This window comes from Chelon labrosus (assembly GCF_963514085.1).
Source record: "Chelon labrosus genome assembly, chromosome: 13".
Taxonomy (NCBI): domain Eukaryota; kingdom Metazoa; phylum Chordata; class Actinopteri; order Mugiliformes; family Mugilidae; genus Chelon; species Chelon labrosus.
The window spans coordinates 23,966,501-24,096,895 of NC_140346.1; the positions used below are offsets into that span (position 1 = coordinate 23,966,501).

General features: G+C 43.5%; 2 protein-coding genes across 4 annotated transcripts; both read left to right on the forward strand.

The window, feature by feature from the left end:
- Window positions 1–5,764: 5,764 nt before the first annotated feature.
- On the forward strand, window positions 5,765–95,159 carry gbe1b (glucan (1,4-alpha-), branching enzyme 1b). 2 transcript variants are annotated; one of them, XM_084558741.1, is made up of 16 exons: window positions 5,765–5,887; window positions 14,476–14,645; window positions 18,378–18,493; window positions 20,700–20,825; window positions 22,070–22,205; window positions 26,516–26,606; window positions 28,646–28,855; window positions 39,709–39,824; window positions 40,592–40,719; window positions 41,015–41,113; window positions 48,655–48,765; window positions 48,855–49,026; window positions 62,963–63,147; window positions 68,963–69,093; window positions 79,742–79,859; window positions 92,903–95,159. In XM_084558741.1, the coding sequence occupies exons 1-16, from the start codon at window positions 5,790–5,792 to the stop codon at window positions 92,963–92,965; spliced, it is 2,070 nt and encodes a 689-aa protein (XP_084414867.1). In that variant the 5' UTR covers window positions 5,765–5,789; the 3' UTR covers window positions 92,966–95,159. The 2 variants fall into 2 exon arrangements, with proteins under 2 accessions (XP_084414867.1, XP_084414868.1); XM_084558742.1 differs by lacking the exon at window positions 14,476–14,645 and having other exon boundaries at window positions 5,777–5,887.
- A 5,234-nt stretch (window positions 95,160–100,393) lies between these two features.
- LOC311498233 (high affinity cationic amino acid transporter 1-like) lies at window positions 100,394–114,327 on the forward strand. Of its 2 annotated transcripts, none has more exons than XM_084558743.1 (12): window positions 100,394–100,457; window positions 105,195–105,606; window positions 105,700–105,858; window positions 105,964–106,135; window positions 106,226–106,359; window positions 106,441–106,663; window positions 107,911–108,050; window positions 108,721–108,823; window positions 109,387–109,586; window positions 109,697–109,848; window positions 111,320–111,428; window positions 111,521–114,326. In XM_084558743.1, exons 2-12 carry the CDS (start codon window positions 105,237–105,239, stop codon window positions 111,694–111,696), a joined length of 1,938 nt encoding a protein of 645 aa, XP_084414869.1. In that variant the 5' UTR covers window positions 100,394–100,457; window positions 105,195–105,236; the 3' UTR covers window positions 111,697–114,326. The 2 variants fall into 2 exon arrangements, with proteins under 2 accessions (XP_084414869.1, XP_084414870.1); XM_084558744.1 differs by having other exon boundaries at window positions 100,433–100,457; window positions 105,198–105,606; window positions 111,521–114,327.
- The last annotated feature ends 16,068 nt before the right edge of the window (window positions 114,328–130,395 follow it).

Here is a 130,395-nt window from a genome sequence, read left to right on the forward strand (position 1 = left end):
AAACTTGAAAACCTTGAATGAGAATGCGGCTATAAGAGAGTCTACAACTACCTGGAGACACTGAGAGTGATCAATCCCTTTTTGTCTGGCCGTGACCTCTGGAAAAAAATCATATTTACATGTGTTTTTCATTTGTAAATCATTTGGATTTCCTCTGTCATCTTATATTTCGGTGCTCACTTACTTGCTTAACATTGTTTACTTGCATGCATGCCAGAAATGCTTGCACATGATTTGGCATTTAAATTCCACATCAAACTGTCCACTTCTTGACTGTGGTGGTATTTTTGAAAACACATTTTCTTTGCTTATATGTAAATAGCGTCTTTGTCTGTGAGCGGCACGTGAACGACCTTTTTCAAAATTAATCAGACATTTCTGCCTAAAAAACTGGTGAACTTTAAGGCTTTATGTGACTGCTGAATTTATTGTTTGCTTCTTTTTTTTATGAATAAAAACCAAGATTGCGAAATAGTTTTCTGTTATTTCTGTCAAAAATCTTTAAAAAATGAATCCCATAACAGCAAGGTATCTTGAAAATGGGAGAGCTGGGGAGTAGTGGTTAGAGAAATATCTCTGGGATTGAAGGGTCACAGGTTCACATCCTCCCCCCTAAGTGCCTTGAGCATGGACCTAACCCCTAAACTTCTCCCCGAGCGCTACACAGGTGGTAGCCCACTGCTGTGAGCGGCACACACCACTGTCTGAGCGAATGGATGGCTCAAATGTAGAGGAAGAATTTACACACGTAGGATCAATATGCCACAAATTATAATAATAATAATTATTGCACGGTCTTCGTTTGGATCTTCTGCTCCATATTCATACAGTTCTATGATATTTCTTTTCTCTGACCTTGCCTTATCACATAACAGTTGTCGCATTAATATACATGATGCCGCCTTCGCTAACATCCCGCCTCAATCTCTAGTCTTTTAACAGCTATAATTTATTTTATTTTTTTTGCCTTGAAGGTGTCTTCATATTAGTTGAACACCCTGGAAAGTAATTCTTTCAGCTTGGAGGCATTACAATGGTTTGATGAATAATTACAGGTGCTGAAAGCTTAATGGTATTTTTTCATTACAAATCATATCAGTGTTGCATGCCTGTGTACTCGCATCAATTTAGCTGAATGAGAAGGTTGTTTGTGTCAGCTCCCATTAAGTCACACAGCGCTGGCTTTTCAGCTGTGTTTTGCATCTCTGATATGATGTCTTTCTGACTACAGCGGGACCCTGCAGTGGGAGTTACACTTCAGTACCACAGGGAGGAAGTGCACGAGAATGTTTGGGGGTCTAATCTTCAGATGCCATCGGAATTCTCGAGACTGAATAAATTAAAACCAGCTGGAGTCGTATCCAATGTCACGGGAGGATTGAACAACGTTTTCTTGGGGTGAAATTTGGGTGAATAGGACGAGAGGAATGGAGGTGGGGTTTACTGAGAATTCTGCAGGGCTATGACGGGTTTCAAGTTGGAAATATTTCCATAATTTGGGTAAAAATAACAAAAGAAATCTGCACTGATTCTGAATAATCACAAGGTAACGGAATCACAAGATTGCATCTGAGCAATATCTTTAACAAAGCCTCTTCAGATGGCAAACACTACATCATAAAAACATTCTGAAGACATAGATAGAGCTGCTGTCAGGCTATAGTTAATTAGATCGGTTATGTAGTATCTTAGTGAAGTGACGTTTTGCCATATATTGATCCATTTAAAGGGGAATTACCGTTTTTTACAACCTGGATCTTATTTCTGGCATAAAATATGATCGTTTACTCACCTATATATCTTTGGTGTCATTTGGAGTTGTTCGGACCATATTTAGAGCCGTGTATATCCATATAGTGGAAGTGACTGGGGCACCGAAACGCAGCCTCTAAATAACGCATTATCTGCCACGAAACTCGTTCATTTCACCAAAATTTTGTTATGATACACTAGTGCTATTCCCAGTTGAGTCCGGAGTTACCTGTTAACATCATTTGGGGTCTATAGATTGACCTGCTAACCTCTGACCTGGATGATGTCATCTCTGAGCGCCGCGCGCACCGCACGCCTTGTTTCCCTGTAATTTGCTACTGCTAGATGTTTGCAAAATGGCTGAATATTTTTCCGATTTTGAGGTTGTGCACGATGACTTTGTTTATGATGGATGTCCTTACTGTTTTGAGCCAGAGTATACGGATGAGGAGCTCATTGCAAGGAGGATGCAGCGGCAGAGAGAGGAACAGCTGGCCAAAGAACAACAAACCGCTGCACGTCCACGAATAGGTAACAGGTAACTCCGGACTCAACGGGGAATAGCACTAGCTATTGTGTACAGTACACAATATGGATATACGTGGATCTAAATATCGTCCGAACGACTCCAAATGACACCAAAGTTATATGGGTGAGTAAACAATAGCATTTTATGCCAGAAATAAGGTCCAGGTTGTAAAAAACAGTAATTCCCCATTAACACAGTCAGTCTGTATTAAACCTATGTTTAAGCGGCATATTGATGAATTAGTATAACTGTGTTGATATCACTTTTAGGAATGTACATTTAACAACATGTGGAAAAGGTCATGAGAAAATGATGTTTAATCGAAGCTTTTGTAATATATATTGCAATTGTAGCTTGTTCTTTACTATGTTCTAAGCAGATAAATCAGTCAAATGTATTTTCCAGAGCTTGTCACGTCAAAGTCCTTCAGGTAAAATCTAATATTTTTGTCTGATGTTGTGACTGGCTTCCGTGTCTTTCCACATATACCTGTAAACATTTGTTATTTAGCTGTGAATCAAAGAGACAGCATTTATTGGCATAACCTTCTGGGGTGGACAGCGACGCACTTGTTCCATCTATTACCAACAGATGGCTCTTTAGAATGACACTCACTTTCTGACCTTTAGCTGGGACGGTTTTATTTTGTGACAAGGACAACTTTCAAGAGGTGCACTATTTCTTCAGCCGGCGTGCATATTTATCAGCCTTTACCCAAGGGGGATTTCATCTAAATTATAGCAAGGTTATCAGTCTCGAAACCAATAGGTTAGTTCTGCCACTTCTGTGGAGTAGTCTGTGGCCACAGACAATAAGATCAAAACAGCACGGGGATTACATTTTACAAAGACGGGCGGATTAAAAGTAAAGGAGAAAGTACAGTTGAAGTGGACGCTGAATGTGTAGAGGAAAACATGCATTTGCAGCATTATAATGGAGATCAACAATGGATCAATGGCCAATGTCCTCTCCCACATTCATGTTGCATCACGTATGTCCCTCTCAGTTTGTTTCAGTGTCACAGAGGCAGCTTTGTCCAGATATGTGACAGCAAGCCTTGACGCTAAACAGACTTTGCCCAAATCAATGGGATTGCTTTTCATGACGTCCGCTGCTGTTGGTGTACTGTAGCAGACACTGCGGAATAGTAGAAATCTTATATGAGAGCGAGTCTTAGATCAAAGCAAATATTCATGTTTACCGTGAAATACAGATAACCATACAACCATACAAATAATGGTTAGGCACAGGACATGCATTCATTTAATGTGAAACCTCCGTGCTTTTGTGAGCATGACTCATGGCCCACCATTTCCATTCTGCAAAACATCCAAACTAGAATACCACTTTTGTACAAGCCCGTGTTTAATTTCCAAATGGCACTGAATAAAATGTCACTCATAAATGGCTTCTGTTAAAAAAGGATAGCAACTCATTATATTAACTCAGTGCAACAAGCTCAAAAGGTCTAAAGCCCCCGGTAGTGGCCCCGAGAGGCTGCGCTGTTCATTACAACTCACATTATGAAAAACTTGCCACAAAACAAACAACAAAGAGAGGATTTTTTATTTTTAGAACATTAATGTGGGTGAACTTAAAATGTCCAGAGGGAGGCACGAGACGAACCGCCGAGAGAGCGTTCAAATCAAAACGGTTGGTTCCCTTAAGACCGAGAGTTGCAGTCAATTTACTTATTTAATTAGAATCTGCCTAAAGTATTGTGTGAAGTCTCGTGTGAAGCTGACATTTTGGCTCGAAGGTGAAAGAGTGCCCAAAATGAGAAGAGACAGACCTCTGTGGAGAACTAATGTGGTCAGCACATTTCTTAAAAATAAACTACTCTAATGCATTATAATGATTTATGTAGCCTCGTGGCTGCTGCAGAAAAAGGTCAGGGATACATTAGAACTTCTGAATGTATTACACAGGAGCTGTGAATATTTGTGGAGAATAGGACAGAATTGCAGCCAATAATTGTTGTCATGCACTAAAGTGTACGTCATGAATTCAGTATGAAAGCCTGGGGTCGGTTTCTCTCTTTCGTCTACTGTGATGTATGTGACACTGCTCCTGAACTTCCTGAAATGTTACCTCAAACACGCTTGCATAGTGGCTTGTTTGGCAAGACACAACATGTGAATCTTTGAACAAACAGAGTGGGCTAGCTGATCAATTGGAACCTTTGACTTGATATACAGATGGACAAACCCTCTGTAACGTGATTCCCTGGTTTCCTAGAGAATGGATTTGGAGCTCAAAGCGGCCGTCACCGTCTTGGCAGGGCCTGAAATGGGTAAAGAGACGGCACAAGTCGGATACCTGCCAGCGGCTTTTCAACCAATCCAGCATTTCGGATTGAGATCTCTTTGATTAGCTGTTTAGCTTGGAGAACCAGCGCATGGAGGAGGCTCATCATCATCTAATCTGACCGTATAAACTGCAGACCAACTAATCTGCATTATTTAGGAGAAGCCGGGTCATGCCATGTGTTGTGTGATAGTTTGCAGCTTCCAACCTCTTCTGATTTGCTCTTTTGAATGACACAACACAAACTACTGCCACTTGCTGGTATGAAGAGCTATTTTCTCTAGTGCAGTTGCGTAACATCCAGCACAGGAGAGGGCAGTAGTCTTTGCAGTTCATTCAAGTGTAAATTTTTGGCCCAGACACAAACAACGTGGGGCGATGTCCCAGTTGGCCCTTCGTTGTCTGTGTGCGTACCCTTAAAGAGATAGGAGCTAAAACTGAGCTCCACAGGCAGAAGGTGAAAGGAGGTCATGTATGACAACATGTGTGCCTCTTTAACCGGGGAAGCTAGTGGCTAGTGGTTAGAGACACAAATTTTGCACCGTGTGGTCATTGCTTCAAATCCCCTCACATCTCCATGGCTGAGGTTCCTTGATCTGCTCGCTGGACACCTCGCGAGGCTGTCTGCTGCTCCAAGTGTGCTCATTTGTATGGGTTAAATGCAGAGAATCCATACATTGTATGCGAGTGCATGGCAAAATAAAGCTGATTTAAATGAATGCATCATTCATATATCGGTGTTGCTAATAAGAACCATAAATCTTTGCAATCTTGAGCTCAACAACTTGAGTACCATATTTTACTGCATGGTGTTACAGTATTTTTTACTTTATTTATTATTATTACTTTATAATAAAGACACTCAGGACTGCAGAGCTGCACATCTGTAGGCCTGCACAGAATCGAGTCATCTGCCTCTGACGCGCCAGATGCTTCCTGTGCTGTCACCTTAAAGTCACAATGACTGAATCAGAGCAGCACGGCACGGCTCGGGTTTTTTCCATCTCTGACCCACTGGAGACACCTCATGTCGAAATGGGACGGGCTTGGCTTGAATGCACCCTGATTCGCTGTTTTCTCCGGACTCTAAAAACCTCCGAGCGCAGAGCATTGCCCGCCCGTCCTCAGTGGTTCATCCCTCTGAGTCAGCCCGTCCTTTCTAGCTGCAGTCGGCGCTCGATTGCCTTGGTCTGAAGCAACTATGGCAGACCGAGAGGATAATGTTACAGTTCCTGAGTTCAGCAGCCTGCTCCAAATGGATCCCAAACTCAAACAGTACGAGAAGGACTTCAAGAGGAGGTAAAACACGGCTCTAACAGCGGTTTAATTCGCCGCCTGTCGCCAGAATAAGTACCCGCCGAAGCGGCCAGAAGCCAGGCTTACTCTGGCGCTCGTGTGTTGAAATGAAAAGACACAACTAACAGATAAAAGGCGATTCTTGCAGCACATCAGACGTTCGCCCTTGGTGTTGTTTGACATTTTGAATGAGAGGAGGAGGTCGAGGGGTCTTCCCCTCTCATGTATTGTAGCTTAGCCTGCTGCATCTATATAGCGCGCGTTTAGAAGATGAAAGACGTTCAGGTTATATGCAAAATTAATGATGATCAGCTACCAGGAAGTCTATTCTTTGGGTGTTTTTTTTTTAAGGTGACAAGTTGCTGGGATATAAATAAAAATAAAAAAACAGGCAAGTCGTCCCCCAACTTCCTCCTGTGTTTGACAGTTCAAGTGCAGGCATGTGTGTGCGTCTCAGCCAGGTGACGTCCGCGTTACGTCGCTGTGAGGTGGTGCTCTGGACTGGAGACGCTGTCTGCTGTAGGCTGTTAATGGCCCAGCATCACTGCAGCTTTCTGTGTGACTGGTATTTGTAGCAGCTCGTTGGATTGTTATTTATTTTAATGCAAAATGTTGCTCACGTTTCTCTTTCAGCCAACGAATTCATGATTAGAGTCTCCATGTGTGTGTGTGTGTGTGTTTGTGATCCTGCAGTGTGTCTCTGTATTCACTCATATATTGATCTGTCATAATGTCCATCACAAATTCCAGTCACACAGTTTCCTGCAGTTGCCAAAAGGAAAGCAAAGATTGCTCAACGCGTCAGACTACAAGCAGACGTAGATTAAATTAAATGAATGCCAGTAATGCGCGCCCAAAGTGGCAGGTTGTGACAAATAATATACAGTAACAGCGTTGCAGGCTTGCTATAGGGTGTCTTAATAGCGACCTTTGACATTTATGTTTTTGGAAGTCACAGCTGCACAGGTTCTAAATACAGCGTCCTGCTTCAGATTGTAACTGTGATCTAAACCTTATTGGATTACACTATGTATATATATCTATTAATTCAGACCTAATATGTTATGGAAAATTGTCCTGCCTCCTTGTAACCTGACACGTCACAGACAGACAGACAGAGCTGTCAGCCCATCAAACGCATTCAGATCAAGTTTATATTTAAACCCAGCAGACATTAGAGATCAGTAGCCTTTTATTCTCTGCTATCTATATAACACAGTGAATTATACTGGCTTATTGTGACGGCTGAAACTGCGGGGGCCATCGTTTTTTTAAATGCCGTTTTATCGCGACAAAGGGGCTTTTGTTTTATCGAGATCCCCGGAAAATTACTGCGATCTCGAAGAGGGTCCATTACCGAACAGTTTAAACATTGAAGTGCACTTGCCTCTGAAGCTGCAGCCGGGGCTTCGTCTCCTCCTTAAATTATGAGCGCTGATCTGAATGTTACAGTTTGCCGCCTTCAGGGGCTTCTGGCTTTTGTAACACATGGTTAATGTTGTGAAAGGGCCTGTTAAACCCTAAACTTTTCCTAAGCTTGTCCGCAGCTTGTCGTGGTTTGACGCAAGATACTGACTCAGGTCTCCTTGGTGATAGTCCTATGTTTAAGCCATTTAACCACCACAACTACCTTCCCTTTACCGTTCCTTCATGCTGCTTAACCCAACAGAGGGAACATCCTTTTGTTTTCTCACAATAAATAAATTAATTCACTGGTTATCACTAGAAAAGTTATATATAGCTACTACAATAATTAACCCATGATCTCGAAGATAACGGCATTAAAAAAATAACGGCAGGCAGGAACATTCTCAGCTTCTGTACTGAAACAAATAAATGAAAAACACAGGAATATAAAATAAAATTTTGAAACATACAGCAACATGGGGGGAAAAAGGAAGCACATGTCCTTGGTTTCTGAGCTGACCCTGTGTTGACCCTGTGTTACTCCAAAAGTAAACAGACGCTCTGTTGGCCAATAGGCACTCTCACGACTCTTGGGCGTCTTTTTAAGTCCATTTTTAAACTGATAAAGAGACTAGACTATAATGACAGGATGCATTTAAAAGAAGAAAGATTCTAGCAGCAAAATGTAGTTAAGAGTCTGATTTTATGATCACTCTTCACTGTCGACTCTTTCGGGATGGAAGGACATCTGTCTCACAAACTGACATCGTAATTCTTCAGCTCAATTCCCCACCTCGTGTCAAATTAGCCCTACCTGCTGGATTTCTTTTTCACTTTTTTAAACCGAGTGTCATGTTTTTCAGCGCTGGGGTGACAGTGATAATGATCCACAGCTCGCACTGCCTCGGTGTCTGCTCACCGTTGGGTCGCCCTCCCCGAAGCCGCGCTTTAAAACTCTGCTTAGGGGCCATATAGTTTTATCCATTTTCATTACCATGTCAGGTCTTGTTTCTAATGTGGCAGGTAAGGGACCACCTGCTTTGTATTTGAAGCATGCGAGCAGGGCTGTAGCCTTGCAGCGAGATGAGCGTGTCAGTTTCATCTCAGACACAGCTTGGGATTTCTAGGCTTCACCGAGCTCTAGACGTGTCTCAAACACCTGCCCCGCTGATGAAAGTTGCACATAAATTATTTTACATATAGGATCACCGCTGTGTGAAGGTTAATTCTTGATAAGCCCCCGGTGTTGCAAGTCCCAGAGTCCAAACACCGTATCATGAACACGGTGCACAGAAATCAAGAGCTTTCTCAGGCTGCAGTGTCACACTGAGTACCAGTACTAAGAATTCAGCTCGCTTATCAGAACGAGACCTATGACCACACAGGCTGATCCTTTAGATTTCACCACAATGTCATGGCTCAAGGCTGCGCACATTTCAGGTTTGTTGAACTTTGGTTCACACCAGATACAGTCACGGTGCGCAGTCAGTTGAAATAACTCCAGCAGAGTCTAATTAGTTATTCCGTGGTTGCAGGCAGTTCTTTTTCTTCTTCTTCTCCTTTTATTGTCAGGATGCTAAGTTTCTGATTGATTGGGAAAATAACCGTTAATGCCGGCACGCAGGTTACAGCCCTAGTGAGCCGTGCTCTGTTGACATCCTTCATTATTTACTCTTCCTGTTGCGCAAGTCTGCAGGAAGTGCTGCTAGGATTTTGCAGCTCGGGACACCGTGTTTCTCCTAAATTGGACCAAATGAAAGTAGGGAGCATTGGGTCTAATGCTTATTTCGGTTTTAGCAAAGATTTGAGTACGTCGTCGCAACTTACTTCAAAGTAAAAATAACCCCGTCTAATGCACTCAAAGGTGATGCAATACATGTAAATGCAAAACTGCTAATGACTGCTACAAATGCATGTGGTCCAACTGAACATGTACTGAGCTGAATACAGAAAACTGAACTAAACGCAGGAAAAGACTTGGTTAATATTATTAGACTGTGATGGTTTAATATTTGATGTACCTTCTTTTAAAAGCAGCTTTGGCAGCATTTCTTTTCCCCCCGTCACCTTGCTCGAGGGTCAGGAAAGATGTGAGTTGAACAGAGAAATGTAGCTTTCATCAATCAAGCGAACGTCCAGGCGCCTCTTTAGCCTCGTTAATGCACTTAGTCAAGAAGGGCGTTATTTGAAAGTCACCTTGCTGCTGGCCTTTATGGAAGAAGCCCTTTAAGCAAGCTAAGCTCAAAAGGCTTTTTTCCCCCCGTGCGTCTCCAGGCTGTTGCAGACTTTCTTGGCACCTGTGTGCGTCAGCTGTCACTGTCAGTCACACACAACACAACACAGACCTGAACGCGGACTCTAAATTTAGACGCCCAATTGTCTAACGCTGGCTTGTATGAAGGGTAACACTGCCCACGCTGTAGAGAGATTTTAAGTTGTGTGAGTGTAATTTGCTTAAAAAATCTATAGAATATGTATTGAAGAACCTGCACAATGTGTAGGGGAGTGTTCCGAATCATTTTGATTGCAGTACAGCCACTTCATAGAGCCTTACCTTACCTAATACCTGAATTTAAGTGCAGATTTTATGAAACGTACAATGGAAGATTAACTCTGTAGGAAATCAACCAAAAACTAAATCAATGATCAATAAAATAAAAGGCTAAAAACTAATCTGGGTGAACATGTGATGACCTGAGGGAATCTGGATAAAAAATGTGTGTAAAATATTCAACTATTGCCTGCACTAGATGTGTTTCGTATCCACCAACAACACACACATGCAAACATCAAATCAAATCATGTTATTGCTCCATGCCACCCTTCCCTTCCTTTGTGTGTCTTTGCATAGTGAGCATTAGGTACACCATTTCAGCTGCAGAAAAACATATCATTTCCGTAGCAATAACACAGATTTGTATTATGTGAAATCAGGTCAGGGTAAGCCTCAGATGTACCTTCAGTTTAGTGCCAATTAGCATAACAAGCATGTAAATATTACACCTGTGTAATCTAAGCATTATGCCAGTGGTGAAGAAATTGTATGGCTCTAAGCACCACTTTTCCATGTGGAAAAAAAAAAGAAGAAATTAAAGTTCTTTTTAACACCAGCGAACGTTATCGTGATGAAATACAGTATTGCAAAAGATGCTATACCACAAAAGGCTGCACTCTATGAAATTGAATACACTTCCTGTTTCCTAAACGGGCGCTTGTTGGAAATGTTGTGAATATTGTGCACGTGGGTGAAAGAAGATTGGTAAAAGATGCTCAACAAAGCAACACAGGGAGCAAGAAGGCCATTACAAAACGACGCAAACAAGCTCCCTGTGGCCAGTTTAGCTTTTATGCAATTTACCACTATTTCATATTAATAATGTATTTATTTATGCATCCTTTATTACAACCTACAGGGCTGCAGAAAGATAGGGCATCCTAAGCGCCAATGCACTGATGGACTACTCCTCGTCTATGCCAATGCAATGTACAAATGTTTGTGTCTTCTTTGCTTCTCATTTCCATCAACTATCAGCAGAGATGTTTGGCCAGATCTGGCGTGTGTCCTGCTGAGACACAGACAAATGCATTTAATTTTTCTCTTTCGGTTTATCTTGGAGAACTTGCAGCTGCCGCTTTGAACTAGATCTGGTACAAAGACAACACGTTACGGTGAAGGGATTAGGGAGTGGACCTTCGAGAAAAGGGTCCTCAACAGAGGCCACATTTCCATATGTAACAGTAATGAGACAAAATTTCAAAGTCAAAGATCCTTCTGTTGTAGAGTGCCAGAGGGGGTTAGGGTTGTAGTAGTTGGCTTTCGCTGCTAGTGCAAGGCATTTGAAGAGCTTGGCCGTCCAACTTTTCTTCTTGGACCTTTTTCCTCCTTGACATCATCCATCCTGGACGTCATGCTGCTCTGCACTTTTGCCCGCTGCACTTCAACCTCCTGCAGGGCTTGTTTCTTTTGTGGTCCTGAGGAGGGGAGATCTTGTGTCACTGGAGGGGATCGATCCCCCACTGTTTCTCCTCGTGCTTCAGAGATGGAGTCAAGCTTCTCCAGCTGTTTCTGAGCCTCATCTCTCTTATTCAGGAGAGTGTCGCCCAGCTGGTCTGCTTTCTTGAGCACCCTCTGAGCCTCAGCGATGAGCTCTTTCCTGACCCACCTTCTCAAGTACCTACTGAACCCTAACTTTGATTTTCAATAGAGCTTTTGCCAACTGATTAGCTTTACTTTGTTCTTCTTCTTCTTCAGGTTTGTTTCTGTGCCATGGTCTTCTCTTTTGGGAGTGCTTTCTTCAGAGGTCTCATTTCATCCACTGTCTTCTTAGTGTCAACTTTTGACTGTGGGACTAATACAAGTTTCCACTCTCAAATTTGCATATAATAATATTAAATTAACATGGATTGAAGCAACACAGAATTACAAGTTGTCTTTTTCTGCAACATGAATGAATGGCAGGTTCCAAGGAATATATGGTTTGGCTTGATATTTAGAAAAAAGGAACGGTGTTAGGCAGGGATTGCGTTAACTGAATATTTTCTGTCATTGACCGTTTTTTTTTAAAACTGTGACGGAAAAATCTAAAGGCCGTCTGTCATTTCGACAGCTTGCAATTCACACCCCTGACCACTTGGAGAGTGACGTTATTAATTGGCTTTTGACTCTAATCGCAGTTTTCATTTGAAACGTAGCGGAACTTTTGTCAGTGTGCACGATTTCCTGGTACACCGATTACACTGATGTCAGAGCTCAGCTAACCATAGACATATATACAATATAAAAACACAAAACCAAGAGATAAGACATCGTGGGCCGTAATCTATACATATAATCTGCTATTTTATTACTTATCACTTAACCTTAAAAGGACAAAACTTTCTCATAATTTTCACTTTGTTTTTTAAGCTAGGGATGAGATTTTCCATAAAATTCAGCCATGCAGCTGATAATTTAGTACTGTAAAGCTGCTATAATTATGGCCATTTGTGTGTAACAACATTTCACTCTGTTTTAGCTCAATAATTTGGTTTAACGGTCTACAACTTTAGTGTTTTTGGTTCAGTCTCAGCACTCCCATTATTGTCACTTACAGCCACAGCAGACGGCTGTTTTTTCAGCAAAAGGCTCTCACCAAGCCACTGTAGCCTCCCACCGAACAGCAGACAGACGTAGCGTCTAGCTTGTGAACATAGTGGCGCGCATAGATGCTTCAGAGCCTGATATTTCCCCCAGGAGTTGATGGAAAGCAAAACAGAACTGATGAGACCCTGGCTATTAGACATTCATCATCTTATTCAGCATCATGTTGATTTTGTTAATTATAGAGTAGGATAAGCCTACGGGTGTGGCTATCTCATGATAGACAGGTCGCTACAGTGTGGGGTTCATAGTGCCAGGCTTCAAAACAGCAGTGCACATACCAATCAGTGTCGACACCGTGGTTTAGCTTTGTTGTTGTGTCCTCTGCTTTTCAGCCGCCAATTTTTTTTAATACAGCCCCATGCAAGTAGCGAGAGAAAACATCAAGTCTCCATTTGGTATTTTTAAAATGCACATGAATCAGTTACTTTAATCATCACAAACACAAACACATTTTCACAATCTACCAAGAAAAGTGAGCAGGGACGAAGACAGCAGTTATGAACAGAACTCCAGTTCTTCACTCGTAACACTGCCTTGCCCTCATTAGGAATTCAGGACCGGCAGTGGTGAGAAAAAAAAAGCTGGTTGCCATATGTGATGAGATGGTCTAAGGCTCTGCTCTTTGCCGCTCGATGCTGGAGTGTTATGCTGCCAAATGTTGCCCATGGATACCATGTGCAATCCTGTGCTAGATATTGTAGTAAACTGCAGACTTTGTAACTCGGTAAAACAGATGGGAAAGCATAGAGATGTAACACTAGTGCCAGGATGGAGGAGAGGGAGAGTGACGGGATCGTAGCATGATGTAGATGAAGGCAAGAAATGGAAAGAAATCATATTTAATAACCATGTTGGTAAGTTTTCAGTCTAACAGACAAATAAATTCAAGTTCTCAGTTAATCTACACTGTAGCTTAAAATCTGTTAATGACCGTGAGGTGTGAAAGATGTGTTGAGAATATTGCATCTGTACTGGATTTTGGGTTCCTTCTCCATCTGGTGCAACCTCCTGGAACTTATTTGTAATAATCATAAACACAAGTTTCATGTCTATTAATGTTGTGGCAGTGGAGCTCATGTGAATCCTCCCCTTGTCCTTCCTTTCATCACATTCTTTAATTAGTGACAAAGTGTCAGAGGATCCATGTGGCAGCGTCGGTCGGACTTTAAAGGTTCACTTTTGGCAACCACTGTCTGGATCCACTACGCTCAACACTGGGAGCAGCTGCTGAGAAATTGCGCTGTTACTTCAGCCCATCATCACTAGCCCCAGGGCATTCACAGGCCAGTCTGAGCTTGGCTTCGGGGCTATAGGGGAGGGAGTGCACTTAACTCTGCTGGCTGAAAAAGGCTTTCTGTACCGGGGGGAATCTGATATGGACACCAGCTTGGCTGCAGAAACTTAAGTGAGATAAATTGCAAAGTAGTTAGTCTGTCCTTTCCCGCTGAAGGTAACAGACAGGGGTTTATCTCTCAAGATATGCCCATAGCCACACATTCATGAGGCAATGAGGCAGGCTGGCATGCTGAAGCTGGACATCAAAAAGATAACGCAAACATTAAGATGCAGCACAACCGCGAGCTGCTACAACATATCCTCCAATATTTTAGAAGTGTTGTGCGACACTCATTCATTTAACTGCTGTAACTGCTTGTCCTCTGTCTATCCTCTGAGCCTGTCCCAGCTGTCTTTGGGCGAGAGGCGGGGTACACCCTGGACAGGTCAGACAACCACTCACACTCACACCTACCGCCAATTTAGAATCGCCAATTTAGAATCGGCAATTAACCTAACGAGCATGTCTTTGGACGGCGGGAGGAAGCCGGAGTACCCGTAGAGAACACACGCAGACACCCGTGGTAGAACCTTCTTGCTGTGAAGCATCAGTGCTAACCACCACACCACTGTGCTGCCCCATGTACAGTATACTTACTAAATAATTTGTTCATTTTACAGGTGCTATAGTAGAGCAACAGGTGAAGTATTAGTATAGTATAGTAAATTCACGATACGTGTTCTGTGTGTCCCGTGTGGTGTGAAGGTATGAGCTGCTACAGAAGCAACTCTTCCAGCTGGAGGAGGCAGAGGGAGGCTTTGACCAGTTCACACGCAGTTACAAGACCTTCGGCGTGAACCGGCAGCCCGACAACAGCCTGATCTTTAAAGAGTGGGCTCCAGCGGCCGAGGCCCTCTTCCTCACTGGTGACTTCAGTAAGTAGCCCCGAGGAGAACTGTCTGCTCCTGCACAGCATGACGCCGATGTGATGTGTTGTGATGTGTGTTCGTGTGATGTTCAGGTTGCTTCCTCTAAGCTCACTGCGATTTATTGCCATAAAATGTATCCAATCTGGATGCGAACAAGCTCAAATTAAAGCTGAAGGTTGTAACTTAACTTTTTTTTTTTTTACTAATTTGTAAAAATAATGTGAACCTTTATGTGAAATCTTCATTTGTTTTTGGTCCCGGCAGGCGTCCTGATTGTGTTTTAAAGAAGCATGCCGCAGGCTCCTACAACACCAATCAATTTGCAATAATGAATCTAAAACGAAAATGAAACTTTCATATGAAGTTAGACACACCGTTGGAACCAAAAGGAAAAAAGAGATTTCAGCGCAGACAGAAAGGTTGCACTTCTTCACGGTGCATTAAATAAGAAATTTAACATTTCTGCTTTCCCGAACACAAAAGGGCCACAAATTAAGAAAAAGGCTCAGCGTACTGTAGTACCAGGGTATCATCCCTTTTGATCAACCAACCGGGGAGTTGGAAATGTGGAAGATATTGATTACGCGGGGTAAACTTGCATACTGAACGGGGGGATCTTTTGAATGTGGGAGCGTTTGTTAATATTTTAGTAGCTGGTTATTTCATCACCGCTTGCAAAGTTGTTGAGAGAGTGCAACCGCTGTGTTTGCACTGAAATCGCGATTCCCTCTGGTTCCAACTGTGAAAGTAATTTCAGGTTGATAGACGTTTTAGGTGTTATTTTTGACTAAAGTACACTGAGAAAATACAGCAAAATATTTATTTTTTATTTTTTTAAAGACGGAGTCTGCCATCTATTGAATATAAGGTTATCCAACTTATTTTCTTTCCTTTTTAGTTGTACAAACACTAAAATTCCTTCTTTGAATGCTCTGGTTAAAGGTTTATGATTAGTCTTGAACATGTCTCTCCCCTGACTTTGCATCACTTCTGTTAATACATAAAAGAAACGTAGAGGAGTTAATTTTTGGGGGTATTTTAAGCATAAACTCTTTATTCTCAGAACTAGGTCTGAAAAATAGTGAGGTAGGACACACGAGGAGGAGAAGAGGTGAATAGAGAATCACCAAGCCGATAAATTCCAGCGTGCGTCTGGATAAAGTGTTCATGCAGCGTATATACATGATAGAAACATGATTAAATGATGCTTATTGGCGACACGTGAAAGACTGACATGCGAGAGTGGCATGTGAAAGCATGGAGAGTAGAGTGGAGGTGCTCGGTGCATCATAAGAAGTCCCCCAGCACACCACAGTAATTCAGAGTTATTACTTCTTATGCTACATACACCGATCAGGCACAACATTAAAACCACTGATAGGAGAAGTGAATGACCCTAGACCATCTTGTGACAATTCAATGTTCTGCTGGGGAACTTTTGGACCTGGGCACTCGTGTGGATGTTTTTCCCTGATGGCAGCAGCCATCCCCATCAGGATGCAGCCTGACACGGGCACACACACAAAAAAGCTAATTGAAAAAACAGCACAAGGTGTTGACCTGGCCTCCAAATTCACTAGATCCCAAACTGATCAAGTATCTGTGGGATGATCCACAGAGGCCCCTCCCCTCAACCCATAGGACCCACAGGGCCCCCACTAACAACGTTCTGTTGCCAGACACCACAGGACACCCTCAGAAGGCCCATGTCCATTCTCTGATGAGTCACAACTGTTTTGGAGGCGCAAGGGAGACCTACACAATATTAGGAAGGTGGTCATAATGCTGTGCCTGATTGGTGTATATTACTTTAACTGGAGAAACCAAAAAATACAACCTTTGCACTGATTAAATGTGAATGAAATGTAACAGTAGTGGACAGATGTAGGCCTGTGCATCACTGTATTTACCACACCACACTATAAACACATATCTCTGTGCTCCAGCCATTCTGAACTAACCCTGTAGGTAATGATGTTACTGATAGAGTGATGCAGTGATACAGTGTTGGTAGTATTACTGAAAATACTAGCAGTAATACCCTCAGACTGACACTGTGCAGGGCTGTAAATTTATCAGTTTGTGTACTGTCCATACATATTTTTTAATGCCAGTTAGTTCCCTTTCGGCCGTCCTTCTTTCTGTATTCCTACTTTTCCCTTTCCTTTTTTAATTATCTTCCCAGGACCTTGGGCAGCAGCTCAATTCCAACATTCAATTCTGTGAGAGATTACATTTTGACACGGCTCAGTCATATTATTTGATTTCAATTTCATAGTAAATGTGGAAACAGCCCAGCAGCCACAGTCATGAATATGGTGCAGGTTGGATGCATAATGCACAGTTTTTTCAGAGGAGTTTAAGCAAAGGGAGATAAATAAATTGTGAAAAAAAAAAAAAAAAAAAAAAAAAGACTCGGCCCGCCTGTGAAAAGAGCCGCTGTTGTGCTCGGTCACTTCTGGAGCGTCTCCTGTGATTCATTTTCTCTCTCCCGCCATTGTTTACGCTCATGAATATCAAGCAGATACGGATTACAAAGTAAAAACCACATCCTAAATTCACATGCCAAGGTGGCCACTTCATAATAAATGTTTTGTGTCCTAATATATTCCTGTCAGTCAATGACAATTGGCAGTGCGGTATCAGCAGATTATGAATGTAACGTCCCTCTGTTGTTCCCGCAGATAAAATTCAATGAGCTGTGAAGTGCCGTTTTATCAGTTCTCCTTTTAGATGACTGAGCCCGCTGCTGCTTAAACTCACTGTCGCAAAAGTCGCAGGATACCGGAGAACAGCGCAGGGAACAGACGCAAGAGGAAAGAATTATGTCAGAGGTTTCAGAGGAGACGGAGAGGTAGGGAGGGGGATAACCTGTGCAAAGACGGATTGTAGAAAAACAAAGCGGTGCTGTGACCACAGGTGCATATTGAAATAGAACAGCGTCAAACTGTTGTTAGCACAAAGCAAAGTGGCAACACACTGCTGTAATGGGGAAGAATGGAACTGTTAATTGTCTAATTGGCAATTAAAATCATCAAAGATGCCGAGGTTGGATTTCAGAATTTCTGACTTTGGCAACTCCTTGTGGAAAATTCAAACATGCACAGGTCTTTTTTTGTGTTTAGTAATTCTTAAATAATTCTTAGAAATGCTGCAAATACAATAGCATCAAACATAAGTAATAACATAATGATAATTCTTATAAAATAATCAAAATGGACAGTGAAAATAAGAAATATGTCCTTCGATCAGACGATGCAGTACAGGTCAAGTGGTGATTTTTATATTGTTTTACATTTTCTTTGTGTTTGATTGAGGTAATGGAGACAGGCAGGGAAAGTGGGGATTTAAAGTCCTTCAAATGAATCTATTCAAGGAGAAAATTCCCCCAAAATGTTACAGATTGTGAAGTTCTGCTTCAGGTTTATTCCACTGTCGCCTCTGCGCTCGTTGTAGGAGTTTTCAGCCCCGGGTCCTGGAAAGCGTCTAGAGACTGTTTAGATTTAAAGAACAAACATAATTGAATGTGATTAACATGGACACCTTACTGGGTTGTTTTCTGCCACTCCAGGTCCGTGACAAAATCATATCAAAAGAATACAAAGAGAAATGCATTTCCTGATTCGTGCCGCGGCCATAAAGGCACTATTACGTTACACATGACCGTCTTTGATCAGGATGCAGCTAATAATAATTCGAACGTAAACCAATTAAGCCGATGTGTCCATTTACCCGTAGATGGCTGGAACAAATTCTCCCACCCTTACACCAAGAAGGAATTCGGCAAGTGGGAACTCGTTCTTCCACCCAAGGATGACAAGTCTCCAGCTGTGGATCATAACACCAAAATCAAGGTAGGGAACAGAACATCTTCGTGCTTATTTTCACGCCCTCGGTAGGTGTCACCTTGCCGCGACGTTGCAGGGACTTGTCGCTATAATGTTCATGGGAGATTCCCTGTCATGTGTGGTGTCTCGTGAACCAAGTGAAAACCTGGCGTGTCGCCATCAACAACGTGTCGCATTCGCGGTGCAGGAGGGAGATTACTGCATGTACACAATCTGCACAGTGGAGGGAGTAGACACACCTGAGGGGCCCAACTGATGGGTTTTATTCCGGCTCCCATCTGTGGCAGGTATCCCTCAGGACATTGTCATGTGTTTGTTCTGCGCAAAACACAGCACACGATGGGTGTACATGATTGGTTTTAAGCTCTAGTAAATAATTCATTGGGGTTAAATGCAAAAGATGCACCTCCCATTATGCATTGTCTCCCAAGCGAACAACGCGGATGAGAAATAACTCAGAAATGAGATGCCAGGCGTGGAGAGGATGGCACCGCTACGGCTCTCTCTCCTTGGGACCGGGTCACTGTTGGCACACTCCTGCGCCCTGGACAGGCTGCCCAACTCCCATTGTCAGCGGAGGTCAGTCTAAGGACGATAAGAAGCAGATGGAAACGCTGGCACCTGGCCTTTCCTTGTGCACCCCTGCTGCCTATGAATGGCTGCCTTGCTGTGAGCTCCACTTTAGAATTAGTTCCACAGCACTCCCTCGTGGAAGCCCAAGCCTAGCTCCAATCACTCTCATGTAGAGCAGCTTGCCCTTCCTTCCCCTTTGTTCAGGGCCCAATTTGTCTCCATAAACAAGCAGTGTCCTTTTGCAGGTACAATATTTCCAGTGAGCTCATTATAATGTGAGTATTCAAGACTGTAGAGGAGTCGACAAAAGTGTTATCTAAGCTCATCAAACGCACTTTTGTCTTATCTACACCTAACTTCTCGCTTATTGCCCAGCTCTCAGTTGTTTTTCTTCTTCATGCACATGCCTTTTTTTCCTTTTAATGTGCCTAATGCTGGCCAATTTGTCTGAAGGACCACCACTCTGTCAGGCTTTATACCAGTTCATTTATCCGAATATCTTTTCCTAATCCTATAAACTGTGAAGCATGTCATAAGGCGAGCCAGGCAGCTAACCCCCAGGTGGCCTGGCCATAATGAAAAAAACCCAGAGGGGAGTCTGGCCAATGGCTCGCACGCAGGTGGCATTGGAACAGTCATTATTTCACAACAGTAGCCAGAATTAGTTGCCTGTTTCTGCGGGGGAACAAAACAGGGCGAACACATACTGCGGGTAACGCCATGGGATCGATTTCTTGGTGGGTTTTTCCAACTCTCACGCTGGCTTTCTCCTTTCTTATTTGACTGATGGAGACAAAGTAACTTGTCAAACTTCCCAACTAAATTTATTTTACCCCCTTCCAATCGTGATTTGCAGACATAATAGATGAAAGGCAGAGGATAATGATTTAGATTTCCTATTTTTCTAAATTGCTCCCTGGCTGGAATCCCTTGTAAAGATGGGCCAGGGAGTGGTTGGTGTTAAAACCAATAAAAGAGTTGCACTGCTCACAAAATATAACGCGGCATAATAACCTTTGAATCCAGATTTGCCGCAACAAGTGTTCCAATCAATATTGTAGCGGTTTGTCTTCCGAACAATACTGTGTCTGCAGAGCTTTAGAAGCCCGTGCACCACTTTTAAAGCTGTGAGTTTTGCATTAGAGACTTGGGTCTTGCTTTGCGGAAGGGGGAGCGGGGGAGGTGCAGGTTGACACATTTTGAAAAATGTTTGGTTTATTGGTTGAACAATCTGCACCATCTTTCCGAATAATGGATGGGGAGAAACAGCACAGTTTTATGATGTAAGCATTTCACGGTTGGAAGACGTAAATAAATGCTGACGGTAAAATTGCATACGTCCAGGGACAGAAACATGCGGGACTCGCAGAAGAGAATTTCGAAGCCTCTGATGATTTGTGGCCAGACCTCCTAAACCAGACTGAACTTGATATTCTTTTCCCTTTTAATTGTAGTTTATAAACTGTTATACCGTATCCCTGTTTCCTGAGAGTTGTTGTCGGTTATTCTGTGTCTCCTTGTTGTGTGTCGCTTTCCTCTCGGCTTATGAAACCATGCACCTTTTCGATGTCCATTCTCTGTTACTGTCTGTTTAAATGCCCTTGCCATAACATAACACTGGTTTGTCTAATTTTCCCAGGTGGTAGTTCACACCCCGGACGGTGGGCGTGTGTACCGGATCTCGCCTTGGGCAAAATATGTGACCAGGGAGGAGAAATCAGTCATCTATGACTGGGTTCACTGGGATCCCATTCAACCTTATAAGGTAAGTTATTATTTTAATGTATTACTCCCCACCACCAAAAAAAAGGAGTATTTTCTGAGCTGTCAATATTAGAAGAAGGTGGCAATTTCAAAGATTACCATTTAAATAAATGCCTGTGAAGTCACTATCATTGTGGATCTCTTGGAAGTAAGGTTCAAAATTAGACCTGCAATTGCCACTTAATGCCATAGGGGCCGCCAAAGAGAACAATACGTCATCTTCAGGCTCTGCTTTAATGTAAAATAATGATCATTAGTGTCTTTGTTCAGTAGCAAATATAACGATGAATGTTGGGTGCCACGCAATGCCACGAAAGGAAAATTAAAATCTTTTTTTTTTTTTTTTTTTAAAAGAAATCTGGTTGATTTTTTTTAATGTGAAAGCCATTACAAGTTTCACATTTGATCAGTGTCTGCTCATTTCATCTGAGCCTCTCTTACTGCAGTGAGGAATGACCTTTATCCTATGATGAAACATGTCTATATTGAAAGCAGTGGTCTAGTCCAGGATGACAGTTAATGAATAGTTTTAGGGTAAAAAAAATCCTATAAATCCTATGTGATGGCCTTCACAGTCACTAGATCTCAGCTCAGATGAACACCAACATGCACCGTCATCATCACAACACCACATGAGGGAATATATTTTGAAAGAATGACATTCAGTCACTCCGGTAGTTCCAGAGAGCCACAACACTATTTCATATTAAATCAGCCTTTGCGTCTGAAACGTAAAGCGACTGAGGCTATTCTTAATGTGGGTGCTCGACGCTGCTGATTTGAGAGGCCCTGAACGCGTCTCAATGCTACTTGATGTCCTTAGCCCAAGAGAGGAATAAGAGGCTATTAAAGGCCACCTTGCTTTCTTTATCGCTTGTTATTTGGCACCATTTTAATTAGCGAGGCTCTCTCACTGCGAGTATATTTGTTTTATTTACAAGTGGTTCAATCATGCACTTCAAACAGTGGGTTCAGAACGCCTGGTGGGCAGCCATCGGGAAGCATGTTCCATATATAAAAACTGATCCTTGTTGTGTAACGCAGACGGAGTGAATCACAGATATTATCACGTGTAGCATGTGTAGAGCTATTATCGCTCTCTGTGGTAAGATATTGACCCAGAAAGCCCACACTTTGACTTTATGGCTCATAATTACTCAGCAGAGGTATTGTATTTTTAGCATATTTTTTTTTTGTGCTAGACTCCGTCATGATTTTCTGTCCATTTCTGGTTCCCCTCTCCAGCAAATCCACCCTCGACCGAGGAAGCCCACGAGCCTGAGAATATACGAGGCTCACGTGGGTATCGCTTCACCAGAGGGAAAGATTGCCTCATACACCAACTTCACAGTCAACGTGCTGCCTCGCATAAAAGATTTGGGTAGGAATATACTTTACATAAGATTATACTCTTCTCTTTTGGCTTTGCTCTTATTTAGCTGGATACTCAAGTCTGTAAAAAGTGAACAGCATTCACCTCTGTAGTCTCAAACTATCTTCTCAGACAGGAAGTGAAGCATTCAGATGGCCGTATACATTCCTACACGTCAATTCCGAGCCAGCTATGTGGCTGCAAAACAATATTTGATGGGGTCAGGAGAGAGATTTTCCCTTTTTTTCTATAACTGCCAGTGTCAGCTCAGGTCCATAACATAGCAGACATGCTGCCATGCTGCTTTGAGTGCCACAGTTCCTCCAGGATCAGTATTTTCAGTGGCAGACCTGCCACACTCGCTCTACATAAAACCACATCAGCGAGTCAACATCCTGTTTACTGGCATGACCTCAAGGGATCGTTGACCGTTGGGCAGTGTTTTGTAAAGGAGGCTCCACAGCACAAGTCACAGCACACAGCAGTTACTGCACCAAAACTGACAACTTGTTCCCGTTTCCATGATCATGACTCAGAGAGCCAGCGGCGTAGAAAAGCCATCTTCCTGCACCTTGAACCGTTCAGTAACAGATATCATTCATGCTTATATTCAGAGCGGGATGGTATTATCTAAAAGTGTTGTCATGACATATTGTCACAGTTAATTTGATGAATACAAATTTAACCACAAGTGCGTTTTAAACAGTTTGATATTGAGTTCTTCCTGGTGACATTTCTGACTTGTTTGTGCTGATTAATTCAGTGTAACGCGTTTGGGCTCGACGGTGGGCTGATTGATTGGTTGAACCTCCGGTTATATGTCACTGGCTGTTGCATCCTTTCTCGGTTTAATTAAACAGTATTCAGGCGGTTTATTTATTTTAATATTGTAACATGAGTCAAATTAGACCGGCGCAAGATTTATAATCTCTGAAAGTCAATAAATGTTTTTCTTTTTTTGCACAACCTTACTCGCAGGTGAATATGTAAGGACAGAATTATGTCGTTTTAACATCCTTGAAAAAAATATTTTGAGGTTGTGTTTTTATAAAATAAATAGAGAAGCAAATGACTTGAGAAAACTTTAATTTACACACAACTGACAACAGATGCATTCTTATATAACAGTCCTGCAGTGAAGCTTATCTCCATGAAGGTTGTGGTGTTCAGCATTTGTTTCAAACTACTGAGAGAGCTGTTGATTCAGCTGTGCTTTCATTTTTGGAGGCTATGGTTTGCAGTGCTTTTGAATCATATGTGTTGTGTTGTATCGACACGTTTCTATATTTTGACAACTGCATTTTAGTCCGCAGGCAAAACAACAGAAACACTTCAGTGTTTGATTCAATGCGGTTTAACGGCTCCAGAAACTACATCCTCCACAATGACCATCCAGTTAAATTACCACCTTTCTTAGGATGTTACAACATTAGCGGAACAATACAGCGATCAGCCACAATATTAAAACAACAGGCATGAGAAGTAAATAACATTGACCATCTTGTGACAATTCAGTGTTCTGCTGGGAAACTTTTGGACCTGGCATTCATTGGTGCGGATGTAACTTAGACATGTAGCACCCACCTAGACCAGACCAGGCACCCCCCACCCCATAGCAATGACACTCCTCCCCAGTAGGATGCAGCCTGACACAGGAACACACACAAAAACGGTTTAGGAACAACAACAAAAAAAAAACATGAAATACAGCAAAAAGTGTTGACCTGGCCTCCAAAGTATCTGTGGGATGATCCACAAGGCCTCTCCCCTTCACTCATAGAACCCAAAGGTGCCCCACTAACAACATTCTGTTGCCAGACACAGACTCAGAAGGCCCATCTCCATTCTCTGATGAGTCACAACTGTTTTTGAGGCTCAAGGGAGACCTACACAATATTAGGAAGGTGGTCATAATGTTATGCCAGATCGGTGTGGGATTTATTGCAAGACTGTTGCATCAGAATGCATTCGTCTCCAATAGTGTGCCTAACGCAAGTAAGCGTATTGAAATTACTTTACAGTTTTCTGCATTTAGCGTAAGAAGCATTTCTGGCCGTGCTAGGTCTGCAGTTATTTTTTTTTTTCGTCAAATTTGACCAGATTTTCTTAAAGATTTGACAATTCGTTAAGATTGACTCCTCAACTATGAATTCTCATTAAATGCTAAATATCATACAATATCATGCAACGCCCTTTTCTACTCCTGCCTACATTTCTTGTCTGGACGATAGCGCCTGCATTTCTATTTTCCTTAATTAAGATTAGTTATAGAAATATCACTGCGGTTGTGAGCGTTCTGCATTCTCATTACATGTGAGGCTAATTAACTGCGCCGTGTGATTAATTCGCTCAACTTCGTAACGAAGCGCCGGGTTTCAAATGCGACTTCAACCTCACGGAAGAGATCCCCGCGTTGGCTCGTGCCTCCGAGATGTGGCATTAGTTTTTGCATTCGAATGCAGCCCCGCCGCGCTGACATTATTACAACGCGCAGATGTGACTGGCACGGCAAACCGGGAGAAATGTGATAAATGCTGTTTTCTTGGTCGTGTCATCCTGTTTAGCAGGTAGGGAGACTGCCAGAGTAAATGCTGTCAAAGAATCCACCTGCAGCAGCCGAGGGATCCTGCACAATGGGATTCTCTTGGAGGCTAAACTCCACCGTCTCTGGTGATGGCTGACTCTGCCTGCCATTTCATTTTCTTGACTGAAAGAGAGTATATATAAATATAAAAAGAGAAACTTCCTCTCACCCCAGTGCTTTGTCATACTCCTTCAGAAGGCAACATTTTTTTTCTCTCTCTCTTCTTTCTCTCTTGCCTGAAAAGAAATATATAAATAAATCTGCTCCACACAACAGTGAAAAACCGTAGGGCCTCCCTCTGGAGTTCTCAGTGGCAGTTTAAAAGCCTGTTGTTCTCTTATTCATAGAGGCTGTTTTCGTAGGTCTTCTTGAAATGTTGTACATGACCTCCTGACTCTGATAGCTGGTGTTTCCCTTTTGCCGCAGCTTGTCTTTAGGATACTGGAGCTTGTGTCAAAAAGGAAAAGCCTGCAGCTCACATATACAGCGTGACTGACACGGGTCAGAGAGCATCAGCTCTTAAAGGTTTTATGTTGCCTCCCGTGCCAAGTTAATGTGGCCAAACACTTCGGAAATTGGCGATTTTTCAGATATTTCTCCCAAAAGTTTTCCACTCCCCGTTTCGTTCTGTGTGGTCGACCAGCCCCTCGCAACGTGAGAATTATTAGCATTTTTAGCTGCTGTTCGGGATACGATCCGAGCAGCGTGCGTTCATTAAGATGAGTTGTAAGAAAAGGGAAGAGAAGAGAAGAAGTATGCCCCCCTCCAGTGATTGCGGGAAAAATGAAGCAATACAAATAGACAGGATGTAATGCTCTCAATAACAAAGAAGCACCAGGATGTTAAGCAACACTGTATCACGCTGCCAAACAGATCCAACACAGATTTTACGATCATACATAATTTAGTGTTTTACCCACAGCTAATATCTGGATAAAAATTTCATCAGTTAGACAAAGTTAGCTCTGTGATATGGTAGGAGAACATAAAATGAATTTTGAGATGCAGGAGAAAATGAAGATATGCAAGAGGCATAAACGAAATAGCTGTATATGTATATATAAAAGGAAAGGAGCATCATGCAAATATTTAGGCACCTCATGAGATTTGATGTCTCAGACAAATTTTTTTTTACCAAGGTCTCAGATCTTTAATAGGCTTGTTCACAGTCGGTGTTAGGAAAGGCCATGTGATGCAAATTTCAAAGCTTTCTAAACACTCTGACTCCTCAAGTCTTGTCCCAACAGTCAGCAGCCGTGGATGCAGCGGCCTGGCACTGTGAAAATTAAAATAATTAATACCCGCAGGAGAAGGCTATAAGAGGATGGCGAGGCGTTTACACGTAGCGATTGCCTTAGTTTGTGATGCATGCATTCGCTGGGAAGACCGGGCCAAAACCCCCGGGTGCTACCGCGTGAGACCTTCAAGAATTGATTGGGCTGACTCTGGTTCTATTGCGCGGCGGCTAAAATATGATCTTCACGGAAGAGTCGTTAGAAAAGCCCTCACCTCAGAATTCTGCATCTGAGGTTTGCAAATAAACATCTAAACAAGCCTAATGCATTTTGGACTCAGGTCCTATGTAGTGGAGAAACAGAAATGTTTTTGCAGCATTGAGTAGGCAGGCCACTTTGCCAATCAGAGTAACAAATGTTTGGTCAGGGGCACCCAGGCCTTTGCAGTCCACTGTATGACAATATATTTTTTTTCCACTTTCTTCTATCTTTTTATCCAGGTTACAACTGTATTCAGCTGATGGCTATCATGGAGCATGCCTACTATGCAAGCTTTGGATATCAGATTACAAGTTTCTTTGCTGCTTCCAGGTAAAAATTTGTCTATTTCCAACTAAGATTAATCTACTGTGTTAGATGCATGCACAAAGGCTGGTCTGTCTGCACACTTCACATAATTTTAAATACAACCTATTACCATGCAACAACACTATTTCTTTTCACTGTTTAGTGTGTAATTTACTCCCCTTCACCTGTTACGTGTAGCATCTGCTCTTTAACTGCTGCGTTTCACATTGAACGCCGCCGCCTCTTGGTGTTTTTATTCGGAGGGCTGAGTGAGTAACTTCACACTGTCAGGGAAAGCAAACTGAGCGAGCAACTTTCCTTCTCAACTCAGTCACCTCAAATCAAGGTTAGGAAGCCTGACACCGGCAATAATCTCTCTGTAAATACATTTCCTGTTAATCCAGAGAATGGAGGGAGTCACAGATAAAGGTGGACTAGTCCCGGGTCTTTATCTTCTCTCAGAGATCCTCCAGCCTTGCTCGGAGGGGACCGTAAACCACAAAGAGTAAAGTATATATTGTAATTTCACCCTTGATTGATCGCATAGTGTCATTTAAAACCGTAGTGGCTGGATGCCGGGAAGCGGGGTAATCCTGTCACTATGTTTTGCTAGAGAGCTGATATAATGATAGCTGAATGTTACTCGACAATATGAGGCGTGTATGCAAAGGCGTGTGTCCAAATGCCCCAAAACAGAAAGGACAGTCTTCTTCAAAAGTGTAAAAAAAATAAATTTAAGGTTACGATAAGTGGTGGGATGAGATCAGGATGTGACACGCTAATAGAAATGTGTATATACACTATATTACCAAAAGTATTCGCTCACCTGCCTTTACTCATTCTATGAACTGAAGTGCCATCCCATTCCTAACTCATAGAATTCAATATGATGTCGGTCCACCTTTTGCAGCTATTACAGCTTCAACTCTTCTGGGAAGACTGTCCACAAGGTTGAGGAGAGTGTTTATAGGAATTTTTGACCATTCTTCCAAAAGCGCATTGGTGAGGTCACACACTGATGTTGGTCGAGAAGGCCTGGCTCTCAGTCTCCGCTCTAATTCATCCCAAAGGTGTTCTATCGGGTTCAGGTCAGGACTCTGTGCAGGCCAGTCAAGTTCATCCACACCAGACTCTGTCATCCACGTCTTTATGGACCTTGCTTTGTGCACTGGTGCACAGTCATGTTGGAAGAGGAAGGGGCCCGCTCCAAACTGTTCCCACAAGGTTGGGAGCATGGAATTGTCCAAAATGTTTTGGTATCCTGAAGCATTCAATGTTCCTTTCACTGGAACTAAGGGGCCAAGCCCAGCTCCTGAAAAACAACCCCATACCATAATTCCTCCTCCACCAAATTTCACAGTTGGCACAATGCAATCTGAAATGTACCGTTCTCCTGGCAACCTCCAAACCCAGACTCGTCCATCAGATTGCCAGATGGAAAAGCGTGATTCATCACTCCAGAGAACGCGTCTCCACTGCTCTAGAGGCCAGTGGCGGCGTGCTTTACACCATTGCATCCGACGCCTTGCATTGCACTTGGTGATGTGTGGCTTGGCTGCAGCTGCTCGGCCATGGAAACCCATTCCATGAAGCTCTCTGCGTACTGTACTTGGGCTAATCTGAAGGTCACATGAAGTTTGTAGCTCTGTAGCAATTGACTGTGCAGAAAGTCGGCGACCTCTTTGCACTATGCGCTTCAGCATCCGCTGACCCCTCTCCGTCACTTTACGTGGCCTACCACTTCGTGGCTGAGTTGCTGTTTTTCCCAAACGCTTCCATTTTGTTATAATAGAGCTGACAGTTGACTGTGGAATATTTAGGAGCGAGGAAATTTCACGACTGGATTTGTTGCACAAGTGGCATCCTATGACAGTTCCACGCTGGAATTCACTGAGCTCCTGAGAGCGGCCCATTCTTTCACAAATGTCTTGTTTCACAGTCTGCATGCCTGAGTGCTTGAATTTATACACCTGGGGCCAGGCCAAGTGATTAGAACACCTGATTCTGATCATTTGAATGGGTGAGCGAATACTTTTGGTAATATAGTGTATGTGCATTTGCAGTCGCTATGGCACCCCGGAAGAGCTGAGGCAGCTGATTGACGTGGCTCACTCGATGGGCATCATGGTGCTGCTGGACGTCGTTCACAGCCACGCCTCCAACAACACAGAGGACGGCCTGAACCGCTTCGATGGCTCCGACTCCTGTTTCTTCCACTCTCCACCCAGAGGGGTGCACAGCCTGTGGGACAGCCGCCTCTTCAACTACTCCAGGTACTCCTTGCGTGGGCGCACCGTTAACTAGCGTGCCTCGCCTTTATATACACGTGTGTCAGTGCAGCGCTCGGACGCATACGTATCGATCGGGCCGTATACGTATTGATTCGGCCTCTGCATGTGTGGATGATGCAGTCGATAAAGGTAAACAGGCCCTCGCAGCTACTTATTGGAGCATGTTGTAAAGTTTTCACTGCGGCGTGAGCACGTCTCACGTCGATTTTGAATGCATTTGGTAAACTGAGAAACTTCACATTAACACAACACACACTTTTTAGCAACATTATACTTTAATACACTACCGGTGTAGTTTTTCAACACCCCAATTTTTCCATCTTTTTTTTTGTTATTATTGAAATTCAAGCAGTTCAATCAAGTGAATAGCTTGAAATGGTACAAAGGTAAGTGGTGAACTGCCAGAGTTTTTTTTTTTAAAAAATAAAATAAAATAAACCTGAAACATAATGTACATTTCAGAATTATACAGAAAGGCCTTTTTCAAGTTGCAAGAAATGGGTTAACAACTACAAGCTGTTTTGCAGTTGAAAAGGCCTTAAAAGTTGGTGCTACCAGTTCCTACGTATGTCCCAACTTTTCTTGAATACGTCCAACCCCCTCTTGTCTGCATAGAAGTAGTTTTGGAACACACGAAGGTACCATACCCTAATGAGCATTATTTGTACAGAATGGGACTGTACAAAGTAGGGGTTGAACAACTTCCGATTTTCGACTAATACGTTGTCAACGTAGAAAGAAATGCTTTGCAACAGTGAAATCTATATTCTTGACCTGAATACATATTGTAAAAAGAAGCTATGGAGGCTTTTCTGCAAGGTAACTGCAGCTTGGAACACGGGCTACTGTCGGTCGTAGCCCACGCCAACACCATAAACACCGTCAGTCTGACTCTTCTAATATGCAGCTCTCGCTCGGCAAAACAAAAAAAAACATGCCCAGCAACAATGTCAACTAATAGAACACGATAGAACTGAACATAAACACAGGAGCTTATCAATACTGCTGCAGATATGTATAGCATATAGAAAGCGGCACCGTCAGTAGCATTTAATAATACTTCACAGGTGTTGTAAGATAGGATAATGTTCAGATATCTCCGAATCCTTTTCCGTGTATAGCAGCTAAAGGTCTAATAACTTTAGACAATGAAATTCACCAGTAAATTGTTGATGTGCATCCTCGTTCTCTCTGTTACCGCAGGACGTTTGGTGAAGATGTTAATTGGCTACTGTCCAGAGGATTTGGACCGTTCCTCTGCTAGCGTTAGCCTTTTCAGATGAGTGTGCATTGCAGTAGTACTTTAGTTGTATTTAAGGACTGACTTACATATTCAATTCAATTCAATTCAATTTTATTTATATAGCGTCAATAATAATACACATCGTCTCAAGACGCTTTACAAAACCCGGCCTGAAACCCCCGGAGCAAGCCTGAAGGCGACGGTGGCAAGGAAAAACTCCCTTTTAACAGGAAGAAACCTTGAGCAGAACCCAGCTCATATGGAGGGACCCATCTGCCTAAGGCCAGCCGGGTACAGACAGATGAAAGAGAGAAGAGAACAGCAGGAGGAACATACATCCGTCATAGATACACATATCTGACTAAAGCGTACATGTGGAATCTTATGATACACACTGATGATGTTACATGACAGTTTGAAAATGTAAGAGGAATCATAGGCAGGTTGGAGAACTGTTCATTCAGGTAGGAGTGGATAACTGCAGGATTCCATGAATATTCTGCATATCACAGTAGAATGGGATTCATCTTTAGTGAAGTATTTCCACACACTTGATGAACTACTGCTAGTTTGCTGCAACGACCGACTGGTCTCCTCACCTGTCTTCTGTGAGGCCTCTGTGTTGTTATTGTCACGTGATCTGTGACTAGTCGACTTCCTGCTTAAAGTCGACTAATTGGTGCAACCCCTAGTGCGAAGTAGTGTGTTGCTTTAAAAATGGCGAGAAAAAGGTGATTAACAATGGAAGAGAGACAGACCATCATCACCAACATTTAAAAATGTGGATCTTTCCTACAGAGAAATTGCGAAGAAAGTCAAGGTGTCAGTGAGTATCACCATCAAAAGGTCATCAGAAACCGGGGAGAAACTCTTATAGGAAGAGGTCTGGTAGACCCAAAGCTACCTTAGGAAAAATGAACAAGATGGCAAGCTTGAAAACATCTCCCAACTTTAACCCCGTCGTGCTGGTTTGGGGTACACTGGACAGAAGGGAACTTCTTCAACGTAACTGGGAAGAACGTTCTGATGACATTTGATTTCCATTTTGGTTTATAAATTGAGTCAGTATTTTATTTGTTCCATGCTTTAATTTCAGAGTAAAATGAGGCATTAAACTGCATACATTTCAATAAAAAGCTGAAATAGTGGGGTGTTCTTTTTGGACATTTTTAGTTGTGCATTGATGCGTACCACTAAAACCACGTCAGAGTAATTTTGGTGCATTAGTGTCAAAAGTCAGAATATAGTAGTTAGATCACAGGTTGACATCTCCCTATGTCCCTATGGCTGAGGTGCCTTGATAAAGGTTACAACTGAGGAGTGTATGGATGGATGGGTTAAATGCAGAGAAAGACTTTTACCATGAGGGATCAGTAAAGGAAAAATTATAATTATATTGTCATTATTAATAGCGAGAATATACCTGCTCTACCAATTGGTGTCATTTACAATACCAAAGTGCATTTAACTGCCACTGTGGGGCTTTTTGCTGATATAATGTTTATCAGATTTTCTGAGCCTTTTAGCGCAATATAAAAGGCAGGAACGCTCACCATTTACTGCAGCTCCAACTCCTCTCTTCCTCTCTAGCTCCAGAGTTCATGCGGTGCATTTGAATGCAACATGTGACATTCAGTGCTTGAAAGATGTTTAAAGCCCATCCCGGCTGCATCACATAAATAAATGTGTACGTTTGAAAACGAGGTTGATGAATGAGCGCTCCGGGTTCAGAATTTAAAACTGAAACAGTATAAGCAGCATTTGATCAGGCTGATAAACGAGGCCAAATGGGAGCTGACGCACCGCTCCTTATATTTTCTCAGACTATCTAATATGGAACGATGTGCTGAAGGTCAGAAGCGAGACAAGATCGCAAAAAAATGACAGATTATATCTGCCGACAAAATGACCATGAAGTCGGGTTCGCTGTTAATCAGATATCTCTGAGGTGCAGAATGTGCTATTAATGGCAATATTAAGTTCCCTCTAGTGATGTTGATTTTTACCTTTTTATACATTTGTCCAGGTAGGTGTTGGATTTCAATATAATATGAATAATGCCTCAATGATACAATAGCGGCAGGATTTTGGTGATGGTCATATTTTCAGCTAATTGCAATAGTGTTAAAAACATGAAAGGCCGTAAATCGTCTGGCTGTTCTCCGTCTCTGCTGGGACTCCGCCGTACACCAAAACTATTGATTGGTGTTGTCGCAGGCACGGTTAATTAGGTGTCTCTCTTGCCTCTGTACCCAGAAAATGATCCCGGCACACATTCAAGAGGAACAGGCGCTGTTGAGTCTATCAAATGGCTTTTTGAACTGGCTTTTAATAAGCGTGAGTCAGTGTGCAGCAGCTTCCAATACATTATACAATGCTTAGTGTCAGGCATGGAGGCTATAATAAGAGAACAAGGTTCTTCTTTCATTAGTTATTGAAGCCTCCTTATATCAGAAGCACTCATTAGACACGGTGCAGGCATATGCCGCGACTGGGAGGCATATGAGGAGTCATTTGTAAAAGCCCAAAGGAGCTCTGCAATGTCATAGCCAGTTCATCTGTCTTCTTTGCCTCTCGCAGGATGTTTGGACATGTCATTTGTGTCAAGCTTTCTGTTACTGTCTCTGGAAGGAAATGAACCTCAGAGGCCGGCCACGAACGAAGTGTGAAACGCAGCCTGTTTTTAATCAAGCAGCCTTCGCTATCAGCCGTCACAGTCGGACCATGATGTTCTTATTAGGTTGACAGAAGCTGACTGATGGAAGCTCTCGGCGCAGACATGCGTTTTCCTTGTTGCCGCCTCTCCTCCTCTTCTTCCACTCCTGAATCTTTATTAAAGAACACCTTTTTTTCTGTTGTGTTCCACTTCAGTTTCTCCTCATGAAACATTCAGCTCAGTCTACAGACAATGCTGTTTAGATAGACGCCTTTCTTCCAGTTTTGTTATGTTGCCTCGGAGTCGAATGCGTCTGCATTCAGCGACACGACCGTCTGGTTGTAGAAATGCTCGAAGTGTTTTTTGGTGTTGCTGAATACCAACTTGATCGTTGAAGGTCTGAGCTGCGCCGAAACTATGTAAGGACACGTGCACTCTCTTGCCAGAGTTAATACTATAGTCGTATTATGTCAAGAGATTCTTTTCATTCCTGTGGCTTTTATTCCTGCTGGTTAAATTTAATTCAATAAATAATTAATATTTTTTAAGCACAAGCACCGGCATACGTGTTTAGCCGTTCCTAATCTTAAATAATCTCCTGTTCTAGCTCCCGTTTTCCCCCAGGGAAGCGCCGCGGGGAACGGCATCAGACAAATCTTTGCTTGAAGCTATCCTTTGAGCCGAATTGTTCCAAATGTCCTTGAAACATCAATGGCGTTTAGCTTATATTCCGTCCAGCCGTCAGGATGTATGCGGGGACGCGCAAGGTGTTGCTGCAGACACTCATCTGCTCTTGATGTGATGAGCAGAAGCCAACCAGGAGATATCTGCATTATACATGGTCACCGTTTCCTTTTATAGACCTTCTCAAAGACGTCAAAGTCACCCCAGCGACTGGGTGAATGGAGCCCGTGGTTCGGCACATACTGTAGGGAGTTGGCGAGCCGGAGAAGCTGAGCCTATTTGCAGATCTGGGCTTTCAGTAGTGAGTAGTGAGAGTTCTAAGAGGCTTGATGTGGGCGCGTTCTATAATCCCCCCCACCTCTCTCAGGATCATTTGCATCCATTTTTCATCAATCTTTGTGTGAATTCTTTAGATATGAAAAACAGACCCAGGGCCAGGCGTTTGAAGATGCTTTTTTTTTCCCCCTCTTTTCAGTCTTCTTGGTGTTCTCACGCTGAGAGATTGGCCCCGCGTTTGAGGACCAAGTTGCAGTGTTTCTCTCTTTGCCGAGATTATTCCGTGTGTGTTTTTATTTTGGTCAAATATGTGTTAATGATGAATGTTTCCGCGCTCATTAATCTTAAATTAATGGGTACAAAAGACGGCTTATAGACATTTACTAAATGAGATTAGCTTTCATTGTCAGTATATTCTTCAGTGTGAACGCTCAAATAAGGAGAATCAAGCGATTCAGCTTCTTTGATGTGTAATATACAGCTAAATCCATTGATCGAGATGTTTTAAACGCGTGTAGCTACGTAACAAGTGATTTTCTTTCCTTGGCATGTTTGTTGAATTTACATTTTATTTTCAGCTACCGGGTAAATATCCTTTAAAGTTGTGTAATTCTACAATAACAGATCTATGCACAAAGGAAGACAGGGAAGCGAAAGAATCCCCCTGCTGTCAAGTGGCATGCTTTTATTTTAAAGAAATGGAGCAGAAACCATCACAGAAGAAGCTGAAAAAAAATCTATCTCCGTTTCCCTTTGGAGAATTCCTGGTTTTACATACTTGGACCAACTTTCGGAGTACACTCGGGGCCTTACTGTTTGATCAATCAATAAACTCACACTTGAAAAGTCAACTCGGACCCAATTCGGTCATTTCGCTATTTAGCACCGATGAGTTATTTCCACTGCCCCGTCAAATCACACAGCGAGGGGAGAAGGAGTTTTTCCCCTCTGGTGAGCTTCAGCTAATGAGCTCAGCTTAGCTGTAGGTGTGCAGGGCGGCTCGTTGGAGCTGCCTGTAGTGCTTGCAGTAGGTGCTGGATGGAGCCAGTGGGTAGAAACATAGCAGCTCCCCACCTTCATGCCCCTCGGCGCCTTAAAACTGTCTGACAAACAGGGAAAAATATCTGTGGCAGGAATACTGTGCTTTCTTTTAGTGAGGTATTTTTTATGAGATCGAAATTTTGAAAATATATCTTTGTCTTTAGTTTAATCATACTGTAACAATTCCACACAGCACACAAGGTAAAAAATATGTAAAGTATGAATGGATAACTGAGAAAAATAAAATAACATCAAATAAAATAGAATAAAATAAAACATAAACCGTAAACTTAGCTTTTGTATATACATACATTTGCGATATTGTGTCAAAGTGCAAGCTACAGCAATACAGTGATACTTGAAAGTCCAGTTAAAGGCTAACTACTGTCTTTTACAACCTGGACCTTATAGTGGGAGTGAATGGGGCACCGAAACGCAGCCTTAAATAACACATTATCTGCTGCGAAACTCATTAATTTCACCAATATTTTGTTATCGTACGCTAGTGCTATTCCCCGTTGAGTCTGGAGTTACCTGTTATCATCGTGGGTCTGTAGGTCAACTACAGACCCCTTCTTCCAACCTGGACGATGTCATCTCTGAGCGCCACATGCACCCGCGATGGTTGGCTTGTTTACCTGTAATTTGCTACTGCTAGTTTTTTGCAACATGGCTGAATATTTTTCCGATTCTGAGTTTGTGGACAAACCATAGCAGTAGCAAATTACGGGTAAACGAGGTAAATGATGATAACAGGTAAATCCGGACTCAATGGGGAATAGCACTAGCGTACGATAACAAAATATTGGTCAAATGAATGAGTTTTGTGCCAGATGATGCGTTATTTAGAGGCTGCGTTTCGGTGCCCCAGTCACTCCCGCTATATGGATATACGCGGATCTAATTATCTCCTGAACCAATACAAATTACACAAAAGTTATATGGGTGAGTAAACGATCGTATTTTATGCCAGAAATAAGGTCCAGGTTGTAAAAAACAGTAGTTCCCCTTTAAGGCTCAGAGTTGAGCAGATGGATGGCATGGGGATGAAAACTATTCTTCAGCCTCTCAGTTTTTGTAATCAGACAGCGGAAACGTCTGGCCTTCTTCACGATGGCGTGCAGGCATTGAGTCTATGACAGGTCCTGTGAGATGGTCAAATATATACTTTATTAATATTGTTATCCAAATTAATAATCTAGCTCTTAAATCCTATTTTTATGAAAGTGTAGGTTGTAGATTGACTTGGAAATACATTCTGCAAATGGAGCTATATACTCAGCCACTGCCAAAGCTTCTCTTTTCCAGCAAAGAGCAAGCAAACTGTTTTGTAACTGCTCTGGGATCCCATACTAACCATGAAAGGAATGCCACATGTTGTGGCTCATGAGCCCCCGGTGTTTGGCTTTTCCAGCCCTAGGTACTGTTATTCCCTCAGTAAAGCCCGCAAGGCTGGCTGTTAGTCAGCTAACAAGCGAGCCAAGTTTGTCAGAGGCATGCCTGTAATTTACATGATTTTCTGGTCGGAATGGTCGTAACATTTAAATAACTTCAGTGATTATGCACGAGAACATACACCTTCTGGAAATCCTGCCACTACTGAAATATGGTCCACTGGAGAAAACACCAAATGGGCAGAATTGGCTTGACAGACTGCCGCAGATTCCTGAAAGACAGCAAGTACAAAGTGATACTAATTACAGGTTGCTAAACATACAAACAGTCTCACAGGCAGCGGAATATCCCTCTCAGGATGCCAAGCAATAGCAGCTAGCTGCCAGGCAGCATAAAGATTGCCAGACAAATGGCAGATATCTAACAGAAAGCACAGAAATACAGGGACAGTCTGTCAGACCTCTCAATGAGAGTTTACCCAGCGAGGCAGCCAGTATTAACAGCCGGCTGGAAGGGCTGCTAACAATGTGGTACAAAGTATAGAGATGTATTTTCACCAGCACAGAGCACACATGTTCGGCTGATTGAACTGTGTTTTGCTGGATGGCAGCTTATTTGGTGAAGGGATGCGCGACTAACTAAAAAAAAACATGATTAAAAATTCTACCTTTCGATGATGAATTCAACAACCGATCACATAAATCAACCAAGTAATGAGAATTTATCGTAGTTTACACTCCTGTCAGCGTCTCTGTCCCGCCCTGGCTGCAGGAATGGTAGAAAAGTTTGAACCGCGTTAAATGAGGCACCTCATTTGTCCTTTTTGGTCCGACGAAGGCGCGCCATCCATCAGGGTGTCGCGTGTCGTCGTTTGAGCCCCACATTTCTTGTGGAATGACCTGTCAGCTTCTTAAATTTATTTGGTCTTATCTGCGGCTTACCTGTGATGTTGTGAAAACAGGGACTTAAATCTTTCCTTCATCCATCATGACAAGTTGCCTTGACAACCCTTTATGCAAAATTGACTTGGAGAAAAAATAAAAAATAAAAAGGCGTGTTTTAATATCGGTTCAGCTTGAAACAAATACCAGAATGTGGGTCACAGTCATGGTCAGCTCAAGGAGGACAAGACTCGGGTGACAGGCAACTAAATATGAAGTCATTTTTTTCCTGTGGTGGCTTTTGTAAGCGAGTGCGCCTGCAGGTAAAACAGCAGCGTGTATGATAGATTACCTTATCTTACTCTACAAGCAGCAATATTAGAGCTTTACTCTATTAGAACTCCCTAACCGGGTTTCACTGTCTTTTCTCAGCTTTAGTACGAGGACTGTGTAATATGCAATTTGCTTTTGTATTAACACTGCAGACCGAGTGATAACTTCATTGAAGTGCATGGATAAGCGGCATATTGCATCTGGCACAGGGATCTAACTTTCTCAGTGTAATTGGACTTGATGATGAATGGCATTGTGGGTCCTAATGTGGCAGTATGGTTTCATCTTGGGCCTCTGGCTCTCACTGGCTATTATCTCCATCCCGTGAGGATACATTGTGTCTGAGCCTTTGTTGGCTCTGCGCAGTGGAGTGGAGGACCTAATCTATTTATCACAGGGTCTGCGTGACCACCCAGCCAGGATATCGGATCATACCAGGCTCCCCTGTGCTCTTCCTCTAGGGAGGGAAGACGCTCCGATGTAACATGCAGCTTCACACCTGTCAAACAGTGCTGGTGTCGGTCATCCCTAAGGAACGGATGCACAGAAGGAAACGCATTTAAATGTATTTCGTGCCATGGCTTTCTTGGCCGAAAGGACTGGGGGATTTTCCCTCTTGTAATAGAGGATGTAATCCTCCACCGTGCCGTTGCCGTGTCCAGCGGATTGATCTGTTTATGCTTTCGCTAGCGCGGGCAAGAGTTGTCTAGTGTTTAGGTGGAATTCTGCAAGTTTGAGATGTTACTGAAGTGTTGTTGAAGCATGAATCTGGGTCTCCACTGCTTCACCGGTTCTTTGACATGATAAAATTGCATCATTCAAGGAAAAAAATAAAAATAAATGTTGAGCTGCTATTCAGTGTGGTGTTGCAACTAAAAAAAAAAAAAAAACTAATATAAAAAAAATAGCTGTCTGTATCTAACTTTTCTCATTTCATTCATCTAATTGAATCAAGCTTTTAATCTGTTACTGCACATGCATTATGTAGAGCTGATGAGCTGAATAAACCATAATTCGGTATTACATTCACATTTTAATTGAGTGAAATTGCTGAGAATTTCAGTTTAACTTTGCTTAACGGCGGATACGCGGCACAAATACCCTCACAGTGGTCGGACAAGAGCTTCTTCAGTAGCATATTTCACGGGCCTGCAAAGCTGCCGTGTGAAGAAGCTCAGGAATTTAAATTCTACTTTATGAAACTTCTGGTTGACCAGTATATAGTACTAATTAATCACAATAATAGAAAATGGGTATTATAATATACATATGCACTAGACGCATATCATTACAACCGATTGTTGGAAGAACGTCTGTGTTGATAATTTCAGCCTTAGCAGAGGCAGCGGTTCACATTTAATCAGCGTCACGGACGTGTTGTCTGCCTCACATCCCCGGTGCTCTGCCTCCGCTGCCTTCCAGGACGGCATCCGTGTGTATATACAGTGTTTCATTCGGTGCTCGTTATACACACCGCACAGAGACAATCAAATATTGAGTTTCAACTGAAGTTACCATGGAAACGCACCGCCGAGTTGGAAGAGTTGAGGTGTGCGGTGTACTTTGCCTTTAGTGGCTGTTCAGAACCGGATGACTCTCCCAGTCAGGAACGGGAACCCGGGAGCCATTTATGGAATCCGCCTCCTCCTCCAGCCCCCGCCGACACAGTCCAGGCAGCGGGCGCAGCGAGCGTTTCCGTGCTTTGCTGCACACCTTGAGTTGCACAGCAAGTTCCACTTTCATACTTGCATAGCTTATTGGTTTCACACACATTTTTTATTTGCCCCCCTTCTTGTAGAACAGAGGAGCTGGTCGTACGTTGGAGATGAAGCAGAAGCGAGTTACGTATGATTTATCTCGTCCTCAGGAGAGGGGACTCAATTCCCCTGCACCGGCGTTTGTTTACCCAAGTGTGGCATGAAATCCTATCTGTTCAAATATGCAGGGACGGGCCTGGCTTTACAAAGCGCTTGCCCACTGGTCATGCAAGTGATCTGATGGAAATCGTCAAACTTTCCCGAGTACCGTGAGCCGCTGATTTCAAATCCTGATATGTGAAAGACACCTTCCTACCTCTGCAGGGTAGTTAATGAAAACACCATCCACTGTCACAGACGCTTCATCTCCAACATAATGGAGCTTTGGTTATCAATATGTGAATGTCCTGTAGCGGTGAAAATTAATCTCTGGTGCCTAAAGTGCATGATGAGATGTGTGAATAATTCACAGCTTCTTGTTTATCTGACCTTGAGTATGTGTGTGTGTGTGTGTGTGTGTGTGTGTGTGTGTGTGTGCGCGCACCCCCCCTGTTTGTGTGTTTTTCTAGCTGGGAAGTGCTGCGGTTCCTGCTGTCAAACCTGCGCTGGTGGATGGAGGAGTACTGCTTTGACGGCTTTAGATTTGACGGCATTACATCCATGCTGTACCATCACCATGGCATCGGTAAGGCTCGTGTGCACATTGTATTCCAGTGCTGGGTAGCGTGCGTTGAAGCCTGTCACTCTGCAGCGTGCACCGTGGAGTCCTGGGGGTTACAAAAATAATTGGAGTTTAGTTGAGAGGTCTGACTTACAACATGTTGGCGAAACTTATGCTTCAATCAAAAAACAAAACAAAACATAAGGACGGAAAACTGTTTGCTAACCGACACACCCGTGTCTCAATATGAGTGTTAAAGGGAGCAGGAATAAACTAAACTGATTCTAAGAAGTTTGTTGAAATTAAATTAAATGAACGATGGGATCTGATTGGTGGGGGGCAAGACAGCCTGCAAGGTAACCTGGCACAGACTGTGAACAAACTAATTTTAACAGATGCATGTCCACCTGTAATAAAAATAAATATATATATATATAATTGCGCAAAGACAATTTTTGAGGTCAAGTGAATATAATAATGATAATTGCAGAGTTAAAGATAGACAAGAGAGTCACTGCCAGCAGCAGCGCATTCGAGAATTTGTAAATCTCTCGTGCACCTGTACTAGTTTCTAACGCGATAATCTTTATTAACCATGAAGATTACATTCATATCCTAAAGACAGTAAATAAATACGTCTTAGAGATGAAGTAAAACAGTAGCAGCAGTTAAAAAAAAACATACAAAAATCTCAGGAATGAAGGATTTTTTTATTTTTTATTATTTTTTGGAAAGTTTCGGGTAGAAAGCCTGATGAGTGTTCGCTGTCTGCGTGGGTGTTTACTCCTCAGGCACAGGCTTCTCGGGGGACTACAGCGAGTACTTTGGCCTACAGGTGGATGAGGACTCTTTGGTTTACCTGATGCTTGCCAATCACATCCTTCACACCCTTTATCCTGACTGCATCACCGTTGCAGAGGTAAAAAAAAAAAAAAAAGCATCCACTTACAATAAGTGCAATAACACTGCCCACAGCTATTGTTAATTAAAAGCACATATTAGTTAAGTGAGTGATCTGTTTGCGCTGATGCAGTATGCAAAAATAAATTGACTGGCGCTTCTTCTTTTTTTTATTATTTTCTTTGGCCTGTGGTGTATAAATGTCAGCCTTTTAACATGTGAGCTGTGGGGTGGTATTGATGTGATCTTGGCTGACTGGGAAAGAACATGTGAAAAGAGAAAACGTGAGATTAAATAGTGAGACTTCTCTGCAGGATGTGTCAGGGATGCCCGCACTCTGCAGAGGAGTGGTGGAGGGAGGACTTGGTTTTGATTACCGACTGGCCATGGCTATTCCTGACAAGTGGATTCAGGTAAGGTGAAAAAAAACTTCTTTAAAATCTCCGTGGGCCTTTTATGTTTTCTTTTTCTTCTTCTTCTCCTCTTCATCCACTTTTACAAGCACTATAGACCTCTCCTCCTCGCACAGAAACTTCTCCATGAGCCACAAATAGATAAAAAAGCATTTTCTAAAACAGGGATGAAAGAGAAAGGGAGTGGCGGGGAATGTTAGCAGACATTCCTGGGGTAAACCTGAGCCCATTGCTAAGCTTTTGAGCCTTTTAAGAATCGTGCACGCTGTTGTTCTCCGTTGTAACTTGAATGGACAATGAGGCTTGCTACGCCTACAAACTAGATGCGGCGCGCACGGGGGGAAAACAGTACAAACTCTGAATTCTGAGATAGAGGAGAGGAGTCCACTGTAAACGGCTGAATCCTTGTTTTACACTTGCACAGTGCGCTCGGCGACGAGAAATGCTACAAATGCCTGCACAGTGAGCTTAATTGTAATGCACCAGATTAGCCGTGTGATATAGAATGTCTTTGTGAAGCTTATAATGATCTTTTTTAATCCGTCCTAAGTGAGGCTATAAACATTAAATACCCAACAGACCTCTGACTGTAAGAAACTCATGATAAAATGTGTCTGTACAGGATTCTGTATTTTAATTCTGTATTTTAATGTCTGTTCTAAAGGAAATGGTTTCTTTACACGAGATTTTTTTTGCTTTATTCACCTGGAGCTGCGAGAAGTGGGTTTATCGAAATGAAAAGGGCCTTTTTTACTTCTTCTAAAGTCGTGCTAATAAATTTTTCTTCTTTTTTATCCTTAATCCTAACCGCCGAGCAAGCGGGAAGGTCATTATTTATCCATCCATCCAAAAAAAAAAAAACGGCCATGAATAAACGATGGAAGCGACGTGATTGTTATTGAAAATAAATGCATTTGACATATGCATTCACGATGACCTTTTTCTTTCCCCCTTCGCTTGGATGTATATTTTTAATGTGAGCCGGATGAGAGAGAAGGTTTAATAATGTTAACATGAAGGTCATCTAGTCATTGATCCTGGCGGAAATTCCTTTTGTGTAGGCTTTGCATAGGCGGGTGGCTCGTCTGTGTACATTAAAATGTACATTTCACCTCGTCGTTCACTCTCAAATGTGTGTCCCCTTTATGTAATGCCAAAGCAAAGGTTATTCTTCAGGTTGAATTCAGTGCTCTGTAGATTTTTCCCTAACCAGTCAGACAATCGGAACGGTTATAGATCAGAATCAAGTGTTTTCCTCATAAAAGCAGCCTCATCCCTGCAGGTATATCACCCTCCGCTCAGCGCCAGGGTCAGGGGATGGATCGTTTCGGTCATAATGAACTGAAGAAGTGTCCTCCAACACTGGGGAGCTGAGAAGTTCATTTGATGGAAACAGAGCATGGAATTTATTAGACCCAGCACTTGGTCATTGTGAGTTTTTCACTGGGTCAGATGTCAGATATATTAGGGGGGGCGCCCCTGATCTTATCTTATTTACACGACGGCATGGCACATACAGAGGTGAGCACAGTCCCACCAGCGGACAGAGAGTGCACGGTTGGTATAGTTGGTATAGTTACAAGAAGCACACGAACACCACCGCCCGCTCAAAGCCGTACACCAATGGGAAACACTGTGACGCCTCTTTAAAGCTTCAGTGTGCAGTTTTATTTGAGTCTAAACGTGGAGCGCGTGTTCATTTGTGGAGATTATCTTGCTAAATAAATTTAAGGTTAATTGTAGTCATTTAATTCAGTGCAAAAAAAATCATAAAAACACTTTGTGATGTCTGTCTGCATGACTAGCTCTTGTTAAAAATGTGACTTTGAAAAGTAGAAATGGCTCAACTGATAACTAATTTTATTTCTTTGCTATACTTTACGGAAGAGTGATGTCTGCTGTCGGGGACTTTTCTATATTTTCTTGAAGGTTGTCATCATTTATGTCGTGCGGCGTAAAGGAGCAGCTCTTTGCTTTGTTGCCTTGAACATAAAAGCTAGCTAATGTGTTCACTCAAACGCAAAAGACTTTCAGAGAAACGGCTTTCTGTCTGGCATGCGTATACGCGCCACGGCATAGGGTTGTATGAACGTGGATGTTTTGTTTTTTTTTATAAAATATGCTGCTAATGCCAAGTCACATCGGCGTGTTAGGTGGGATGATAACTTCGCAAAAACAACTTAAATATTTAATGCCGCTGCTAAAATAGAAGGAGGAGTACTTCTATTTCTCTCGCCAGTCGTCAAGTGCAAAAAATGATAGCAGCAACCCGGCGATGTGATACCGCCCAGCGCTGCTTCAGACTGGATGGGACATTCTGGGCACCAAATATCCTCAGTTCCACCGCAACAGCAGCTGAAGCACCCTTTAGCTCGGCACTCCAGCCCAAACTGCCACTGTGAAAGCACTTAATGGGCCACGATGGGAAAACATTGTTTAGAACTGTTCTGCCATCAGGTATGAAAGTCCGTAACTGTGCAGTGTCGACGCCAACTAGCACCGCGGAAGTGCGTCCATCCAAAAAAAAGGTTATTAGGGATTTGTTTGTCTGCATGTTCCTGATGGCTCCGACGTCCTGGCGACTGTTTTTCGGGTTTTATTTTGAGGAAACTTGTACCTCTTCTGGAGTACTTTGATCAGCTTACAGTACATGAGATCGGTACATAATTTATTTTCCTGCCCTCCCTTGGAGTTCCTTCAAAGCCTGTATTAATAGAAATGCCTCCCATGTATTGTCAGAATGTTTTTTAGGAAATAAGCAAGTATTACTTTAGAAAAGTACATTTTGCAGGAACACACGCGGACAGACAGGCAGCAGGTTTTCTCTGGGGATGCGTCTGTCTGTTTGGGTCGGCCGTTGGATGAATGTGGAATGTTTTGTTTTCTCGCATTTGTGGGAAGAAAAAAAAAAAATGCTGTTTGCTGAATGCCTAAAAAGGGCCTCTTGTAAGATTCATGTAAAGCTGTGCCTTTTTATCCAATAGCCTGCGCCGAAAGTTATATTTACTCACATTTCGGCGGAGAAGCAAAGCCGAGTGTGTGACCTCGGCACAGCGTGCATCCTCATGCGCTACGGTTTCTTGTGTTTCTCGATGGGGGAAGTCAAGGCATCGTTAATCAAGTCTGTCTCCCACAGCGGTGGGTTTTACTCAGTAGTGGGGATGGAGGGAGGAGACGAGATGGGAAGAGGAAGGAAGAGAGGGAGAAGGAGAGCGAGGAAGAGAGAGAGTCCCAGACTTGACCTTCCTCTGTGATACTAGCTGTGCAGCATGCGGCGCTGTACCGTGGAGGTTTTGCAGGATTATCCTCGGGACTCCTCTGGAGAGGCTGTTGCTGCTTTTAGGTTCCAAACAATATTGCTGCCAACGCAATATTTGTTTAGATACTCCTTCTGGTTGGATTTTTTTCAATTAAGCTCGCTGCCTCCCCGAGGAGACTTGACGCCATGCGAATCGTCAAGCTGGAGGAGAGCAAGTGAGCAGCGAAATTCTTGTATTTCTGTGCAGGGAAGCATTCATATGAACATGCCTTGGTATAGTCAGTGAAGTGCACTCAGGGCTAGCCTTGCCTCTCCTCACAGAGTGTCAATTAGGGAGGGATTTGAATGGACTGAAGTGGAGCCTCCAGTGAGGTGTGTGTTGCAGAGAGGGAGACGTGGAGCGGGGAGAGCGGGCATTCAGGAAGACAGACAGAAAGAGAAAGAGAGAGAGAGACTGGAAGAAACAGAAGGAAAGGGAAGACAGAGCAACAGAGCTGTGAGCTTATTTATAGATTCACATGTGTGCACAAGTGAATTTCTCTCCGTTCCTCGGCTGGGGCCTCACGCTGTGTTTCGTCCTCAGCATGACTGATTGATATGACTCATTTACTGGCTGCAGAAGGCTGCGAGAACCAACAGACTGTGAAAAATTAAGATATCCTAATGAGAGGACCAGATAAGGCGCACAGCACAAGTTTGGATGATTCGATCTGATTATGACCATAAAATGCTGTCACTCCTAATGGATAATGTCACAAAAGCCCTCTAATTTAACAAGCACCCTTCCCTCCAGCTACAATGGATTGAGACGTAATTGAAACAATTAGAGGCGGAGGAGGCAGCGGCTTGCATAAGGGAAGGTGATGCAGAGAATTCTCCGGCATCCCTCCCTCTGCTCCTCTCAGCTGTTCAACTTGAATGACCTCCGAGTCAATTGTCCCAATTTTTGTTTCTCTTCTTCCATTTACTTTAATTGAATGGAAATATCAGTCCGCACAGCTCTCTCCTTATTAGTTTCAGAAAAAAAAAAAAAAAAAAAAAAATCCATTTCTGGTCCACATTGCTTTGCTCCGTCCGTCATGCCAGAAACGCTTTCAATTAACACGACTTAATAAAATTCAGGCTGCCGGGCGAGCAATGATGGACTTCAGCTTGTTTACGTAAACATGTCAGCGCCAGCCTTTAAAGGGCGCCCACTCTCTTTGACCCCCCTCCGCCGATGTCACCCTCCGCTCTCCTGCTATAGCGGCGGCACCATTACAGCTTCACCCTGCTTTATTTTATTAGCTAATTGCACTCCGAGCCACCCTTTAACCGGCGGCGCAGGGTTTCTTTAGCAAAGGTTCTTTTGCGAGAAAAGCTGTGAGGTGATCTAAAGAGTGACTTTGAGCCGAGTGAAGCCCACAGCGGTGACATTTCCGTGGGCGAAAAGTTCATTAATTTCTGAAAGCGTAAAAAATATAAAGAAAGGACGACGTTAGCGTGATCCGTGGGACTGAGTGGCGCACACATTCTTCTGCGCTCACCTCCAAGGGCAGAGCTGGAGAGGCGATGTCCCCATAGCAACACAAACACTGCTCCTGTAGACGTGTTTGCAGAGACAGGTGAGGCGGGATGCTCGGGCCTGCCACCAAAAATGTAAAACAAGAGCTTTACACTAAACTCATCTCTGCCCCCCGAGTCCTTCCCTTCGCCGCGCGACGGGTAGCAGAGAGGCTGTTGAATCAGTCACAGCGTGTCAGCGGCAGTGGGATGACCTCATCCTGCACTGCGAGATTTTTTTTAATTTTATTTCTGGCTCTGCCTAATTAATCTGGGCACTCTGGTTGGCTCCTGACAGCAGGCTTGTAAAGTAAGATTTGTGCACTGCTCATTATCATTGATGAAGTGGAGTGTCAGTGGTGCCAGGAAGCTCGGCTGGTCGGGGCTGATGCGGGTGAGCTGGTGGTGGGGAAGTCGTCAACCCATTCACTCCTGTCTTCGCTCCGACAGTCCCGCTCGCAGATTAATTGCTCCCAGACCACTTTTGCGGTTGAATTGAATTGTAATGATTCATAAGGAAGTGTAAAATGTCTGATTGTACGTTGATGTGGAGGGTACCGGGAGGCTCTCGGGGGTATATTATGTAGATTCAGTTGTTCCACTTTCATATTGGAGGTGGTGGTGGAAAAACAAAACCAGAGGATTTATTTCACTTCATGAGCTTTGGATCATAGCGGGGCGGCACAGTGGCGCGGTGGTTAGCACTGATGCCTCACAGCAAGAGGGTTAGGATCCATCTAGGGCCTTCCTGTGTGGGTTCTCTCCGGGTACTCCGGCTTCCTCCCACCGTCCAAAGACATGCTAGTTAGGTTCATTGGTGATTCTAAACTGGCCATAGGTGTGAGTGTGAATGGTTGTCTGTCTCTCTGTGTTAGCCCTGCGATAGACTGGAGACATGTCCAGGGTGTACCCCGCCTCTCGCCCAATGACAGCTGGGATAGGCTCCAGCCCCTACGTGACCCTCCAGAGGACAAGCAGTTACAGAAAATGAATGAATGAATGAATGTATTGTACATGGTGCTGCCAAACCATCTTCGCCAACAAGAGATTTTATACAGATGTGGGTTGAGAATGTAAACCAAGTATCTTTGATCAATCTGCCTTCATTAGTAAGTAATTTAATTTATTACGTGTACATAATTAACACCTATAGTTATGTATATATTCAGGTGTGTTCCTGACAAACCCTGAAGCTTGAAGTACAGATTTATTCACAGACGATTGAATAATTCAGATATTTATGAATACGTTGAATGCAATTGTATATCCTCTTATGTACTTGGAGTGGGTTACTTTGCATAGGCATCCTTGTCCTTACATTTAGTTCAATGCGTTTAACATCATGTGCGGATGAACAATTGTACTCAAACCTAAAGTCTGTGAAGGTTCTCAGTCATCCAGGTAATAATATATCCAAAAAAGGTTTTTTAAAAAAAAAAGGCAACTGGACTTGTAGAGTTTTTGAGAAGACGTTTCACCACTCATCCGAGTAGCTTCTTCAGAACAGAACCGAACCGTTTTTGAATATTGAAACCTAAAGCATTTCTCCAGTATTCAATATTAACTTCTGAATAAACTTTATTTTATAGTTATCAAATACCAAATGCCTCTGCATGCAACAAAAACTTCATATTACATTTTACAGTTGCTTTCATGTATTTTGGCTTGAGGATCTGATTAAGGAGTGCTTTAAGATCAGGAGGAGTTAAAAGTTCTGACGAGTCGTTAAGCACGCGGATGATATCGTGCATTGCTTGAGTTTTTGGAGCCATCGGCTATGACTAATGCGGCCACACAGGGCTGAGGTGAGGAAGAGTGAATGTGAACAGATGGTGATATATAGAGCGGGATAGCCTCTATTTAGGTGGACCAGCCAGTTCATCTCAGACATATTGATCGGCACAATTTACTCTCTTTACTCAGAGGATTATGGCTCTGTAGAGTAATATAAAGGTTTCCTGACATGTCAATCAGCTGTCACTGCCAATTCCACCGAGCAGACTTCAGCCTGTCACTGAAATGGGTTTGCCAACTCCCTCACCAGTCAGACAGGCTGCATGTCTATTACCAAGGGTTCTTGGAGGGCATAAACTCCTTTTTTTTTTCAATTTAGAGACGATATTGATACTGTGGCTTTCTACCATCTCTCTTATTTATTAAATCATCTCTTTGCCACCGCAGTTCAGATGATTATTTTCACTCTGCCCTCAGCTATTATTTGCTTGTGTACCTTTTAGTGATTAGAACCAGTTGGTGGGTTGTATATCAGCACTGTGTGGGAAGATGTGCTTTGGATGCATGTTTTGGTGACCCCCCGTTTCCCTCTGACCTCTGGAAATGACTTCTTTGGCAGGAAGTGTGCATGTAGGCAGGCCAGCGGAGGGGCATTGATTCTATGGTTGGATTTATTGTCGGATGCCTCCGTTTGGGTGAGAGGCTCTGACCTTGCCCATCTCAGGTGGAGAGAGTTGATGCCTTACTACCCATGGGCTGCAGTGAAGTTATTAAAAACTCCATTACCACCATTCAAAGGTAGACATAACTCACGGCGCGGATATAGAGATGTCAAAACAGAGATTGATCTGAGAAAGAAGTGTAACCCAGAGAAAACTTAGAGAGGTAGAAAGACTGCCAGAACTGAAATACTGAGCTTTAGGCATCAGTCAGAGCCCCGATAGTTTTCTCACAGCTACACATCTATCACACTCTTTTTCAATAACCCCTCTCTGTCACTCTGTAGATCCTGAAGGAGTTAAAGGATGAGGAGTGGGACATAGGCAATATCGTCCACACGCTGACCAACAGACGGTACGGAGAGAAGTGCATAGCCTATGCAGAAAGTCACGATCAGGTAGGCTTGTTATACCATCTCGCTTTACGGCGCCAACAGAGGCTGCGTTATCTCTAGTGTGAATGATGAAACATGACCAACCTTTTCAGGCGCTTGTTGGCGATAAGACTCTGGCCTTCTGGCTCATGGATAAGGAGATGTACACCAACATGAGCTCCGTAATTCCCATGACTGCTGTCATCGACCGTGGCATGCAGCTGCATAAGATGATCCGCCTCCTCACACATAGTCTTGGTGGAGAGGGCTACCTCAACTTCATAGGTGAGTCATCACACAGAGAAACAGAACGCTGGAGTTGCACATAAATTCTGGTTTATTCCAGAATAAGTATATCTATTAACCAGGCATTAAACAATTGCATATATTACCAAATGTCCCAGGTCTGCAGCTTTGGATGTAAAGGCAACCTGCTTTAGTATTAATGAGGAATAAACTGACAGCGTCATATTTTACTTTATGTGCAGCAAGTCCATTGTAGTCATTACACAATAAGTCCAATGGCATAATTCACTATTTCAGTTATATTAGTCACATGTTTTGACTTGTTCCATCTCCATGAAAAGCATGGCCGGTGCGTTCAGACGTCCCTGACACATACTATTGAATTTTGAATTTCACAGTTTCACAATATTACATATGCTATTCATTACTTCACATACGTGGGCTAACGCAGGATTAATACAGTACGCAGTGACAGACTACAATGGTGAATGTCACTGACAGCTAGCCGGACACTGTGGTAGAAAAAAAATCCTTTCTTTCTCTCTTTGGCGGGGCGTCGCCCTGTCGACCCAATCGAGAAACCGTCCTTGTACCTTACCCTTATTATCTGCAGTTTAATACGTTCCTTATTACTGAACCTATGGCACAATTTATTGACAGAAACTTAATTTATTATGACAAACGTTGAATTTGAATGAGCTAAGAATTGCTCATTCAATTTTTTTTTTTTTTAACCAGTGGACAAACATAACACATTAAGCAATTTGATGTTGGTTTTAAAGGGGAGTTACCGTTTTTTACAACCTGGACATTATTTCTGGCATAAAATACGATCGTTTACTCACCCATATAACTTTGGTGTCATTTGGAGTCGTTCTGAAGCGTTTTAGATCCAGCAGAGCGACGCGTATATCCATACAGTGGGAGTGACTGGGGCACCGAAATGCAGCCTCTAAATAACGTATTATCTGCTGTGAAACTCGTTAATTTCACCAATATGTTGTTATGATATGCTGGTACTATTCCCCGTTGAGTCTGGAGTTACCTGTTATCATCACCCAGGGTCTGTAGATTGACCTACTGACTTCTGACCTGGATAATGTCATCTCTGAGCGCTGCGCGCACCCGCAATGGTCGGCTTATGTAATTTGCTACTGCCAGTTTTTGGCAACATGGCTGAATATTTTTCTGATTCTGAGGTTGCGGACGACGGCTTTATTTATGATGGACGTCCTTACCGTTTTGAGCCAGAGTATATGGATGAGGAGCTCGTTGAAAGGAGGATGCGGAGGCAGAGAGACGAACAGCTGGCCAAAGAACAACAAACCGCTGCATGTCCGCGAATAGATAACAGGTAACTCAACGGGGACTAGCACTAGCGTATCATAACAACATATTGGTGAAATGAACAAGTTTCGCAGCAGATAATCCATTATTTAGAGGCTGTGTTTCGGTGCCCCAGTCACTCTAACTATATGGACATACGCGGCGCTCCGGTGGATCTAAATATCTTCTGAATGACTCCAAATGACACCAAAGGTGAGTAAACGATCGTATTTTATGCCAGAAATAAGGTCCAGGTTGTAAAAAACGGTAATTCCCCTTTAACTCTAGGAATATTTTTTAACTAATCAATGATTTTATTAATTAATCCATTAGAAAATACCCTATATACCTTTTTCTTTAATGCCATTAAGTTACTTTATGCACATTACGCCTGTTCAGCTTCCACATCGTGTTTCGCCTCACATGACAAATCAAATCATGCCATTTGATTAGGCCATGTGATTACATAATCACGTCACATGTCCGCCTGGTTCAAGTGACATTGAAAGGCTGAACGGCAAAGAGGTGATCAAGGTCGTGACTGTGCGGCGGCGCCCTTGTGTTTGCCTCATTTTTTATTAAAACACAGCAGAGGAATCATTTCTGATCCCTCTCGTGTACTGCATTCCACCTGAATTCGAACGTCTCCCCTCAGGCAGACACAGCAATCCCTAAGTGTTGTCTGAACAGATATAAATACGCATTTATTCTCCTGTCCGTCCACGCCTTACACAGACAACAAGTAGAAACAGGCTTCGTTATAAATATTTAATTGATAAGGCTGTCCCTATTGTGTTCACGTTCCCTGCTGTTAGAGGCGTTATCTGTTTAGCTGTCATTTATTGTTGTACCTATCCTTCTGTCAGACGCTTTTTTTGTGTGTTTTAGCTACAGGGTAAAATCTAAAAACAGATTTTCAGTGACAAACACATGCAAATTCACGAAGGCGTAATATAAATTAAAGTCTCCTGCATATTTTCCGTTCGGTGAAAGTGCTCGGTGATGTGATTTGTGATATTTCTTTTATGAAATACATCTCTGGAAAAGCTCGCTGCCAATGAGTTAAGGCTGGTGATAAGCATCAAAGGAGCTGTTTGAAGTGGGGTTGACATCACTTTCCAGAGCTGATGGTGAAATGCAGGACAAAAGCTGTCAGTTCTCCTTTTTTAGTGGATATGCTCCTCATTTTCTGCTCCTCATTTTCTGCTCCTCATCTGAGCCACCGTACGCCTCTACCAGTGCCCTGCTGGTAAAGATAATAAGGTGATAATTAATCACGTTGGAAGTTGACCTTGGGTGTAAGGAACGTGTTTCCTTGAATACGCCGCTCGCCGGGTTAATGTAAATACAGCCTATACCTGCGATTTACAGCCTTTTAGCTCCACCTGGTGACAAGGTGCTCCGGTCAAACAATCAAGACATTAATACAACACCTGAGCCGACTCTTTGGATTCATCATCGCTCAGCGTTAACTGCAATATCTAGTAAAACTGACTGGAGGAGAAAGAATAAAAACACCCAGTGAGTTTCTGCAAAGTGGATTGATGCGTGGGGGAAAAGAAAGGCAATCAAAACAGCTGTTCTCCACGGACAATCATAACAAGGCAGCTTCTAATGATTAGAATGTCAGAGAATTGACCCCATGTGGGCAGCTGAAGGACAGTTGATATTAATTATATCTGATTTTCTGACTAAAGTGTAGCTCAAAGGCACTTTATGCTGCACTCTTGGTGCTTTGTCTCTCTTGGATTTTTCTTTTTGGTGCCACATTTACTTTCAACCAATCAGCGGAGCTACAGAATCATCAAGAGCTGATGAGCTGAAGAAAGGGGGGGAAAAAAAACAATAACTTTAAAAGTTGAATTGACAATGACTTCATTAGCCTGTCTGGCTTTTGGGAAAAACACAACAAGATTTGCCATCAAATCCCTAACCCATTTTTGTGTCTTTTGATCATTCATTCATTAATTTTCTGTAACCGCTTGTCCTCTGGAGGGTCGTGGAGGGAGGGGGCTGGAGTCTATCCCAGCTGTCATTAGGCGAGAGGCGGGGTAGACCCTGGACAGGTCTCCAGCCATGACAGGGCTAACACATCGACACAGATAACCATTCACACTCACACCTACGGCAAATTTAGAATCACCAATTAACCTAACGAGCATGTCTTTGGACGGTGGGAGGAAGCTGGAGTACCTGGAGAGAACCCACGCAGACACAGGGAGAGCATGCTAACTCCACACAGAAAAGCCAGCCGACCGATGGATTCAAACCCATCTTTTGGTCATATTGTCTATACACATACATATTGATTAAAGGACATTCAGTTAAGGATTATCTGGCTAAAGAAGGAGATAGTAAAGGCATGCACAACTTATTTACTTAAAATGGACCAATTTATGATTAGATTTCTCTTAAAATCATCTCATAGGATCTTCATTTAGGTTGCAATTTTGAACAAACACAATCTACTTCTACTAATATGTCAAATGCACCGTTCAAACTTTTTCAGTGTAGGCCGGAAAAAGGTATGCAAACCCCCAGACTAATGACTGAATCATCAAAACGTAATTAGAGTCACTCGCTGCTGGAGTTCAATCAATAAATCAAGACAAGAAGAGCGCGTTAGAACTTCTTATAAACATACTGATAAAGGCCACTCAAACATTTAGAGGTTGCTATCCATAGAAGCGTCTGATGATGTGAACACTAGCATGAAAAATAGATCCAAGAGCGCTCAACATCAAGAATGGTTGATTTGAGTTTTAAAGAATGATCTCATTTTGACTTATAGATATTCTTCAGTTCACAGCATGACAACGAGTCTATACATGGAGATGATGTAATATTAAAACAAGTCTACAGTTACAGCTAAAGTCTTGAAAGAGTCATTGGAGTTGCATTTGCGACCTGTATCACAGTCATCAGGAGGTGGTTGGAGTGCGGAAAGTTCTTGGTTTTGGTTAATGTGAATTAGTGGAGCTTTCCACCAACAGAGATGAAATTAAGTCCGAAGTTTGTCGAGGTGTCTTACCAGATAACGTCAGAGTGGTTGTCTGCCAACTGAAGTTTAGTGGAAGGTGGAACGTTTAAGTAAATCTACTGACTTCAGTCAAAGAAAATCCACCTGGAGTGACCCGGTCAGACCTTGGAGCCTGCCCAGATTGCTTTTTGTGAAAAGAAAAAAAAATAAATCAAACTTGCTGCTTAAATGAAAGATTTCATTTTCAAGTGTAAATGCTGATCTGAATTTATATGCCCTTGGAATTTGAACTACAAAACGAGTCTATAAACCCTCCTGGAGCCCTGTCTTTACTCAGTCAAAATAGAAACCTGTCTTTCACCGCCTTGTAAAGTCTGCCCTTGTGAATAGTCATCTTGCTTCTTGTCCCGCTGGCTTTATTTCTTTAATCTCCAGGTCAAATATAATTCCTCTTGCTAATGCAGCTTGCCGCTGTCCAGACAGGAAACATTTTATTACCAATTTAGCTGTGGGTAATTCCGAGTCCGCCAATCCTTCAGTTATTTCTAATTTCTTTCACCTATAAGGCTTACGTTATAATTATGAATAAATATGGGATTCAGTCTGGATCCCTATTCAAACAGATCGTCGTGAGTTTTCCATTTTTACTTTTTATTACATTTTTTTTATTTTTCATGCACAAGTTAATCTGTTTTTTTAGGGATTTGCGGAAAGTGCAAACTCTACCGTAGCATTAAGAGTACAGTGCTGTTCCAAAGAACAGGTCGTGTAAACAAAGGAAACTAAAATCTCTTTCTTCCAAATGATTACGGCTGTCCCAGTTCCTCAATTCAGAGTTTGCAGGCAAACTTTAATGCACTCCACTGTTCTATGAAGTAATTCTCAGTGGTTTGGAGAGCAGAGATATGGAGAACGAAGCAGAGGAGAGGAAGGTTGCTCTCCAAAATGATGGCGCTGTAATTGCGATTACAGAAAGAGCGGATGAAACACAAAATCAGGGAACTGCAGAAAGTCCCAAAATCTACAAAAACTCACCACAGTGAATTAATCACTGAGAACTTTCCCAACTTCAGGCCATTAGACGAGCATTAGGCGAACCAAAAAAAAAAAAAAAGGAAGAAGAAAATCAAGTAAATGTGAGATGACATGCCGTGTCAATGGATCAATGGTGGCAGAGTCATTTAGCCAGTGCTGAGCAAGAGCAAATTGTTTAAGCAAGCAAATCAATTTGAAGTGCCTAGGCTAGAAAAACCCATTTATTTACTCGTGACCAATAGCAAACACCGCACAGCGAGAGGACAAAGGGAGCATCCGCGTTTGAGCTGCTGAGAGATGGATACAGTAAAGGATGTCGGAGCGTCGATGACATTAAAGCTCCAAGTGGCGTGGCGGTAATGAAACGCCTCAGTGGTTTTATCATTACATCAGCGGGGGCAAAATGGAAGTGTTCGCACTTCCTGACTTTCAGGGCTCGCGGAGACTTAAGATAACCTTGCAGATTTATAGTCCGAAGCACTGAACTGAAAACTTCTTGCAGCACTTTGCATCCGTGGAGAATTTCCATGCAACAGGCGTCCGTTGTACTGCAGCCTTGGACAGTGAACTGAAAACCAGCTCTTCCTCCTCATGCATTTCACATACATGATCCTACTGCATGAGCTGCTTCTTTCAGGCTGCTGGTTTTAGATGAATGTGCCAGTCCCACCTCTGCTGTTGGACCAGTAACACTTATTTAATGTGCAAACTGGGAGTGGGAGGGTGTACATTAACACAGTAACAGGAAATCAATCTAGCAAGAGCAAATAATCATTGCATCATGTCTGCTGCTTTTTTCTTTTTTCTGTCTCTCTCATCTAAAACGTTCTGCGACTCTCGCCTTCCTATTCCCTCTGATTCCCTCATTGATCTTCCTTTGCCAGAATCCCGCCAATGGAAAACACATTGATCCTTGGCTCCTTCTTGTGCTACTAATTACTGAGGGGACTGTGTCACTGTCAGGCCCTTATCTGATGCAGGGCTGTGTAGAGGAGTAATGGGACGTGCCAGCTGAAAAGCTGTCTGACATAACCTTGTGTAAACACAGTTGCCCCCCATTAATCATATCATTATTGGATCTACCATGTATTTAATCATCAACATTATCCAACAAGCTATTTGACATTTTTCCAACCTTTGGCACTGCTGCAAAATCTTATCTTTATATTTGACCCGGAAGCCAACACGCAACCTGACGATCACACAGGTTGGTTTCATGCTTCATTTACAGCTTGTTAATTTTTTCCCCCCAAATTGGAATACATGTCTGAGGTCAGGCCGATCTGGTGAGGCTGTGACCTATACGCTGACTTTATCATTCTAACATACCCACCATGATGATGCCAAAATACACTGTGTAGGATTTAGATAGATAGATAGATGCTTTATTAATCCCAAACTGGGAAATTTCACCGTTGCAGCAGCAATGTACAGGCACTCGATATCATAAATAATGTATAACAAAAAACTAAAATAAAAACAACAAGCTAAATAAAAAATAGAGAACAAAAATCTATACACAGTGTTTACAAGAATTATAAGATGAGTGAATATTGAAATAAGTGAATATTAAAAAACAGATGAGGAGTTGTACAGAAGCGGTGGAGTGAAGGCTCATTTAAAGAACCTGTGGGACATAGACTCCGTAACCTACGTACGTAGACTTCGCCGGTGCGAGCCATTTATACTTGTGCCTCGTCAGTCTGGCTCACTCTGTAAAAACCCCACCCAAACACTGTCTCTTTTTTGCCAGTCGGGTTCATTTTTGTTGCTACTTCCTGCTTCACTTTCAACAATGGGGACTGAAACTTTCGCCGAAATTTCGTCTTTCCTTGGTGTGTTCCATCTTTATTGATCCAAAACAATCAATTCAAAAATTGCAGCGATGGAGATGCAGCCGGAAATACTAAAGCTGAAACACGCTAATACCAAACAGACCAATCACAGCTCTTGTGGTCTGCGTCGCCGTGATGCTTAGTTATATTTTTTGGGAGGTGTATGTCGCTATGGCATTAGGGTCTGTGCAGGGTCTGGGTATGCACTGCACTGTCGCTGTAGCTACGTCAAATTGATGCAGAAGCCTAAACCGCCTATGATGCTGGCATGGCTACTTGTTTTTAAGTTTTTCATTCCCCCTGAGCATTACATTTAGAGTTTGGCCAACAGTTCTATCACTTGTAACACTGCACTTGCTAATTCCTGCGATCAAAGCAGCAACATTTCTAAAAAAAAAAAAGAAAAAAAGAACCCCATTTAGGCATGAAACATGAGCAGTCAGACCGTACAGGCTTTAAACAAACCTCCAGGTTCGCCGTGCTCGTTTGGAACGGAGAAAACAAACGGCAAACAATCAAACCATTGGCCAAACTCTTCTCTGTGAGCAACTAGCTGCCGTTGTGTGTACACATAGTTTAACTTCCAAATAAAGCAGTTTAGAAAAATCTGGCTGAGCGGTTGGCTTGTTTTGGACTTCATTACTGTCAGAAGCTGTAAAAAAATAGATCCATTCTTTAATGATTGTAAACGGTCCTTGTATATAATGCTGAAAAATTCTGTCAGATAACAGTGCCTAGAATTTATTATGATCATCTTAATTATGTGAGTAGCGGGGTGAGAATCCATCATATTTCGTTCTTGAACAGAACGTGCTATCTGGTTTGTTTCAGCTGTGAGGAGGCAGAGGAAGGTGATTATCATGGTGATTAATGCAGGCATATGGGAGGAACTTTGCAGTGTTATCGTACAGAGGAAATGATCACCTAATGGAGGTGTGTCCAATGTGTTTCTTTAAAGCTGAAATCAAAAGAAGAGCCATAGGCCTGCATGGGAAACCAATCATCTCCGCCAGACTTTATAAAATAATAACACTGGGAAACTGAAAGTAAATAGGCAGAAGAGGATGGCGCACTTATACTGTTAATGAAGTGTAGCTCTTTTAAGAGCCTTCATCAAAGCATGGTGTGCGTGTATCTCCGCTCGCTGTCTTGGACAGGGATTATCAGGCCGATCACGTTTCTTTAACTCTGTATTTATGTGCATGCATGTGTATTTGTGTGTGATGGGCCTTGCCTCCATATGGCACAAACTCTGCTGGAGAGAAAATGGATCACAAGGAATAGCTTAATGCAGTGTGTTCATTAACAGAAGGGTCCACGCTCAAACACTTTCCCACTTTGAAGTAACTTCCATGCAGTTCTTCTGAGATTTTGTTGCGATGATGGCGTTCTCAAAGTCTTTGTGCGGCTCAAGTGTAGATGAAGTCACATCATGCTGAAATATTTCCAGTGCAGCGTGGAGTAACAGCTCTTTTATATGCTTTTTATAATGCCGACTTCATTCTCGTCTGTAGTTCAGTTACCTCAGCCTGAACCGATTCTTTTCTGTGCTGTGAATTAGAGTCACGTGCAATGGCAGGTCACTGATTTATTGAGCAGATTAATTTACCTGTTCTGCATCGAAATAGGATTTTATTTTCATTTTTACGGAGCCAGCGACAAAGAGCTTACAGGCTTGACGCTTGACTTGTTTTCCCTAAAAGCAAAGACAAAGATAAACAGCAGTTCAGACTGTAACTTGACTTAATTTGTCATAAAATTGGGTCCATATATTGTCACATATTCTTAATTTAGCTGTTTATCAAAATATATTGATGTTATAGTTTTATAACGAATATTGACTTTCAGTGCAGACTCAGACGCTTCAATTTAGGAACTGCAACAATAACGTGATTGGACAAATGAACTCAGTCATTCATAAAATATTCATTTTTTACATTTTTTTTTTAATACTTGGTCAAGGATCCTCTGCAGACAATGACTGTCTGAGGTCTAAAACTTATGGACGTCACCAAAGAATGGGTTATTATACCAGCTCTCTTCAGTTGTTTGCTCGTTTGAATGAAAGTGAATCGGCCACTGCAGAATATTTTACTTCCTTAAGGCTCATTTAAGGTAGAGCGGGACATAGCCGCTGTAACCTAGGCACGTAGCCTATGCTGGTGCAAGCAAACACTTGAGCACTCGTCAGTCTGGCTCGCTCTGTAACAACGCCACCCAAACACTAGTAGACGCTGTATCTTTTTTGCCAGTCACAGCTCTTGCAGTCTGCATCACAGCACCACGTACTTACTTTTCTGGGGAGGTGCAGAGGTGCTACGGCGTTAGGGTCTGTGTAAGATCTGCATAGAGTCTGGGCTTTCGCCGTAGTTATGGCGTCAAATTGACGCAGAAGCCTAAACCACCTATTACCCTCAAAACTCCAGTGTATGACATTGCTCATCTCTGTTTTCATTTCAGCTGGGAGTCTTAACTTTAAGCATATATTCACTATATAACTGTAATGTTGATAGTGTTTATAGTTTATTGCCAAAATAACGCAAATTGTGTCATGTTCAAAACTATATGCACTGTTAATGATGGAAAGCATAAAAAAAAAAAGAATTAACCTTTATCGTTAAACAGGTAAAATAGTTTCCTTTAGCTTTTGTCTTTATTTACTGTATGTGTCTCATATTCATGAGCACTACTGTACAGCGTGAACTTACATAGACCTTCAGAACCCTTGGTGCAATTCTGCTTCATGAGGTGACTGCAGGTGCAGCAGTGGCTCATTAGTTTTACAGGTATTTGGTAATAGGCCACTGACCGGTAAAAATTTTAGACCTGTTAATGGTGTGGTGAAAATTCAGAGGATCATTAAAATTGTTACAGCGACCCAACGGGAAACATAGGTCCGTGCCACATTTCAAGACAATAGTTTCTATTAAAATACTATACACAGACTCTGTGTGATGGAAAATTCAAGGCAAGACCAAAGTCTGCAGACTTTAACCTCTAGAGACAATGGATGGTTGAAGAGGCATTCATATAAATCCTTTTAACAGTTGTTGAGATATTGCAACATGATAAACTGGCATACCAAACGGCATTGGTGCCGCAAGAGTCGTGCCACATTTCACGTTAAGAAGCAGGTTGTAAAGGTCCAGGGATACCAGTGGCTCCTCCCTGGCCTGCGGGGCAATAATGTTTTATTGAGAGCCCTCAATAATACAGAATGTTTGATGGTAATTCCGAAAGTGTGATACGTCCTCAAAGGCCGCTTGGAATTTCTACTCGGCTGGACAGACTGAGTCCTCGAACATGTGGCGCACATCTGAATACCTGTGTAATGCATTTGTAGCTTGTGTCTTCATGAATGTGCCTTCAGTGGTATGTGAAGCCTCTTTGATGCCTTTTTGCAGTCGTAACTGAGCATTGCACACCACTGCATTGATCCATTTCTCTCTCTCTCTCTCTTTTTTCTTCACAAGAAAAAAAAAATCTACAATGCTTCTGTGGCTGTTCTCACTCCCACCACCTACACAATGTGTATGCAACGCACTGCAACACAGGCAGCTCATTTCCCTTGGGCGTGTTTGAAAGTAATTCTGGGAAATGTAGGAACTCTATATTGTCAACGCTGACAAGCCAGGCTGAGGCTTGATACCCCAAAGTAGTAAATTATGCATGGGACATCACATATTGGTTTTGACAGTGGCAGATTATCTGAATGTGGAGTTATTTTTTCTGACTTTCCATAAATCCGCTGCTTAAAGGGTCTCTGATGCAGCGTTTGAGTTTATTCTTTTATGCGTATTTACACATCTTGATATCATATGAAGGTTGTCTGAATCCAGAGAACACCATGCTAACATTGACTATAAAATATAATAAAACTAGGTTTCTTTTCTTGGAGGAAAGTTGTGAAAATGTAGCATGTCCTTGACACCTTTCATTCGGCACAACCCTCTCTTCCTTAGGTGCCTTTTCAAGTGGACTGACTGTGTCGACAGCACGTAGTTTTCTTAACGTAACTTGAGTTCTCTGATTACAAGTGGAGCCCTCAGACCAGACACCAAAGGCTCAGCCACTAGTTTCTCCGTTCTTTACATGTTTGAAAATGCGTGAATGAGCCTGTTCAGTGCCACGGGGCTGCTCTTCTGTTGGAAGCAAACGTAAGGGCCAAAGTGAAGAGGCCATATGACACTTCAGAACTGTAAAACTGCAACATACTACAGGAAGTCCATATCTGTGAAGGTTCTCGGTCATTCAGGTCATGGTATATCCAAAAAACCTTGAAGAAAGTCAACTAGACTTGTAGAGTTCTTTGAGCAGACGCTTCGTCACTCATCCTAGTAGCTTCTTCAGTTCTAAGGGGCTGGTGAGGAATTGAGGTTTAACTTGGAAGATCTGTGGGTGTAGCCCGTTGGAAACTTGCTTGACTGGTCTGTTAACGAACAAAAGACGGCAACGTCCGAATTTTAGCAATAGAATGCGGATGCAGTTGCCTTTCTTTGACATATTTTGGTAAGTCCACGCACTGCAAGGAGATGTCTGTTGCATCTCTGGCCTGCAACAGTTTCCTCCACTAGCAAGGATTGTCCATCACGGCACTATTTGCACCATAACCCATTCCACATACTCCAGTGTGGTTCCAAAGGGATCGTGCACAGGTAGCTAAGATCTTAACAGTACATTGTATCACTCAATACAAGCTTTTCAATCCAGTACGCCCCGGTAACGTTGAGGTTTTTGTTGAACAGCACAGTGGTGTGTGAATGTTGAGCAGACAGGAGGGATGATTTGTACAGCCGAGGAAGGCTCCTGAAATGGGCTATTTCTTTCTCGAGGCTCTGAAGATGTCGGGGTCATTGGGGAGATTCACATTTTAGACAGTTTCCCCAGTGGCAGCACTCAGGAGAGCTCCATTGTCTTTTTTTTTTTTTTTTTTTTTTTTTGCCTGAGGGCAGTTCGTGTCCTTCTGTGGACCAAACTTTTTGACGTATCTCAAAAACTGATCACGTTTTACTCTTAAAATTATTATTATACATTTATACGTTACGCTATTTACTGTCATGTTTCTTCTTCTTCCGTTTCTAAAAGTATGACTGGGGAGTACATCGTAGACGGTCGCAGATGCTGCAAAGCTAGGATTTTAGTAGAAGATTCAGTCCTGCGCAAAAATGAATGGTTGAAATGAAAATATTAACACATGTCGACCACAAGGTGGCGGTATAATAACGATAAACACTTTTTAATTAATGAGACATGAACGATAAGTCGCATCTTCAAGTGGTTTACATCTCTGAATGCCTTGAATGCTGCTGCATCTGTTGATATAGTTACTTATTGATTTTCTAATTTATAATCTATAAATTGAATCTATAAATTGTGTTATATTTTTGACTATGATATTTAGTATTATTCCTACACCTGGTGCATAAACCGTTTATGTGGTTTTAAATGACGAGTATGTGGCGTCGTACCCATGCAAAGGACAATTTTTGGCATGGTTTGCAGCTTACTGTATGCCCTGTTCTCTCTGAGATTATTTTAAAATGTTAGACCTGGAATTTCAGACACGCAATGAGATAGTGCACACATTCCTCTAGTGGAGTGCAGGGAAGAAAGTCTGTCTTTTTATGGCTGGTGCTGAGGTGTAATTCTCTCCTTAACATTTCAAATTCGCTTGTGTGGGAGGCTTGTTATTCATGCAGATGTCACAAGAGAAGTCTCTCCCTCTCTCTCTCTCTCTCTTCGTCTCTCCCTCTCCCTCTCTCCCTTCGCAGCCCTAATTCCTAGACAAGTGCTACAGTGGGCTTGTTCTGCTGGCAACCCATGTCTCATTGTTTGCTACTTCTTTTAACACCTACATAATGTATTTCATTAGAATCTGCTGTCACTCCCTGTCCGTTCCACTTCGTCCCGTCACTCAGGTTTTTTTTTTTTAATTTATTTTTTTTTTAATTTGTTTATTTTTATTTATTTAGTCTCCTGTCTGAGCTTCTTTCTCCGTCGGGAATTCAATTATCCCGGCTGTAGTTTTATGATGTTGTCATGACATGCGGTGACAGATTCATTATCTCATCTCCCGAAGTGACAGGATGGTATCGTTAAGGTTTCCTACACTTCTGCAGTGTGCATTCAGCTTTATGGTACTTGGGGCAGTGTGAGTCTTTGTCCATTAGTGAAACTAGTCTGGGTAGCCTGCTTTCCCTTCTAAATTGAAAAATGTTAAGGAAAATGAGCAAACTGTTGGTTCTGAGCTGACAGAAAAATACGGAAATTAAGATGATGTTTTCGTAAACATGAATTAATTAGCAGCAAATCCGCTTATTTTGTGCTTCATTTGTAACTTTAACTTGAAGTTGGCTCTCTGTTATGGAGAAATAATATATAAATTACAATAATACTTAAATATGTGCTGGTGGATTCATTTTATTTATTTTATTTTCGCTGCTTTTTCCTGTTTTGTTGGTTTTCTCTTAGGTTCTATTCATGAAAGGGCAGCTTCTTGGGTGACAGGAAGGTTGTTATACTGTAGTTGGTGAAAATATTGCAGGAGTGCAGACTGTGTTTTAATATGGAAAGAACTAACCTTTGCTGGGGTTGTGAAAAGGTCGCAAACTGTCTGACTCTGGTCTGTTTGATCTGTGTCTTTTTTTTTTTTTGTCTTGTTAAAAATCACACACACAAAAAAAAATCGGAAAATGAAAGAAGCCCCGCACAACACGGCACAGTCAAATATGCAAATTCACAGAGTGTGTGTCTTTCCCTTCATTATGTACATTCTTTAATAACGCTCTCTGGGTTGCAGGAAATGAGTTTGGCCACCCTGAGTGGCTGGATTTCCCCAGAGAGGGCAACAATCAGAGCTACCACTATGCCCGGCGGCAGTTTAACCTGCTGGATATGGATCACCTCCGCTACAGTCAGCTCTACTCCTTTGACCGGGACATGAACCGCACCGAAGACAAGTACGGCTGGCTGGCAGCACCACCTGTAAGGACGCCGCACACTCACTGCACACTAGGCTTTGTGCAGACACATGAACGCATATCGTCACAGCAGTATTTAACATTGCATGCAGTTGTTCATAAAGGATTTATCTAAAATACACTGTGTGTACTCTGATGCCACCATGTTTACGACCATCCTAAAAAAATATAGACACCAAAAAAAGAGTTCATTTTCAGATTTTGTGGCTGCTGTGAAGTTAAAGGGTATTAGATTTCACTCTCAACCTGGTGCTTCTGTCTTTAGATCCAAATTCAGATTCAGAAAGCTGTATTTGTCCCCGGGGGGTCAATTTAAGGCACAAGTGAGCAGGAACAAAAACCAAAAAATGTACAAATGTAAACAGGAATTACAGGGATAATACACTGCCTGGCCAAAAAAAAAAGTCGCCACCACGCATTTGCTGTGGCATTGTATCGATAAGCTTCTGCAATGTCACAAGATTTATTTCCATCCAGTGTTGCATTCATTTTTCACCAAGATCTTGTATTGATGATGGGAGAGTCTGACCACTGCGCAAAGCCTTCTCCAGCACATCCCAAAGATTCTCAATGGGGTTAAGGTCTGGACTCTGTGGTGGCCAATCCATGTGTGAAAAGGATTTGAGCCCCATGAAGCCTGGCATTGTCATCTTGACATATACCCTTGCCATCAGGGAAGAAAAAAATCCAATGATGGAATAACCTGGTCATTCAGTATATTCAGGTAGTCAGCTGACCTCATTCTTTGGTCACATAATGTTGCTGAACCTAGACCTGAGCAACTGCAGCAACCCCAGATCATAGCACTGCCCCCACAGGCTTGGTTGCCATGGTTCTCCACTATCCTTCCAGTTCTTGCGTTGGACAGTTCTTAACCCAATTTTAGTAGTTTGTTCAATCTCCTTAGATGTTTTCTCTGCTTGATGCATGCTAGTGATTTGACCCTTCTCAAACTAACATCTTTTCCACGACCACTTGATGTGTCTTTAGACATGGTTGTTTAAGAAATGAGAAGCTAGTCATTGCATCACTTGGGGTTAAATAAATTGTTGCCAGCTGAAGGATAATAATCTAATAATCTAATTATCCAATAGGAGGCTTGTACCTACAGTATTTGCTTAGTTAAATCTAGGTGGCGACTTTTTTTTTGGCCAGGCAGTGTATATTCGCGTTATTGCAGAGGTAGTATGGTAATTGATGTAATGAAATAAAAAAAATAAAAATAACAACTGCAACAGAAGCCAGTTAAAGGGGAAACAGATCTCTTGAGGGGCTAGCAGCAAAGAAATAGGATAATGCAAATGGAGAGTATGGCTAAATTGACAGGGATTAGAAGTGATAGTGAGTGGAATTGATTTAAAAACACCCTCGCTCGCATCCCCGGGAATCAGTCCTTAAGCTACTTCACCTTGCTTTTTTCCACACTCTGACCTCGATAGTCAGACAAATGCAGCAGAGTTGGAAAAATATCAGAGAGCATAATTAAAGACATGCCTGGTTCACGGGGATAATTTCTCCATATTGGTCTATCAGTCAGAAGCGTGTTCTGACTCACTGGAGGCTCCGGCACCCTTTAGAACTACAGAGCTGTTGGAGGTGAGGCAAAGGGAAAGCAGAGCCCGCCTGATTGTCGCGCTCCCTTTCGGGGGGAAATGTGAGGGAATGCTGATCCCAAAGGATGCTGCTGGCAGGGAAGATGAATACATTTGGCACCGGTACTGACCCCGCTACATGCCGGGTGCTGTTTTTCTTGGCTGTTCCCTGAGCTTTTAATGTGAAAGCATATAGTGGGTGACAGGTCTACAGTGTATCCTCAAGACATCATCTAATTGTGTGCTTTCTTATGTGTAAAATAATTCTGTAATATTACATAGTGGCTTTCTGACATCTGTAATTTCTGCTAAGATATATTGCATGCAAGCCTCTAGGTAGCCAGAATCTGCAGGAAGACCATCCATCATGCGGATAATATCTTAACACTGGCCATTTCTACAGATACCGCACCTCTAATAGCGAGAGTTTACCAAATTGGGGCAGTACCCACAGTATGTTTAAGAAAGGTCGAGGAACATGCTAGTGTAATTACATTTTCTCTTCTGCCATGATCAGAAAATAACCTGTTGTTTTCGATCACGTGTGTGAAACCATTTACGGTGTATTTAGCTGCCGAACAATCGCTCTGTGATTATCAGAAAGGTTTTGGCAGATGGTCAGACGAAATAATTATTTAGTTGTCTCAGTTCAACAAGTTCAGCTGTTGTCATCACAATGAAATAAAATGTAGAAGGTCTTACTAACACACAAATCAACCAAAGGAGTAAGAGATGAAATAAAATCGACTATACTTTATTATCAGTCAGTGGCACAGCACTGTGTTAGATATGCACAACGCTGGAGCCCGCATTCCGCTCTGACCAGCTGTGACTTTTTTTAAATTAAGTTAAAAATATGCCAGCGCTATGGCCAAAACAGTGAGGGGACATTGCAGTGCTACAATTAATTAAACGCACAAAACCTCTATGTAAAGATGGACAAACTCTCTGTCGCTCACTCAATCACTCAAGGGTTTCCTGAAGAAAGTTTTTCGGGCTCCGTGCGGTGGCGCCGTTCATCACCATCTTGGCGCCGCCTGACTCCAGCTAACACGAATGGAGCTGAGGCGAGTCATGTGAAGCAGCACCATTCCCGTAACCAGTGTTGTGCAAGTTCACACTAAACAAGAGCTAGTTCAAAGTTCGGTTCACGTAAATAAAAGTGAACAAGTTCAAGTTCATAGTTCACATGTTTTAAGTTCATAGACTCCGAAATGAACAGTTCGAGTTCTTTTTTTTTTTCATTTTGTTTTTAAATGAGCAACTTTGAGCTATTTTGAATATTCAGTATCTTTTGAATAACCATTGACTGTATATACTTGGAAATAACTCAAATGTTTGTGTGCATCAGTTGCTTCTGCAGTGCCGGAGGCGGTTTCTCTTTCAGCTGCACCAGTCATGCTGGACGGCATAAATCGGGGGTGAATGGGGGTAAATGGGGGTGAACGTCGTTATTTCCCTCCAGATTGAGCGAAACTCACGTCTGCACTCACAGTTGGAAAAATCATGCGTTCAGTTCACAGTTCACAAAAATACGAACGTGTCAGTGTTCATGCGCAACACTGCCCGTAATTATTCCTAAATTTAAGCCTTGATGTAATTTAAATAGTAATGTAAAAAATCACCCCGTGTGTTATGAATGGGAATATTAACTTTCGAGACTAAACATGTTTTTAATATCAGGCTGTAAACATGATTATTTCTGCTGTGAAGTTGGTCCATTTTAACATGGACGTCTATAAGAAAATTATGTTTGGAGCCTCTAGTGGCCATGTAAGGAACTGCAGCTCGTTCATAATTGTTCATAATGATGAACATAAATAAACTCCCTCTGGATTTATAGTACTGTGCCAACGTGGGCAAGCATCCTGGATAATACACCCCTATCCATCATGTAGTGCCATCAGGGAGGCATCTGATGGGTCCTAAATTTGGCAGCATGAGAACAATCACAAGCATGAAGCCATGTGACTCAGCCATACGTGAGTCATATATGTACTATCTACAGCGAAACGAAGAACGCAGTGTCCTGGTACCGATTATAGTCGGCCAGGATTACGCAAAGGAACAGGACATTCAAACTGTCTAAATCCGCAGAACTATTTTTGACACCACTCTCACTTTAATTTTGAGGCTGCAAAGATAGTTTTTGCACCATATAATCATGCATGTAATAATTCTTACTGCAGGAGTTTATCAGTCACTATATTGTTAAAGAATATACTCCACACAGATCAAAGCATCAAAGTACACAGACTCAACTGAGACAAAAAATAAATCGAATTCAGGGATTGATACAGTATTATAAAAAGACTTTGTAGAACATAAGTCACAGATAACGCCAATAACTGTTCAGAGATCTTACTGTAATAACCAGATGAGTCTGAATCCTCTGTAGAGCTTACCAATGACATTGCCAAGGTAATTGTGCTTAGTAGGAATATTCCATAGCTCAGCTAGTTCAATATTTCACTGCGGTGGGAAGATCCAAGGGCGTTTTGTAGTTAAAATGAGAAGCAGAGGTGGATCTGTTGGCAGTTCTTTCCTGATGTCCCAGGTGTGAATGAGCTGAAATAGAAACATGCAGGGACTTTGCTTGAAAGTGTGATTCGTGCACATCTCTTTGAAGATGTGCAGCTGCGAGATTCAGGAAGGCCAAGCTGCGGACGTGTGAACCAAGGGTCCTGTTGCTGCAGAGACGGCATCAGCCGAGGTGATGAAATGTCAATAAATCAGTGGACGCTAGCAGACAGACAACGGCGTCTTTGAGTGGTTATGTGTTCTGATACCGGCACAGACAGCAACCACTGCAGTTACTTTTTTTATCTTACAGTCAGTCCAACTTCAATTTAAATTTATTCGTATCTGTAAAAGCTGCCTGCGAACTGTGAATCCTGGCAATCAGAATGATTCTTACAGATTTTCCTAATATTCTGGCGACAGTGGCCATCATTTGTGATGAGAGCAGTTTGTACGTTAGGCTATGGCTTCGTCACATCGCATTCCCTTAGGGCAAAAGTCAAATCATTATTTTTCCAGCTGTGGGTTACATCTTTAAACGTTCTCCTTTTTTTTTCCCGCGTCTCCTATCTTGACGGAAACAGAAAGTGTTTGACCGCAGCAAAACCAACATTTGAATCCAATTTCTCTGCAAACTGTGCCGGGTGCACCTGCAGCTGACTTGCGTTCCGGTGAAGAAAAGGAGCAGAGTGGAGGATCACAGTCCGTGGGAATATTGGATTTCAACCGTGTGTGTGTGTTTTTTTTTTTTCATTTTGCAGAAAATGTTCTCAATTCAGAGGGCTGACTTCACAAACAGGGATTTACCCTGCTTTCACTGCCTGGCTAAGTTTCACTCAAAACTGTTTCAGGTCAGTGTGATGCTGCAGGCAACTGACAGGAACAGAAACGTGGAAAAATGTTGCTTTCATACCGAGTGGCTGCATGTTTGCAGGCGTTTCTCCTGGTGCACCGAACGTATTTCGGCGACATTTGCATCAACATATTCTGAATTTAATCAGAATAAAATTATAATGACCACATGGATCAGCTTTGCGTGTATTTATCCAAAAATTGACATCATTTATACGCTTATCGGGTCCCAACTCGATGGGCGCAGGGTAAATTTGCTTTCCAATGCCATAAAGCAGGTACTGGTAGCCAGGGGAACTTGGCATTTCTTCAAATTTGGGGAGTTTTCAATGTAGAAATGGACTACTGGGTATGAGACTCCAGCCTGTCAGCTCATTTTTAACCTCCATCCTCTCTGCCAGCAGTCCAGTTTTTTTGGGGGGGGGTGCTTATCTTCTCGTTCAGCCGCGAATATGCTGCCCTGAAATTGGCTTGGGGAACAAGGCACTAAAAATAGAGGGTTTGGTGACATTGATAATCTCTGCTAATGACACGTTAACAGTAGCTCGCTCCACAGGAGAGTGGCGGCTTTATCATGTGCAGCTGTCTAAAGCTGACAGTGTCTGCCTTGCTCTTCCCTGGGCTGCTGCTGCTGCCGCTGCCGCTGCCGCCGATGGTGATGATGATGAGTGCCACCTGAAAGTTGATGTGGGAATGTTTCTCAGCCCGTTTGGAAACGTGTAGTCCGGTGATATAATGTGCCCCATTATAACTCTCTAAATCCAAGATGAGGAAGGTAATGACTATTCATGAAGAAATACTTTATTAGCTTTTCCATTCTCTCTCTCTCTCTCTCTCTCTTTCTTCCCCCTGCAGGCCTTCATCAGCGCCAAGCATGAAGAGGACAAGGTCATTGTGTTTGACAGGGCAAATGTGCTCTTTATCTTCAACTTCCACCCCAGTAAGAGCTTCCAGGACTACAGGGTGGCTGTAGAAGTCCCGGGAAAGTATCCTTTTACCTCTCATATGTCATGTCACTGCTCATTGTTTTTTAAATCTTCACACACTGGCTTTGCTCTGTCACGCCACAGTGCACACTGTGCAGCCCCTCTCGGAGTAATGATGTCCTTGTTAGTTACTTCTTTTCTACAATAACATGACTAATCTCTTGAGCTTGACAAAATCGCTAACTGACAATATTTCAACCAAGACAGTAAATGTCTGCTAAAAGGGAGACCGAAGTGGAAAGCCGGGAAATACATCTTCCACGCCGCGCAGTTGACGCTCACAGACAGTGTTATTTTAGGAAGGCATTTGTCTGTGCAGCCACAGAGCTGAGAGGAGTAGCATGCGGTGCGTCACCAATCATTCGGTCCAGACATTAATTGTCTCCAGTGGATGAATCTGATCAACTCTCGTTATCCTGTAAATGTTCGGTGAGCATTACTAATAAGTCCACTAAGCCAACACGGGATCAACACAAACAAACAAACCACATCCCGCTCAGGCCGGCTCTCCTTGCAGATATTACAGGGCTGCTTCCTATTTTCAACAATCCCCAAGACGAGAGTAAAGCTGCCTTCAAAATGGAGCCTGTGAGCTTGTGGATGCAGCATAGGGAAGTTGTACACACAAAACAATAAGTCATGAGAACACCACTGCTAGGCAACTGTTGCCGTCTAGAAAGCTAATCAAGGCTGACTTAATGTAGGAACTGCAAAGCCATAATGAAAGGATGAGGGTGTAGGAAATATCTACTCAGACATACAAATTATGGAGCAAACTCAACGGCGATATACACCGATCAGGCAAAACATGATCACTGACAGGAGAAGTGAATAACATTGACCATCTTGTGACAATTCAGTGTTCTGCTGGGAAACCTTTGGACCTGGCATTCGAGCGGATGTTACTTAGACATGTAGCACCCACCTAGACCAGACCAGGCACCCCCACCCCATAGCAATGACACTCCTTGATGGCAGCAGCCATCCCCAGCAAGATGTAGCCTAACACAAAAACGGTTTAGGAACAACTCAAAAAAACATGAAGAACAGCACAAGGTGTTGACCTGGCCTCCAAATTCAATAGATCCCAAACTGATCAAGTTTCTGTGGGATGATCCACAGAGGCCCTTCCCCTAAAAGGGCCCCCCACTAACAACATTCTGTAGCCAGACACCACAGGACACCCTCAGAAGGCCCAACTGTTTTGGAGGCACAAGGGTGACCTACACGCTGTTACGAAGGTGGTCATAATGTTATGCCTGATCGGTGTATGCAGCTACCATCCATATGTTTCTGCTAATACGCCAGAAAGTTTCCACTTTCCACGAGGTTGTGAATATCCCGAGTAGGCAGTATAAATCCAACACTATGTTAGCTTCAGACTCCCTCACACATTGATTCCTATTGAAATTTAAAACATATAAAAACTTAATTTTAAACAAAGGAAAAAAAATACGGGAGAGAGAGAGAGAGAGAGAGAGAGAGAAATACTTCTTGGCTCTGTGGTTTTTAATAGATGTTACTCAAGAGTATAATAGGATAATTTCTTATGCTAATGAGTGCTCCAGAATAATCCGCTGTCCTTTCGCTGGTTCCAGTGTTTCTGTTTTTGTTACCTGCTTGGGGACCGCGGATGCAAATTAGCGGTGTCATTAAAATCCGCCGTGTTTACGACTTGCATCTTTACACCGATGTTCATTAGCATGCATTGTTCTTATTAAATAAACTGATCAAGTAATGCATGTGATCTATTCCCGCTTGCAGGACTGATACATCTCCCGTTACTTCAGCCCGGCTGCACGTCTCTGTTTGACTGAAGCTAAAGCTAACCTACTGTGTTGTACCGTTAACTGATCTGTACATGTTGGACATACAGAAAGAAGCATGTAAACTTGACTCACTAAAGCACATGGGAGTTTCTTAATGGTACATTTGAAGTAGTAGGTTTACATCAAGCAGCTTCGCCTCTAACCTTCGTCTCTCATATGAATTTGAAGGCTTTCTTGGTGTGGCTCCTTATAAAACTCCCATAGGTGCATTTGTCGGGGCGCTGAGGATGCTAAAATCACCTCTGAGAGGATTCAGGGCTGAGAACTGGCTCAGGGATCTAAGCACTGTGTCTGAATAGTTAAAAGTAAATTTGACTTGTAAAGACCCACAGTTTTAATGACGGCGTTTTCTCCGAGGCAAGTGCGTTTTATAATATAATTTCAGCAGTCACTTTCGAGAGGAATGCGAGTCAGTTGTTTATAGTAGTGTTGTTGTGCTGTGCTATTAGAGGGAAATAATAGCAGAGCCCAGTGATTCAGAAAGCACTCTCTTTAGCAGCATTGGCTGTCAGGAATTTAATGAGTCCCTCAGTTGTGATTACAGCCGGCTTAATGATCAGAAATGTGAAGGGGGACAGGGAGCTGACAGATTTGTATTTATTATAACGGACGGCGTTCCCTTACGGGGCCCGGTGCGGCTCGCGCCGGCGGGTTTCCGGGACGCGCGCGAAGCCGGGCTGCCTTTTCAGCTATGACTTAAACAACGCGGCGGTGAGTCGAAATGCACGCCGAGTTTGGCGGTTTTCTCACATGAGCGACTCCCGAGTTGCCCTGATTTGATTGGGTTTGAAGAGTAAATTTGATTTCTGCAGTATTATTCATTTTAGACGGATAAGTGGTTTCCTCTGGTTAATTAATAAAGGAAACGTAATATATCATAAATGAAAACAATGTCAGATGATATGATTTATATTAACAAGCCAAATCATTTCAGGGGGGAATGTCAATGCATTTTGCGTGATTATTACGTTACCGTCGATTAGATTAGATATTGTTGCATTGATTTTAACAGTGGAACACTTACGATATCCATTGCACGTGTTAATCAACATGGTATTAAATGTGAATAGTGAGACAGAACAATAATCAAGTATATTTGATGATTAAAAAAAGAAAAAACGAACAGAAGTAACCCCTAATCTTTAAATATCATGTGTTAATTGTGAGCCTGTTTGATGTGCAATAATTGTACGTCTGCCTCGTGTTTTTTGGCTCTGCCTTGATGGGGTAAATCATGGGCAAAGCGCTAATAGCCTTGCTGCACAGTGTCTGTAACACCGTTTTTGAGGGTTTATTTTCATTTAGATGGAACCGCATCTTTTCCTCCTGGTGCTTCTTTTGATGTTTAAGGAGAGGCCTCAGACACTGGGTGGGTTGAGAGGAAATGCAAATAAATGTGAGGGCAAAGCTCTGGCTGTCATTATACAGAGAGGCGGTAAACACATAAAGGCAAATGTGCTGTGTGCATGTGTGTGTGTGTGCGAGGAAGGTAAATGCGGCGTGCGTATGAGGAGATGCAGATCCTCCGATGGGAATGTGTGCAGAGGATCCAATTAGGGGAGAAGACAGATGAAAGTGCCACTCAGAGGCAGAAGAGGTAAACAAGACAAGCTCAAAGAGTCCAAAAGTGTTTTTTCATTACACTCAGCTGTCATATACTTAAACTTTCTTCTACCTGTGTGAGGGTCAGGGGTGTCACAGTGGAACCCTGCACCACGGCTGTATTTGGAAATAGCGGGATGCAGCTGACCACGCTGTGCACGGCTGAAAATTGATCCGCCGTGGTGTGTCATTTCCTTTGGCAATGCAGCAAGTAGCACATTATATCAGAGGGTGTCCATCTCCAGATATAAACGCCATTAAGGTACCTTTTGTTGTGCTGTTCAGATGGATCGTCAGGTGGTTTCTTTTTTTTCGGTCGTTCCGTAACGATTTAATTGCTCAATTAAAAGAATAAGCGTTTAATTGCCTGGAGGCATTGCTGTCAGAATAACTTATCAATGCTTAATTAAACAAAGAAAAATAGTTGCTAATGCATTGGTAAGAGGAATCCACAGTTGACCCGCTGCAGACGTTTTGCAACTTCTGTACTCGGTCACCGCTTCTGGCAGAGAGAGTTACTACAGCGCTGCCAGATATACGATAATTATCATATTTATGCAATAGTTTCTGGGCCTATATGATATGAAAGGGCAAATATACGATAGTTTCATTCAAATGGCCGAGCCGCTGTGTTTATTTCTTAGCTTATTGTAGTTCCATGCGCATAGAATAGCTTTGTTTTTAAATGCACTGTCCTAGTTTGTGATTATTTATTTACTTTTTGTCAAGTTGTTTTAGTACGATACAATAGTTTGGATCAAAATATGATCGTTTTAAAGCGACAGTACGATATTTCTTCATTTCTCATCTGGCAACATTGAGTTAAAGGGGAATTACTGTTTTTTTACAACTTGGACCTTATTTCTGGCATAAAATACGATCGTTTACTCACCCATATAACTTTGGTGTCATTTGGAGTCATTCGGACAATATTTAGATCCAGTGGAGCGCCACGTATATCCATATAGTGGGAGTGATTGGGGCACCGAGATGCAGCCTCTAAATAACACATTATCTGCCGCGCATCTCGTTCATTTCACCAATATTTTGTTATGATGCGCTACTGCTATACCGCGTTGAGTCCGGAGTTACCTGTCATCATCATCCGGGGTCTGTAGATTGACCTACTAACCTTTAATGATGTCATCTCTGAGCACCGCGTGCACCTGCGACGGTCGGCTTGCTTACCTGTAATTTGCTACTGCTGTTTTTTTGCAACATGGCTGAATATTTTTCCGATTTTGAGGTAGTGGACAACCATAACAGGTAACTCCGGACTTAACGGGGAATAGCACAGCATATCATAACAAAATACCGGCGAAATGAACGAGTTTCACGGTAGATAATGCGATATTTAGAGGCTGCATCTTGGTGCCCCGATCATTCCCACTGTAAGGATATACGTGACGCTCCAATGGATCTAAATATCGTCCGAACGATACCAAATGACACCAAAGTTATATGGTTAAGTAAATGATTGAATTTTATGCCAGAAATAAGGTCCAGGTTGTAAAAAACGGTAATTCCCCTTTAATACACAAACATTGCCTACAATCCCTCAGTCCCTTCAATATCAGCCACTTTCTTTCAGCTTTATTTTCTTATCTGGAGCATCAAAAACTATTCTTGGATGTTTCCTATGTTCCATATAGTTCTTGCAGACCACCAGAGTCGGTGAACTCATAGAACAGAGGTTACATTCGTGACTGTTGTTTTTCCCCCTCATTTGCTCAGCCATACTCCTCGTTACCGCAGCCTGTTCTGTCTCTCTGTCTGTGTCGTGGCTACTCCACACTTACTCTCTGGGTGATGTAAAATGCTCCACCTCCCGTGCATGAGCGCAAGGATTTTCACCAGAGATGAGAGCTTTGTCTATTGGGGCTCGGTAGGTAGAGCCGGGGGTGTGTGCTTGTGTAAGCGAATGGGTAGATATGTCTGTGACTGTAAAGCGCCTTGAGTACCAATAGGTAGAAAGGCGCCATATAAAAACAACACCATATGCTTTAAAAAGGTACACGGCAAACTGATTAGCTTAATCAGCACTGTGTCAACTCATTTGGCAAGGACTCAAATGTAATAGGCGCATATTTGAAAGTCCTTCACTATGGCTTTAACTTCATAGTGCACTATAGTCATCCCACAGCACCAGTCCTAAGTCAGATGCACATCGACTGTTTGCCCTCTCCGTATTTTTAGACATGCTTTTCTGTTGCTTCTCATTGTCCTCTTTTGAGTGTCTCTTTTTTTGCCCCCTCTCCGCGGGAGAAACAGGAGAGAAAGTAATCACGTCACCAAAAGATGTCGGCCATTAAAATGCAGTCAACATCAGATTCTTGACAGGCACTCAAACCGTCAGTGTTTTTTTTATTTTTTTTATTATTTTTTTTATTATTATTGTTATTTTCTCTCTCATTCTCGCGGTGGACACATTCTTCAGGCACTGGTCTTTATCTGGCTGGTTAGGGTATTTGAAATCCCAGTTGGATCCTGTCATGAAAGCTGTACCTGTCAGGGTAGATTGGTCTTTGATTTACACCGTGCCACTAGGCGGTTGCGATTGTGTCAGGTCATCATTCTCGTTTCTTTATTTATTTATATATTTTTTTTTGTCTGTGCTGTGCTTGGAATGCTATTTGGGATAATTCGTCGACTGCTGTGGCAACACCGCCCAACTAGGATTTAGATCTAAATAGGCTCTGCTGTGTAAAGGTGCCAACAATGTACTCTGATATTATCTGTAATGTTCCAGATAAGGTTTCTGAAAAAGGAAAATATGCATCTATATTTATTTGTTTGGTTTTTTTTAACTCTCTACACGGTGCTGTGAAATAAATCAAGACGGACTGCATTGCATCTCTCCCTGTGGTATTGCATTAGATTGTAACCCATTTCAGATATCATTCACAGACAGCCACATCATTCCAGAGGTTTAATCTGTGATCTAAAATTTCTGTTCAAACCCTGTAGACAAATAGAGGAGCTGCTTTATTCCAGGTCTTATTTTATTTTTTTATCTTAGGCCATATGACAACATTGTGCCCAGTAAAGTAATTTCTGCATTCTGGGAACAAGCTGATATTATTAAAAATCTGATGAGGCAAGAAACACAAGCAGACGGATGATGAGACAGACTGTAAACAAGCCTCGGCCAAATTATCCAACACTTTATTTGCAGGTAAAATAAATCACGAGCCAATCTGCATTCCACCACAGCCCTTTAATATCTAGTATGTTAAAGTGTGCCGCAACTATTTTAGCTCCTATCTCCGGTAGCAATCAGACGGCACGGCTATGAATGAATAAATAAATCAAGCTGTTACCTGGTGCACAAACAATAATCAGCTCGACATGACAAATCCACAACAAATCATGCCTTGTTTCTGACCTGCGGTAATTGAATGTGTTCTCGCCTCGTCTGTAAAAGTCTACCCGGGACCCTGTTTTGGGCTTGACTGTCTGAGCAATCAGCCATCCCAAATCACTGGTATTCCCATTACATCAATAAAATCTGTCCCCAAAAACGAAAAAAAAGTAATATTTCCTCAATCCACAGGTAAACTGCACGTACTATAAATTGCAAGGGTCAAATTTGATTCAAGACCTCTGTCGGGAAATAAGAACAGCTGTTCACTACTCATAGTTTGGGTGATAATCATACCTTTTAATGACCCTATATCGGGTCATTTAAAGGGGAACTACTGTTTTTTTTTTACAACCTGGGCCTTATTTCTGGCATAAAATACGGTCGTTTACTCACCCAAATAACTTTTGAGTCATTTGTAGTCATTCGGGAGATATTTAGATCCGCGTATATCCATATAGTGGGACTGACTGGGGCACCGAAACGCAGCCTCTAAATAACACATTATCTGCCACGAAACTCGTTCATTTCACACTAGTGCTATTCCCCGTTGAGTCCGGAGTTACTTTTTATCATCATCCGGGGTCTGTAGATTGACCTACAGACCTGGTTGATGTCATCTCTGAGCGCTGCGTAACGTTCAGCTTGTTTACCTGTAATTTGGTTCGTCTACTATGGTTCGTCCACAACCTCAGAATCGGAAAAATATTCAGCCATGTTGCAAAAAACTAGCAGTCTCACGGGGAATAACACTAGTGTACGATAACAAAATATTGGTGAAATGAACGAGTTTCGCGGCAGATAATAATAATATTTAGAGGCTGCGTTTCGGTGCCCCAGTCACTCCCACTATATGGATATACGCAGATCTAAATATCTCCCAAACTACTACAAATGACACAAAAGTTATATCGGTGAGTAAACGATCGTATTGTATGCCAGAAATAAGGTCCAGGTTGTAAAAAAACAGTAGTTCCCCTTTAAATGATTATATTTCTAGATCTGTAACAACAGATTCTTGCTATGGTTACACATAGGATGAGGCCTCAGGTCTGATATTGAGGAAAACTTGCAACCATACGACTATCAAACAAAAGTGTAAATAAGGCTAAAATAAAGATATTTATGCAGTGCAATAGAATTTCTTTATTTTTTTTTATTTGTTTTTGTGTTAAAGAAGCATTCTTTATTCCCTTGCATCCGCCTTGCATCAGTTGCTCCTTGGCTCGGGCCGTCTCTTATTCCGTCGTTTCTACTTCTTCTCCCCCTCTAATGTTGCATGCCCCGGCTGAGCAGGAAGCAGGGTGAGATGCAGTATTCAGACCGCTTACAAGGCCGTGCCGCATTCTTCAGATGTGCATATGCGGCTCAGTCGGCTCTTGTTTAGCCACGCCAGGCTGCTGTTGCTTTCATAAAAACCTGAAAAAAAAAACAACAAGCTGATGGAGAAACTAAGTGGTGGCTTGGTCTGCAATTGTGGTCATGGCAAGATTGTTTTCAGGTCATCAATGACTCTAATCATCATGCCTCGGCCTGCCTACTTCTCTTTCTGCTCATTGGGCAAAATTGATTGTGTTCTTTAATCATCCCCTTTATTCACAAAGGCAGTATTGATTACAATACTTTACAGCCGAACTGCAAGCTGTTGTTGCAGCCGTCTGTAGCCACTAACAAAGACGTAATCGCTCAAAGTGTCCAACTACCAATTTGCGCTGGTTCCCACTTCCTCGCAGAGAAGTTTGCCAGGGGAACTCTGAATTACTGTAACTATACCTCGATCACATCACGCTGCGCGCCACAGACACACACACACGCATGCTCAGAGTACACAGAATCCAGGAATGCCAACCGTAGTGCTACTCCAGTTCAGTTATTGGAATATGTTCCAAATCACATATAGCATGCGCTGTTAGAAATACTTGTTTGTTTGTTTTTTAAATGTGGAATTATACTTTGAGATTAGACACAGTGGCATCATGCCGCCCGAGAGAATATTTCCACATGCTTTTGATACTGTGTGTAAACCCTTTCTGTAGCACAATGAGCTTCTTCTGTCAATAAATCACTGCGGTGGCAGGTTGAGCAGGGGTGCTGCGGAGGAGGGAAGGGTGGGGGTTTTCCTCCTCAGCAGAAACAATGCACAGAGCAGAACTTCTTTTTAATCATCACTATCAAAGCAGACAAGCAGGCAGCAAAAGCAGAATTTCCCCGGCTCTGGGGCAGAATGAGGCAGCGTTTGAGGATCGCGCTCAAAACTCCAGAATGTCGCCCATGGGGAGATAAGGTGATTATTCAGCCTGCCAATTAGGGGGTTGTTTGCACATCTGCCCCTCTCTCCCGGTGTTTGCAACAGTACCACTCCTTATAGCTGCCGACCCTCAGAGACGGGCTTAAATAACGGGCTGTGCAGATGTTTATGGGTATTTACATTATACATCAGGGTGCACACACGACGGCTGCAGAGCATTTCTGACTGGCTTGTGCGGGGCTAAACGTTTCCTTTGGGAATGCTTTCAGATAAGAAATATACATATTTATGCACGTACTTATCAAAGTGAAGTTTCTTGCATTTTAAATCCAGCGTTTAAAGTGTCTCTGACGTTAATAACAGCCCCGTAACTGATTCTGACACCCATCCTTTTTGTTTTTTTTGTCAAGCGGCGAGATGGGGGCCGTGCTTTTGTCAGGCAGTGTACGAAAGTGAAAATGGTTTTCCGCAGACTGATCGTTGGGCTCTTTCCTAACGGCTTAGATCTAACATTAGACAGTATTCTACATTACCCACATTTGATCTTGCACTTGAATAAAATATGGTTTTCATGTTATATTTAATGCATTGTATGTCCGTCTTGATTTACATGTAAGGACACAACATATTTCATCAAAAACTTCTTAAAGGAAGCTGCCTTCAGTCGGATCTGCAGTGTCTGAACGTTGTTTAGTTTTCAAAAAGAATGAAGAAAAAGTGACAGCATGAGAACTCCCCTTATATATATATACAGTATGTACAGGGTTTTGATCAAAGCCATTTATATTTTTCTTGACTATTTAACAGTCTGTGTGGCAAAGAGTCACGGCCTCCAACCCGACATTTGTTGTGTTTATTTTTGACTCAAGTAGATTCATAAAGATTCTGTATCAAAGTAAAAAGAACCATGTGCATTAACAATATGCATCATACAGTTTAAATATAGGGGAGAAAATAGGACCCAGTGCAGTGTCCAGGTCTGAAAATGTGCGATAGAGTGTTTGTTTGGTTGGCATCAGATGCCTTGTGGTACCTCTGCTAAACACCAACTTGAGGCGGATCAATGCATTGTCAGCCTCCTATTGAATGTGTTACTCTGTGATTCATTTAGATCAATTTGTAGTGAATTGCATTATCTTCCACATTAATAAGACTTTTCTTTCACCGAGTTGTAAAACAGCAGAATATAAAAGAGAGGAGGAGAGGCTATTCTTTATGATCTCTCCTGTGTATCCATTGTCACTCATTTGGATCGCTTTTTCTTTTTTTATCTTTTTTTTTTGGATTAAATTCATTATTTATGCAGTGAATTAGATAAATTAGACAGGCAGGCTGGATCGCTGCGCCGCGGCTGAATCACTAATTTCAAGCAGCGCTCTCTTTGTCTGCTTGAGCTCCGCACTGTCACTTCGCAGTTCCGTGAGGAGGAGATGAATGCTGATGGATGGATGTGGGGATTTCAATGAGTATAAACCAGCTGAGCACTGCTAAGCCAAGTCTGCGCACCAAGAGTGCCCGTGATAAAACCCCCTCTCGGGCTTCTTATGTCTTCGATCTCATAATCTAGTTTCCCCGCTGCTGTTGCGCCTTAACCTCAGTCTTTGTCAGATACAAAATCAAGCTGGATTCAGATATGGTTCAGTATGGAGGGCACGGACGGCTGGACCACGGCACAGAGTTCTTCACAGAGGCCCAGCCCTTCAACGGTCGCGGCAACTCGATGAAGGTAAATATTTTCAGCTTCACTGTTTTTGACTCATTGAAGGTCATCTTTTGTTGAACGACACCGAATCCCAGATTTGGAGCATGCTTCAACTGTAAGTCTAGGGCTGTTGTAGTCCAGTCTCTATACCACTTTTCTAATAACCTATGCTGCATCACCGTCCCTGTGTGCATACTAATGCCAACATGTTTTTGAGGTTGTTGTACGTTCACTCTGGAAAAATTGACAAAATTAAGTATACTCAAAAATGTCAGCATGCATACTAAGTGACTGTCGAGTGTTCTGTTGATGGACACTATTGTCCCACAATGCAGTGCACGTACGGTATGTAGGCTAATGGAGGAGTTGCTCACAGCTGAACAACATCAAAAGGGCTTGTGGGTGGGGATGAGACAGCTCCAGAAATAACTTGGAAAATGAAAAGTGAGGGATTAAAACTTTGGACAAACATTTTTTTCTCTCTTCCTCAGTTGTTTCCAAGTTCATTTGGCCTGTAGCGTTACAAAGTCACTCGTCTGGCATCACTTCTTATTAGTATGAAAACTATCACAACATGAACAAGTCACTCCATGTATACTAAATAACAACAGTATTATTAGTATTGTATTGGTCTCACGTACAGTTTCACCTTTTACTGTCTCCACATTTTAACTTGCTTGATAGTTACACAGATTTATATGGATAATATTTATTTAATCTGATTGAAATCATTCTGATTAGAGACTCTCCTTGTTCCTACTGCTACATCAGGCCCTAAATAAATTAAGATATACATGTTTATATACCCCGGTACATCAATCTGGATTGAACTTTTTGAACACAAAGTGGTTCTGCCCACTTTGGAGACTCACACCTGCCAGTAACGTAACATTAGAAGTTGTGGGGTTTTTTTTTCCACCAGTCTTATTGACGAGACTGAATCCATTCAGAGATGAATTGAGATTGACTTACATGTTCAGCAGTGCTGTCCACATTGATTCTCATCTTTTCCAACGCTCATTAGAGCAACTCAACTTGTTTTGCCACCTCCAGAAACTGGTCACATCGCTTGACGTATAAAACATGCGCAGAAAGAAATTATTCCACCTTGTGAAAACGATTAGATGAACTGTTTACATAGGTTATATTATATTATATATATTTCTTGCGCATGTGTACGTACGCGAATCTTGTCAAATTTTGGCTTATACTATTTTATTTATTTTTTATTTATCTATTTATTTTATTTTATTTATTTCATTATTTTTTTTTTAAAAAAAAGGTCTGTCTAAGTCTAATACCACTTAACAAATTATCAGCAGGTTTGGACCACCCCCCATCAAATCCGATGGAAGATTCCTTTCCGATCGATCCGGTCTGTTCTGTTTGAGGCGGTTACCTGAGGTGCTTCTGTTCCGATCGGGCTGTCATTCGGCTTTTTACCGGAATGCTAGTGTCCGCGTAAACCATCACGTCACTGATTGCATTTTGCATTAGGTTCGCTTAGCACACAGGCATTAACGGTAACTCTGTACCATTAGCGTGCTCCCGTAAACCATTAAACCCCAAGGGCAATTACCTGCATCCTAACACCAGCGCACCTAAACAGAATTCCGCCAGCACTCATATAATTTGCATACCTAAGGCTCATTATTTTGTGTACTTGCAGCCCTAGATGATTAAACATTGCACCCGCTAGTCAGCAGCCCAGTCATTCCCAGGCTTTCTTGGGGGACTTGAACAATGTCACCGTTATGATGACACTTGACAAGGTTATTATATGCTGACCTTACTACCCCCATTGTTCATGTGATTAATTACATCTTGCACAGCTTAAATTTCTGATGCCGCATGCAAACCTTCCTCGGAATAAATACGGGGAAATGCGACGCTGGCATTGACAAGCCTGTGGAGGCATTGTTAAAAAATGAGTGCATTAGCAGCTTAAATTGAACACTGCCATCATTAACATGTTATTAGTCACACCGGAGTATTTTTTTTCCCCCTCCCCGCTATGACAAATCGGAATGAGGGGTTTATTCTCATACCTCAGTGGCTCAAGTGTCAGCTACTGTTTGGATGCTGACTGAGAGAAAACAGCTTAATGCTTCTGAGATGCGTGTACGCGTTCAGCTGATGTGCGTTAATCAGGAGGATATTCATGGTTCTGCGGGAGTTTGGCGCCACAATGCAGAGACTTTGTGTAAAAAAAAGAAAGAAAGAAAGAAAGAAATATGATGAAATAGCTGTCAGTGAATGAATATTTTGTCCCTTTTATGTTCCATGTTTGATTTCACAAATCAGTTTAATTGGCCTGAAATGGAGTTTGTAGTGAGAGGATCCTTAAAGCCATTCTAATGAGATTTAAGTGTGTTGGCATGAAAGACGGCTGCTTGTTCTGGCAACAAGCCACCGCTTCCCTTCTCTGGGACTCTCGGCTCAACCACGGCACTCGAGTTTAGCTTCTTCTTCATTAATGTGATTACCTTTTAATAAATAAATAATAATAAAAAAAAAGTGATCATATATGGGTATGTTAAATAAAGGCTAGATTCGTCCATCTTATCGGGTGGATGGTGTGCGTTGTTTGCGGCCTCCACAGCTTTAGGCTTTGAGGATATCGTATTTGGCTCCTGTGCATCTTCCTCTGTTCGTGCTGGCTGTTACCCGGGAGTCATCGAGCGTCACGTGAATCTGATATCTACAGTTCTTTCAGATTCCCCGGCAAACAATGTGCATTATTCATGGCGTTAGAACTTACCTTTTCATGTGCTACGCCTCTTAAGCTTGCGCGGCATCACAGAGGGGAGAAAAATATCTGGGAAAATGAACCACTGGGCTTCCATCATGAAGACTGCTTAAGGCCATTAGCATGAAATAGATCTGTCCTTGAAACACTGAAAGAAGCGCTGATATGCATTTTAAGCAGAGTGCTGCAGGGATCTTCCTCGTGTTTGCCTTCCCCCTTTTTTTTTTTTTTCCTCTTTGTGTATTTTCTTGATTAAAACGCTGAAAGCCAATAAGATGTTTATGAAAAAGGTCAGGGATGAATTGGCGAAGGATCGCCGCGGATACCCGAACACACACGGCTGATTCCACGTGTCAGATCTTACGTTAATGAATCCAATTAATGCGTGCGGACAGTGACGCCCGTGAAGTGGTCCACGCAGTCATCGTCCCGTCCTCCGGTTTTCCGCTTTGTTTAGTAAATTAATAAACCTCTTGTGGCAGTACCTAAGTTGTTTCAGTCGGTGCCAGGCTTGACATAGCTCCTCATGAGGTGCCTGTTTATCTGAACTCAACTTGAACCTCCTCAGATCAATACTGAACGTGTTGCAATTAATGGATAGAGGATATTACTCCATATTACGAGTTGGACGGAACACTTTAATGCATCAAAAATGTGTGTTGGCAAAGCTCACGCTGCTATTAAGAGCATCAATTCAGCGTTATTAAAGATCCTGTCGAGCCCCGTTAAAAAGCCCCTTCCTCTCTCGCGCAGACAGTGATCCTCCATCCTATTAGCTAAGGTTTCATCAGTTAAGGACACCAATTCCGCAATCTCTTAAATCTTTTCATACTCTTATTAATTCAAACGCCACTGCTTCACCCATGTCCCTCTTGGCCAAAATGTGAAGTTTAGTTAACAAGTCATCTGCTAATTTTGGCCCAATTGTGGATTCATGGGGAATGAAAGGAAGTGAGAAGGATGGAGCCGCCAGGGAGAAAGGAAGGAGGCGAGTGGGGACTCTTTTGCACACACTGTATCTCCCTCATAGGCTCCATCTCAGAGATTGCACACTAAGACTGTAGTCTTGCATAAAGATACTTTTTCTCCTCCTCCTCCTCCTCCTTCTCACACCTACCTGGTTATGACAAGAATAATCAGACAAGAGCATCTGCGGGGGCTGCAAAAGGTGCCCACATCATCCATGTTTTATTTAACAACTTTTGCTTTCAAAGCCTGCGCAAACTTCTTTTCTCCTGTCTTTTTAATGGGTCCGTCAGTTCTCCAGCTTCCTTGTTACCGTGTGATAATAAACTCTCATATCCTCCAAGAGAGCATCACACCTCACACCGAGAATGCACATAATTGGATGGAGCCAGCGGAGTCGAGAGCGTGCCGGTGGTTTGGTTGTGGCTGTGTGGCAAACACCGCGTAACACCTTTATCCACGTGTTTACCAATCTGGCGGGGGACTGTTGTCGTCTGACATGGCTTTAGCCCTTTCAGCCGTGTCCTTTTTGACATTATGAGAAAAAAATAAATCAATAAATGTAAAAAGAAAAACATAAGAACAGCTGTTAGATAGTGAGCAGATTCTTTGGAGGAATGCTGCTCATGGTTGGAGCAGCTACTGTCACGCTGGGATTATAAGTGGAAGCTTATGGCTTCATTGCAAGTAAATATATTTATTTAGATCTGTTATCATTGAAATAAACAAAAATCTCTTTTTCAGTTTTCTGTCATTAATAAAGTTTAATTGGATAACCTTAAAGGGAAACTACTGTTTTTTACAACCTGGACCTTATTTCTGACATAAAATACGATCGTTTACTCACCCATCTAACTTTGGTGTTATTTGGAGTCATTTGTCAGATATTTAGATCCGCGTATATCCATATAGTGGGAGTGACTGGGGCACCGAAATGCAGCCTCTAAATAACGCATTATCTGCCGCAAAACACGTTTTGTGCTATTCCCCGTTGAGTCCAGAGTTACCTGTTATCTATTCGCGGACGTGCAACGGTTTGTTGTTCTTTGGCCAGCTGTTCCTCTCTCTGCCTCCGCATCCTCTTTTCAATGAGCTCCTCATCCGTATACTCTGACTCAAAACGGTAAGGATGTCCATCATAAACAAAGTCGTCGTCCACAACCTCAGAATCGGAAAAATATTCAGCCATGTTGCAAAAAAATAGCAGTAGCAAACTGCAGGTAAACAAGCCACGCGAGGTGTGCGCAGTGCTCAGAGATGACATCATCCAGAGGTTAGTAGGTCAATCTACAGACCCCAGATAATGATGATGAGGTAACTCCGGACTCAACGGGGAATAGCTCTAGCGTATCATAACAAAATATTGGTGAAATGAACGAGTTTCGCTGCAGATAATGTGTTATTTAGAGGCTGTGTTTCGGTGCCCCAGTCACTCCCACTATATGGATATACGCGGATGTAAATATCTGACGAACGACTCCAAATAACACCATTATGAGTTATATGGGGGAGTAAACGATCGTATTTTATGACAGAAATAAGGTGCAGGTTGTAAAAAATAGTTATTCCCCTTTAATAAAGGTTCACTAGTTTCTTACTTTATATGATAAAAATAAAAAAATAGTTTTAAAGCCTTTACTAAAGATTCCTTATTAGAGAGTGACACCCAAAGTTCTTTATAATATTGATGAGAAGTTTTACATCTACCTAAAATAAAGTATCAGTATGTATTATCTATTTATAGCCAGTGAGTATAATTCAACTAATATTAGTATTGGGTTTAGGCTAAAATGGTCAAAAAGTATTCCAAACGTATTATCCTATAAAAAAAAAAAAAAATTGATTACTAGTTGTTTTGCAAAATTATCTTCTTTTTCTAAATAATGAAATATTCCGTTGAGATATTTGTATGTTAGAAAGGCACCCAACAGACAACAACACTTCTTGGGGAAGAACTACGTAGGCACGTACTGTTGCCCTAGTGGACAATTAATCGAATTATAATACGGAGGTGATAATGAACAACGATACAACATGTAGGCCGAACCAAACTTGCTAACTGAAGCAGGAATAGATGTGAAGTGATATGTAAAAGTCTCCAAAGATTGAGCGTAGCAACGATGCACATGGCAGACAGCTGTTTCTGGACGTGCTGTCCAAACTCTCCTGCAGAAGCACAAATAGACAGGCAGGGTTGAGGACCAGAAACGTGGCAGTCGGAGAGTATCGGACAAAAGGCGCGTTAAGCTGACTTCCCTTCAAACTTGGAACATGTGCAGCACTGCCATCAGCTCAGACCTGGCAGAAAACAGTGGGACTCTAGTGCACCCATCTGCAGTCCAGAGAAGTCTGGTCGGAAGTGGTCTTTATTGAAGGTTCGCGGCCAAAAAGCCATTCTGCAGATGTGGAAGCTAAGCCAAGAAACTCACCTGTGCACAGAAACACAAGCTGTGGAGTGCAGAAAGATGGCAAATTCAAATATGTGGCTCCAGCACCGGAACGCTGTCAGTCCATGGAAGGGCTAGAAACTGCAGAAAGGAGGAGCGCCTCCAAGTCGCAGTGAAACATGGTTCTTGGAAGGTTTTGAGCTGCTTTTCTGCAAGTGCAGTTGTGAATTTGGTCACATTTCCTCATCAGTTGGCACAGTTACACACACGTTATTATTAAGGAGGCATCTGAAGTGTTTTAAGGGTTTGATGGAACAGGTTAAAAATGGTAATAACATTGTCTTCTAGTGTTGATTAGTTTTTTTTTAAAGTTTATTTGTTGACAGAGGAATCAGCACTCTGTCTCATTTAATTGCATCTCGGCTTTAATAAGGAGAGAGTGAATGTTTGAACAGCTGACATGAATCTGAATAAGAAGAGATAAAAAAAAAAAAAATGCGCTGTTCTCTTTATGTCGATAAAAAATGTTCCAGCTTTATTCATGAACTGACAGCTTGATAGACTCAGCAGGGCTTCTCGCGAGAATCCCGTACATCAAGAGATCCTGCCGCCGTTGAGCGATTATTTAGCAAGACAAAGCGCTTAAATAGAGACTAAAATTCCCCAAGTGACGAAACTTATTTTAGGTTACCCTTCTCTGGCACATGTCACATGTACAGTTTTGTTTGAGTGTTATAATGTCAAAGATGTAATGCTAAGAGGAGCTGATGAATAATTAGCCGCCTCAGAACCTTTTGATAAACTTTGCGCGCATCAAAGGGGTTGTCTCCTTTGACAGTTTCTCAAAAGGAAGTTAAGCTGAAGTGAAGAAGAAAAAGAAAGTGAAGGAAACGTGGCAGACTTGTGGCAAAAGATCAAAAGCCTTACCATCAGGGAGATCTAAGGCCTGACATTGATGAGGAATCACGAACTAACAGAAAATGTGACAGGATGTAGATGACTTGCTTCGCACTTTTACTTACACATATAAAACATCAGCATATATTCTTTACTAGAAAATCCTCATACACATATGTATACTGTATGAACCATACGTTAAATTGTCTTTAAATTAACTGAAGCTGAATTTTTAAGTTCCCTTTTGTGACATTTCTCCTGTAAACCACAGACTGGTGCAGCTCAGAATAATACTTTGTGGAGATCTTATTTAAACAGCTTTTGATAGTACAGAGAATATGCGGTACACACATACACACAATGCGAAACTACACACAATAAACTATCGCGAGTGTGTGCCTGTCAAATGAAAGCAAGTCGTGAAGACCTTAAGATAAAATATCAAAGTCAGCGAGTGCAAAGCGGAGCAGCTTTTAGTAGACTTTTTAAGTTGGTTTTCAAAGCACTGATAGAGCTGCAGCCCCTCACGTCGTCAGCTCGGCCGTTCCATTGATTTTTGTGGTTGTTACGGAGAAGGCTGATCGTTCAAGTGCAGTATGACAAAATGGTGTGGTTCAATCTCGTGTAAAGGATATTTTGGAAGATCTAATGGAATTTACAGAGCGCGTACGGAGTGGTCAGACCATTTAAAATGTTATAAACCGGACATAAGTTTGACAATATTTAAATATTCTATATTTATATTTATATATATATATAACCTACAGTGATGAAATGTATTGGCTTTTAGTTTGTATGATGACTCAAAAGGTCTTGTAGCTGTTTTACTAGCCAACCTCCAGCATGAACTTTGTGTAATAAGACACATGGAAAAAAGATCGTAGTGTGCATAAATATCATGACTAATTTAACAAATTTCTTACAGTTTAAGTGTCTAAAATTAGTGATTATGTCAGTCTTTTCCCTTTCAGTGAGAATATCAGGCGGTATTATGTACCATGCTTTTGGGTGGCACCAGAAAAATAGAAATAAAACATATTTTTTGTCTATGTTATTTATGAAGACTCTGACAGAATTGATTGAGCACACGCATAATCCATTCCACAACAATGGTTAGCTTGACAATATCCAAAATATGTAGAGTTTTTTGAGAGGATGTAAGGGCCTGGTGGGAAGTTGAGATTTAAATAGGAACATCTGTGGGTGTAGCCCATCAGAAACTTGCTTGATTTGTTTCTGTCAACAACCAGAAACTGGCACAACTAGTGTTCATTAACGGCTAGATACTTACCTGTCATTGAGGGGTGGACTTCTGGTTGTTAACAGGAACAAGTCCAGCAAGTTTCTGATGGGATACACCCACAGATGTTCCTATTTAAACCTCAACTCCCCACCAGTCCCTTAGAACTGAAGAAGCTACTCGGACGAGTGGCGAAACATCTTCTCAAAAAAACTCAAGTCCAGTTGCCTTTCTTGAACTGTTTTTTTGGATATACCATGACCTGCGTGACTGAGAACCTCCACAGACTTTAGCTTGAAAACTGCTAAATCAGATGTTTTTGCGATATGCATATACAACAGTATCATCTGCATACGCTTGTAGTTCAGCCTCATGACTCTACTGAGGTATTGATTGATGTACATATATATGCATAGGCTAAATATTAGTAGGACAAACCCTGAGCCTTGTGGAATGGTACACTTATGTAACTGGACAGTGAGTCATGAACTTCATCACATTTTAACATGTTAGAGGAAATACAACATCCCTGCTGATGTTCTCATAGTTGCTGACTATATTAGTCACATAACTCTGTCATTAAAGTTAATTTAATACTAAGTATAATATTCAGTACGTGTCACAATCTGTGAAGTACTAAACTTCACATTTTCACTGAAAATAATATCAACAAAATAAAAATTCAAGCAGAAAACTGCAACTGAACACATCCTCGATCTTTGCCTAAAGTACAACCTACTTGTACAGAAGTGCTTACAGGGTGTTGATACTTGTTAAGTGAGTAATGGAGCCAAGCAGAGACATGTCTGGAGAGTTAAAGTGCACAGATAGTCAGGTAGTGTTCTTGCTAGCAGCTGGGGTCTGGAGACAGAGTGGATGATCTATTCCTGCGAAGCACCTCATGAATCCTTTATCAGTGTGTTTGAACACTGAGTTAGATTGGGTATTAGCCCAAAGGCTGGACTCTGCTCTGCTTTTCAAGGGAGTACAAAATCCTAATTCTCACATGTGAGCACGATACCAGGCAACGCAAGAACATCCGTGAGACAAAAGAAGTCAAAAAAAGGACAAACAGCATTGGCAAACTTTTTACTTGTGCCGTACTTTGCAAACAAACTGCTATGCTTTCGTCTCCTCTCATTGGCTTCTCACATTACCACGCTGAAGAGTCAGAAATGCAGCATTTGAGTGTGGCTGGTAAACGGCGCTAAGCACATACTCTAAATGACTGATCGGAAAGCCGCTGAGGCTCTGTGGACGAAATTCAATCGAATCCCATCAGGTGTTGAAGACCAGTGTTTGCTGGCACGTTGCCTTTAGGAAATGTTGTGCTGCAATGAAGAGAATTACTGACACCATGGCTGAGGAATTCATGTGAAGATTGAACGACTGGATGTGTTGTGAATGGATAGATGACTCATAGATCATTCATAGGTTAACCAGGGATGCAAAGCCATTAGTGCTGGGAGATCAGCGGGGTAATCGGAGATGATTTGTGTGATGGCTCAGTGAACTTGCTATACACAGAACAGCTTTGTTGCCTAATTCAGTCACAAGCCGAAGACGCATTGTCTCAGATGCATCTTTGTTTGTTGCAGCGGGGTTATGAGTTTACAAGACCCCGATGAACCAAGCAACAAGGAATGACGTTTAATAAATTATCTTATAAATATAATTTGTAATGGGAGGGTACACAGATCCGTTCTTACACCTCCCAAACTGCACTTACACCAAATGGGGCCTTCTCAGTTAATATCAATTTCAGTTTGATGAATATATCAATGTCCTAAGCTGTAAATCGACTTATCTGGTGTGGATTAGTACATTTTTAAGGCGAGTTATTGCGCCACAGTTTTGTTACATTCACTTCCCAGTGAGATCACGTGGGGTGGTGCATTCAGTGTTCCCTTATCTGGCATGCCAATCTAAATAACATCCTGCAGAGACTAATTTCAAGCAGAATAGGATGTGAAGTTTTTCCTGAATTTTGTGATACAACTTGAGTTTAAAACTCTCATAGCCCAGCATACTAAAATGTTATGTACTTGAACATGGCCTCACTTTTCAGCCGGTCATAACTGAGCAACTGAGTCCGATTGTGCTGTTCCATTGACTTTGAATGCTGTTATGTCATTCCACGTCCTCTCTTGATACAACTAAAGAACAAAAAGTAAAATAACGTTAAAAAATAATTTTGTTTGACTCGGTGTACGATGGCCCACTGATCCTGTGTCTGACGACAGTGTTTCTAACTAAATGATACACTGCCTGGCCAAAAGAAAAGTCGCCACCTGGGTTTAACTAAGCAAATAGGTACAAACCTCCTATTGGATAATTACTGCATGGGTGATTATGTTTCAGCTGACAACGAGTTATTTTAACGCCAACTGATGCAATGAGTAGCTTCTCATTTCTTAAGCAACTATGTCGAAAGACGCATTCCTGAGGTCGTGGAAAAGATGTTAGTCTGTTTTAGAAGGGTCAAATCATTGGCATGCATCAAGCAGAGAAAACATCTAAGGAGATTGTAGAAACTACTAAAATTGGGTTAAGAACTGTCCAACGAATTATTAAAAACTGGAAGGACAGTGGAGAACCATCGTCTTTGATGAAGAAATGTGGTCAGAAAAATATCCCGATTGGTCGTGATCGACGATCACTTAAACGTTTGGTGAAATCAAATCAAAGAAAAACAGTTAATAGTGAAAGTAAGAGCATGTCCACACGTACAGTGTGAAGGGAACTCAAGGGATTGGGACTGAACAGCTGTGTAGCCTTAAGAAAACCACTAATCAGTGAGGCTAACCGGGAAAAAAAGGCTTCAGTTTGCTAGGGAGCACAAAGATTGGACTCTGGAGCAATGGAAGAAGGTCATGTGGTCTGATGAGTCCAGTTTTACCCTGTTCCAGAGTGACGGGGGCATCAGGGTAAGAAGAGAGGCAGATGAAGTGATGCACCCATCATGCCTAGTGTCTACTGTACAAGCCTGTGGGGGCAGTGCTATGATCTGGGGTTGCTGCAGTTGCTCAGGTCTAGGTTCAGCAACATTATGTGTCCAAAGAATGAGGTCAGCTGACTACCTGAATATACTGAATGACCAGGTTATTCCATCAATGGATTTTTTCTTCCCTGATGTCACGGGCATATTCCAAGATGACAATGCCAGGATTCATGGGGGGCTGTAATCAAAGCTAAAGGCGGTCCAACGAGAGGTGGCGACTTTTTTTTTGGCCAGGCAGTGTATATAAAAGGGAACCATGTGATGCCCTTTTAATTGTGCGTCGTCTGCATGGTAAGGGGGTGACAGGTTAGTTACAGTATGTCAAGTATGTGTGTGTCCAATGTTGTGAGGAGTAATATGTTAATTAGAATGTCTTCCGCCAATTGCTGTGCCAACACTTGGGAGTATCTGCTGCTCTTTGTTCACAGATTCATTTAGAATTTGTCACCACTGCTATCTGTTTGGTGGAAATAAAAGCTGTTGACATATTCCAGGTTAGGCACAGTGGTAGCTTTTGTCTAAACAGGTGCAGTGATTCATTCTGCCTTTCCTTCTCTCCGCGGTGCTCCTGCACGGAGACTCTCCCACTGTGACTGTTTAATTAGTCACCAATGTCTGTGTCAGTGTTTCAGCGCCGGGCTGCTTGACACACTCGGTGACAAACTGTTGCCAAAGAAACACATCCACAGCGAGCGCAGATCCGCCGGTGCCAAGGGGCGGCTGGAAGAGTTCAGGGGGTGATTGAATTGTTTACAGCTCTGCTCGCTTTTTTTAGTTTTCTGTTGGGAAATATAGCATCATTTATGTCCGCCTGGCTTTTCCTTTGGCGTAAATGCGAAATGACTAATGGTACGCGGCGTCTCCTTTTCCCGCAAATGGCACGGTGAATATCAAAAGGATTGATCAAAGACTTTATTAGCTACACCACTCCAAACTAACACCCTCGCTAAGATTTCTTTGTACTGTATATCTATAAGGAATCTGACATTTACACACTCTGCTTCTTCCGTCTTTTTGCCCGTTTTTGTGCCCTCCGGCGGATTGTATCTTCACACAGTTCCAAATTTACAGTTAATGCACAGCCAATATTTTGAGATAATGAGCAAACAGAGTTACTGCATTGATTGGAGAGTCCAGAAATGGAAACGGTTGGGAGAGGTGCCCCCACTTCAGGCAAGATTGCTCGTTGGGGGATTGAAAACTCGAATGCACAAGCTGGAATAGAAAACGCTGTTAATGTTATGAGTCTTTAGACGTTAATTCACTGATAAAAAAATCATTAGGACAACACCAGGATGCATATATGCCATAGCTTGAAGCTTGATATAAAATGCCACGGCATCAGTTCACAGGAATAAATTAAAGCAGTTTGAGACCCCTCTTCTCCTGATATGCTGACTCCAGTGCCACCCAGAGGTCTTAAAGCGGCAAGCAACTCTGTCACACTTTGATCATACTGTTCCTCTCTAACCTTGACGCTTCTGTCAACGAAGACTGTGGTGTTTGTTCGCCCTCAAGAGATATTTTTCCGGTCAGATGTGAATATCCTTCTAAACGCACCACCCATCCTCTTCCTCGTCGCCGTCTCCCGTTCTCCTCCTCCTTGTTTAGCCACCACGTCGACCTTGATTGTGAGAAGTGACCACGCTCGATTGTCAGGACGCAATCGAGTGTCCGCACGCCTCACTTCTACAAAAAAAAACTTTAAAAAGAGTCGGCGAGCTTCAAAGCTGGTGATCTTGTTAGCGTCATTAATCGTCAAATGTCATCTCACTTTTCTCCCTCCTTTCCTTCCTCCCTTTGTCTCTCTCTGCCTTTCTCTCTCAGGTCTACATCCCCTGCAGAACAGCTATTGTCCTGGCCAACGAGGAGATAGATTACTGTTATTAGAGGATGATTGTCTCCACAGAGACCAGGATTGAGAATGGATTCCAAACTCAAACTGAGTGTTAACAATCACCTTCATCTTAAACTGTCAACCTTGCACACCCACCCACCTAAACCTACTTTTTACGTTTGAGTCCTTTTTTTTTTCCTAAATGGGGGCGAAAAGCATTATAAGCTTGTGTGCTTTCAAATACCATCTGCAACCTTAGACGCTGTGTAACCCCATTTACTCCAGATTGGTCCATTTGGGAAGCATCCAACCTAACCAGCAGCTAGATGCTAAAACTCAAAGCCCTGCCGAGTCTGTCCGCCAGTAGCCAGCAGCCATTTATAGGCTCTGTTGCATTTGGCATGTCATCTGAAATACATGACCGGCCACTGTGGCAGAGGAAAGCCAATACAGCTAGCATTCATTTATTCAAATACAATAAAAACATCTCAAAGGAATTACGAATATTAAGAAATGTGAGGAAAATTTAAAATATATTTTTAAGGGGTTTAATTATTATATTGTTGTAAAATAAGAATATTATTAAAGTGTCAAAGACACAAGATGATGATGATGATATTTCCAGCACTTGAAAAGCAAAACGTCCAGGTATTTAATCACTGGTTACTTGTCTTTGTTAATTTGCATTGTGGGACATTGTTGGTATAAAAATACATTGTAATTTGCACAAAGTAATAAACTGCTTTGAATTATTACACTGTTAACGAGTATCTAAAACAGTTGTGGTAATGTTTGAATTCATGCAGCTACCGGGAGCATTTAAGCGGTTATTTATGGCCCGGTTATTAAGCCAGTAATTTGCAGCTGAAGCGGTGATAAAATTACCTAATTTGAATTGTTTGCTGTGTGTTTTATTATTCACCAGCAACATTTTAGCTGAACTACGCCATTTTAACCGTTTTGCACGAAGTGATGCATAGTTCCCCCCCTGCAGTAGGCCCCATTAGTTTATTATGAGACTTTTACTAAACTCTTCAGACTCCTGTTAAATTCTACAACGACCGTTTGATGCCGATGAGCTACACGTGATTTTGTGTGGGCGAAGACAGGTATGAACAGGTATGACTCACACACTTCGCTGCCTTGATGCTGTGCTTTACAAGGCGTGTTCATTAGGTGCCGTCGCATTCCTCTGGGATTATTCCAGAAAAAAAGAAAGAAAGAAACAGAAACAGACAAAATTCACGCAGAGAGAGCGGCATGTGTTTCCTCCAATTAGTTCTGACTTTTGTGACTTTTGTCTCGACACAACTGAAGTCGTCTCAACGCGCCCATAGCTGCCGTGTGAGAAGGTTATTGATTAACTAAAATACGCGCCAACCGAGAAGCATCACTGATCATGGGTGACTGCTGAACTCACTGGCTCGCGAAGATGTATGTTTTTTTTGCGAATAACCGTGATAATTGGTTGTGTTTCCCAACTCTTGTTTTCTCTTGGTTTCCATCCGCCTTATAAAAGCACCTTTGTTGCCATATGAATGGTTTTGTTTTTGGCCGATTTCAAGCATTCTCTTTTTTTTATCAAAGCAGCATTGACAGACGTAAAACAAGAGCTGATTTATGGCATCTCGGATGAAAGCAGATTCGTTTATTTACCGCCACGGCTGCTGTGATTCTGTGATCAACACCTACTGCACTAGAGCAGATTTTCACTCATTTAAGCCGCGCATCGTAGCGTACATCAGGTTCTGACGTGCCCCCCCGTGCAGCTGAAGAAACACGTCCACATTCACATCTATTCTGCATTTTAGTCAAAAGTATCGTGATCATTTAAAAAAAATTTTTTGGTTGGTGCCAAAGCGTTCAAAAAGGCCTATCGCCACCTCCTGTAAAGCTCACAGAGAGTCACTCTGCATACATTTCAAAGTTGCGAGGCCGAGCCGGAGTGTTTAATCATCCCTCATCTGACCCGGTGTCATTGTCATTTCACCACTGCCGAAATGAATTGTCCGCATTTGTTCTCAAAACTGGAATTGATGTCTGATGCACTGTAACTGTTTCAGCTTATTTCTTCCATTATCACTAATGATAATAAATCGGCGTCTGTCGAGCCACATGAATGTGGATGAAGTGAACGTGCTGTCTGACTGCTGATTCTGTCCACCGCGCTCTTAAGGAAGCGCAGAGGCGAGTAGATTATGATGGTGCTCCGTCGCCGAGTGCTCGTTACAGAAATTGTACATTTTGACGGTGAGAGCTCAATCTAATTCTAAATGTCACCGTGATTTCCACCGTCTGTCAGTCCCAAACATGTAATAATATTGCAGCCAATGAGAAGAGATTTCTCCTATGTCTCCAACCGAAGCCATTCATTCATTCATCTTCAGTAACTGCTCGTCCTGTGAAGGGTCGCGGGGAGGAGCTGGAGCCTATCCCAGCTGTCATCCAGCGTGGGGTACACCCTGGACAGGTCACCAGCGAATCGCAGGGCTAACACAGATAAACAGACAACCATTCACACTCACATGCACACCTACGGCCAGCTTAGAATCACCAGTTAACCTAAGGAGCATGTCTTTGGACGGTGGGAGGAAGCTGGAGTACCCGGAGAGAACCCACGCAGACACAGGGAGAACATGCAAACACCAACCGAATGCACTGAAGAAGGAAAAACAATCTTACAGCCACTTTCTTTTTTACTATTTCTTGGTTAAAAAGTGGATTTTTTTTGTGTTCCTGTTGAGAATTCATTCATTCATTCATTCATCTTCAGTAACCGCTTGTCCTGTGAAGGGTCGCAGGGGGGAGCTGGAGCCTGTCCCAGCTGTCATCCGTCATGGGGTACACCCTGGACAGGTCACCAGTCTATCGCAGGGCTAACACAGAGATACAGACAACCATTCACACTCACATGCACACCTACGGCCAGCTTAGAATCACCAGTTAACCTAAGGAGCATGTCTTTTGGCGGTGGGAGGAGGCTGGAGTACCCGGAGAGACACAGGGAGAACATGCAAACACCAACCGAATGCATTGAAGAAGGAAAAACAATCTTCCTTTTTACTATTTCTTGGTTAAAAAGTGGATTTTTTTGTGTGTGTTCTTGTTGAGAATCAAAGCTCTAAACAAAGCCTCTAATGAAAGTGTAACATACACAACAGCTGTGTGCTTTTTGTGTGCAATTTAGACACTGATGCATGTGATACTTCCCTCTAAGAAATGAAAAAGGAATAACATCTGCAGTGGGTTTACAAAGGTGAACAAACCAAGGGGGGATAAATACAATACATTAAAAAAAAAATTAAAGTTTTTAAGAGCAGCTTTATACCTCGATGAAACGCTATCATACGTGGGTCCTGTGAAGTGTGTGTTTGTGTGTAGTCGTGCGCCCGACCGCACTCCTGCCATGAAAGCCCTGAATTCTTTGAGACAACAAAGGAATGAATCTGCCTCGGACTCTCGGCTCTCCAGAACATAAAATTTCAGATTCCATTTGGCGACGAGGAGAGCTGTGAACCGTTGTTACGGGACTATGCGGCGCAATCACCTCAGCGATTCCCTCAACATGATGTAAGGGGGATGAAAGACAACTCATCAAACTGTAATACTTCAATTTCCATTTCCTAGGCATTCGCTACTTTGTGCTACTTACACCAGATTATGTGTCTTTGTGCGCTGGCATCGATACAAGCGGCTTCTTAATAGCAGCTGCACCACGAGAAGCAGTTTGGGAAGATCACAATAAAGCTTTTGTCGAGGCCGTTTCAGGAAAGGTGCTGATTCAATTCTGTGGTAATTTTTGAGACTGCATTTCCTTGGTGTGCAATTTTTTTATTTTTTATTTTTTGCCCTCATATTTCCCCCCATCTCTGGTGTTTCTGCTTCCTGCGTCGTTTTCAGTCTCTTCAGTGTTAAGTATCTAATAAAGACAATTTCCAAAAGTAATCCTCAATCTCCAAACATCCCTCCGGCCTTTCCCAAAAGTGGCCCTCATTTATTTCCCGATCATTTATGTGCTTTCCGTTGGCTCGTGTGATATTATACAGTTCTCTCACTGTGCACATTTTTCTACACAGTGGGCAAAATAACAATTTACAGCATATTGGAACGAAACTGCAGGACACACTTGAGTACAATAAGCACCTGTTTGGAGCACGGATCAACATCTCATCTTGGGCTGCGCTGAATTTTCTTCTTGAATGTCTTCTTGGCTCACGAGAATACAGGAGTTCGATGATGTGGTAGTCAGAATGGGGAGTATGACATGCAAAAACAGGATGTTCTCAGAGTCTGACCTGTGAGACTGCACCAGCACACTGCTGATGCTCTAATACAGAATATCTGAAATGATGCTCTAGCCTGCATACAAAGCTTTGCAAATAAAAGCAGAGACAAGAACTTACACCGATCAGGCATAACATTATGACCACCTTCCTCGTATAGTGTAGGTCTCCCTCCAAAACAGTTGTGACTCATCAGAGAATGGACATGGGCCTTCTGAGGGTGTCCTGTGGTGTCTGGCAACACAATGTTGTTAGCGGGGGGCCTTTGAGGGGAGGGACCTCTGTGGATCATCCCACAGATACTTGATCACTTTGGGATCTAGTGAATTTGGAGGCCAGGTCAACACCTTGTGCTGTTCTTTATGTTTTTTTTAGTTGTTCCTCAAGCGTTTTTTTGTGTGTCAGGCTGCATCCTGCTGGGGACGGCTGCTGCCATCAAGGAGTGTCATTGCTATGGGGTGGGGGTGCCTGGCCTGCTCTAGGTGGGTGCTACATGTCTAAGTAACAGCCACACCAATGAATACCAGGTCCAAACGTTTCCCAGCAGAACACTGAATTGTCACAAGATGGTCAATGTTATTCACTTCTCCTGTTAGTGGTCATAATGTTATGCCTGTACCATACACCAGGAATTTAAAATTACTGATATTAACTGGTGAGATGTTGGTCGGGTCATGTGGCATTTTGTTCTGCTGACATAGCAGAAAAAAAATGCCAATAGTTTTGAAGGCAACACATCATAAAATCGTTTCGTATTTACATTCCGAGTCCGTTACAGGACAATAAGATCTAAATGGCAGAGGTCAATGAAGGTCGTGATAAAAACGTCTCTTCATTTCTTTGCACACCAACGCTGAAGCATCAGAGAAAGCATTAACTGAAAAACTGGCTCAAACAGCATCATTTTAGAGCTCTGTTATTTCCTTGTTATTGGTTTAAACGGGCCCTGCAATAGACTGGAGACTTGTCCGGGGTGCACCCGGCCTCTCGCCCGATGACAGCTGGGATAGGCTCCGTCCAGCAGCCCCCGCGACCCTTCACAGGACAAGCAGTTACAGAAGATGAATGAACGAATGAATGGTGTAAAGGTGTTGATGGCTCATTAGGGAGCTTAAGCCTCAAACTTTCATTTCTCGCCCTCCTCCTGCATCATGTGTGATTCTGCTCCGGCCACTGAAGGATAAAACTGATAGTATCAGGTAACCAGGAAACTGGAAATTATGTATCTCCTTAACTATTTAGTATGACATAAGAAAAAAATAATAATATAAAATGACAACATATTTTTTCTTGTTCTACAAATCTGAACATTGGTGTATAGATTGTAATTTCTGGATGGAATTCTTGTTTGGATTTTAACGTCAAAAATTAAAATAGTATTCTAGGGTTCCTTTTTGATTTTTCCAAATATCAACAGTATTTTTTTTTTTTTTTAGAGACTGCACTGCTTCGTGACTTAAATATAAAGGAATGCACGAGAGGCACAAACTGGGGGTATTGTTAATGTTTTATATCTTTTTATCCTTTTGACAGGGGCTCCGGGTGTTTGTGCTCTAAGCAAGGCTAAACATGTGATCAGACTATTTCTCTCCTGAAAGCACAGAGATATAATTCATATCAGCCTCCTCATCTAACTCTTGGCAAGATGGGTTAAAAAAAAAAATTAAGAAAGACATTTCCCAACAATGATGGCGATTCCTCAAAAGTCAGCATCGAAAGCTTGAGGAAGCATCCGTGGCCTCCCGGGTCAAACTGATTTGAATCTTTGCTTTTAATGTGACAGATAGGATTGTGAGAATCGTGCCGTCTTTGGAGTGGAGTGTTCTGGCATCGCCGAGGGAGAGGAGAAGATCAGTGTGTGTGTGTGTGTGTGTGTGTGTGTGTGTGTGTGTGTGTGTGTGTGGTGAGGCTGCTGTCAGGCCCTGCAGAGAGCAGAGCGTGCCGTTATTCTTTTCGTTATTACGCTCGCTTTTTCATCTTCGCGCAGAACACTGGCACCGGCTGGTTCCAATTCAGATCTTTGGGGCCCGAAGTGCCTCTTGTTTTCCATTGTAGATGGTAATTAACTACATTCTCTGTGCCCATTCAGTCCACATTAAGCAGCCTGAATGAATATTATTAGTGCTCAAGCTGCTGATAGCCAGAGCTGGAAAACAATGGCCTATAGAAAGAAAGTGCATTAATACAGACCCCGCTGGCTCCTGTTTATTAAGTCCGTTAAGATAATTTCACGAGGTGTGAAATGCCCCCCAGTAATGGGCAGAGGGTGTATCTAAAAGGAGCACAATTCAGCCCTATATGGTTTGGCATAGCATTTTATTTGACGTACTCCCTTCTCCAATTCCTACAGGAACAGCATTAGACCACCTAAGACCGCCTACTTCCATTTGTCAGGCCGAGCCACAATTGGCCCACAGGGTGAGCGGCAGTCAACCATAAATCTAGAAACGTCAGATAAGGCGGTGTGTAAAGCAATTCTCTTACCAATTACGTCGTAGGGAGCTTTGATACATGTAGTAGTTATAGTCAAAGCAGAGGAGGGAATCATGAAGGGGCCTGAGCTGATCCCAACGACCTCGTCTGCTGGTTTCAGCGGGAACCAGAAGCTGCTGCTCTGCTTGCGAGGCATGTCTGCATCCCGGGATTTAAATCATGACTTCTTCTTGCGCCACCCTTTCACTGATGATCCCCAAATCCATATGCAGATTTGTATTACGTATCGAGATGCAGCCTGAAAGAAGACGATCACACCGTGACACCGCTGCGCCACCGCAGCAGGAAACTCGGAGAATGGAGCATAACAGCTTTGTTTCCCCCACAGAGCATTTTAGCAACTTCACAAGCGATCCATAATCGCCCTGTGATGATGTGAGCGCTTGCAAGCAACGATGAAAGGCAGGGGGAACAGCAGGGAGAGATGTCAACATATGCACACTGATATAGGACTCATTTAAAATTAAGGCATGACTGCAGGAGGTGGTGCTGTTTCTGATCAGCATCCAGGAGGCCTCAAAGAGGATGCATCCTCGGGAAGAGCATGTACTGCAAGTGAGCGCCATCTGGGGGCTAGACACTGCAAGTAGACACTCCCTCCTGTATACTCTCTACTCTCAGACGACAGAGTGGAGCCCATTGGTGGAAACGCAGAGGGGCTTGGGCATCCGCGCTCCTCCTCCTACGCGATCGCAAGTTTCGGGGGCGGAAGAAATAATTAGATTCAACGTTTTTTTGTCTGAAGTGGAATCGACACGATCTTCAAAAAGTAAGTAGAAACGCAGACTTTTACTTCTGAATGAATCCGCCAGGCTGCAGCGCGGGTTTTCTCCTCAGCCGCGCCGACTCCCATAAGGAAGTGCCCCCACATGGTCTGGAAGGAGGAAGAGTCGTTCCCGGCTGATGCAATAAAACAAAAAGAGCCGCTTCAGTTCTCCCTCCAATACCGGGCTGCACGTTTTTTAAGTAGTCGAGTCGCAAATAACGATCCACAGTGTGGAACCGCTTTACGCGCGTCCGTGTTGATGTTTAGTGATGTTTAAGGTTTGAAACAGCTAGACGCAGCTGTGCGTGGGGAGAAACATTGCCTTTTATAGCGCCACGATCATCACCGTGCAGGAGGAGAAGTCTGCTTGGCCTCGTTTGAACCCACGCTGTAAATAAATGCAGATCTTGCACACTTTTGCATCAGCCTTATTAACTTTTAAAGCCTTTAAAAAAAAGTTAGGATAAAAATAAGAACGTTAAGTTGGTTGATTTAGCCGTTTTAAATAGTGGAAGATGCGTTCAGTGTCCTTGGGAAACTGAATGTTACACCCACCTTTTGAATTGGATTTCATTAAACTCATAAATAGTTTTATCTTGTGTGCGCAAATATCAGAATAGCAGCAACACAATCCACCGAAGAGTCTTCCTTTTCTTCAGTATCATTTTTATTCAGGCAGGAATTGGTTAAAGTGGAACTTCCCCTTTTTCTTTTTCTTATTTATTTAATTATTTTTTTGAAACCGACAACCACATGTACATTTAGTGAGTTATCGCTCTGCGTAATCTCTCCTCCTGTTCATAATCCTAATTCAGTTACATGCCCCAGTCTGCTGTGCTCAAATCACCAGGTTTCTGTGTTTCATAGTCCAGCAGTGGGCAGCTACTGGAAGTTGTAGTTTTCTATCTGTCTGTTTACAGATGTTGACAATGTGATAAAACCGGTTGAGATGCAATCACAAAACTTTCACAAGCGTGCAGCTCAGATAAAAATATCTGAAGGTGGATGCGATCTGACCCACGAGTCCAAATTGACCCGAGGGACCGAGGGGCCGCTGACCTACAGCTGTACGCCCGTGTCCCACTTTTATCTTCATTGTCGGTGTGTTTGTATCTCCCTACATGAATCCTTTTTATTTGGTGTATGTGATAGATAGTGTAGCTGGATTGCTGGTATTGTTTTAACCTTACACTGCAGGGCTGTCAAAGTCATTTTAGTCCAGGGGCCACATGCTATACAGCCCAAGTTGACCTCAAGCAGGCCAGACCAGTAAGATAACAGAATAGTAACTTACAAGTAACGACAACTCTAGACTTTTTCTATTTGTTTTAGTGCAAAGTAAACAAGTAAATTAGGAGAAGAATTTAATTTCTTAAGTAAAATAAGTTTAATTTGGGCACATTGCTGTGTGCTTTATAGTCCTGGGTCTCAGCGTTGTGTTCTGTCCACTTCTCTTCCTGAAACAGTGGGCAAATTAGAAATAGCAAATTCATGCTGCGGGCCAAATTAGACCCTCTGGCGGGCCGCTTTTTGGCCCACGGTCCGTATGTTTGACACCTGCGTTATACTGCGTGTGTGTGTATGTCACGTTCACAGATATTGTCGCAGGAAGTTTGGGTTCGTGTACCTGGCAGGTCTCAACTGTAAAAGATGCAATCTCAACACGAAGGCCAAGTACAAATATGGGCGTGTTTCGGGTGGGGTCCGTGTGTTGCTACACCTCGGTTCATTGAAACTACCTGGAAATGGAAAAAAACCAAAACAAAAACAGCAGAGTAACTTGGGAAATGCCAATGACTGTTAAATCTTCATGTTATTGTTGGCTAATCTCCAGCTTTGTGTACTTATTCATTAAAGAAAAGTTAAATACAATCTTTTACCTTTTCTCCCTGAAATTGCAGAAACGGTTTAGGAAAAACGATTTGACACAGTAGTGTCACAACTGTGTAGGATGCAGTCAGTAAACTTTACGGGTGAGTAGAGAGATATTAACCGCAAATGTAGGTGTGTCACAACACAATCTTGAGGTTTTAACGCTTGGCAAGGAAACGCAGTCTGAGAAAAAGATTGAGGAACTTGGTTCAACTTTGAAATACCGCTAAATATTACTACCTCTGACTGTTTTTTACGCCCAGCTAAAAACACACATGATTTAATCACTGCATCCAGTCAGTGAAAGCGTCCATTAGACTGCTGTCGTGTTCATCCGTGCTGCACTCTGCATCTTTTTCTCACTGAACTTCCTCCAATAAAGAAGTAGACGATATTGATACCGGAGGACGGAAGTCACGGCGTAGCTGCTGTGTCTCCTGTCACTGTGACATTTATGAGTTGTTTGCATGAATTGCAAAGAGCAGAGCGGGGAAGGGACACAGTGTCAACACCGGATCGCTCCCAAGCCTCCAAGGTCGCGCCAGCTGCGCCCCCGCTGGGGGAGTGTCTCTGACGCAGCGCTCGATGTTAATCCGGAGTGTCAACATCTCGCAGCCCGCATCCTTGACGGTGCTATTATTGGCTGGGCTGTGTGTGTGTGTGTGTGTGTAGGTTATGCACACTGAATAGATCCGTTATCATAAGGGAAGACACAGATGATTGATGGAGCAGGACATAGACTTGGAGCTCTGCAGTATCAGTTGTGTAATGATTTGTTCTGTATGTAAATATAAATTATCTTCAGACTAACACATGTAATGGCCCACAGCTGGGAATTTAACTGCTATAAAAAAGGTGATATCAGCTCTAAGTGACTATTTATCTGATCTATCGTGAAAGGAATCCTTTTTATTTTGAAGTCTGGTTGTTTTTGGGATCATTTGTTTCATTTTTTTTAGTTTAAGACTCACTTTGTTGCTTGGACAATTAAAAGATAGTAGCAATTTTGTTCCTTTTGGGTGTTTTTATTTGTCTGTCTTTACTTTTAATGTCCCATGGTTGGTATGTCCTCTAGAGGAATCACCAAGGTCTGAATCTGTGGACAGAAAAGTCTGTTTGCCTCGTGTAATTTGTATATTTTACGACCACCCTCACGTGGCGCTCCGTTTAGGCCGTCCGCAGTTGCACCACAAGGGCAGGCGGCGGTTTTTGCCGTGCTGCGAAAGACCCCTCCCAAACCAAGTGTGAAGTTTGGCGGTTTCAGACGCGGCTCTTGTCGTTTGTTGTCTTTCTTTTTAAGTTCTGGTGAAAAAGCTGCGGTTGACGGCTGTTGGCAAGCTTTCCTCTCAACGTGCAGGTTTAAACAAGTCGGGTTGCTCTGTTGCTTCAGGTGAAGGGTTTCCCAGACACAGGGATCGGGAGCAAACACACTCTGGTCCAGTATGTGAATGTCACACACATTTTGCACGTATTGTTATCTTTAAATTTCATTTACCATAAACCACTTTAATTCTGCCCACTGATAAATGTCTTATTGTCATTGTGGTTCTGTCCTCCTGCACAAACAATGTCACCGCCAAAATAAAAGTCATCTCAAAGTGCAGAAGTGTTTTGCCTACGGCTGAATAGCCAAGAACATGTGACCGACTGCCGTTCCAAATTTGCCCCCCGAAGCGTCCGTGTGTCACACGCGGGCTCCGCGATTGGTCGAAAAGGGGGCAGGGTCCCCTCCTGCCCCAACACTCCTCTTTTAGCTCGGCCTCTGCTTGTCACATCACGTGCACGTGCATGCTCCGGTATGTCTCTGCATTTGGCACTGAACATTTTGCTTTGTTTATTTCCTTTCTGGCTCGTGGCAAAAGTTCCGTTGCGCAAGTTGCAGGTGCATATTGTTTAATGTCAGACTTCTTTTGACATTAGCGACACTTCTGGTTTCAGCTTTTCTGCTTTCGCTGGGATGACGTGTCTGGCTCGTACTGTCCGGGTCACTGCAACCCCGTCAAAACACAAAACTGCTCAACTTCACCATGAATATACGACAGGCTGAACTGTACGTTGCTGGAACTGTATTTCAGCTGTAAAAAGGTAAAACAGTGTAATCAGGTTGTAATTTTCCAGCTGTCTCGGCTTGAAAGCAACGAGAAGAGCCCCCCCTGGCCTAACGTGGCTGTCGTCACAGCTGCTCCTGAGGCCATGTGATGTGTCACTGTGCTATTTGTGAGCCGGACACCTGAATAGGGTGGTACTCTCATGAAGGCATCTTTGTCACATGTCAAAGCAGTGCTTGTAAACGCCTCTCCCGGCTCCGTTCATCCAAATCTGACTCCAGAGCCGGAGAAGGACGAGAAGGGAAACCGATACGCAGAAGCAGTTGAGCTCCGCGGAGGAAGCAGGGGATCATATTTTGGACTGAGCTTTAATAGTGAGTGTGTGCCTGTATGGGTTTCTGCTGTGCTGGTTTAGAAGAGGATATGAAACGACTAACACGTGGCACACCGCTGACAAAATACCGTTATTTGGCAGATAATGTGGGTGTGAAATAGCTGAGATCATCATGGTTTGGTTTATCGTCTTTGTTTTTTGCAAAATCTTTGCAGTGTGTAAGGATTATTATCAGGGCTGATAAGAACATTTTCAAAGTGAACGGAACAATTTGAGCACATACTCAAAACTGATCCTTTGTTTTTATTTCACAGCTTCCGTAAACAAGACTAAAACCTGTCTACTGAGTGGAAATACTTTGCGGCCCACATTTGATTTGCATAAAGCCTTAAAATAGAGCCGTAGTTTTTGCCCTTCAGCATTTTTTTTTTTTTAAGACGCTTGGCAATCTCAACACTCTTGTTAATCCTGTCTTGCTTTAATCAGCAGGTATTATTCACTTGAACCGCTCCTGCACTTCCAGCCAGGATGATTCTGGCGACGTTAAAAAGCGTCGGGAAGCAGCTCCTGCGGGTGAAGGTGGTGGACTGCAACGCGGACGAGTCCCGCCTGTCTCGATGCCTCAACACGTTCGACCTGGTGGCCCTGGGTGTGGGGAGCACGCTCGGCGCCGGCGTCTACGTCCTCGCCGGCGCCGTGGCCCGCGACGGCTCCGGGCCGGCCATCGTCCTGTCCTTCCTCATCGCCGCCCTGGCCTCTGTCTTGGCCGGTCTGTGCTACGCGGAGTTCGGAGCGCGCGTCCCCAAAACTGGCTCGGCCTACCTCTACAGCTACGTGACGGTTGGAGAGCTGTGGGCTTTCATCACAGGCTGGAACCTCATACTCTCTTACGTCATTGGTGAGACACCTTAAATAAAGAAGGAAGGGGGGGTTAGCTGTTGTTAGTTATTTGTAATTTCGTCAGCTTACGTGAATACTTTGCCCTGCACAGGAACTTCCAGTGTGGCCAGGGCATGGAGCGCAACCTTCGATGAGCTGATTGGAAAGCACATTGAAGATTTTTGCCGACAATACATGACCATGAAAGCCCCGGGAATCCTGGCAGAGTACCCAGACATATTTGCTGTCTTCATCATACTCACTCTGACAGGTCAGGAACAGCTCGGATGTCCAACTCATGTCTTATCTAGTTTTTTCGTTGCTTTACATCGATTTCTTTCATGTATCACACTCATTTTATGTTAACGGCTTGCAGGACTGCTCGCGTTCGGAGTCAAAGAGTCGGCCATGGTGAATAAAGTATTCACCTGCATCAATGTGGTGGTGCTGGTGTTTGTGATCATCTCTGGCCTGGTTAAAGGAAACCTCAAAAACTGGAGCTTGGACCCTCAAGAGATCCTCAACAGCACCGCAAACCTGACCTCTAAGTGGGTGAAATGATCTCATTTATAAAAATGTATAATGTGCCAAGAGATAAGCCAGAGGTAGTATTAGCAAATGTTTCTTTCCATTTCCAGTATGTCTGAGTACAAAGAACTAAAGAAAATGCTCGGTGATGGCGGTTTCATGCCTTTTGGCGTGTCTGGAGTCCTTTCTGGCGCCGCCACCTGTTTTTATGCCTTCGTTGGGTTTGACTGCATTGCCACTACAGGTGAGGGGAGTACACATTTAATTGCTAAGCACAAACGCAAGCTCTGTCCTCTGACAAATCCGGTTACGTTTCCTCCCCCAGGAGAAGAAGTGAAGAATCCCCAGAGGGCCATTCCTATCGGGATCGTGGCCTCTCTCCTCATCTGTTTCGTGGCGTACTTTGGCGTATCCGCAGCCCTCACTGTGATGATGCCTTATTATATGCTGGACAAGAACAGCCCTCTGCCAGTGGCCTTTAAGTATGTGGGTTGGGAGGGAGCCACTTACGCAGTGGCTATTGGCTCCTTATGTGCTTTGTCGACCAGGTAAGTGTCTCCTCAGCATGAGAGAGGACTTGGAATTGTTCAGCATGCTGTTTTTTTAGGAATGATTAATTCTAGTACATTAAGAAGCAGATTTTAATATGTTTTCCTTTTTCACTCAGTCTAAGGGAAGTTGTACACAGATCAGGCATAACATTATGACCACTGACGGGAGAAGTAAATGACATTTACCGTCTTGTGATGATACAGTGTTCTGCTGGGAAACTTTTGGACCTGGCATTCATTTGTGTGGATGTTACTTAGACATGTAGCACCCACCTAGACCAGACAAGGCACCCCCCACCTCATAGCAATGACACTCCTTGATGGCAGCAGCCATCCCCAGCAGGATGCAGCCTGACACAGGCACACACACAAAAACGCTTTAAAAACAACTAAAAAAAACATGAAGAACAGCACAAAGTGTTGACCTGGCCTCCAAATTCACTAGATCCCAAACTGATCAAGTATCTGTGAGATGATCCACAGAGGCCCCTCCCCTCAACCCATAGGACCCAAAGGCCCCCACTAACAACATTGTGTTGCCAGACACCACAGGACACCCTCAGAAGGTCCATGTCCATTCTCCAATGAGTCACAACTGTTTTGGAGGCACAAGGGAGACCTACACAATATTAGGAAGGTGGTCGTAATGTTATGGCTGGTCAGTGTATGTAGTATTAAAAACACTAATAAGGTGCAAAACAAAAAAAGTTTAAAGTGCACATCATGTTGGAGACAGAATAAGTGTATGGACTGGATATCTGTGCATGTGTTTTTATCAACACAGTGTGTTAGAAGTGATTAATGAGAATATTTACTAAGAAAATCCCTACACACTTTGCTAACTGGCATGTTTGCCCTTACATACATCTTTGGGGCAAAAGTATGTGGACATCTTTGGCCGTTGGGCCATTTTTTATTAATTTTTTTTAACTTAACTCAAGTTAATGCTACTACACACATTATTTCAGACGGCAACAAGCTTCCAGCTTCATGGCAATCATTTGCGGAAGTCTGTACATTAACCCATAAACATTTTTATGCCGATTATATCAGACCTTATCACCCAATATCAATGACTAAGTGCTAGTAGTTTTTATTAAGTATTTAAAGGAGTGGTCTTTTTGAGATTTAGTGTAAAAAAACAAAAACGTGCAGTTACAGTAAAAAGCTCCTGTGCTTATTATAATATCTAACTGTGTGCATTCCCTTGCTCGGCATGCTTTCCTCTCTCTCTCCCGTACTAGTTTACTCGGCTCCATGTTCCCAATGCCCAGAGTGATCTGGGCCATGGCAGAGGATGGCCTGCTCTTCAAAAGTTTGGCTAAAATCAACCCGCGCACCAAAACCCCGCTAATAGCTACAGTAACATCGGGTGTTGTGGCAGGTGAGGTCACCAGCTAAACTCACTAACTGGCTGGGGTTCTGGTCAGGACCCCGCAAGACTCTCGGTACACGTGTCCTCAACGCAAGAGCTCAGAGCCCAGTTTGGAATGCAGCATAACGAGAGTCTTCTTTAGCTCCTGTAACTCTAGCATCCTTAGGGCTGCTTATTTGGGCTGAGAAAGGTTGAGGCCTCGTGTGACACAGAGTTCTCAAACAGTTCTATAAGTTGTAAATCTGTGCCTCCTCCTCCTCCTCCTCCTCCTCCTCCTCCTCCCTTCATCCTTCATCCTTGCCTTAGTCTCCTTGGCTCCATGTTTCCGCTCCCTCGCATTATCTTTGCTATGGCTCGGGACCGTCTGCTCTTCTCGTGTCTGGCGCGTGTCAGCGAGAGGAAGACGCCCATCATCTCCACCATGGTGGCGGGGCTCATGTCTGGTAGGTAGCCTGGAGGAGGCCCCGAGGCAGGAGTGCCCCTTTGTGGGAGGAGGACGGTGGCAAACTCACGCATGGCTGGAAGTAAATTCAAATGTACACCTAGAAAATGATTGCCTTATTTATAAATATTACTTAAATTAAACACAATGTCTGTTTTATATCTTGGTGAATGTGTGCATTTTAAAGCTTTGTCCTGACGCTGTGTCTTATTTTTTCTTCCCCTGTGTGCCCTGCAGCTGTGATGGCTTTCCTGTTTGACTTGAAGGACCTGGTTGACCTCATGTCCATTGGCACCTTGCTGGCCTATACTCTGGTGGCTGCCTGCGTGCTGGTCCTCAGGTAGTTTCTCTGCGCATACGAGTCTGGCAGAACACCACTAGAGCCACTTGGCCAGGCGGAGAGTCTAGTCAGACCAGTCAGATTAGATGCGAGACTTGCAGGGTTCAAGCACTGATACATGATAGCAGGAACTATTCGCACTTGAGAAGAAAATGGAGTCTTATTAGGATGTGTATTTATTAGATAGGGACCTATTCTATTCAGACAGCAATAGGCGTAAATATGCCGCATTATAGCAACAGTGCTAATTTGCATCCTTAGGCAGGTAACACAAAAACATGATAAGACATAGGACAGGACAATCAGAATAAGAGAATTAAGTGCAATAAGTGAATACAACATTTGCACAATTTCTACAAGTTGAAAATAATTTCTCAAACATAATTATCTGGGAGCTCCTGCAAGCTTTACTAGAAGGTGTGAGCTTTGTAATAGAAATGCATATTAGATTACCCTAATGAATGATTTGAATGGTTTGATTTTGTGTGCAGCATGTCCTCAGCCTCTCGTGAACTCTAGTTTAGGGACACCACCTGTAACTGTGTCTGTTCAAACGTCTGCAGGTACCAGCCTGAACAGCCCAGCGCTGCCTACGAGATGGCCAACACCCAGGATGAACCTGAACTGGCAGATTCCGAGGGGAGCGTTGACATCCTGCCACAGCCGGACGACCGCTTCACTATCAAGAATCTCCTATTCCCTTTGAACACCGAGCCGTCCCCCCTGTCCGGGTTCACTGTCAACATTTGCACCGCCACACTCGGTAAGACCGAGAGCTCCGTGCAGAATGGGTGAAAGCGGCTGAATAATTCATCTGCTTCCGGATCCGTCTCACGCCATCTGGTTTCCTGTCTTGTTTTTTCCCCCCACCAGGTGTTTTGGTGTGTGTTTTCAGTGTTGTCGCGGTTCAAGGAGGGATGGCGCCCTGGTCTCTGTCTATCCTTGCCATTCTCGCGGTCGTCTGTATGCTTGTCACCTTAATTGTGTTCCGACAGCCGCAGAGCAAAACCAAGCTTGCCTTTAAGGTTAGTGTGTTGTTTGGTACTATTCCATAACTACATGAGCAAAGCGTTATATGTGTAAAATTAGCCATACTCTTTATTATTGCTCCTAACCTGGACATCTTTTAGCCCAACGGCTACGACTGATTGTGTGCACATGAGTTAAGTCCATGAATGAAGTTTACTTTTCATTGTTATTTCAGGCTCCTTGCCAGTGCATTTTTAAAACATTTTCACGATGTAATGAAAGGAATGGAACCCGCCTGGAAAACAGTCTTAAATGTTTGGCGTGCCTTTGAGATTGATTTGTGACATGAAGTTGTTCAATAAAATCAATTAAATAAAATGGGCATTTGAGGGAATGCCTTCTGTATAAAATGCTCAAAATACAAATGCGCTGTTAGCCTGGAAGCCAGTCCGAACTTCCGATCACTCCGTTTTGCCGGTCTTTGTGCAGTGATTAGGTAGCAGCAGCGTAGTCGTGGCATAGACTGTATATAAACATGGACAATGCGTCCCCATTTCCTTACACTGGCCAAACTGATGCTATTTTCCCGGGCATAAGACTCGCTCTGCTCTACCTCCACCATTTACAAGGAAATGTTGGATTATACACTGTCCTTATTTATTAATTTTTTCCTACTCTTACGGAGCAGTTGGCATGGCAGCTGGTAGTCCTCATGAGGTCAGATCCAGTTTCTGTAGCGTCAAATTACAAACTAAAACAAAACGGAGAGTTGAGTACAGTGGTCCCTCGTTTATCGCGGGAGTTACGTTCTAAAAATAACCCGCGATAGGCGAAATCCGCGAAGTAGTCAGCTTTATTTTTTTACAATGATTATAAATGTTTTAAGGTTGCAAAACCCCTCACTACACACTTTATACACTTTTCTCAATAACTTGCAAACATACCGCACTTCAGTCACACTGCCAGCGATCAAAGATACTGTATATGTAAATTTGGCAAGCTGAACGCATTCTGTACTGTACAAGAGACACCGTACGGAGGAGATTGATTGACAATGGTCTACAGTCCCTTAGCCAATCAGGACGCAGAAAACAATGCGCTGTAAAAAAAAAAAAAAAAAAAAAGCATGCCAAATTGCACTAAAAAAGTCCGCGAAACTGCGTTATAGCGAGGGACTACTGTATACATCAGAATTATGCTACTACCTAAAAACCATCCTTGGAAAAAAAAAAGTTTGACATGTATTTTAGAGTTTGATCAAGGTCCCATCCACTGACATGGAGGGGGTGGAGCTTATGATCTATACTGCAGCCAGCCACCAGGGGGAGCTCTACTTGCTCTGGCTCCACTTTGAGGAGCTGTTCCACCGTCCATCTTTATACAGTCTATGAGTTAGGCGCATCACCTGAGCACTGTAGAGTTACTGGACTCAAATTCTGATAAGAACTGAGATCGGCTATACCATGGACCATTTGTGTGAATGATTGTGCCTATCTTTTCTTAACGTCTCATGCACTCTGTCCTCAGGTTCCCTTGCTGCCCGTCGTCCCGGTCATCAGCATGTTTGTCAACGTGTACCTGATGATGCAGCTCGACAGAGGAACGTGGCTGCGCTTTGCCATCTGGATGGCTTTAGGTACTTTTCGCCAACAATGACAAACATTCTGTATTCCTGTTGTTAAAAGGGATTTGCGTGTTTTTGCATTAACGCGTTCGCACCATTCGTAGGTTTCGTAATCTACTTCGGCTACGGCATTCGCAACAGTGCGGAGGCAGCGCTGAGCAGCTCTGACATCTACACGCCCGCGTGCAGGATAAAAGGGGAGCCGATGGCGACGGAGAAGGAAGCCTTCCTTCGCGACGCAGCGAACTCGACGCCAGACAATGATGACGAAGATTCCTGAGGAGGTTCTCTGATCTCTTCTAGCTTCTAGTACATGAAACACTGACTTGTTTTCTAAAATAGCTGCAGGTCCAGGAGACACATGGAGACTTTTATGCATCCTTCCAATCGGAGTGTTTAATTGTTTCCTAGTTCTAACCAAAAGATTTTAACGACCTTTTGATGAAAGCTAAAAGGCTAATTAGACGTGAGAGTATCTTTTAAATGAAACAATATGAACCTGCAAACATTTGAAAACCAACATTTCAGTTATAACTATTTTACTGTTTTAATTTTTTTTATTTTTTTTTTTTGGTATGTTATGCAATTTGAAATATTGACGGCGACAAAGCACAAACACGTCTGTCGTTAAACTTTATTTAGTCCCTTTAATCGACAGAATAACAAAATAATGGTCCAATATTTTACATTTTACATTTTAATTCAAAATTAGTTTTCATATGTTGGTTGTTTACAGAAAAAAAAGTATTTTTTTTTTTTTTTTGAACAAGTGCCTTTTTGTTTGCCTCTGAGGTACAACTATGGAGTTTTATATCAATCTATTTTGTTACTAAGGACAGATACAGAAAGTACAACTGTGGCTGTTTTAACAGCATTAGCTATTCAGCTCAGAGAAATACAGCGTGGTGCTAAGTATTGACCCGCTACAGTACTGTATTATCAGTATATCTCCACGTGGAAGCGTTAATAGACTTGCCTTACAGCTGACTGACTCTACACAGCATTGTCTCCGTCAGGGAATTGCACTATTTGAATCAGCCAAAGAAAATAAAAAGCTGCTAATATGAATCGATATATATATATATATATATATATATATTTCAGGTGCCTTTTTATCAAATGAATGTCACACCTTTAGAGAATCAATATATGGCTGGCCTTCTGAAATACACATATATTGTCAGGATATAAAGTGCACGTTTAGGAATTTCCCCTAAGTGGATGGCTTTTCAGCTTTTAGTTCACATACTTCTAGATGAGGTGAAGTACAATCAGTCTGTGACACGCTGCACAACTGTGGTTTTCGCAGGAATACAATACTCATGTTTTGCTTTTATTTTGAAAAGACAAAGCTCATGCTATACATCCAGGAACTTTCCGCACCGGCTGTAACCGTGTACCTCGAGCTGTACTCCATCTGTTGGTCGGGCATGATTTTACTCACCGCGGAAGCCGATTGCCAGCGTTTGCGGGTCCACAGGGCAGCTAACGTGACCGCGTATGTGCGTTGCAAACTGCAACAAGGTGGAAAAATCCCTGTTGAAAAAGTCCCTTCTTTTTTTTATTATTACTATCCTGTATTCACCAGTGAGCAGGTGCATTAAAATACACTACGGTGCATTTTTCTTTCTCTATTTATTTGTCAACCTGACGACTGACAACTGACACTTTCTGTCCACGTTTCTAGTAGTAGCACCAAAGATGCCATAAATACTAGACGGCCTTGTAAATAATCACAGAGCAGTGAAATGATATTGTGCTGTGGTAAATTCTTTTTTTTTTTTTTTTTTAATCTATCAGCTAGTTCCTTTTGTAAATAAATGCATTATATGCTGGGATACGTCCAAAACCGTTGAACATGATCACATATAGCTTTAGTTCAGGGGTCTTCAATGTTTTCCAGGCCAAGGACCCCCAGACTGACGGAGAGATGTAGTGGGGCCTCCCTATTTATGTGTATGTGAATTTAAAGACATTTAAATTTATGGAGAAAAAAAAATTGCGACCACCCTGCAGTACCTCTGCGGACCTCCTAGGGGTCGCGGACCCCCTGTTGAAGACCTCTGCTTTAATTCTTTATTCTAAAACCAAGTGCATTATTGTCTTTTTAAATGGTAAATGGCCTTGCTTTTATATAGCGCTTTTCTACCTATTGGTACTCAAGGCGCTTTACAGTCACAGACACATCTACCCATTCGTTTACACAAGCACACACGCATTCACACCCCAGTGCCACGCACTGGGAGCAACTGGGGGGGTTCAGTGTCTTGCTCAAGGACGCTCCGGCATGTGGCACATTCCGGGGATTCGAACCGCTAACCCTATCTATTTGTTACATGGGCAGTAATATTTTACTGTTTGCTGTAGTTACTTGTCAGGAGGTAGCATCAGGGACGCCGTCTGGTTCATGTAAACATTTGCATGCTGCGCAGATATGTAAAGTCTAGATGTTCTAGTGCTGCTACTTTATAATGTTCAGTGTATCAGCGTGGTGAAGGCAGACCGTTTACCCTGTGTTGTCTTGATGTTGGTTTTGGTTTGTATAGTTCCTGCTGTAAATAAATGATGTACAAAGTTAAAGCGCAGATTTCGTCTTTTTTTGCCCTATATGTAGACCGAACAGCCACAACATTATGACCACTGACAGGAGAAGTGAATAACATTGACCATCCCGTGACAATTCAGTGTTCTGCTGGGAAAATTCTGGGCCAGGCATTCATTAGTTTGGATGTTACTTAGACATACTGCACCCACCTAGACCAGACCAGGCACCCCCACCCCATAGCAATGACACTCCTTGATGCAGGGAGGATGCAGCCTGACACAGACACACACGCATTAATGCTTTAGGAAGAACTGCACAAGGTGTTGACCTGGCCTCCAAATTCACTAGATCCCAAACTGATGAAGTATCTGTGGAATGAGCCACAGAGGCCCCTCCCCTCAAATGCCCCCCCCACTAACAACATCCTGTTGGCAGACGCCACAGGACACCCTCAGAAGGCCCATGTCCATTCTCTGATGAGTCACAACTGTTTTGGAGGCACAAGGGAGACCTACACAATATTAGGAAGGAAGGAAATTTTAATTATACTCATCCCTCTGTGTTACATCTGTGTTCTCCTCTTTATTTCTTTTCCTGTTTTTTTGTCCTACTTCTGTAATCTTTGATTTTTTTTGTATTATTTTGCAAAAAATACTTTTATTTTCATTTTCACATTTCTCTGTTTTAATAACTCTGTGATATCTGTCATGCCGGTATGTTTCTTCTTGTTGCTCCACTTGGATGGATTTCAGTTTCAGGGTCTCACCTGCAGGGGGCGTCCTGAGCTCACATCGGCGTCCTCTCCTCTCCTCTCCTCACCTCTCCTCCCTGTTTTCCAGCGATGCTGCAGACTGTGTCCTCTCCATCTCGGCTCAAGCTGGATGTCTCCATCCTCCTCCTCCTCCTCCCTCTCTCCGCGGCGTAGCTCCTCTCCAGCGGATTACCCCGAATCCAGCCGGTAAGGATTTTAATTATAAACACGGCCTGCTTTCTTTCTGTCTCTCCTCCACCTCCGTGTCGGATCGGCGGCGGCGTTAATTGGATCTATTGACACTGGCGCATCAGTCGGGGGAGTCTGCGGACGAGCCTGTTGTTTGTGGTGTTCTAAATAACCTTGCGTTGCGTTCAAGTCGTCTGCTAATTGTTAAACGCAGGAGAGGCGCCTCTAATCTGGCTGTTGCGCACGGCCACGCTGATTCAAAGGTAACCTCGCTGCGCCGTGGGTGGGCTCACCTCAGAGAGTGTGAGCGTCCATGACATAGATGGTGTGCTCTGTAATTTACATGTTTGTGTCTCTTCTAAAAGCAGCAGCACATGTTCTTCCTCTTTTTTTTTTTTTTGTCATGCACTTTGCAGTATATTTAGCCATCTTGGAGTGAGGAACCAGGCTGCGTGATTTGAATGAATGGACATTAGTAATAGTGGAGTGACAGATGTCTGCTGGTGCAGCTTGAGTCACCACAGTCATCCAAAAGGCCTGAGTTTGGTCACATTATGTGAGGTGTGAGAGCACCAGTGAGCAGCATCCACAGCAGCCGCCAAGGCCTCAACTATCCACAAGTGTAGAAAATTAATTTAACCCATAAAGATTGCATATTCTTGAATTTACCTCAAGTTCCACTGTATTTTGCTCTTATGTGCCTTCACCTGTAGGTCCGCACAGACACCTTTGCTGTTGTTTCAGCAACAGAGGAATATCTTATCTCTGGCTGGTTACACAAAGAAGTCAGGGTCACCGATGCATTAAATGGGAGGTCGACTGGAGCCTCCATTTTCATTCATCTTCAATATTTCATGAGAATCCTACATTAAGCTTTCACGTGAAGCTTGGTGGACGACCACAGGCCTCGATCTGAGCTCTGCTTCAGATGCATGACAGCCAAAACAGAGAACTTCTGTTTCACCACACAAAAATACAACAACCCTCACGCGAGCTCTGGCCCACGGAGGATGCACGGATTTCATCGGGAGCACCACAGAAGGTCTCGCTGCATATGAGAAGGCAGGTGGCAGAGTGAGTCGCCGAGCGGCGGGGGGATGGGGGAGCATGCTCAGGGGAGCATGTTGCTGGGACGAACATAAATTTCCTCCTTGTGCCGTTATGGTGTCACAGCCGTGGGCGTTGGGGCTGCAGGAAGCACGGTGCAGGAGAACAACCGGGGGAATATCAGTTCAAATAGAACAGAAATAAAAAACACAAAGCAGCGTAAGTGACATCAGTGTAGAGCAGTACAGTGTATGAAGTGTGGGTGCAAGCGAAGACTGTCACTGCAGTCATTCAGTGTACTTGCACTGCGCTTTTTTTTTTTTGTCATTCAGTAACATGAGCAGCACCACCCTCTTCCTCGCCCGCTCACATCTCAAGAGATTCATGAGGAGAATGAGGCTGAACTAAATTAAAAAGTCTAGAAAGTCTTTGTGACGCTTTTTTTATTTCATCCACTGAGACATTTGGAAACGTACCAAACCAGAAAGTCACAGTGAGAATCCTCATTTTCATGAATCAGATTACCTAAAGAAATCAATGCTGTTGTTTTTTGGAGTTCTGAGTGATATTGATTTTGGCCCAAATTTCCTTCTGGTTTCTTTCCAGTAAAAAAAAAAAATTGAGTGTTTCCATTCATAAAGATTGGCTGTCACTATCTTATAAACTGAACCATTTTTCATCCTTGTTATTATTATCCAGATGAAAACTTAAAAACCTAACAAGTGAATCACATCAGTCATGTCACCACCGTGCTGACGAATGACGCCGTGCCGCAGTGGTCTGCACTGAACTGATTTGAAATCAATTTAAGGGCCGGTGAGGCAATCATGGCTGCAGCAGAAACAATGTTGTTACCAGGTCGCTTGCTTCTTTCATGGACAAGCCGTCTCTTGTCGAGCAACGCGCTACACATGTAAGGAGTCTTTACTGGAGCCTCGTGGCTGTTTCGTTACTCGCAGCGAGTTTGTGGCTTTATGTGGCTTTGACGTACTGCGTGAAGCCTGGCAGAGAAGCAGGGGACATGCAGGTGTAAAGGAATCTGATGCATTGGTCTCCGTTCTGCAGAGCAGGTGCTGAGACAGCATTTAGTGTCGTGTGTGAGCCTGCGCTGCAAACACACACATCTGTCTTTAGACCTTCTCTGCATTTCTTGTTTGTCAAGTCTCTAAAAGAGTTTTTAAAAGAAAATAAGAAACCCCTATATAAACATTTCTATTTTAATAGCCAGTAGAGTTTCCCCTCCTTGTTTTAAGCGTGCCTCAAACTCCATTATCGTTCGACAACACCGTTTTGTTTTCTTGCAAGGGAAATGAGATGCAATTTCCCGCAGTGTAAGTGAATTTATTAGAACGTAAATGGCGAGCAAATGCACAAGGTGGAGCAGTAGTCAGTCAGTTTTCATGCTAATCGGGCTGATGAGTCTAACGGAGAATCCATCAGTTCTGCTGTGCTCTCGCCCCTCAGCTGTTTGGAGATGGTTTTATTTGCTTCTTTTTGTGACTGAAATGAGAACAAATTAGCGGAAAGTGATAATGGAGAGCAGTGACACGGTTATCTTTTGAGTTTTACAAATCGTACTAAACGAAATTGACATCCTGCAGTAAATAGCAAAGAGCTGGTGAGGTGGGAACATAATGTGCAGGTGCTTTAGTGAGATCAGAGGGTCTGTCAAGTCTCTCCATCCTGTACAAGGGTCCACTCAGGAAATAGGTCAATTGCAGACATTTTTTATTATATACTTTGTGCTGAAAAGATTAATGGAAGTGGCAGAGAAGCATCACTGATGGTTCCTTCCTGTTTGTTCTGTAGGCTTGGGGATTACATATACACCTTTTAATCTGCATTTACCAGCCAGACTGTGGTACCACGTGCACAGACCTAAAGTTTAAAAAAAAAAATCACTTTGACAGTTTTAAACCCTTTGAAATACTGCAGAAGTTTCCTCACTGAGCAGCGGCGCAAATCAGATCCACATGCTGCTGGAATACATTATCTAATGACTTCTGTTGTGCAAAGAGCACTTTATTTGAGTCTGATATTGGATTCTGTTTGTAGAGTTTCCTGACACATCAAAGAGCCTTTTAAATGAACGCGCACAATCACAGGGAGAACTCCAAAAAGCGCCATTAGCCCTCAGGAGTTCAGAGGCGGCCTGTCATATAGGTAATGATATGTAAACACTGCAAATATGGACCAAATTTAGGAGTGGGCAGACCTAACAGCCACCTGTTCCCCCCCAGAGCTCAGCACGCCGCCGTTATGCCGCCATCACACGGCCCCTCTGAATGGACCTCGAGCAAGATGCTGCTTTTCATGTCACAGTGACGCGCCGTGGAACGTATTTGCTCAGGGATCTGTAATGTTTGATGTATTTCAATAGTGATTTCCAGTGTAAGCAGGGAGGGTGCAGAGAAATATGATAGGGCTTACAGAGAAACTGCCACAGAATGTAAATGTGTTTTTTTAATATAACATTGTTGTAATTAAGTGAAAGGCTGAAGGTTAAAGAGAAGTTAAAAGGTTCAGAAAATACATAAAGGCATTCGTGCGGATGTTAATTAGACATGTGCCACCCACCATCTGTGGGATGATCCACAGAGGCCCCTCCCCTCAACCCATAGGACCCAAAGACCCCCCACTAACTAACATCCTGTTGCCAGACACCACAGGACACCCTCAGAAGGCCCATGTCCATTCTCTGATGAGTCACAACTGTTTTGGAGGCACAAGGGAGACCTGCACAATATTAGGCAGGTGGTCATAATGTTGTGCCTGATCGGTGTATATACAAGACGGTCTCAGCTCTGTGCATTGCTCCCATGCAAGAACAGAATTCATTTCATGGGCTATAAAACAAACTGCTCGCATATTTTCCTCTTATTGTTGCAGCAAGATATTTAGTCACTCCTCTGATCATGTTAGACTCTAATGGAAAAAATGCTATCTAAGTGGAATTTCTTTTCATTCTTGGGAGTTTAGTGGTCTCTTGTTTGCAGTCTTGATGTACGGTATGATGTCATTCTTAAAAGTCTACCGCTGTGGTTTTTGTTCTTGTGTAATTGGTCGGTTTTCAGTGAGGAGAACAAATGACTTGACCGTTAGCGAGTTTTGTCCTAGATTCAGCTTTATGGATAGCATCTGCAGCTGCACTAGATACACATCATATTAGGATCTGATTTCCTGTCTTCCTAATTCCCCGTGTATAAATTTCATGATAGATCAACTGTTGTCTTCTGAAAATTAGGGCACAATGCAAAACAGCTGCTCTGAAACAATACACAAAGTCGTCCGTCCGTGTGTGGAAACAAACAAAACAGCATTTTGCTTCATTTCACTGGATTTTATATAAATTTGTCATCTTTCTGTTCTCTTCTGTTTTTCTACAGGATAAGAACCCCAGATGCCACGGAGCCCCATCTTCCAAATTAGACACGATCTTCAACATCATGATTTCTGACACGCTGGAAAAACATGTTAAAATGAGCCCCTACTGTGCCATTAAGACTCTTTGATGGGTAGAGAGACTTTTTTCGTAATTGATGCCATGGATGATTGATTTTTTTTAAAGTGCTCTTGAGGGTGCCATTAACTCAGAGCTTTTTTTTTTCCCATCATGTGTGAGCGAGGAGAGCCCTTCGGTGAGGGGGAGTTAAGGAATAACAACCAGCAGGGTGGCGTGCTGGCTGACGGTGATGCCAATGCTAATGACATTCGGGCGGAGGATGCCGGGAGAACCGGGGATACCGGCTCTCTGTCGGGACTGAAGCCCGAAACAGCAGACCAGGGCAAAGTCATCATCTGGGGAACGGATTCTCAGTGTGACGACCCCGAGCTGGCTGAGTTTGAGATGCTGGAGTGCCAGGAGCTGGAGGCTTATCTGGTTGAGGACGGGGAGGACTTTGTCGGGCTTGCGGAGCGGAAGGGGCTTCAAGAACAGCCCTCATCATGCAGAAAAGCCTCTGAAGAGCAGGCGATAGATAATAAGAGCAAAGACGAGAGGAAGTCTGTTCCGCATGGTGCCGGCGAGCAGGAATCGACTGCCTCGCACGCGTCTAGGACTGAGTTAAGCTCTGAAACCGACGTCTTTGTGTCCTGTCTGTCGTCCATGTCGAGCATGGCCACTGCCATGGACACTGCCAGCAGGACGCAGATGACGGACTCCTGGCACTTTGCCTCTGGTCCTCACTCGACCATCTCCGAAGACCTGACTTCCCAGACTTGCGCCGCCATGTCTGAGAGAGACAAGCCTTCTCAAAGAGCTGATCATTCTTCCCCCTTCACTACAAAAAGCACAATACATGAGAAAGATGTGGATGTGAATTTGAATTCAACAGTTCCCCCAGTCGATGCTGGACCACAGGCACAAGTGAACAATGGATTATTACGCGAGGATGTCAGCGACGAGCACAGGAAGAACAATAACCAGAGAGATAAAGCAGATGGAGGCGGCGATGATCGAGGGAGGAGCACTGAGCACAAAGCTTCGCCCTCTGCAACAAAATCACACAAAGAAAGCCACACTAAAATGGATAAAAGCACACAAGCTGATGAAACTCCTGACTTGAGCTTCAGGTCGCCCAAAACTGGTACAAAGGGGACTCAGTCATCAGTTGAACCCAAAGCCATAAGGAAACAAGGCTCCTTTGATAACGCACTGAAAAAACAAAACTCTTTTGACAGGAGTTTTAAAAAGCAGCCTTCGTTTGAGAATACTTTGAAGAAGCAGCTCTCTTTTGATAACAGCTTAAAAAAGCAGGGCTCCTTTGAGAACACCGTCATTTCCAGCTCTTCAAGTCTGGAGAGGAGGAAGCCATGGGGGAGCCCTAGTCGACCAGCATCTCCTGCGTCCCCAAAAACTACCTCCTGCTCCCCGAAGAGACGACCTCCCGGTTCTCCGGCCAAGGTCCAGAGCACCAGGGCGCTGAGCTTGGAGCGCAGTGACTCCCCTCATAGAGGTATGTGCCAAAGTGTCAAGCCACCAGGAAAGACAAGTTTGACCAGTGGCATCCCCAAACCTGTCATCTCACAACACAAAGAACCAGAACCCAAGAGATCCCCCCCTCCCCAGAAGCCTAAAAATGTCCGACCGAAAATCATCACGTACGTTCGGAAGAATACTCAAGCAAAGCCGCAAATCCCTGACGCCCCACATGAAGCCTGCACACACCCACCGAGGCTATCTTCTTACTGCAGCCCGCCGGCTCACAAAGATCCGAAAGTTGCTCCTCAGCCCAAATCCGCGCCGGTGCTGTGTTCCTCCAACCTGCTGTTTGACAAATATCGGCAGGAGATGCAGAAGGCGGGGTACTATCCTCCGGGCATTGCTGGGACCGGGGTGAAACCTCCGAGCAGCTCCGTTTCTCAAAGGCTGGGTGGAAAGTCGGGCAGCTTTCATGAGGAGACGTCTGAGAAATATCTCCAAGAGGTGAGAAGTGGAAAATTGATTAGATGCTTTCACATGACATAGCATTAGAGAGTTTACCTGCTGGTGGCTCAAATTGACGGCAAAGGAGGGCCCTTCAGGCTGCTTTAGATTTTAGGTTTTTCTGATTTAATGTGACAAAATGGGTGAATTATCACACAAAAGAGTCAACTTTTGTTGCCCACCAGTTGAAACTGCAAATGCTGTGACAACATTTCAACTGCATATCGGTAATGTCCTTCACCAGCACGTTTCCCAAGATGGAGGAAGTGTCTACCGCTCACCCAGAACCCTGAGACCTCAGCTGGGCTTGGGGGCGGTCACCAGGCAGCCTGCAGCCAAGGCAAGAGTTCAGCAGGCAGGTCAAAGGTCAACACCGGCGCAGTCTGCTCAAACAGCCAGAGCGTCCACACCAAGCCAGCAGGATCCAGCAGGTGAGGTGGAGCTCTTCGGGTGCAAGTTACGTCAGAGACGGCCTCGCGTGGCCTGGGGTTAGGATTCACAAAAAGAGATGGATGAAAAAAAAAGTGTTTTCTCATCTTTCTGCTTTACTATTCTGCGCACATCCCGTCCTCTGCTCGTCGAGCTGCCGAGAAGTTATTTATTCTGCAAACTCGCGGATGAGGCTTGGCTTTTGGCACCTTAGCTCTTTGAAGTGCAAAGCATTTGACAGCGATGTGTGTTACGCATCCTACCAAACTGGCACAGCACATTTTCTAGCTGCTCACGTTATAAATCCTCATCTAGCTTCCTCACATGTTTTGTCTAGCTTTTTTTTTTTTTAATATATATATAAAACAGAGTCAGAGAATTAAGAATAGTCGATTAGTCTAAGAATAAAGGTTTTTCTTATTTCACTGCAAAGGAATTTAGTCTCTTCCTGCATCTTTGAAATTCTCATACCTCAGAGATTTTTCTGTTCACATTCTTTATCTGTGAGGTGGAGACTCTCCCAGTGCTTCTATATGCTTATATTTTCAACTTTCTAGGGGAGCAAAAGAGGTCAGGTCCAGAGAGCACCTCCAAAAGCCTCCTTCCTAAATCAGGCCAGTCCGGCCTCCGTCCTCCGGGCTTCTCCGCCCTCCCGGCTTCTCGTCTGGCTGCCTTTGGCTTTGTCCGGAGCTCCAGTGTCTCGTCCGTTTCCAGCAACCAGTCTAATGACAGCGATCCCTGCCGACCCTCTCAGCGTGAGTCTAGTGCTCTGATTCATATTTCCTGTGAATCAGTGTTTTTTTCTTGCTACTTCAGCTTAAATGTGTCCCGCTCAAAGAGATCCAGATACAATATCTCAGACATCACTGTCTGATTAAAAGGATATGCCGCGTTTATGTTTTATCGCATCTGTATCTCCTCCTTAATTCACCAAGTGGGTGTGGTTGCTCCCTCAATCATCAGTTACTATAGCAACAGCCGCTTGCCCCTTCTCATTTTTCACTTATTTATCACAAGTGAGCACTGCTACGCCACAAAACCTTTGATAAGGAATTCTCACAGTCGCTCCCCTCCCTCCCTCTGCCTCTTGTCCTCTGTCTGCATACTGCGGAGTTTCATCTGGATCAAGTCCCAGCGCTCAGTCCAAGCCCCACATCATCCTGCAGCCTTCATTTAAATAAAGCGGTAAAATTCAGCCGGCGAGATAATTATCCCTGGGTGTAAGAGAGATGTGAGAAATCTGTCAGGAGAGACGTTGTCAATTAAGACTGTTTTTTTTTTTTTTTACTTTTAACAGAAAAAGCTTTTAGTAAATATGCACGGCATGCATGTGTTGTTTTCCAGCACAGTGTGACTGCAGAATCATCTATTCATAGTGCTGACTCAAACTCACCATTGTGTGGATACAGCTTAGACGGGTTCAGCTCTGAAACTATAGTGAAAAAGGAAAGCCCAGGCAAAAGATAAAACCCAAATGTAACATAAGCTGGAATCAGGGAGGAGGGAGCCTCCAGACTACCAGGATGGAGTCGGCTTTATACAACCAGAGGTCATCTGTAATGTAAAGAGAAACTTAACAAACTTCTCAAAACAGACATGTCCAGACACTTTACAGTTTTTGCATAGATTTGTTTGATGAAGTGTCTTTGTGGTTTCTGTTCTGATTGACAAATTTAATCATGGGTTGATGCAGTACTCCTGATCGAGTACACAGGCAGCTGACCGCAGCTGAAGACGCCACCAAACGCTAGTCTGCGCTGTGTCTTTTTTGTTTCTACTTCCTGCTTCACTTTCAACAATGGCGACTGAAACTTTCGCCAAAATTTTGCCGAAGACAAGTCATACAGATGTTTGTATCGCCGAACCTCCTCAGTTAACCTTTCCTCTACGTGTTCCATCTTTATTGATCCAAAAAAATCAATTCTAAAATTGCGGATCAGCCGGAAATACTAAAGCGGAAACATGCTAATACCAAGCGGACCAATCACAGCTCTTGCAGTCTAACTATGGCATTCGGGTCTACGTAGGGTACGCCGTCAAACTGAAGCATAAATATAAACTGCACAGTAGTCTCCTGCAATAACTGCAACTTCTCTTCCATATTTACAATCTAGAAAGTGAAAAATGATCAGTTATGCAAAGTCAAAGTGTGGTATGATCATGGATCTCCTCAAGCTAGCCTCTCTTTTTAAGCCTCCCTCATAAAAGGCTCCAATGTCTAACGGGTTATTTTCTACCATTACATCTGTCCCACTCTGCAGAAAACAGCTACAGTTCAAGACGACTTTGTTCTCAAAGTTTTAAGCCAATTGAAGCGAAAATAAATAAATAAATGTAATTCTAATTATGCTGCAGTGACTATATGGATGTCTACCAGACAGTAAAACTCTTTCAGACGGCGTATTCATGACTGGCAGCTTGCATGGCAGCGTTTCCCTTCGGGCTGTTGGCTCGGGCAGCGCTCCTCTATTAGCAGCCACCATATGCCTCAAATGCAGCCACATTCACCGGGGATGCACTCCAGTAAAATGTTTTGACTGGGAGTCGGAACGTCCTTTCACAGAAGAGGATGCCACAGTGAACATCAGGCAGCGCGGTGACATATTGAATAGTCCAGTTAGCTCAGGAGAAGATTGTATCCTCATGCGTCCCGTGCTGTGCAAGCAATGTTTTCCTAATTTTTAATTTTTTTCATATTTTATGCACTAGTTGTCTAATTTTAAAAGGATCTAAAAATTAGGACTAAAAGGATGAGGTGCAGCCTATACCTACTAGTTACTATGCACATTAAAATCTAAATTTATAATGCCATACTGCACCTTCAAATCCCCAAAGAGACTTCCTGCGAGGAAAAAGACCACCAGATGCGATTTTCTAATAAGTCTGCAAATTATGTCCCCTCCGGCGATCGAAAGGGCCATTTTGATTTATTTTTTTTCTATAAATGAGTTCTAATAAAAAAAAAGGGAGGTGTAACAGTGCAGAGCTGTTTCAGTTTTACTGCAGTATACCCTGCCGTATGTTTTACTTTCATTCCCAGAAAACTTTCCTAACCACAAGTACATCTCTATCACTTTTTATTATTATTTCTGTACTGGTATGCACAAGCCAAAAACCTTCATTGAGAAATTCAAACTCTCATTTTCCGTTTTCCATTCCATATGCATTTAGTAGATGCTTTATAATAGGGAAGCCTGATGCAAAACGAGATATCTTTAACCTGCATATTATCACTACTTGTGAATTAGTTGCCTTTGCTTCCTGCCGGTGATCAGAGTGTGCTTCCAGCAGGCGATGGATTTGCACTTTATGCGCATGCTAGCATGGAGCATTTAGCGGTGTGAGTCAGCCTCCAGCCGTCTCCGTCAGCCAGTGCGCTTCTTGGCTCTGTTTCAGCGTGGCGGTCCTTTGGAAATAAAATAATAACAACCTCCCGACTCTCCCAGGTGAATTCAGAAGAATCGCTGTGATCCCGCTGGAGGTTTCACACAAGCCCTGGGCACTTTGACACGGAACATAATTTAATATTCTCTTTTTAATCTGAGTCTCTTATACTGTCTGTAGTAATCTAGGACAGCTGCAATGTGGTAAAACTGTTCCACATTGTGCTGCAACGGATTCAGATGAGAATTTTGAGCACAGTGGCCACAAAAATCGAGAGTTACGTATGTAACTACGGTTCTATGAATCCTGGATGACCGCCAGAGGCGGTGCTTCAGCACTGAATGTCTCCATCTCGCGCATGCGCAGGTCGAGTGTTTATACCAACAGAGTCACCTGTGACCCCCGATGACACCGGCTAACCTATATCTTCCGGTGACATCAGAGGATCTGTTCCTGCAGAATCTTCTCGCGAAACCACAAGGATTCTGAGTGACAGAACGCTCTGGCGGTCATCCAGGATTCATAGAACCGTAGTTACATACGTAACTCTCGTTCTATTTCATCCTTACTGACCGCCAGAGGCGGTGCTTCAGCACTGGATGACCCATAACGACAAAGTCACGAGGAATGCCAATACATACCTCAATGAGAGGAGGCAGTAGAGGTGGGCAACAGGGCCACACCCAGCGGATGGGGAGTGGCCACATTCACCCGATAGAATCTGGAGAAGGTAGTTGGTGATGCCCACGATGCTGCATCACAGATGTCCTGCAGGGGCACGCCTCTCAGAGCCGCCCATGATGTAGAGACAGCCCTAGTAGAGTGGCACCTCACCCCAGATGGCGGGGGGCGACCACTGTGTCTATATGCCTGGGTAATGACATCCACAACCCAGTGCGACAATCGCTGTTTGGAGAGAGCGCAGCCTTTCCTAGGACCACCATGACAAAGGAACAGCTGTTCTGACCGTCTCATGCTTGCGGTCAAAGATACATAGACTCTCAGAGCCCGCACAGGGCACAACAGTCCTAACCCGTCCTCCCCTGCAGGGGGAATAAACTGTGCCAGGTGGATAGGTCGGTTAAGGTTCGACGATGACAGAACCTTGGGAAGAAAAGCCGTATTCGGCCACAGAGTGACCCCCGAGCCATCTGAGTTCCATCTCAGACATGAATCACTCACAGAGAGAGCATGTAGCTCCCCAACACGCTTCGCTGAAGTGATGGCGAGGAGAAAAGCAGTCTTAGCAGACACCCACTTCAGCTCCGCCTGCGCCAGGGGCTCAAAAGGAGGCAGACACAAAGCGTCCAGCACCAGGGGCAGATCCCATGCTGGAGCTCTCTGTGCCTGTGGGGGTCTTAACCTCAAGGCTCCCTTTAGAAAAAGTGACACGAGTCTTTGGCCCCCCACGGTGTTGCCATCAACCCGGGCATGTCGAGAGGAAATGGCTGCCACGTATACCCTCAGAGTAGCCGGGGACCGTCCGCCATCCAAAAGTGACTGTAAAAACTCCAGAATTTTCGGAATTGTACAGTGCACGGGGTCCTCACCCCTGCTCGAACACCATACAGAAAACAGCCGCCACCTGTTCTCATACTGCAACCGGGTAGAAGGCGCCCTAGCATTCAGTATGGTATGTTGGACAGTGTCCGAACACCCTGTCAGCAGCGGGTCGGGCCCTGCAGTGGCCAAACCCAAAGCTGCAGGCGCTGAGGGTCGGGATGCCAAATCCGGCCCCCTAACTGAGACAGGAGATCCATCCTGTCGGGGAGACGCCAGGGTGAGCTGCGGCAGAGCCTGTGCAGCAGAGGAAACCATGTCCTCCCCGGCCAGAAGGGGGCTACCAACAGCAGCTTGTGGCCCTGCTGGAGGACCCTCTGCAGTACTTGAGGAATCAGAGGGATTGGTGGAAAGGCATAGAGAAGACTCTCCGGCCAATCGTGGGCGAGAGCATCCTGGCCCAGAGGGCTGGTCTCCCCTGTCAAGGAGAACCAGAGGGGGCAATGGGTCGACTCCTCTGTGGCAAAGAGGTCCACCTCTGCCCTGCCAAAAACGTCCCAGATGTTGAGCACCACCTCGGGATGAAGCCGCCACTCCCCCGGCGGAGGCTTGCCACGGGATAGGAAGTCTGCGGTCCGGTTCCGTTCTCCCGGCAAGTACATCGCCCTCATGCTGGCTAGGTGGGGAGCCGCCCACAACAGGAGGTCCCGGGTCACCTGCAACAGCCGTGCTGACCTGGTTCCCCCCTGGTGGTTTATGTGAGAGACGGCTGAGACATTGTCCGTCCGTACTAGCACATGCCTCGCTCTCAGGAATGGAAGAAAAGACTGCAGTGCCATGTGCACTGCCCGAAGCTCCAGCACGTTGATGTGCTCCGAGCGGTCCCGTGCAGGCCACAGCCCGCGAGCTGTCCGGTTCTGCCACACAGCACCCCACCCTGAGAGGGAGGCGTCCGTTGTGACAGTCTCCCGACGGGATGCAATAGAGCCCATGGGCATGCCCCGAAGGAGAAATGACCTCTCCCTCCATGGAGCCAGAGCAAGGAGGCAACGCCGTGACACCTTGAGTTTCCTGTGCCGGTGCCACTTGGCGTCCAAGTGAAAGCTGTTCAGCCACCTCTGAAGGGGACGCAGCGACAGCAACCCTAAGGGGACCACAGTGGCAGCAGCCGTCAGCTTGCCTAAGAGGCGCAAATACAGGACATAGCGCAAACAGCGGCCCTCCCGAAAGAGGAGAAGGAGGCGGATGATGTCGTCCACGCGCCGGGGAGATGGACAGGCCTTCATGGCAACGGCATCCAGAGTCATCCCCAGAAAGAGTGTACTCTGTGAGGGGACCAGGCAGCTCTTCAGAAAATTCACTCTGAGACCGAGCTGGGTCACATGTGAGAGGAGAATCGCCGTGTCCCGGGTCACTTGAGACCGGGATGGCGCGCAAATCAGCCAGTCGTCCAGATACGGCAGAATCTTCATGCCCCGCGACTGCAGGGGTGAGAGGGCTGCCGCCACACACCTGGTGAACACCCGTGGAGAAAGGGAGAGGCCGAACGGGAGCACCCTGAACTGAAAATGGCGGCCCTGGAAGGCAAACCGCAGAAAATGTCTGTGGTGTGGTGCTATGGGGACATGAAAGTACGCATCCTTCAGGTCTACCGAAGTAAACCACTCCCCTCTGGCAACGGTACACAGGACCTCTGCAGTGCTGAGCATGTGAAACCGCAAGACCTTGAGGAACCTGTTGAGTCCCCTCAAGTCGAGGACAGGGCGGAGTCCGCCGTCTTTCTTTTCGACAAGAAAGTAAGTCGAATAGAACCCCCCGGGTGATGACAGGGGGTCTACCGGCTCGATGGCACCCTTGTCCAGGAGGGCGGACAACTCCTGGTTGAGGGCGTGGGCTTTTGCCGGGTCGTGTATGATGGTCATCTTGACCCGGCCGAAGGCTGGGGGCCGGCGTCGGAACTGAAGTTTGTACCCGTGGGTTAAGGTGGAAATCACCCACGGGTCCGTGGTGGAAGCAGCCCAGTGGCTGAGCTGCTGCTGGGAAAAACAGCCGACGACCGGCCCCGGGCTCTCAGCGCCTGGTCCCCCGGCCTCTAGAGGCCCTGGGGGGACGACGGGCTGCATCGAAAGCCTGAGGTTGTCTAGAGGGCAGTCGTTCAGGGGCTCGAAAGCCCTGAGCCCCTCGTTGAACAGACTGTTGAGCCGGTCGCTGAGACCTAAGGTGGCCACTGGGGAAAGTCTGTGGCTGAGAGCGTCGCTGGGGGGCAGCTGAAGAACCCCCCGGCCTGCCGGGAGGAGGCATACTCCTGTGAAGCCCAGAGAGCTGCTGTCGAGTCTGTCTGGCCTGGACTGTGCGCTCAAGCGCCTCTAGAGCAGCCGACCCGAAAATCTCACCGGGTTCCACTGGGACACTGCGGAGGGTTCTCCGGCACGTCTCAGTGAGAGGCGACTGTGCCAGCCACACCTGGCGGCGAGCCTGGACGAGAGTGGACATCAAGCGCCCCAGTTCTCTGGACATCAGAGCAAAAGCCTGCAGAGACGCGTCACTGAAACTGTGGACAGACGCGTCCAGCGTAGCATCCTGCAGGGATGCAGAAAGAGCCAGCATCAGATGCGACAGGGAATTGCCGATGCGTCCCATACGTGCCGCTGCGTCATAAGCTTTAGAGAGCAGATCATCTGTAACCCGACACTGGGGGCGAGGACACCTGGCATCTGGCCTCAGAGCCTCATCAGGCGAAACGATGAGAGCCGCTATAGTCGGTTCAACCGCTGGCATGCGGGCCAAGCCAAACTTGGCTGCGTCCTGCATGGCAGCCAGGGTCCGGCCATCAGATGTTGCATGAGAGAGGACTCTAGTATCCCTCCAGCATGCGTGCAGCTCCCTCAGGTATTCGTCTGACGGAGGCACAGTAAAGGTGGCAGGGACTGGGCCCCGCCTGAAAAAAGCACTGGCAGGAGCCGGCTGAGCTTGTGGAACATCCAGCTGCAGGCGGGCCAGGGCCATACGAATGATGGCACCCATAGAGCTGTCCTCAGACCCAGCAGCACAACTGTGGGTTGAGGAGCGGGAGCTCTCCCCAGAGCCATGCTTGGAGGTAATGTCCTGGGGAGCCACGTCCGCCCCACAGTCAGCGAACTCAGTGGCTGATGCCGCCACGGAGAGCACATCATCCTCTGGATCGAACACGGCCGCAGGAGGAGCAGGAGCACCAACCTCCCCTGCACCAGTCCCAGACTGGATGGCTAGGAAGAGGGACTTCACCTGGTTCAACTCCTCAGTCAGCTGGTCCACCTTGGAGGCCAGTTTAGACTCCTTGGCCCCCCTCCCGGAGGAGGCACCCACGGTCTCAGCCCGCCGTCTAGGTCGCCTAGGCTGACTTGGCATTCGCTGGGCTGGAGTCAACTGGTCCGGCCCCGGAACATGGCCCAGCAGGTGTTCAGCCTCAGCCAGTCTGGCAACCCGCACTGCCCGGGGCATGAAGCTACAGTTCATGCATGGATCCTCCGAAAGCCCCTCCCTCAGGTGTTCAAGGCCAAGGCACGAAGGACACATATCATGACCATCTTCAGGCTGCAGAGAAGCCAGACAGGCCGAGCAAGAGTGGTCACCAAACATGGTGACAACAACTGAGAAAACAACAGATGCTGGGAGAGGGAGCGAACGCACTGCCTTCACCAACAGGTGTTGCAACAAGGGCGACAGCACA

Coding starts and splice junctions, on each gene's coding strand:
- LOC311498233 (XM_084558743.1), top strand. CDS start 105,237: ATGATTCTGGCGACGTTAAAAAGCGTCGGGAAGCAGCTCCTGCGGGTG. Junction 109,587..109,696: donor CATTTGCACCGCCACACTCG/GTAAGACCGAGA, acceptor TCCCCCCACCAG/GTGTTTTGGTGTGTGTTTTC. Junction 111,429..111,520: donor TGCCATCTGGATGGCTTTAG/GTACTTTTCGCC, acceptor CACCATTCGTAG/GTTTCGTAATCTACTTCGGC.
- gbe1b (XM_084558741.1), top strand. CDS start 5,790: ATGGCAGACCGAGAGGATAATGTTACAGTTCCTGAGTTCAGCAGCCTG. Junction 28,856..39,708: donor CGCCTCTTCAACTACTCCAG/GTACTCCTTGCG, acceptor GTGTTTTTCTAG/CTGGGAAGTGCTGCGGTTCC. Junction 39,825..40,591: donor GTACCATCACCATGGCATCG/GTAAGGCTCGTG, acceptor TTTACTCCTCAG/GCACAGGCTTCTCGGGGGAC.